The 144,179-nt window shown below is 38.6% G+C and overlaps 1 non-coding gene across 1 annotated transcript; it reads right to left on the bottom strand.

The window, feature by feature from the left end:
* Positions 1-24,283: 24,283 nt before the first annotated feature.
* On the bottom strand, positions 24,284-24,387 carry LOC133764930 (U6 spliceosomal RNA). The gene has a single exon (XR_009866498.1). It is a non-coding gene; the product is annotated as a U6 spliceosomal RNA (small nuclear RNA).
* Between the last annotated feature and the right edge of the window lie 119,792 nt (positions 24,388-144,179).

Below are 144,179 nucleotides of genomic sequence, written 5' to 3'. Positions count from 1 at the left end.
TCTTTCTCTTTCTCTCTCTCTCTCTCTCTCTCTCTCTCTCTCTCTCACTGTGTGTGTGTGTGTGTGTCCCTCTTTCTCTGTAACTCTTTCAAATAAATAATTTTTTAAAAAAAGATGGTTAGGCAGTGATGAGCATAAAATCATCAAGAATTCACTTACTAAGAGATTAAAAATAGTTTTGCCATGGGTTGTGAATATGTAAATGGGAGCTCCTTTGTTAATGTAAAGAATAACATAGGACACAAACACACACAACCACATTTAGTCACACTTACTGAACTTTGGAAATGGGATTTGACTGTGTCTGGAAATATAAAAAATTAGACAGTTATGGTTACCATGGAGCTTAACAGTAAACAAGTGACTCATGAGACACTGCTCAGTGGGGGAGGGGGCAGATTGGAGCCAACATCAACACTCCAAAGAGTAACTCATATAACTGAGGAATATGTAGTATTTTCAACAAAGTTTAGGACTTTGCATTTTCTGATGGTCCCTTGGAGAGAGGCCTGAAGAGGAAAGATGTCTTTATTTTAACTTATTAAGATCAAATAAAAGTTTAAAAAATTTTAAAAAGTATTTAGACCTTTAATCATAGCAAGAAAAAAATGAAAAATAAAGATTAGTGCATATTCACAAATGTTATTGAGTGTATTCAATGAGACTTGTAAAGCACATAGTCATACTTACTAAACTGTACACACAACTTTACAACACATATGTGCATAAATAAGTCAGAGGGAGATAAGAATTAACATTCAATAACATTGTCTACATACTATCGACCAGATCTAATTGTTTGCCTCTGAAAATACATTACATTCTGGTTCACTAGTTAGAAACTAGGCCATAGTACCTAACACATGATGAATCTATTTCTTGCCATTAAAGAATTCAGGATTGGGGCCAGCATTGTGGCATAGCAGGTAAAGTTACTGTCGGTGATGCTGACATCCCCTGTGGGCACTGGTTCAAGTCCTGGATGCCCCACAGTAGATGATGGCCCAAGTGCTTGAACCCCTGCACCCACGTGGGAGACCTGAGAGAACTCCTGACTCCTGACTTTGGATCAGCTCAACTCCAGCCATTGCAGCCATTTGGGGAGTACACCAATGGATGGAAGATTCTCTCTCTCTCTCTCTCTCTCTCTCTCTCTCAACTCTGCCTTTCAAATAAATAAATTAATCTTAAAAAAAAAGAATTCAAGATTTATGTGGAAGTCAATTAGACAAGTTTCCTCCTTCTGATAATTCGTTAGCCACCAGGATTCAATCATGTGTTCTCCAACCTAATGATATTACTTATTCCTAATTTCTGATGTACTTCACAGCTGGATCAAGTTTTCATGTTCTTAATGCCTCACCTAGACAGATAAATTTCAAAAAATAAGGCCTTGGGAGTCACTGGAATCACATGCAAACTGTAGCAACGCTGTTCCATGTTTTCTCAGTATGAGCAGCATTGGAAGAAATAAATTCCAGAGGAAAAATACCTTGAGTACTGGAACAAGACCAAAGAGATCAGTAGACAGCTGGGTTCTGCTGCAGGAAATAGCAGGAGGGGATTAAGGGGCTCATAGTTTCATCAGGAGAGTTCAGAACTGTATCTCAGTATGAGTCAAGATAGGGAATGTTATATTTGCTGGAAGTTATGAAAGCACTAACAGCTTAATGTAGGCCTAAAGTAGCAGAATCCATGAAGATAGATTTGAGACACAATATGCATACAGCTCTTCAATACACAGTATCTGTATATCTTAATAGCTAATATTCTTACACCTCTCCCTGGCAGATCCATCTCTGCTAACCATCATGTCCTTATACTCCTCCACATGTGTACAAATTCCATATAGTGAATTACATATTTACCAAGCAAAGAGTAATGATTACTATGACCACTAGATTATTCTAGATTAATTACCCCTGTATGTGTCACCTTTGTACAAACAGAAGAGCACAACACATACTCTGTGTCTGACTTCTTTAACTGATAATTAGCTTTGTGAACTTCTTCCACATTGCATGAGTTCAGTCTGTCCATTCCTATTTATTCCATTGAATGATTTTAAATAATTTCTTTATTTGTTATTCTTTTCTGGGAAATTGCATTGTTTTCATTATTGAGATGCACCAAGAGATGATGTTGTAAACATTCTGTGGCATATTTTTCCTATAATGACATATTTGTATTTGTTGAAAGCATGAAAGTGTCTGTATTTCTATTTTATTCTTGCCAGAACTCATTCTTTCATAGTTTAATTTTCTCTTTTTATTTAAAGTTTTAAATCTATTATTTATTTAAGAAGCATACAGAGAGAGAGAAAGAGAGAGACAGCATTACATCCCTGAGTTCATTACAAAAATGTCTGCAATAGGGCCAAAGCCAGAAGCCAGAGAAACTCAACCTAGGTTTCCCACATGTATGGCAAGATCCCATCACAACTGCCTCCCAGGATCTCCAATAACATGAAGCTGGAGTCAGAAGCTGGAACTGTGTATTGAGCCCAGGCACTCTTAAGTGGGACAGGGGAATCCCAACTGCTAGTCTAAACACCAGCCCCATATATTTGTTTTCTAATGTAATCATACATTGCTCTCCACTAAGTCTTACATACTTTTCTCTGAGTCTTTATCTAACTTAGCTTTTCCCATAGTCCTGTATTGTTCATTCTTTTCCTTATACCTTTTGATCTTCTGTGTCTTTTCATTACTCCATTAGAGCTCACAAATACACTAATTCCTTTCAGCTCAAAGTGAATATTCCTGGTAGTTATGCTATGCAGTTAAACCATATAACTAGAAACAATACGTTATGACAGTCTGTAATTGTAGAACCTGCAATGGACACTGAACACAATACACAAGCCACACATCTCATTCCTATTTAAGTAATTCACTCCATTTTCACATTTGAAAATATGAAATTAGTTAGATGTCAAACTTTGACTGAATTTGAACCCACATGTGGTGAATGTACACACAGAAAGGACACTGCATTCACCACACATCATTCTATTGCAAAGCGGTCATAAGACACAATCCCGATGCACTGGTAAGAGATCCCGGTCATCTTAACAGTTAGATGCTCAGAGGTAAACTGAGTTAACATTTAACATAAAAGTAACATCACAAAATATGAATATTTTCTATAAAAATTCAAACTTATCAGTTGTTTCATTTGAGATTGTGAGTTTCTAGGTGTGAGAAGAAGAGGATAAAAGTGTGGGAAAGTTCTCAAAGGCAAACTGAGATAAAAATCTTAGCCATGGTCAGTGAGTATGAGGATCCTCAAGGGCAGGGTCCAGGTAGAAATGCAGAGAACTGAAATATACCAGCTTCCTGCCCACAGAAAAGAGAATGTTCAGTACAAAATGGCTTCCATGCTGGGGGAGGGGTGGTGTGGGCTCAGAAGAAGAGGGGCAGTGAGGGAACAGAATGGAAGCAACCGCTTCCACTGAATGCTCTTTTTTCCTTGGGGAACTCTACAGTTTCCTCAACATTGTTTGTTCTACCATGTGTGTACTTGGGCCTTGGAAGGAAAGGATTTGGAGCGTCTGAGCATCAGGGTTCCATGTGACGAGCTTTTCAGAAGAAAATTTTGGCAAAATAGGATAGTTTTGATCCTAGTAAATTCTGACACCATCAGGAATGCAGTATTAGTGGATGACATGCAGTCCAAACCAACTGCATAAAGTGTAATCCAAATGTCACCATCCACGGATAAGACAAATGGACCATGTCTGTTCTCAGTACTCAGCACATGGTATTCCCAATATATGTGAGCTGAAGAAATGAATGAATCAAACATCAACTGTTTATCAATGATCCATGTTCCATTTTCTATCAATCACAGATGTACCGAAGTGTGATCCACAACCTGAGAACTCTTTGGAAGAGAAGACCCTGGTCAATGCGGCAAAAGATCCATCTTGTGAATTAGAAGGGTACACCCACCGCTCCAGTTTGTGCATGCCCTCTCATGTTGGTAAGGAGGCAGGACAACCAAGGATAGGCAAATCAGGGGTAGGGGAGGGTGACAAGCCTGTAGCAACCAAGCTGATCAACAGCATTCATGGAAACTATGTGAATTAACAGTATAACTAGTACTCAAACAGTACTTTATACTTTGTGTTTCTGTGTGGGTGCAAACTGTTGAAATATTTACTTAGTATATACTAAATTGATCTTCTGTATATAAAGATAATTGAAAATGAATCTCAATGTGAATGGGATGGGAGAGGGAGTGGGAGATGGGATGGTTGCAGGTGGGAGGGAAATTATGGGGGGGAAAAGCCGCTATAATCCAAAAGTTGTACTTTGGAAATTCATATTTATTAAAAAAAAGTTAAAAAAAAAGAGTTGGAATAGGAAAGGGAGGAGGAAAAAGGGTAAGAGTATGGGCAGGAGGGAGAGTAGATTGGGAAGTATCACTATGTTCCTAAATCTGTATACATGAAGTGCATGAAATTTGTATACCTTAAATAAATTTTTTTAACAAAGAAAAAAATGAAGGTATTGGCTGGCTGATTTCTTTGGAGGCACTGGTGCATAATGTTCTTTACCTCCAATGGTTTCTTGTAGTCCTTGGTTTTCTGCTCCTTTATCTATTAATACCAACCTCTAGCTTCCACTGTGTCATCTCTTCTGCCTGTGACCTTGCCTCTCTCTTACGAATATCTTTTGGATTCCATTTGGGATTCATATGTGTACTATAGGATAATAAGCACCACAAAATGCATAATTTGTAGCATCACCAAAGTCCCCCGTGGCCATATGAAGTGTAACATTCATAGGCTCTAGGGATTAAGATATTGACAACTTGGATGGAGAACATTATTCAGCCTTCTACAGCTATCATGAAGTATGTTAAACATAGTTACATATACATAGTCAGGTAAGCAAATACTAAAATCTCTTAAACTGATTATATTGTATGTGACAGCATACGTTCAAGACACACACACACTATAAGCAGCTCCATGAAGACAATATATACACGTGTTTCCACCCAGCCTTCAGCACTTGGACAAAACTAAAGATTATAAATACTCATATATTGGAGTTTTGTCCAGGACATAGACTATAGTCTGCCATAAAGACTGTACCTAAAGACGGTACAAGTGTCTGGCACACAGTAAGTGATCCAGGCTCAAGATTAAAGATAGACTATCATTCAATTTTACTTTCATTGAACAGTAATTTTGAAGAAGAAAACAGATGATACACCACTTAATATTATTTCCCAGAATGAAGATAAAACCACCTTTATCTCAGAAGACATCTCCTTGGAAAACAAACAAACAAAAAAAACTTCAAAATTGCAAATGTCTAAGCTAGATATGAGGGTCTGGAGTGGGAAAACGGGTGTGATCATGGCTGTGAAGGCTCTGTCAGCAGCTGATAGGAGAGGAAGCAGCTGCAGCCCGTGCTCAGATCAGAGCAAGAGTGCAAGGTCTTCTATTTCTGTGAAATATTCTTGGTATCTCATATATAAATCAAAGCCTTGAGAGTCAAGAATAATCTAAAAAAGGACAAGTGTCCAAAAGTGCAAGGGCTTCTGAACAGGGTTGTGTAGAAATTAGAGAACTAATAAAATGCCAGGTTTGTCAGGAACAAGGGGAGACTCATTCAAACTGAAACTGAGACATTGAATTTTGTGGGTTACAATTGTTGGCAGGTCTCTGCCAATTGGGAAGTTATGCAGTGGGGCATCTAAGCAGGTTTTGCTTTTGCCCCAGAGAAGTGAGCAAGAACTGAGATCTGAAAGGGATCGCCACTCTGCTGCCTTGAACAATCCGCTTCGCTAGTAAAAACCCATATGGTTTTTTAGCCCATCTTACCCAGCGAGTCTCAGCACCACACGCTCTTAGCTTCTCCCTGGCAACTCTCATTCAGTCACTCTTTATTCTCTCCTCTTAGTTCCTTGTGTGCCTAGACACACTCCTCAGCTCACACTTCACATCTTCACACCCTCACTTCACAACACATGCATTCCTCAGATTGGCTGCCTCTATCATCCTTTCAATATCACAATCTCTGCATCACAAATAATTTCCTTCTTGTAGAACTGTGTGTATTTGACATTTACAATGGATGAAGTTATCCCATGATGTTTTGCCTTCTAAAACTCCTCTCAGTTTCTAATTCTTTACTCCATTCATGTGATTCTATAACCTAGGAGCCCATGTAATCTTTCTCCTATTCATCTTTCACATAGCCAGTTTTCACTGCAAATCTCAAAAAAATTACTGAGATCTACACAATTTCTCATATCAGCAAATACCTATTACATAACTACTAGCATTTAAGTAGCACAGGACATACAAAATACAAAAGACATCACAAAATACATGGAATATGAACTACTTATGAATGTACAAAATTGTGCTTCAGTGTAACGCAAATACATGACAATCACTACTTTTCACATACAATTGTGGCTTCACCTCTTTCATCACTACATAAAATTGTAAAAAAACAAGAGGGGGGGGCAAGCACTGTGACAGCCGGTAAAGCTTCTGCTTGCAGTGCCAGCATCCCATATGTGCACCAGTTCGAGTCTTTGCTGCTCCACATCTAATCCAGCTCCCTGCTAATGTGCCTGGGAAGGCAAAGGAAAATGGCCCAAGTGCTTGGGACCTTGTACCCATGTGAGAGTTCCTTGCTCCTGGCCTTGGATCAGCTCAACTACAGCTGTTTCAGTCATTTGGAGAGTGAACCTGTGGATGGAAGATTCTCCTCTCTCTCTCTCTCTCTCTCTCTCTCTCACTCTCTCTCTCTCTCCTCTCTGTAACTTTTTCAAGTAAATAAATATTTTTTAAAAATAATAGATACATACAACCGTGCATACACCTGACTATATTTACTAATGATGACATACTAACTGTAAAAAATGTACCACATGCATTTAATTTTGCTGTGTCTATGGGGAAATAGCATATTAGACACCCTGCAGTCACCTAAGAGAAAAATTGAATGAATCTGAAGAAGCAAAAGTTTGGTTACACATTTAATTAAGATTTTTAAGCAGAAGCAGGAACTTAATATGTTTATTTTCTCAGGAATTAGAATTTTTACTGAAGTGTATTGAATTCTAAGATATAACTGTTTCCACTGATAACATAGATACAGATTAACAGACATTTTTTAAAAGATTTTCATAATATATTTAAATCCATGGTGGAGGCAAAGTTTATTTAAATATTTAGAAATTATGGAGAAAAATCTACTCAAAACATATTTGTAAATTGTGATGGTTTCAGGTTCTGGCCATGCCAGAACCTGCTAACCAAACTTAAAACCCATTGGTTCTCAAAAGCCATGGGTCCTGCAGAGCTCTGGCAACAGATGCCCCAAAACCCAAAAGGATAGAAATGTACAAAGTATACTTTCCTATCTATTTTCAAAGAGGCACCTAAAAGAAATGAATAACAAGGTTGAAAATCCAACAAATATAGGAAATCACAATTCCAGAATGGAAGACTATGGCAAATATGCGAGGTCCTCTTTCTCAGTTCCTTGAGAATCTTCAAATTTAAAAAAAAAATATTCGTATCTATCCTTTTAAAAATGATGTATTATTTATTTTAAAGGTAGCTTTACAGAGGGAGAGACAGGAAGAAAGAAATCTTCCATCTCCTTGTTCACTTTCCAAATGGCAGCAATTGCCAGGCCAAAGCCAGGAGCTTGGAACTCCATCATGTTTTCCTACATGGGTGGCAGGGACATAAGTACTTCGATCACTTTCCACTGCTTTCCCGGACATATTAGCAGGGAGTGAGATTCTAAGAGGAGCATCCAGGACTGAAACCTGTGCTTATATGGGATGCTGGCTTCACAGGTGGCACCTTAACCTGCCGTGTGACAGAGCAGGCCTGCATCTATCTATTCTAACTTTATAACTGTCTCTATTGCTCTCTCTTTGTATATAATATATGCAATATATAATATAGAGCTACTCTTATCTCTATCTGAATACACATATATGACTATAAAATTATGCAGTAATGTTCCACAACGTCTTAGTATTGTTTTTATTTATTATTTTTATTAATATAAAGAGAACAGATTTTATGTATTTCATGGTACAGTTCTAAGAAGATAGCCATACTTCTCTCCCCACCTCCTTCCCTCAATTCCTCTCCTTCATTCCTTCCTTTTATTTTTCTTTAATTTTTGCAAAGGCATACTTTCAGTCCACTCTATAATCAGAAGCTTATTTCACCAATAACCATAATATTCCAAAGTAAAAGGTAGGAAGACCACAGTTTCACAGGATTCTAAACAAGGGCTAAAGCAATCATATCCCAAGATGTCCATTTCATTCTTACACATTTTTGTATTCTATATTAATTGCCACACACCAGAGAAAACACGTGATATATGACTACTCCTAAAGAAAATGGAGTTAAAATAATGTTGTTCTATTTAAATCCCCTCCCAAGAATTTCAGACTCCTCCAATAGGCAAATGTGGGCCATGTGCAGGGGTCACAGTCTGTAGTCAGACAGCAAAAGAGAGTTCTTCCCCTCCGAATGTGTCTCCTCTCCAAGCAAGCACACACTTACTAAAGGAGATGGTAAGGCAGATGCAACAGGAATGCATGAACTTGGACAAGAGGTGCAACTGAGCTACCCAGCCCAATCCTGACTGACTTCACTTTCCCTCAAAAACAAGTGCTTCAGAGAGAGGGACTAAGACTGAGGCTTTGGAAGAGTGGCAAGTAGGGGCTGTGCCACCAAGAACAAGACATACTCCTGCAGTACAGAGTCACCACGTGTGAACCCTGGTACAGCTGTGGGTGAGGCCATGAGCACTGCTGATGTGTACAACAGTGTGATCAGAACCTTGCTAGCAGACTGAAACCAACTCATCAAACACACACACACAAACACACACATGTGTTCTACTGCTTCTTACCAATAATGGCTCCACTTCTCCTTCTGTAAACTGACTCTCAAATTAAATAGCAGTAACTATAATGAAAGCTGCACTCCATAGATTTCCTATCCATAATTTCTGCTGAAGAAAAAATAAGCTAATAATGATATATACTTTTATTAACTATTTATTTTATTTTAGGCATGGTTCTTAATTTTCAGTATTCTGTATACATATCAAACAATATCACATCCAAGATACCCAATCCTACTGATGTCCCTCATATACACAATTTTAAGAATTGCTCTTCATTTATATGTTGCAATTTGGATGATTTAAGCAAGTCCCATGGGTACTAACAATGCCTGAAACAAAATATTCACTTCATGTGTTTTTTTTTTTATTTTTTATTTATTTTTTTTTTTTACAGGCAGAGTGGACAGTGAGAGAGAGACAGAGAGAAAGGTCTTCCTTTTTGCCGCTGGTTCACCTCCAATGGCGCTGCGGCCGGTGCACCGCACTGATCTGAAGGCAGGAGCCAGGTGTTTCTCCTGGTCTCCCATGCGGGTGCAGGGCCCAAGGACTTGGGCCATCCTCCACTGCACTCCCCGGCCATAGCAGAGAGCTGGCCTGGAAGAGGGGCAACCGGGATAGAATCCAGCGCCCCGACCGGGACTAGAACCCGGTGTGCCGGCGCCGCAAGGCGGAGGATTAGCCTGTTAAGCCACGGCGCCGGCCTGTTTTTTTTTTTTTTATAAAGGACACAGAACCTGGATGAGGCCATAACTCAATGTTGCTTTCTTGTCATCTCCTTCCCAGAATTCCAGACATTTCAAGAGGATGTGCCTGAGCCATGTGAGGTTGTCGAGATCCAAGCCTTTAGTCAGGCATCAGGAGAGAGTGTCTCCGTCCCAGATTATGTCTCCTCTCCAAGTGAGGACACCATTGCTGATAAAGATGGTAAGGCAGATGCAAAGGTAGTGTTTAAGCTTAGACAGAAGGTGCAGCTAAGCTGTGAAGCCCAACTCTTACTTACTTCACACTCCCTTCTATAACACAAAAGTGCTTTAGGGAAAGAGGCAGTTAGACAGGTTTTGGGGAAGGGAGGCATAGAGAATGTGTCCCCAAGAACAGGACACAGTCCCCAGCACAGCATTGCCACATGTGAGTACTGGGACAGTGTGGGTGAGATGATAGGCTGTGCTGACCTCTTGAATAGAAACTTGATCAGAATTTTCCCACACAAATTAGCACAAACTCATTTTCACAGACACCTGTATGTCCTATCCCTATGGGCCAAGAATGGCTCTCTTCCTCCTTCCTTTAAATGATTCTCTTAAATACACCTCTTTTCACTGCCCATGTCTCTTCCCCACTCTACAGTGGCATTATATAGGTGTGCCTTATAGCATCATCTCTGTGCAGTCTTTCAGACCAAGCCTTTTGCTAGCTAATCCCATGAATATCTTGCCCTCCCTCACACAGATCACTTACTTTAACTCCCTATCGCTGTACCAAACTCCAGAGAACTCCTGTGTTCTCTAGAAAATTTGATTTCATAAGCAGCCATTCTCACTCTATGTCACTGAATTCACATTACCTTCAATATTTCAAAGAATCACATGATTTGAGAGTTCATGTGTACTTCTTGAGCGCCCTATGTCTATTGTCATGCATGAACAAAGAACATGAACCATGCCTGTACTCACTCACATGTATAACACACCACAGAACACATACACACATGTATGCACACACACACAGTCCCTTGTGCTAACACCAGATAGACCAGATACACACTAGAGTACACATGCATTTCCATCCACCAGATCCACCATGCACTCACTGTCACATGCAGAGTATACCAAATACACATCCCACATAGTACATATCACTTAAAGAATTCTGAAGCATGGTAGCTGCATGGACTTTTCACACACACCCCATGGGCAGGGATATTCTCAGCACTGCCATAAACCCTATAGTCCTTATGCAAACTTATTCACATTTTCTTATGCTTGAAATTTTCTTTCCTAGCAGTGCATCAATCTCAGCAGGAAGATCTTTGTGTTCGCTCCTGCGAGATGCCTTTGCCTCAGGATGTGGAACAGGAGACTTCTACCACCTGTCATGATATCTGTTTTCATGTCCATTTAGCCAATGAGCCCTGTACACTTGCAGCACATAAGAGAAAGGAACGGCCCATGAAAATATACTATATGCACGTGCAAAGGAAAAGACAGGCGGATATAGTTTGGGACACACAGGAAGGATTGGTGCCTCCCAAGAAGAGGGCAAGAATCCAAGAACTGACCTTTATTGGGAAAATCCCTTCAGAAGCTAACTACTCTTCTGTGTCTACACGGGAGAGCTTGACCAACAGTGAGTGCAGCTTTGATACAGAAGCCCAAGAAGGGGATTTGGAGGCCAATAGCCCAGAAAAGCCCCCAGAGCTGGAGGAGAGGCCCAGGGTGAAGACACCTGAGTGGCTGACATCCCCAGAAAGCGGCTTTAAATGCATGGCCTGCTGCCGCGTATTCCCCAGCCTAGACATCCTTCAGGAACACGTGAAGAATGGGGTCAAAGAAGGCTTTAGCTGCCGCATTTTTCATCTGGCCTTTGCCTGGATGAAGTCAAAAGGATCATAAAAGACAAAGAGAAGTGGAAAGAAGAAAATCATACAGAGTACACCTGGATACAGTAAGCAGCAATATTTTTACATGAGGAAAACATCAAGCAAACAAGCATAGCTTTTTTCAGCCCTTGAAAAAGAAAAGCAGCAGTCCACTGAACTGATACAGCTGTGTCCTCTCCAAGCAGCTGGAGGACCCACCTTTGAATGCACACACTCACTACCTAGTGATCAAGGAACCCTTTTAGGTGGTATCTGCTAATCTCTCCAGCAAGAAGGAGAAGAAGGCAGACTACCCATCAGATTTATCCATATGTCTTCACAGTAGCAGAGAGCAATTCCATGTCATTACCACTCCAGTTGAGAGGAGAATCACTCCCTGGAAGTAGAAACTGCTGTGGGCAGAACTTAAAACAGGTGAGAGCCCACATCTCAAAGGACCTGTGAGTCAGGGTTCTAAGGAGAGTGGGATCAGTAGATGGGAACTTCATGAAAGATGCCTCCCAGGGCACTCCGTCTCTGTGGTAAAGATGTTCCTGCATGGGTGACAACACAAGGCCAATGTCCTATCCCTGCCTTGTGAGTGAATAGGCGCAAAAACTATTCTAGTAGCTCAACAGAACAGAGCAGTCTGGTCTCCCCACTCCTAGACAAAGCAAGCAGCAGAAGAGTCACATCCCCGTAACTGTGATCCTTGGCTCCTTTGTGAGAGGAGCAAGGCAAGGCAGAGAGAGTATATGTGCTCACCCATTGTGGGCCAGCCTTTTTCCCTAAAGGTAAGATCTGAAGCTCTGTTTTGTGATTTTCAAGCATGGGAGGAGACAAATAAGAAACTTCAACCACTCCAAGACCCACCATGAGTGAGATCTATTTTTCCCCCTTGGAGAAATTTTCCACGGTGTAAGCTAAGAATGATGAGGATGCTCTTTCCTGAGTGTAACCCAGGATCAGAGGGCAGAGAGGCTCCCCTTTGCCAGCCATCCTCTTTGGATTTGTGTTTTGTATCCTGGGAGACACATGTATCTGTTTATGAGTCTTCACACTCTTTATATGTTCTTTTTTGTTATAAACTCTAGTTGTTTTTTTAAGAAAGCAACAGAGAGGAGTAAAACAGACAAAATTGCAAAGACTTTGCAAAGCCGGGTTTATACTACAACAAATGAGAATATGTTTTTGTTAGTTGGTGGTCAGATGAAGGGTTTATGTTCCATACTCTGAAAGTCATTGATAGAACGGGACCTAGAAATAATCTTGAAGTTTCTATTCATACTGAGAATTCTGAGAGTGGCTAACTCTTTCTCACTACAGTAACAAGCTGCCTTCCTCAACAGGACTGATTATCTTCTGTTTTGATTTTCTTATAGGCTCACTGGCCTCGAATGAAGGTGACCAGCACACTATGGCAGCCTAACTTTATGACAACAATCTTCACAACCTCAGAGAATCCAGTCATGGCTGGTCTACAGATAGATATAGCAGATCCTCTGCCACTGCTCCCAAATCATTGGTGAAAATGTGGTGCCAGTTGCGAAGACAATAACCAGTGATGAGGAGCCTAGTAATCCTGGAAACACCTCCTTCTGGGGAGGTCTCTTCCTGTCAACTCCCCTCTGGAGGCCAGGGGACATTGAGAACACCACTCGATTGCCTTGTGGAGAAGAGAACAGTGTAGGTAGAGAGACATTTAAGATCCTGGGAAGCAAAGAGTCCATGTAGAGCAGATGATTGATAACAACTTGGAAGATGTTTAGGAAGGTGTTTGCCCAGTTGAAAAGGAACTTGGGATATTCATGTTTCTCTTTCCATGAGTCCTCTGCCTTCTCAAGGTTGTTTCTTGGACACTTGAACACCCGGCTCATAATCTCATGCCCTTCCATCTACTTAACGTTTATGACTTCCCTTTTTCCCCTCACCCACATATAACATCTAGGAATATGTGCTTGATGCAGAAAGTAAAACAATACAGAATCTAGATGGTGCAAATTATAATATCCTTTCTCTCTTTCACTCACCCCTACTTGTTCCCCCAGTGTTCTTTAACAACCATTTGATATATATATTTCTGCATCATTTTCTAAAAATGAGCACAGATCTTTTCCCACACTCTCCCTAATATTGTCATTACCTGCACATTATCTGGTGGGAGGACACACTTGTTATTGGAGGAAGGAAATCAGGTACTTCCTAGATGAACCCAAAAGCATCAAAAAGCTAGTCCTTGGCTCCTCTGTGCTGTATACATGTAGGTGAACAAATGCTTCTTCTACAGTCATAATGGGAAGGATGGAACTTGTCATAAACCATCTGAGACAATCAAATCTATGTATATGCAGGTGGCCCTGAAACCACACTGTCATTTGAGGCTTAACAGCATAGGGGTGCAAAAACTAAAATTTTTTGGAAAATCTACTCTGCATATTTAGTTATCTGCATGTCATTTATACTTATTCAGTATTGCATACTCCCAAAGATTTTGTTTTGTTTGTCATTCTTTGCCTGTACACAGATATATGGTAGAACAGAAATTAGAATAGTTAAGCTGTCAACTATTTATGTTGTAGCTTTCACCCTTCCCAAATTAGTAAAGCTTAAAAATGCATTATGACATTAGTGGCATCTACATGTGTACATGCATATTTGGTTATATTGAAATGATTAATCATATGTTCCATCCATTCTCATGAAGAATGTGTGAACTTGTGTATGTATAAACTCATAGTAGACAAAAGGTGGACTGTAGTTGCTTTTGCTTTCACCATTCTAGTGCATTTTTCCCTCTTCTTTAATAAAAATCCCTCCCTTCTCTCTCTGCACATGAGCAATTGAGTCATTGAAACATTTGAGGTCCGTGCTTCTCCACTTGGCTTCTCTGACCTATGGGTAAATACCTATGTGTGTTAGACCAATGTCAATTGATATTTGGAAAATTAAAAAGAGATTGAGGCTGTGGGGGTTTGCCTTGAATTATGTTTAGTCAGCAACTCTGAGGTCCATGATTGTCTTTTGCTGCACTTGGTTCAATCTCTCTTTTTCATATTCCTGGCTGTTTTAACTGTTGCTTTAGTTTACTGAGTATCCTCCTAAACATCTGTCTGTATTGTACCAACCTGTACCACATCTTGAAAACAAAGAAGAGACAGAGATTGTAGGGGTTGAATTGGAATCCAAGATTCTCTGCCTCTGCACTTTCTCCAGTTTTTCTATTTTGTAAAATGTTTCATTATTTTAACTGTTATTTCAATGTACTTAACTTTCAATAAATTTTTGTTTTGTTTCCATTATCCTGAGTTATTGTTGTTTGTCACCTAATGTACCTTAATTGATGCAAGTTGACTTAATAATAATTTCTTAATTACTTTAATAGTAATTTCTTCCATTTTAATACTTGAAATGCTATAGTTTGGAAAAGATTAGCAAATTAAAATCCTTAAACTTTATTTTGAAACAGGAAAAGATTTTCTTAAGCTTAATATATACAGTATGCCCTTGATTGATTAGGGAGATAGATTGAAAATGTTTGAACATCTAAACAAAATAATTGGTATATATAGTAAACCTGAACTTAAGTTGCTTTAGGAAGCACTGAACCAGCACTACCTGTGAGAAAGTTGATAGTATAATTTTAAACACAGTACTTAGATATTACAGTAATTAAATTCCTGTGATAGTATTTATGAGGGTACTTACACAGGTAAAAGCACACAACACAGTTCCTGATGTACAGTTATTCAATATATTTTTATTTTTAACCCTATTTCATATGTTATACCTTTCACTTAATTATCTCTTCATTACAGGCAAGGATATTAGCATTTGTAATAGTGAACAGATTTATATCCAAAATGTAGTGTGGTCTAGAATCTGTCACATCCTTGACATTCACCATATCACTTTTACATCAATGTGATAAGTACAGCACAGCCAGGCATATTTTAAATCCAAATTGGGCTCTGCTGAATAATAATGATAATTGTACTTATTTATTGGCTACTGTGAGATATTTCAATGCCTGTATACAATGTGCACTGATCAAATAAGAGTAATCAGTATTTCCACCTTTGACAATAGTTTATTATGGGGAGCTCAAGCATCTTTCTTGTATTTATTCACAAAATTCATATTAGGTTATTGTGAACTAAAGTTTCCCCACTATGCTATGTAACACAATGAACTTATTATTGGATCTGATTCTAATTTTATATTCATAATCCAAACTTCCTCTATGTCCCCATCCCTCCCAACCTCTAGTAAGCACATTCTATATTCATATTGAGTTTTTTTTTTTTTAATGAGCTTCCACAACTGAGAAATAAGGTGTAGTATTAATCTATTAGTCTTTTTGTGTCTGGCTTATTTCATTTAACATGATGTCTTCCAGTTCCACATGTTGCTGCACACAAAAGGATTTCATTCTTTTCCATTAATGAATAGCATCTGTGCATCTTGACCATGTTTTCTTTAAACATACATCTTATTTTTTTAACCAAATATTTATTTGAAAGGCAGAGCATCAAAGAGGAGGGGGAAGGAGGGAGAGTGGGAGGAGAGAGATTTTTCAACTGCTGGTTCACTCCACAAATGACTGCAAAATCTAGGGATGGGCCAGGCTGAAGCCAAGGGCAAGAAACTCCATCCAAGTCTCCTACATGGGTGGCTGGGACCCAGGCACTTGGTCCATCAATTGCTGCCTTCCGCAGGCACATTATCAGGAAATTGGATTGGAAGTGGAGCAGCCAGGTCCTAAAACAGCACTCTGATATAGGATGATGGCAGTAAAAGTAGCAGGTTTTTTTTTTTTTTATTTACTTATTTGAAGAGCAGAGTCACAGATTGAGGGGGCAACACACACACACACACACACACACCAGAGTTTCCGAGTTTCCATCCTCTGGCTTATTCCCCCAGATAGCTGCAATGGCCAGGGTTGGCACAGGCTGAGGCCAGGAGGCAGGAGCTTTCTCTGGATCTCCCACCTGGTTGAAGGAGCCCAAGCACTCGGGTTACCCTCTGCTACCCTCCGACATACGCCAACAGGGAGCTGGATTTGAAGTGAAGCAGCAAGGAGAGGAACTGGCACCCATATGGGATGCTGGCATTGCAGGTAGTGGCTTAGCCTGCCATGCCACCTTGCTAGCCCCAAGTGGCAGTTTAACTTGATGCACTACTACCTACCCCTGCATTCATCTATGGATACAGCAGTTGATTTGTATCTTGGCTACTGTGAATAGTGTTGAGATAAGCATAATGGAATAGGTATCTATATGATGTAATGATTTCATGTATATTGATCTCTAGTAGGAGAGAAAATATTTCTTACATATTATGAAATTAATTACAGAAGATGGGATTGTTTTTCTCTAAAATAATAAAGGTGTCCAGTGTGAGTTCACTACAGAAACATGTCACAGACACCACATACATCTTTATGTTCCCCATATAGTCAAAGCACCACTGAGTCTCTTCATCATAAGAGCCAAGATTTAGTGCTGCTTAACCTTTATCTACTGGACTTGATTTTTCATCCCTAAATTTCCCTCCTAAAACTAGAGACTTTCAGATAATCTAGCAAAGAGGTCAGAGCACAGTGTCAAAATAGGGTTTATATTGATCTCAAAACTGGAAGATGTATACCAAGTACTGGGCATGTTTCTTTTGTTTAAAAGATTTATTGATTTATTGGAAAGTTGGAATTACAGGCATAGAGACACACACACACGCACAGAGAGAGAGAGAGAAGGAAAGGGAGAAAGAGGTATCTTCCATCCTCTGGTACACTCTCCAAATGGCTGCACTGGCTAAGGCTGGGCCAGGCCAAAACCAGGGGCCAGCAGCTTCTTCTAGGTCTCCCACATGGGTGCAGGGGACCATAAATTTGGATCATCTTATGCTGCTTACCCAGGAGCATTGTTAGGGAGCTGGATTGTAAGTGGAACAGCCAAAGCTTCAAACGGTGCCCATGCTGGATGTCAGCACTACAGACAGTGACTTAACTCAGTATTCCACAGCGCCCTGGGCATTTTTCTTACTATGGAGGGGAAGCAATGTTCTAGACTTTGCAGGTGATATCCTAACATGCCCCAGATTATTGGATCCACAGAAACTTTACTGACATGGCAGATATCTTTCTGAAGTGAAGCTAATTGCTTTTAAATTTTTAAGGAATTCATCAATACATTAGATTCTCAGGATCACAGTAAATGCATAATTACTACAACAATTCTCATCAATTCTCATGTAAATGTGATATTAATACAACAGAACAGATTTGATGTAGTGCTTGGATTGAATACAATGACATTTCCTCCTTCTTCCCCATCCTCTTGTCTTTCTTTTTTTAATATTTGAGATAATATATTTTTAATTTACATTATAGACAAGGGTTTAATTCTCCACTAAGCATTTCAATGAGTAAAAAGTATAATATGAGACCATAGTTCAGAGAGAATCTGATATAAAGGATATAAACAATATCATTTTATTATGTGCATATTTCACACTGAAACTATAGTACTAGATTTTATGCCTTCTAGGTCCTATCAATATGAAGCCATCATTACAATCTGTCTGCATAATGTCCTGTAGACTGATAAGATAACCTAGGCATTGGCAAACTAAATTGTGATACAAAACTAAAGAGATGACATATCCCTGAAACCTTATAGCAAAGGTGTACTATCATTTATACTCAAACAACAATAATTATTTTTTTAGTTTATTATTATTCTTCAGCTTAACATTTTATTTAATATTTTCACATAGCGTTTTTTTTTGACAGGCAAAGTTAAACAGTGAGAGAGAGAGAGAGCTATAGACAGTGAGAGAGAGACAGAGAGAAAGGTCTTCCTTCCGTTGGTTCACTCTCCAATGGCCACTATGGCCAGTGTTGCACTGATCCAAAGCCAGTTGCTGGGTGCTTCCTCCCTGTCTCCCATGCGGGTGCAGGGACCTAAGCACTTGGGCCATCCTCCACTTCCCTCCCGGGCCACAGCAGAGGAGCAACTGGGACTAGTATCTGGCGCCCCAACTGGGACTAGAACCCAGGGTGCTGGCACCGCAGGCAAAGGATTAGCCAAGTGAGCCACAGCACCGGCCCACACAGCATATTTTCAATTTATGTTATTTTCAAAAACTTCAAGGCTCTACTAAATAAAGAGTTCAACAAAAAAATGTAAAATATCATAGTCTAGCAGGACAATAGGCAGGGGCTATAGACAATAATCAAACTTCACTCATATAAAATAAAGTTGAAAATAATCACTCATGGCCAGCGCAGCAGCTCAACAGGCTAATCCTCTGCCTGCAGCGCCGGCACACCAGGTTCTAGTTCCGGTCGGGGCACCGGATTCTGTCCCAGTCTCTCCTCTTCCTGTCCAGCGCTCTGCTGTAGCCCAGGAGTGCAGTGGAGGATGGCCCAGGTCCTTGGGCCCTGCACCCGCATGGGAGACCAGGAGAAACACCTGACTGCTGGCTTCGGATCCATGCTGTGCGCTGGCTGCAGCGTGCCAGCCGCAGGGGCCATTGGGGGGTGAACTAACAGAAAAGGAAGACCTTTCTCTCTGTCTCTCTCACTGTCCACTCTGCCTGTCAAAAAAAAAAAAAAGGAAAAAAGAAAATAATCACTCATTAAAACGATAGTAATACATAATTCTTAGTCATCAGCATTCCATATTAGCACCAGTTGAAGCCCTGATGCTCTATTCGGATCCAGCTCCCTGCTAAAGTGCCTGGGAAAGCAATGGAAGATGACAGAAGTACTTCGGCCCTTGCTGTGCATGTGGGAGACTCTGCTGGAGGTCCTGCCTCCTGACCCAGCCCTAGTCATTTCAGCCATTCGAGGAGTAAACCAGTGGATAAAAGGATAGAAGATCTCTCTCTCTCTCTCTCTCTCTCTCTCTCTTTGTCTCTCTTTTTCTCTCTCTCCTCTCTCTCTGTAACTGTCTTTTAAATAAATATTTCAAAAAATAAATAAAACAAAGTTAAAATACTGCATTTGGAAAATATTTGCAGCAAAACTGATGCATGTGTACATTTCTTTATTTCTTTTTTATTGAATCAGTAGCAGTATAAAAATGCCCAGGACTTTTCAATTTCTAAAATGAAGAGATTATATTTGGAAATGAGCTTGTAATAAGAATCCCCTCTGATTATTATGGTGGCCATTGGGTTGTTTCACTTAGAAAGGACTTGCTGCTAAGCTGCCCAAAGGATGGGTAGCTGAATGTCTCCTCCTGGTAGCACTGTCAGCATCAATTTTCACTCTTGGGTTAAGGTTACGCTCCTCGCTTCTCCGGGTAGCTCCAAGAAGGGATGTAGCAAAATGCTGAGCAGCAAAATAGTTTAGTCATTTTTCCCAGTGTGAAACATCTCCAATGGGCAATATCTCCCTGGGGGTCCCCCACTGTTTTGTCAAGATTTGCCTTATCCAGCCCTGCTTCCTAATTCCTTTCAAATTTGGCACAGCCCAATAAACCCTTGGACTCCTAACTCTACCTCAGCCTCTGTTAATAACCTAACCTGCAACACAAAGCTTATAGAAGTTTCTTACCTGCATCTATAAACTGTCTATCCTCTGACCTGGAGGCTAAAAGTGCTTTTGGGGGATTTATTTATTTATTTGAAAGCCAGAGTTGAAACAGAGAGAGAGAGAGAGAGAGAGAGAGAGAGAGAGAGCACGAGCGAGCTTGATCTTCCACCTGATGGTTCAATCCCCAATGTTTGCAATGGCCAGGGATGAGCCAGGCTGAAGCCCGGAGCCATGAATTTCTTCCAGGTCTCCCACGTGAGTGCAAGGTCCCAAGAACTTGGGCCACCTGCCTCTGCTTTCCTAGGCACATGAACAGGGAGCTGGATGGGAAGTGGAGCAGCCAGTACATGAACTGGTGCCCACATGGGATGCCGGTGTCGCAGGTAGCAGTTTAACCTGCTGTACCACAATGCACCCCCCCTTTTTTTTTTACATAGAAGTCATCCTGTCTTTTAAATTTTTGGTGGTGATACAGTGTGATTTTTTTCAGAGATATGATACTAAAACAGAAATAATTTTTGGGAGAAGTGTTAGCAAGAATGTCTTTTCCTTTGCTTTTTCTACCTAACAATTGTGCCCAAATGGATTATGACACACCTCCCCAAAGATGCTGCTGGGTTCTGAGCCTGCACCAAATCTACATTTGGGAACTTGGGAAGGGATAACAGGATTTTACTTGCTTGCTTTAAGTGTCCCCTTGTTTCACTCTCTGAACTGTCTGCTGCTTCTGAGTTATTTTTTCAATCATGTTTTTGTTCCATTTTTTTGCTTTAATATTACAGGAGTCTCTCAATGCTTCACAATAGTTAGTATTCTGTTACTATTTATGCTTGTAATACAAAAATGCCAAATGAGTAATGCTTTATGTACAGCCTGGACTTGTCGAACAATGAACTTCACTTCAAGGTGACTTTTTATTTCTTAAAGAGAGGCATCTATTTATTTCTACAGGCATTTCTTTTAAACTAGTTGGGTTACTCATAGAAGAAACATCTATTCTCTTGCCAAAAACAAATAGACAACTTAGCCTAAAACCTTAAATTTATAACGTGTAACTCATGGGTACTGTGGAAAATTGCCTTGTCCCAAGACAAGTAGCCCATTTTCAAAAATGTTAGATCAGGCATCCAAGACTTCTGACTTGTAGTGTAAGCCCTTTCAATTTTATGTTTTCTGCCTTCAAGAAGTGAATAAACAGTACACACTGTAAACTGCTGCAATTGGATATTTTTTGAAATGATGGGTATATTTTTTATATTTAGAATATTAAGGTAGAAATATCAGTTAAGTATGCATGTGAGAGTTCAGACAGATGTAATGCTGGGGGACATTTGGATTGCACCATATAATACCTAATGACCCCAGACAAGTCATTTGGCCTTCTTAAACATGAATTTTTTCATCTGTGAAAGGAAATCCTATTTCATGATTTTCATTTTAATACCATATGAGATAATACATAACAACTGATTAGGTTGCATAATGATGACATAATAAACTCTCTATTTCTCACTAGCACTATTTTCATTGCAGGTGTTATTCATGAAACAGTGCAAGTCCCAGAGCAGGTGTTTAGCCTAGCGGTTCAGATGCTTATATCCCATATCACACACCTGAGTTGTAGTCCAGGCTCTTGTTCCTGTCTGTAGTTCAATGACAATAAAGACCCTGGAAGGTAGTGGTGATAGATCAGGCAGATCTCCCATATTGGATTCTTGGATTTAGTTCTCATCCCCCACATTTCTCTATAGCCCAACCTTGGCTGTCACAGGCATATGACAAATGAATCAGCAGATGGGAGCACAAATTCTCTCTCTCATTTCTGATTTAATATTTAGAAATATAGTACAAATCAGAATATAATAAAATAATAAAACATAATTTGAATGAATAGAGGATAGATCAATCTCTATTGTCCATACTCAATAATTCAAAGAACCCTAAGGCACATTTCTCCCCCTTTAGATATTTTTAATTTTATTTTGTTTGATTCTTATTTTTGAGGTAACAAATTTTATTTAACATCATAAAGGTTTTAAAATTTAATATTTAACATTATAAAGGCTTAATACCCCACTAAGTACTGACCATATTTCAGTTTATCTTTGTACTAGCTTCTGAACGAAGGGTTGACATACTGTTCACATTTTCACAATTCCCATTTCCTTTTCAGTCAGCACAAATAAACATTTTCTCTTTTCCTTTTATTTTTTAAAGACCATTTAATTATTTGAAAAGCAGAGTTACAGAGAAAAAGAGGCAGAGAGAGAGAAGGAGAAAGAGAGAGAGAGAGAGAGAGAGAGAGAGAAAGAATCTTCCATCCGCTGGTTCACTCCCCAGAAGGCTGCATTGGCTGGAGCTGAGCCAGTCCAAAGCCAGGAGCCAGGAGCTTCTTCCAAGTCTCCCATGCAGGTGCAGGGGCCCAAGGACTTGGGCCATCTTCTACTGCTTTCCCAGGCCGTGGCAGAGAGCTGGATTGGAAGTGGAGCAGCCAGGACTGGATCCGGTGCCCACATGGGATGCTGACACTGCAGACGGTGACTTAACCTGCTACACCATAGCACCAGCCCCTTCAATAAAATCTTTTTTCTGTCATTCTCTAAAAAGAATGTCTGCTAAAGTTATCAATGACCTGCATGTTGATAAGTCCAGGAGGCGTTTTTTCCTGTCTTTTAAAAAATGTATTTGTTGGTTATTTGAAAAGCAAAGAGAACAAGATAGGAAGAGAGGTAGGGAGATAGCCAAAGAGATCTTCCAATCTCTTATTCATTCCCCAAATTGCTGAGCCAGTAATTCTATCCAGGTCTCCCATGTAGATGGCAGGGACTCAATAACTAGAGCCTCACCTGCTGCCTCCCAGGATATGCATTAGCAAGAAGATGGAAAAGAAAGCAGAGCTGGGACTCAAACTCAGCTACTCCAATATGGGATGTAGCACCCCAAGTGGCTTCTTACAGCTTTGCCCTCTCTCAGGTTTACATGATCTCTTAGCAGCATTCAACACAGCTGAACCTCACTGGTCTTTCTGCGTGTTTCTGATTTGTCCTCATTGCATCTACATCCTGGAGCAATATGTTAGAATGATATGGACATAAGAGAATGGGGTTAATTATCTACTATGTGCCAAACATTGTGATGGTGACCAGAGGTTTGTTCTTAGTCCCTTCTCTTCTAATTCTACATTCTAGGAGATCTCATCCATCTTAATGGCTACAATTCTGAAGTTAATTTTTTGTTTTTTTGACAGGCAGAGTGGACAGTGAGAGGGAGACAGAGAGAAAGGTTTTTCCTTTTGCCGTTGGTTCACCCTCCAATGGCCGCTGCGGCCGGCTCACTGCGGCCAGCGCATCACACTGATCTGAAGCCAGGAGCCAGGTGCTTCTCCTGGTCTCCCATGTAGGTGCAGGGCCCAAGCACTTGGGCCATCCTCCACTGCCTTCCTGGGCCATAGCAGAGAGCTGGCCTGGAAGAGGGGCAACCGGGACAGATCCGGTGCCCCGACCAGGACTAGAACCTGGTGTGCTGGCGCCGCAGGTGGAGGATTAGCCTATTGAGCCATGGAACCTGCTGAAGTTAATATTTTAAGACAAGATTTTTTGAGTCCCAAACCCTCATATCATCTATCTGCTTCCAGGGTACCCTCATTTGCGTATCAGAGATAACCTCAAAGGTAGCTTGTCAATAATGAATTCTTCATCTGTAAATATGCTGTGAATCTACTTCTCTTTCAATATTCCCTATCTTAGGGAAAGGCATAAGCAATTCCCCAGGAACTCAAGTAAACACCTGGGAGTTTTCATTTATTTCTCATCTCTGCCATTAATTCTATGCACCATCAAATTCTCACAATTTTATTACCTCATAACCTCTAAAATGTCACAACTGCATTCATTTATTTATTCATCCTATGTCTTATTAATTTCTTTTTAAAACAGAACTTGTCCTGGATTTCATGTGATTTGATGAATATGTTAATTAGCTTCATTGTGGGAATCATTATACAAAGTATGATTATATAAAAATGCACGTGGTACTCTTAAGTATATGCAATGTTTATCCATCAATCATGCCTCAATAATACTGGAATAAAAAGATAAACTGGTGCTTCTCAAACTATCTGTAGTAAGGATCATTATTTCTGCCTTTTTAAAAGAGGCATTGGAGATGAAATTCCAAGTTGGAAGAGCCCTCAACAGGGCAACTATCTTCATTTACTGGATCTTACTTTCCCCACCCAAGAACATTAGGAAAAGAAATGAACTCTTCACGAACTTGTAGGTTACCTTTGCTCAAGGGCCATACTTATCTTCTCTGTTTTGTTTCAATGTCATCTGTGCTGCCAATGTGAGCACTATTTTCTTTTTAAATTTTCAAACAGCTATAGATGGCTTCTTTTGTAAAATAAAATGAAAATCAGATGTAAACCTAACAAAATAGAAAAGGACATGTAAAATAGAAGCTCCAATTATTAACTATTGGATTTGGTAAACATATAATTGTTCACCGAATTACTATAAAAGTTTATAAGTGTTTCTCTCAATTTTTACCTGTCTTGCACACTGACAAAGTTTGCCAACTATGTCGTCCACAGACTGTATTTTGAGTAGTACTAAGGTGAGAGAAATAGAGAGAGAGAGAGGAAGAGAAATTGCTCTTAATTCTAAAAACACATTCAACAACAATGAGATACTACTACATACTTAACAGAATGGTCAGAATACAAAATACAAAACCAATGATACCAAAGGTTGATGAGGATATGGAGCAGCAAGAATTAGCTGTCATTATTGATGGGAATATGAAATGGTAGTCATTTCGGAAGAGAGTTTGATCAAGCAACCATACTTGGCTTTACCTAAAGGAGTTGAAAACCTATGTTTTGAACATACAAATACATGCACATGGATGTTTCTAGAAATTTTATTCATAATTGCCAAAAGTTGCAAGCAGCCAAGACATCTTCTAGTAAGTAAAATGGTAAATAACTGTTACACAAATACAAAATGAAATATTATTCTGCACTAAAAAGAAATGATTTGTCCATCCATGAAAAATGTTCAGGAAACTTAGATGCATATAGCTAAAGTTAATTTACAAGATTGAGCCTTAGAGTATCTCTCATGCAACCCAAATTTGCAGACACATACTAAGAAATAGAGGAGTAGCACGAATGTGCACACCAAGAACCAAGTTAGTCCCAGTGCCAAGACTCAAATTTTTTTTACAACTCCGAAGAATACCTTATACCAGTGGCTTTTAAACTGGACTCGATAGAACTCTCAGGATTCAGTTCTGGAGTCTAGGAAACTAGCATCTAGCATCCTCAATTGCTTCAACCCATTACTCTTACTTTTACTTGGTTTATGTATTGGGATCTTCAGCAGAATTTCACTTGGAAAAAGGGGATCCACAGAGGGAACAAAATTTAGACATTGTCACCTTAGTATTGTTGCCTAAAAAGCAAAATAACTCTAAAGCTAGTTTTTTCCATATTAATTCTAAGCTACCTGACGTTGTAGATCAAAAAGCTGGCAGCTAAGTGGCAACTTCAGTTTTCCTTCCAGGTCTGCCTTGACTCCTATGTCATTGACTGGCTTCATCCTCCAGGACAACATTAAATGCTATTTACTGAAAAAAAAAGTCTACCTTAAAAAGCATAATATTGCTTGATTTCTATTCTTTGACATTCTAGACAAAGCAAAAATATGGGGATGGTAAGGAGATCAGTGTTTGCCAGGATGAAGGGAGTGGATGAATGACTAGGCAGAGATTGCTATGGTGGTGAAACTTCTCTCCATAACACTAGCATGATGGGCTCATGTCATTAGTTATCTATGATGTTTCCATGTATGTTTATTAACTTTATTACATAAGTTAATACTACTAAATTAGTACTAATATATTATTAAATAATAATACTACTCTGGTGGAGGATATTGATAATGCTAGAGATTGAGCATAAATGAGGTCTTGGGAAACTGGGAAATCTGTACCATTTTCTCAATTTTTTGTGAACTTGCAACTGCTAAAAAGTGATAATGTTAATATATATGCATATAAAAAGTTAACATGTATAATGCATGTGATATATTATATGTATCCTATGTGTAATATAGTGTCATGAATTTGCATTTGCACTGAAGAATATGAAGAATCAAATAGTAAAGTGTGAAAATGAGGTAATAAATAGTTAAATGTAAGTAGAAAAATGAGGATTCCAATTTTTCCCATTCCCAAGTCTCTTTCAAGAGTTTGGTGTATGTGAGCATAGAATATATTTCTAAGTATATTTATTTCTACATAAAAACTAATGACATTTTAGAGTGCACATTCTTCAGGAATTTGATTTTTCATTGAATTCAACTTATATTTGACAGGCAGAGTGGACATTTTTTATAAGCACACATAGACCTTCATTCTTTTAAACTGTTGAATCATATTTGAAAGAACCACACCAAATTGTCAATATTCAATATTTGATTGCTTTTGACCTGAAATATGACAATTTCATAGATTGAAAGAATATTTTATTGTATAGCTACATCATAATTGACTTGGCCAATCTTCTATTAATATTTTGGTTGATTTTATTATTTTATTTGTAGCTTCTTTGCAAACTTCGAGTGAATTCTCTTTTTGTCACACTTACTGGTGGTGATCAAGGAAATATTCTTTCTCTTAAAAAGTTGCTTTTTTTTCTTAGAAACAGAATATACTTTCAAAACATACTCGTAGGTTGATTATCAGCCTTGAGGAGTCTGGATCGCGTAAGTACAGAAAGGATGTCATCAATATTATGGAGTTCTAAAGCACCGTTTAATGACAAATTATTAGTTTCACAGGTATAAATGCAAATAATTTCAAATGGTAGGGGAAGTACTCATAAAATTCACCATTGTCCGCTCACATAGAAGAAATACTAAAAATATCTTTATGCAGACAGCAAAATAACTGGTAAATAACAAACAATAAAAGTTGTCTGTATTATACGCTTTAATTTCCATTTGCTAGCAATGAAATGGCTCAAAGTAAATATCTGAGATAATGGCAAAAGATATTTCTTATTTAAAGACTGTAGCTGAAAGAATATGCTTATTACATGAACAAAATTAAACAGAAGAAAATTATAAAGATATATCTTTCAGACTATAAAATCTAGATCTCCAAACACATGATAAACTCGTTGCTAATCAGAATGTAGTTATTACGATTTCAGTTCTTTCTTTCAATCCACTTCACGGTGATATGTCAAAAATTTCATTTTCTTCTTTATAAACTTTTATTGAAAAAGGTTATAATCTGGGGCCGGTGCTGTGACAAAGAAGATTAAAACCCTGGCCTGAAGTGCCAGCATCGCATATGGAACGCTGGTTCTAGTCCGGCTGCTCTTCTTCCTATCCAGCTCTCTTCTATGGCCTGGGGAAGCAGTAGAAAATGGCCTAAGCCCTTGGCCCCCCTGTGTGGGGGACCTGGAGGAAGCTCCTGGCTCCTGATTTCGGATCAGCTCAGCTCCGGCCGCTGCAGCCATCTGGGGAGTGAACCAGCGGATGGAAGGCCTCTCTGTGTCTCTGCCTCTCTCTGTAACTCTTTCTTTCAAACAAAAAATAAATAAATCTTAAAAAAAAAAGAAAAAGAAAAATGTTATAAGCTGAGCAGCTTTACAATGTTTTGAAGTGTTAAATTTCTTAATTTTAAAAATTATTTTAATTAATTGTTTTATTAAGTATTACACACACTTCACTATGTGATGATCTTAACAGGAAGAGATTGTTGAATGTGTATGAAATCTGACTAGTCCTGTTTTAGTTGACTTTTTTAGGTCTAAGTGAAAGACGTTTGAAAAACCCAAATTTCAATACTTTCCCTTTTCCATAGATTAAAAAATGAAAGTCTCCATTTTAAATTGTTAAGCATGTACCTATGGTCTTTGGTCTCCATGGTCTACAGTCATGGCCCTGCCAGCTTCTGACTTCAAGGATAAAGATATGTCCTTGCAGACTCGATAGCCTCCTGCTTACAAGGTTAATATTCAAGATATTTAGGACATTCTGAGGCTCTATGTTTAAAAGTGCTACTATTATTTTATGTTTCTAATAATCAGAAGACCACCTGTTTTCTCCTTTTTAACTAAAGCTTACATAAGGGAATAAGCTAGGAAATTACATTGCTATACAGAGTGACTGAAAATATTTTAAGATTCGCAAGAAAAGCAGTGAGCTCTGGCAAATAAGGGAGCTTTTGAAGTTGCTCTGCATTTAAAATATTATTGCATAAGCTCACGTTAGGACTTTTGTGGATACCTTGAGTCATTCCTGAATGATTGGCTCTTTCTCCTCTTGCCTAGAATAGGCTACAAATGCAGTAGCAGAATCATTCTTTTTCTCTCTTCCTGTCCAACAGAGGGAAATCCATGGAGAAAGGGGCACAATGACAAGGAATTGCACATCCTCTAAGAACTGAGGTGACCTCTAGGAACTAAGAATAAACTCGCTCAAGGGCATCCAAAAAGAAGCCAGGACCCTCATTCTTACAGTACCAAGTAAGTGATTTCTCTGATAATCTGAGTGATTTAAAGGTAGGTCTGTTGACAGGTGTATTTGGATTAGATCCATTTTCAAGAGAATGCCTGAATTATCTTGTAAACAATTCACTTAAGTCAAAATTATCCACAGAAACTGTGAGATTATAAACGTGTGTGTGTGTGTGTGTTTAAGCTGTAAGTCTGTACTAATTTATTATGCAACAGAAAATTTTCAGATTTTTAAAAATTTTATGCAGAAAAAATATGCAGGGCATGCAACTACGGCAAAAATTAAGAAAAGAGGGTCTTCTGTTCGGGAAGTTCTATTTAACACAATTCCTAATATTATATATTCATAAATGCCTGAGGCCTATAAATGTTGTTACTTCTCATGATGTGTAACCAGCTAGCCTTAGAGTTAAAAATAGAACAAAACCTCTAGCATTTGCCTTTGATTATAAGCTTTGTGCAGGGAGGGCTTTAACTATCTTTTGCAGAATCCAAAGCATCACTACCCTCAGGATCAACATTCATTCCTTTTTGCAGTCATGGATGTACTTTCCATGTCTGAAATAGAGATTATTCAAGGACCACAGGATACATGACTTCACCTTTTAATTTTCCACACATTTTAGAAGAGGATTAATCAGAACCAATAGCAGTGCTGATTTATCCTTCTATTTTTCATTAACAGCAAAAAGGAAAACCAGTTCTTAAGAAACCATAACCAAAGCCTCACCTGGGACTAATTATAATACACACACACACACACATATATATATATATATATATATATACATGCATAAATACATTCTTAACAATTGTCCAAGACTAGAATAACACCAAAATTGGGAGAAATGGAAAGCAGTATAGCTGTAGTTATACAAAAAGTTGTAAAAGTCAGAGGATTTGACTTACAATACTGATTTTAATGTGCTGGTTAAATTTTCTCTAGGTCTCAACTTAAGTTCTTTTAAATTAGAAGAGAAAAGGAAAGGAAATGTGGAAAGGGTCCATCCTTCTTTCCAGTTTTTGTCCAACAGAAAGAAAGAGGTACACATTTTATTAAAAAATTTGGATCCTAAACTTTTGTAACAATATCAGACACAAAAACTAGTAGTCTCAGGATACACGACATATCAATTCATTTTATTAACAGCATTTTCTCTGAAGGAATCATGGTGACTTAGACTGAAGGATTTTTTTAAAATCATTTAATAGAAATACTCAGAACTATTTGTTGCCTTAGAAAATAGGCCTAATTGCTCCCATGATCTGAGGTTAGTCTTTAAAGAATCTTGTATCTGACCCCAAATGTTTTCTTTAACCATGGGACTTGATCCATTTCTCACTTTGATACTATGTAAGAAGTGACACTAAATCTTAATATAGTCCAAGGCTATGCTTATGTTCTAAACCATTTCCCTAAAATACATTTTTGGTTTGAACAATTTTTAACATTTAATGTCTTATGTAAATATTATACACGTACACATACTATTTTTATTGAAAGCAGGGATATTAATATAGCATGAGATTCATGACAAGGACTATAAAGTGAGGAAATAAAGCTACAATATTATATAGAGGTTATGAATCAGTGAAGACAACATCTATAAGTATATACAAATATATATGCTTACAAAACAAAGTATTCTTATGCTTTTTATATATTATTTTTACATATGAGAGAAAACATGCAGATTTTGTTTTTATTTGTCAGGTTTATTACACTGAGCAGAATGAAAATGCTGGTGAGGATTTTGAGGAAAGGGAATTTGAATACACCATTGGTGAGAATGCAAATTAATCCAACCTAAATGGAAAACAGTATGAAGATACCTTTAAATATTATAACTCTTCCTAATAAAATCCTGGGGTCGGCATAGTGACATAGCAGGTTAAGCTGTCATGCCAGCTGATTCGAGTCCCGGCTATTCCACTTCTGATACAGCTCCCAAATAATGTACCTGAAAATGCAGCAAAGGATGATCCAAATGATTGGGCCCCTGAACCCATGTGGAAGACCTGGATGATGCTCCTGACTCCTGGCTTTGGCCTGGCCTACTCCCGGCCGTTGTACCATTTGGATAATGAACCAGTGCATGGAAGATCTCGCGCGCGCTCTCTCTCTTTCTACTTCAAAAAAATAAGACTGTTCTCATGCTCATATACCATAATTGCATGCTTTTTCCTTCTTTTTACAGCCTCATTGTACCACTTGGGACTAATAATTAACATCCTTATATTTTATATTTTGTGCTTATGTTATCAATTATCATTTGAATTTTCTCTCTGGGTATGAATTTGTCTTATTTAATTTTCTTTTCTTTTTTTCTTTTCTTTTTTTACTAGTTATTTACATTGCAAATGGTTTGGTCCATCATCTAAGACTCAGTAGGCTAATGACTCAAAAACCCTCACACATAGATATTTGCATATGATTATGTAAACATTCTTCATATGTATAACCTCTGGACTAGGGAATAAAGGAAGATGCAGAGGAAAGGGAGAAAATAGAAGAAAAATATGAAAGAAAGGGAAGGACAATGGAGGGAGATGAAAAATGCGGAGAAAGAGAAAGGAAAAGAAGAAATACAACAATAGATACAGCAAACATTGCTGGTGCACTCCAGTATTTCCTGTTCTCTTCCTTGCGGTACGCAGAAGAATTCTACTTTTCCACCCATACGAAATCAAGTCAGCTGGTTTTGGACATTTCAGCACCAGTGCTCAGACTTTCCTAACTTTTTCTCCAGCCATACTCTCTGTGAAAATATATGTTCTTGGAAGTTGCAGGATACTAGAAGGATACTAATTAGACTGTCCCTGAGAGCTTCCCAGAGCAGTAGCAGACTTTGATTAAAGGAAAGATAAACTTTTGTTTCACTGAACCCCTGAAATGTTTAAATTGTCATCTCCAGAGAAGAGCTTAGACTATGGTGATGGATGCATGGAGAAAGAGAGAAGAGTGATAAATGATAATGAAAATGATAAGCGGAACGCAAAGGCAAGGCAATCATTCTACCTTGGTAAAATGCATCTGTTCCTAAGGAGGCTATTCTAATTACTTTTGCTATATAGCCTGCAAATTCTAATTATTTGGCATAAAACAGTATCTACAGTAGTATAATCATATACTTTATGGGTTAGGAATTTGGAAATGTCTCAGGAGTGGCTTGTTTCTGACCTATGGTGTGTAGGGCCCAAATGGGAAGACTCAAAGGAGGAGATGCTAATTGTGGATAAAACACAGCTGTTTTCCTCAAATGTCTGACAACTGATCCTAGAAATTGGCTGCAGCATCCATTGAGGCTAATTATTGAGGCTGCTACATGTAGCCTATTCATGGGCCCTGGGATTCCTTACCATGTAGTGGCCTCATATTGGTCAAACATTTTTCAAGGTACTTCAAGGATTCACAAGAAGATATCCACATAGGCATGGTTACAAGTTGCCTCATCTTTTATGACATAAATTTGAGGGTCACAAAGTATCACTTCTACCACTTTTTATGGCTGATAGGACCATTCACATTCCAGAGAAAGGTCATAGAACATCTTTTGGATAAGATAACGTCACAATCATATTGAAGAACAAGCAGAATAGGAGACACTGCTGATGCCATATTTTAAAGCTAAAATCTGCCATAGTATATTTTCTCTAAATTTCCACTGAGTCTGTGTGCAGGGTGTGTGCACATTGGATTTCAGCCATCTTCAAAATGTAAGTTTGTCTCATTCTCTTTGCAAAATACTTAAAGTGTAAAAAACACACAATAAAGACAGAAAAGCAATCTTGTTGATTGCAGAGTTAATCTGTAGATGGGGACTTTAATCCATCGTACACCAATCTGTCTTTTCTATGTGTGTATTCTTGTCTAAGCTTTGGTGACACTACATTTCAGGTATGTAATGGAAGGAAACTATATCTGATGAGACAATATTGGCCAGGAAGTATTGAAAACTTCCATTTGGTTGTGATACAGTGAATGAATGAGAACTCATAGAAAATGAAATAGAAATTTGTGTCATGAATATGTGGTTTTAGAATATATCCCTTTTTATTCTTATGTGACATGAAGGCTTTGGCAAAATCGATTTTATGTAGCTGAGTTTTTAGTGATATATTGAAAGATCATCCATATGATAGACATGTTAGTGTACCAGGACTAATATGTTTACACAATAACAGAAGCATAACGCATTTTACTACTTCAAATTCATCTTTAAAGTAAAACTATTTCTGCTTCATTTCTGTGTCTCATTCTGTATCTCATTTAACCATTCAGCCAATATTGCAAGATAGATATATAAGAGAACAGATGAGAATGAGAGAAACATTTTAAATAGAAGTATTTAGAATTAAAAATGCAATGTGGGGAACAGTAATTCATATATTGAATTTAACATCAAATTAAACACTGCAAAAGATTAAGATGAGCACTTGAGAAAACTGAAAATGTAATCAAAATTAGAGAAAAGTGTTTTTTAAAAAAGTCTAAATAGAGTCTCAAGGAATTGTGGGACAATAACAAAGATCATATAGCTATGTTCTAGCCAGTATGGAAAAAAATTAGGCTGAAAATATATTTTTAAACAAATGAAATTATTTCTCAAATGAAGAGAAAATAAATAAATACAAATCCAATGAAGATCAATAAACTATAGCAAGAAAATGTAAAAAAAAAAAAAAGTAAATGCATCACAAACAAAATTCAGAATACCAAGAAAATCTTTAAAAAACTCAGAGAGAAAGCACATATTGTGTGCACGGGAATAACAGAAGAATCTTTACTCACTACCTAGAAATAATGGAAGCTGGGATATAATGAAACCACATCCTAAAATGCTGAAGGAAAGAAATACATCAACCTATAAGGGTATGACAACCAGTGAAAAGTATCCTTCAAAAATGAAGTGGAACTCAAAGCATTTACAGGTGAACTTAAGTTGATGAACTTTCTTTTTTAAGATTTATTTATTTATTTGGAAGGCAGAGCCAGAGAGAGAGAAAGAGAGAAAAAGAGAGAGAGAGAAAGTCTTCCATCTGCTGATTCATTCCCCCAAATGGCCGCAATGGCCGAAGCGGAGCAGATCTGAAGCCAGTAGCCAGGAGCTTCTTCCAGGTCTCCCACCACCGGTGCAGTGGCCCAAGGACTCAGGCCATCTTCTACTGCATTCCCAGGCCATAGCAGAGAGCTGGACCGGAAGTGGAACAGCCGGGATTTGAACTGGCACCCATATGGGATGCCAGCACTGCAGATAGGGACTTTACTAGCTGCACCACAGCGCTGGCCCCAAGTTGATGAAGTTTTTAAAGATTTTATTGATTTATTTTCTTGGAAGAGCAGACAGAGGCAAAGTGAGATATTCCAGCCACTGGTTCACTCACCAAATGAGTGCAACAAGCCAGATCTAGGACAGCTCAAAGTGCCTAGAATCCCACCCTGGTCTCCTAATTGGATGGCAGGGGCCAAAACACTTGGACCATCTTCTGCCAACTTCCCAGCACATTAACAGGGTAATAGATAAGAATCAGATGGTAGTTGGGACTGAAATTGGCACTTCCTATGGGATGCCAACATCACAAATAGTGACTTAATCCACTGAGTAACAATACAAGACCCTGAATTGAATGAATTCATTACCAATAACTTCTCATTACCAAAAAATGTGAATGGGAATTTCATATAGCTGAGAAAGAGATTTTTAACCAAAAACATAAAAAATAAACCCAGATATGTAAGGAGTGAAGAACACTTAAATGTTAACTATATACATAACTGTAACAATTTATTTTTTATTAATTCTGTAAATTTTTCAGATGACAAGTGACTTTTTAAAGTAAAAATAACATTTCATTGGCCCTTTTCTTATTAATAGAAAGGTAAAATATATGACAGTCTATAACATACGCTGGCAACACATAACTAAGTACTAATGAAGAGATTAAATGAAGAGGAACATTACAAAATTTAAAATGACTATGACATCAAAGATGTACATCGTAATCCTTAAAGAGGTTTAACAATCAAGGTTGAAGATTTAAGAAAGGAAATGAAATATTAAGGAGTTGATAACTACAAAAAAACTTTAAGAGAAGGAACAGACGGAAAATTGACATAATTGGAAAACAAATAGTTAAATTTTAAACTCAAAACCAATCATATAAAAAACCACACTGACAGTAGAGATTAAAACATGAATAAAAGGGAAAGCTAGTAAACTTGAATTTTAGCAAAGATACAACTCTGTGTTGTTTGTAAGAGATAATTTACACTTGATCTGAGCCAATAGGCAAAAAAGAAATAAAGACATTTTTAAATAAAATATGTGAGGAAGTAAATTGTAGTACCTAAAAAGAAATAGATGTAAACAGTAAAACAAGTAGACTTTAAATCAAAAAATAGCACCACAGAAAATGGATAATTTCATAATGATAAAAATCAAGTAAAAATATAGAATAAATCTAAAAGTTTATGCAACTGATAACATCACTTCAAAATACATGAAGAGTACAATTAAAAAAAACAATTGAATACAAGACAAAAATATTGAATGAAAAAAGTTGCTACCTAATATAGAACAATGAAATTGATAAATCAGTTACTAAAGGATATAACTACTTTACATACATTAAATGTACAATATAAAATATCATTCACAAGTTGATACTAATACATTTAATAATCTAGAATAAATGGACTAAATTACAGAAAAGCAGAACTTTAAAAACTGACACAACAAAAAAAACTGAATGAAATTATGAATCATAAGAAATATAATTCATGGGGCTGGCGCCATGGCTCACTTGGTTAATCCTCTGCCTGTGGCGCCAGAATCCCAAATGGACATTGAATTCTAGTCCCAGCTGTTCCTCTTCCAGTCCAGCTCTCTGCTATGGCCCGGGAGTGCAGTGGAGGATGGCCCAAGTCCTTGTTCCCTGCACCCGCATGGGAGACCAGGAAGAAGCACCTGGCTCCTGGCTTCAGATTGGCGCAGCGCCGGCCGTGGAGGCCATTTGGGAGTGAACCTGGAAGGAAGACATTTCTCTCTGTCTCTCTCTCTCACTGTCCATAACTCTACCTGAAAATTAATTTAAAAAAAAAAAGAAATAGAATTCGTAACTCTATATACTTCCAGAAAGTATTCGAAGCCCATACGTTTATAAAGAACAATTCCTTTACACATTTAAAGAAAGCATAATACTAAACTTTGACTATATCTTCTATCATATAATGTAGGGTAAATTCTTTCGCAATTTTTTATGAAGACAAAATAATCTTATTAGCAAAAGTCATTAAAATTTATGAACATAGACACAAATATCATAGAGGAAACTATGAAGACAACAAAGCCAAAATACAAAAATATACTAACACTATTACTATGTAGAATTTAAAAAAATTGTGGGAATAAGAGGGAGGAGATGTACAATTTGGGACATGCTCAATCTGACTTGCCCCAAATGGTAGAGTTCAAAACGTGCTTGGGGATTCCAATTCAATCCCATCAAGGTGGCGTGTACCAATGCCATCTCACTAGTCCAAGTGATCAATTTCAGTTCACAATTGATCATAATGATAGGATTAAAAGTCAAAGGGATCACATAAATAAGACTAGTGTCTGCTAATACTAACTGATAGATTTTAAAAGGAGAGAATGATCCAACATGGGAAGCAGGATACACAGCAGACTCATAGAATGGCAGATGTCAGCTGGCGCCGTGGCTCAACAGGCTAATCCTCCGCCTTGTGGGGCCAGCACACTGGGTTCTAGTCCCGGTCAGGGCACTGGATTCTGTCCCGGTTGCCCCTCTTCCAGTCCAGCTCTCTGCTATGGCCCGGGAGTGCAGTGGAGGATGGCCCAAGTGCTTGGGCCCTGCACCCCATGGGAGACCAGGGAGACCAGGAGAAGCACCTGGCTCCTGGCTTCAGATCAGCGCGATGCACTGGCCACAGTGAGCCGGCCGCGGCAGTCACTGGAGGGTGAAACAACGGCAAAGGAAGACCTTTCTCTCTGTCTCTCTCTCTCTCACTGTCCACTCTGCCTGTCAAAAATAAAAAAATAAAAAATTTAAAAATTTTAAAAAAAAAAGAATGGCAGATGTCCTAAACAGCACTCTGGCCTCAGAATCAGCCCTTAAGGCATTCAGATCTGGCTGAAGAGCCCATGAGAGTATTTTAGGCTTGGAAAACCAAGACACTCTGGCAAAACAAAACAAAACAAAAAAAAAACAAAACAAAACAAAACAAAAAAAAAAAAACAGGACCTAAATGAAAGTTCTCTATGAGTGAGATCCCAGTGGAAAGAATGGGCCATCAAAGAAGGAGGTACCTTTCTCTGAAGGGAGGAGAGAACTTCCGCTTTGACTATGACCTTGTCTAAATAAGATCAGAGTAAGTGAACTCAAAAGGTTTCCATAGCCGTGGCCATTCATGACAAGAGCCTAGGGTGATTGCTGACACTATAAACAAGAGTGTCAATTTGTTAAGTTAACAACAAGAGTCACTGTGCATTTACTCCTCATGTAGGATCTGTGTCCTTAATGTGAATTAATGCTATAACTAATACAATGTGAATTACATGCTATAACTAGTATTCAAACAGTACTTTACATTTTATGTTTCTGTGTGGGTGCAAACTGTTGAAACCTTCACTTAATTTATACTAAATTGATTTTCTGTATATAAAAATAATTGAAAATGAATCTTGATGTTAATGGAATGTGAGAGGGAGTGGGAGATGGGAGGGGTGTGGGTGGGAGGGAATTTATGGGGGGGAAAATGCCACTGTAATCCATAAACTGTACTTTGTAAATTTATATTTATTAAGTAAAAGTTTGAAAAAATTTAAAAAATTAAAGTCATTGACATTAACTACATAACAAAATAAAAAGAATACTCATTGAATTATTTCTATAAAGGCAGAAAATATTTTAGCAAATTCAATATATGTTATGCTAAAACCTCCCCTCAAATTACAAATAGAATGGGAACATTCTCAATCTGATAATGACCATATAAAACACAGCATCACACTTACAGGTCAAAGACTGAATGCTTTCTCCATAAAATTGTGAATATAGAAAGCATATCCAGACATACCATTTCAGCTTTTTACCTCGAATTTTCAATTAAGGCAAAAAAAAAAAAAAAAAGAAAGAAGAAGAAGAAGGAGAAGGAGAAGGAGAAGGAGAAGGAGAAGGAGAAGGAGAAGGAGAAGGAGAAGAAGAAGAAGAAGAAGAAGAAGAAGAAGAAGAAGAAGAAGAAGAAGAAGAAGAAGAAGAAGAAATACATGGCATAAAGATCAGACTGCTGACATCCAAACTGTGCTGCTCCTACCTCCAGGTTGTGAAGAGCTAGATGGGCAGTCAGCGTGGTCCCAGTGGAAACTGAAGGTGCAAAATCTTTAGCAAGATCAGAAGTGCCTCCCTGCCCACTCATGAAAGCTTCCAATCATGAGACTAGCAAGGGAGTGGTGGTTCCTTCTGAGCTCCCAGTCTGTTGTAAAGTAAATTAGATATCCCACACTTCTGGTTGCTGTTTTGTTTTGTTTTATCATGAGCAAGCTAGACAGGTTAAAAGATTGCGGATCAGGTCTGTTGATTGGTTTTGTCCCCGCCTTGTAACTGGGTGTCAAGTTTTTTCTTCCCCAAATTATGCTTAAAAACCCCAGTACTACTGGCCCCTTTGAGTTTTACTTCTCTGGGAGCCCCGCTCCTGTCCACTTTGCCAGGAGGTCTCTAACTTAAACAAATCTTGTTTCTCTCTTTAAGAAAAAAAATAGAAAATGAAAATGAAAGTGGCTTTGTTTAAGGTTTTTGTAGAATGTTTTCAGAAAGGATTAACAAAAAAATCTAGAATGAAAAAGTGAATTTGAGAAGAATGTAAGATAAATACACTAAAAAGCAGAACCACTGTAAGCCTCAAATGTCACTGGTGAGACAGTAAGAAAGCAATGAAAACACTTTGGAAAACTTGTAATTACTTATAAATTTAATGTACATGAACTCTACATCACACAAAAGTTCTATTCCTGAGTAATGGTCCAAAGGAAATGAGAAATATTCTACAAGAATATCTTTTTTTAAATTTTTTAAAAATTTTTTGACAGGCAGAGTCAGACAGTGAGAGAGAGACAGAGAGAAAGGTCTTCCTTCTGTTGGTTCACCCCCCAAATGGCAGCTACTGCCATTGCACTGTGCCAATCGAAGCCAGGAGCCAGGTGCTTCTCCTGGTCTCCCATGAGGGTACAGGGCCCAAGGACTTGGGCCATCCTCCACTGCCTTCCTGGGCCACAGCAGAGAGCTGGACTGGAAGACGAGCAACTGGGACAGACCCCGGTGCTCCAGCTGGGACAAGAACTTGGGGTGCCAGTGCCGCAGGCAGAGAATTAGCCTAGTGAACCAGGGCACCGGCCAAGAATTTCTATAGACATTTTAGTCATATTGAAATCCGAATAGGCCCCCTAAAATCTGTTTATGGCCCCCTTAAATTTCCCCAAAAGTCCCATCTGGGGTGCCATATGATATCAGATTATGGGGTGCCATATGATATTACCATATGCTTATTTATAAATTCTCAATATTAATAAGCCCATGTGGGTTCTTGCCTAATATTCAGAGACGAATCCTGCATACTAGCATAAATCACTAAGACAGCATGATATGTTTTAAGCTTTTATTCAGTGAGAAACATGCATAGGGGAGTGAGGGCCCTATCTAAAAAGAGAGCTAAATCTGGATTCATACCAAGTACCAGGAGCCAGCCACGTGGAGGAGAATGCTGGCCAGGAAGTATGAGGCAGGTGGCCCATAGGTCACGTGCCCTGAGATGCAGGCCAGCACAGGTCCACACTGGCAAAGGCCAAAAAGCCAAAAGAAGACAGCAGGAGCCCACCTTGTCCTAAGCTTTTAATTCACTTCCAAGGGGAGTAGTTAATTAGCCTGATTGGCTGGTGTGTGTTCAGGCACTCAAGTGTGTTCAGGAAGGGGCACAAGGTCACATAAGGACATGGGGAAGGCATGGTCTTCCAGCTCACAAACCTAATCAATTGTATTCTATATGCCGGCCTACAACAATATTAGTAAAATAAATGGAAAAATACAAGTACCATAAACAGTGATATTTATGAAGTGACAGTACATTTACACAAGCACTACTTAGCAATTAAAAATAATGAACCACAAAAATGTACCTACATAAAATAAATTTCAAAAATATTGTGTTGAGCAAAAGCAGTCACATGCAAAACAAAAAACACTTGTGATGATTTCATTTGCAGATTCTCCAAGAATACTCCAGAATAATCAATGATGGTGATAATCAGAAAAGTGGTTGACTCTCCAATTGGGGATTGAATGCAAGGAGACAGAAAAAGAAGGAGTTCAACATTACAAAGAGTTATTCTGTATATTAATTGTTGTACTAAATACATTGGTAAATATTATTTTTGTCAAAACTCGATTTGATTTCACTCTTGAAGTCAGAGCATTTCATTACGTGCATATTTTACTTCAATTGAAAAAACACATATATAACAAATTGATGAAATCTCTATTCTATGTCATCTCAAGTCATAATTCAAAGTGATAGAATACATTTCATTGGAACACAGCAAGTTGCTAGGAATAAGCAAAAAGAGAATAACACAATTTTCATGGCTCATAAAGCCAATGCCATGAAAATAAAATACACCGTTTTGGTTTGTATTTTAATATAAGAGAATTTTATTTTATTTAAATATTTATCTATCTATTTATCTATCTGAAAGGTGGAGTGATAGAGAGAGGGGGAGACAGAAAGACATTCTCCATCCACTCCTTCACTCCTAAAATGAGCACAATGGCACGGGCTAGTTCTAGAACCTGGAACTCCATTCTGATTGCCCATGTAGATGACAGGAGCTGAGTACTTTGGCCATCTTCTGATGCTTTCCCAGAAGTATTAGCAGGAAACTGGATAGGAAACAGAGCCTTCAGAAATCCAACCAGCACTCCGATATGTGAAGCCATCATCTCAGGCTGAGGCTTAATCCATAGCACCACAGTGCTGGCCCCAGGAGGTAGAATTTTAAACCAAGTCCCACCTCTATTTCACCACCAAGATTTCCAACCATAATCTTTGGAACTATATATATGATAATCCATGACTATGTTGCATTATGGTACATTACCATAAGACATGTAATCCAATTACATCTCTAGAAATAGGGGAACCAGATTATTTATCAACAATACTAAATATAATAAGATATCTTTACATAAGAAATTTTTTCATATGACAATATGCCTAGATGCTTTTTCCATTTTGTAACCAATTTTTCTGGATATGTATTCATTTCCACTTAAAATATTTTTTCAAAATGTATTTATTTATTTTATTTTTTAAAGATTTTTTTTAAAGATTTATTTTTATTTATTTGAAAGACAGAGTTACAGAGAGAGGTAGAGACAGAGCAAGAGGTCTTCCATCCACTGGTTCACTCCCCAGATGGCCGCAATGGCCAGGGCTGTGCCAATCCGAAGCTAGGAGCTTCCTCCAGGTCTCCCATGTGGGTGTAGGGGCCCAAGGACTTAAGTCATCTTCTCCTGCAATCCCAGGCCACAGCAGAGAGCTGGATCAGAAGAGGGGCAGCCAGGACTAGAACCAGCACCGATATGGGATGCCAGCACTGCAGGCCAGAGCGTTAACCCACTGCGCCACAGCGCTGGCCCCCTAAATCTAATTATTTATTGAGACAGAGATAGACAGACAGACTGACGTAGAAGAGAGAATGCCTTTTCACTGTTTCACTCCCCCAGACACATGCAATAGGCTTGATCCAGGACCCAGGAACTCAGCTCAGGACTCCTACATTGGTGGCAGGAATCCAATCACTAAGGCCATTGCTACTGCTTCCCAGGGTGTGCACTAACGAAAAACTGGGGTAAGGAAAACAATGTATTAACAAACCAAGGTGCTGTGATCTGGGATGCAGGCATCTTGATTTCTAGGCCAAAAACCTGCTCCTGAAAATTCTGTTTATTGTCTCTAACTTCAGTGTAGTTCTCTCTGAAGAATTTGCTATTCAAGTCCCTATAAAGGGCAGTCAGTGAACACAGCAGCAGAGAAGTCAGTGAAACCGTGCTGTTGCTTACCTTTCATTCAGATAAGCCATGGGTTGGTGAGTGTTTTCTGCAAAGGTGCAGATAGTAAGTGTTTTAGGGCTTTCAGGTCAGCTGGTCTTGTTTTGAACCTGCTCAGTTATGCCATTCTACCTTGAACACACTCATGGACAATATGTTAACATCTCAGCCTTGTCACATTATAATAAACTTTACCTAAAAAAGTAGATATTGGGGAGCCAGCTCTGTGGCATAGCAGGTAAAGCCACCGACTGCAGTGCTGGCATCCCATATGGGCACCAGTTCGACCACATGGAACTGCTGCACTTCTGATCCAGCTCTCTGCCTGGGAAAGCAGTAGAAGATGGCCCAAGTCCTTGGGCCTCTGCACCCGTTTGGGAGAACCAGAAGAAGCTCTTGGCTCCTGGCTTAGGTTTGGTGCAGCTCTGGCCATTATGGCCAACTGGGGAGTGAACCAGTGGATGGAAGACTTCTCTCTCTGACTCTCCTTCTCTCTCTGTGTAACTCTGACTTTCAAATAAATAATAAATAATTATTTTTAAAAAGTAGATAGTGGAACAAATTTGATTCTTAACCACAGTTTACTTACTCCTGAATTAGGCCTTTAATTTTGTAGAAATGTTTTAGATATATGAGATCTAAAGCTGAGATCTAAAACTAAAACAAAACTGGGGTTAAATGAATGAAAATTAGTCTGTCCAAGCACACAGAAGAGAATAACACTGGACTTGAAGCCAAATTTCCTGACAGTTGAACAAGTTGTCACTACACTGTGTTGAAACTACATGAGCATTTGTCTCTTTTTTTTAAAAAAAAATAAGTAGTTGTACTAGTTTTCCTTTCCAATTTATTTCTTATATATCAATTCTGAGCATTGCAATTATCCAAACTTCAGGAATTAATGATTTCTAGATTAGTCAGATAAAGGCTAAAAAATGCTTTCTATTACCTAAATATAAAACAGAATAAAAGACTTAAAAACTCTCTTCATAAGGAAACCGAGGTCTTCTTTATGATTGCCTTCTTCATGAGAGTTCTCTTAAAACAGATCCTACGAAGAAAAATTCTCAGTGACTGGTTCACAAAAAAACTTTCAGCAGAACTGTGTCACAACATTTGCATTCCTTCCTGAATACCAATTACATATACTTTACATTGCATGACATTGTCCTACTGTCTACGTATACCCTATTCAATTTTCAGTTTTTTTTTCTGTATGTGCCTCTGTTTAGCTGATTCTTACTGATGTTTTCAATTTCATTAATTATTTTCTGAAGTGTTTACTGTACTGTTAAATATGCATCTATGAGATAATGTTCATCTCAGATATTGGAGATTTTATTTCTAGAATTTTTTAAAGGTTTATTAATTAACATGTGAAAAGCAAAGTGACAGAGAGAGAAAAAGAGAGAGAGAGAGAGAGAGAGAGAAGAGGGAGACACAAAGATCTTGCATATTTTTATTTACCCCCAAGTGGATGTGATGGGTTGAGTTAGTCTGAGCCAAAGCCAAAAGCCTAGAACTTCTTCCTGGTCTCCCATGTGGGTGGCATTGGGTCACATATTTGGGCCATTTTCCACTACTTTCTGAGACACTTTAGCTGAAAGCTGGGTCAGAAATAAGGCAGCCAAGACCCAAACCAGTGCTAAGATATGGCAATCTGGTGTCAAAGGGAGTGGCTTAACCTACTGCCACAACATTGGCCCCTTTAGAATTTTCATGTGATTAATTTTTATAGGTTTTCTTTGCTGAGAATCTGCACCTGTTAATCTATTTATATTTTTTTCTGTAAGTCTTTGAACATATATGAACCTACTGTTTTAAGGTTCTTTCCTTTCCTAATTTTAATACTTTTTCACACATCATATTTTTAATTGAAAAAAAAATTACATGTAGAAGAACACTACTTTATTTTTCCTCTGTTTTTCCTATAACAGGTGATCTGTTGGCTTATGCCTGGCAACTAAAGTGAAGTGTCAGGTTGATCTACAAATGAAGTTCATCTTGAATAAAATTGAATTTTTATTTAACACAGCCACCAACCAGTGTGCTACTATAGAATCTACTTACAAGGCAATATTTTCCTTTATTTTACTAGTTTTGGTCCAAGAAGCAATAGGCTTAAATTTCACCTTTAAAATAAGCAGTAATGACCACTTTGTTGCAAGCACAATGAACATGGTCAAAACTACAGGGATTCTTTATATTCTCAAGCTCTGCCTTCACAGTCATTTACTCAAACAAACTGGATGGAGTTACACATTGGCAGATTAAGATAACTTTTTAAAAACTCTTTAGCCTGCAAACTCCAGACCTCCCAACCTTCCCTGCCATTTCTTGTAGCTTGACCTGCGGTTGGTTTCTCCTCACCCTGGCAAATTCTCTGAAGATATTCTCCTCTTTCTCACAGAAAAGAGCCAGGCTTCTTTCTTCACTTATAAGGGGCTCCCTTCTTCTGAAATCAGTTTTTCCAGTCCTTCTTAAATCTATAAACTGTTGACAGTTTTACATATGGCTTTTATTCAACTGAACATCTTTCTATTAATGTCCTCTTACTTCAAACTTGATATAAAACTCATTTTATCCATTCCTAAATTGGTCTCTGCTTCTTAAATAATATTTCAGTCCAGGTTCTCCAGCCTGATCCATTTATGAATACCTTAGAAACAAGTAATGAGCCTAACCTCTGTTTTGTTTGTTACAATCAACATACACAGTAGCTGCATAATCAGTGACAGCTTTGGATGTTCCTTGGCTCCTGGACTGTAAGTTTTGGGTTACATGTCTTTTCTCCCTCATTCCTCACTATCTCTACTTGATGTCCATCTTAAAGTCATTTCTCCAGAAGTAGAGGTTGTTACTGACATTTATGTGTCATTTATTGTGAGAAAGCTCTCAGGAGAATGTACTTGGGATAAGAACATAAAAGGAATGGCGAAGGCGCTAAGCAGGAATCTGGGTTAAGACAAAGTCTAAATTCAGCAGGATTCCTCAGGGATTTCTGGAGTCTGACCTGCATGAAAGTCTTCTTTGAAGCAAGGGAAGGAGGGTGACACCTGACCCCAGGTGCCTTGGATAAGTCAGTTTTAGCTTCTCAAGGACAGTCTTCAGGGACACCTCGCACGTGTTAAGTCATCATCAATGAACTCAGAGTAGCTGAGTGATGGATGTCACAGAAGATTCAGTTAAGGGGATACCAGAGTACTGAGTGGGATATAAATAGTTTTCTGCCGATGTCTCTAATTATCTTTAACTTATACATTGCTATTAAACTCCCCTGGGAGTGATTTAGAAGGAGGAATAATCCTCACTATGGAGAGGCTGTTGAAAGACTTACAATAAAACTTAAAAATTAATTACCTAAGACCAAATTGGGTCTTTCTTCCCATAGGAGAAGCATATTGAAGGAAATTTAAAAGGAGAAAAAGAATAAAATAGAAACTTTATCATTACAACCAAGACAGAAATCCAACTAGTGTGATATCTTGAAATAATAGTAGATGAACCAGAAGAGAGGTCAGAGCATAGGTTCCAAGTTTTATTGAGCAACATTGCCTATTTAATCAACTGGGGTCACAAAAGATCTGACTATTAGCCCATTTGTGCTGACTTGGGTTAAACTAATGTCAAGCTTCTTCACGGACCATGACCCCTTGTAGCCAATTTCTAGAAGTCTTGGTCCTGAAGGGACCAAGGGACAATGGGAAGTGATCCAAAAACCAAGTCATTGAGGCTCATTTCTTGATAGATAGCATTTTAATTGATTAAATATATATGCATATAGTTCAATAACAATTTCTTGTTGAATATTAATCACACAATGACTGAATGCTGGAGAGAATCCAACACATGATGATTCCCTTTCACAAAGTCTGTGGCCATGTTTTGATGGAGAATAAGGACATAGAATGATTTACTGCCTTGGAATATAGGCACATAGTCTCCATAATTAGAGTACCAAGTAACCAACTATTCTTTGTAATATATAATTCTATTTGAGATAAAGTTATTAATGTATTTTCTTAACATTTCCTCTTTAAATCCCGTATCATATTTTTATTTTTTAAAGATTTATTTAAAAGTCAGAGTTACACACAGAGAGAAGGAGGGATAGAGAGAGAAAGTCGTCTTCCATCTGCTGGTTCACTCCCCAATTGGCCACAACGTCTGGAGGTGAGCCGATCCGCAGCCAGGAGCTTCTTCCTGATCTCCCATGTGGGTGCAGGGACTGAAGGATTTGGGCCTTCTTCTACTGCTTTCCCAGGTCAAAGCAGAGAGCTGGATTGGAAGTGAAGCAGCCAGGACTTGAACCGGTACCCATATGAGATGCCAGCACTGCAGGCAGGGGCTTTACCTGCTATGCCACAGTGCTGGCCCTAGATAATTTCTTCATGAATTGTTTTTGTACATGTGTTACATGAAACACATGTGACATAGCTCCTGGGAAAGAAATGAAAAGGATTCCACAGCAATTAATTTCTTTCTTTCTTTCTTTTTTTAAAGATTTCATTTATTTATTTGAAAGTGAGAGTTACACAGAGAGAGAAAGATAGGCAGAGAGAGAGAGAGAGAGAGAGAGAGGTCTTCCATCTTCTGATTCACTCCCCAATTGGCCACAATGGCCAGAGCTGTGCCGATTCAGAGCCAGGAGCCAGGAGCTTCCTCTGGGTCTCCTACGTGGGTGCATGGGCAGAAAGCTGGATTGGAAGAGGAGCAGCCGAGTTTCAAACCAGTGCCCATATGGGATTCTGACACTGTAGGTGGCAGCCTAACCTGCTACGCTACCATGCCGGCCCCGACTTTTCCTCTTTCTACACTACCTTATTTTAAAACAATACAATCATTTGTTTATTTTAGTGTTTGTCAGTTCATTTTTTGGTTATGAATTTCTCAGTAATTTTATTGATACTAAATTTATTTTCCGTTTCTATTAATATTCTATAAAATTGAAACAATGTTTAAGTCATGTTCCTCTGGAGACATACAGACTTTCAGTGTAAGAGGAATCCAAATTAAGTTAAAATTATAATCACCTTATCTTTCTTTCCATTTTCCTCAAAATTCTTTTTTAAGTTTTTAAAAAAATTATGTAAGTTATACAATTTCTTGTATTGCATATGTACAAATTGAGGAACATAGTGATATTTTCCATCGTACCCACCTTCCTGCTCACACTCCAACCCTTCCTCCTCCTTCCTCTTTTAATTTTTACCAACATTGATTTTCAGTTTACTTAAAGATCAGAAAGCTTAGCTCTACACCAAGTAAAGAGTTCAGCAAATAGCATGAAGGGGTAAAAAAAAAAAAGAAAGAAAGAAAGAAAGAACATTGTTCCTCCACAGAAGAGACAAAGGCTATAAACAGTCATCAAATCTCAAAATGTCCATTTCACTCTGATGTATTACATTATAGGTACTCTGTAAATTATTACAGATCAGGGAAAACATATGATATCTGTCTTTTTGGGACTGGCTTATTTCAAAATTCTTTGTATTCCTGATTATTCTCTCAGAATGCTACAATTTCATGATGGCCTATAATCAGTGAAGGGAATGAGAATGTTTTCAAGGGATAAAATTCAAATGGATAACAGACACATGAAGAAATGTTCAGGATTACTTGTCATAAGGGAAATAAATAAAAGCCACAATGAGGTTCCACTTTACCCCAGTTAGAATGGCTCTCATCAAAAAATAATAAATACTAATGAGAAAGTGGGGTAAAAAGTTCCTCAGTCCATTGTTGGCAGGAATATAAGCTAGTGTGACCACTGTGGAAGATAGTCTAGGGATTTTCCAGAAATCTGAAAGTATATCCATCATATGACCTAGGAATCCCAAATTTTGGGGAAGTTGCCCAAAGGAAATGAAATCAGCATATGAAAGAGTTATCAGTAGTCTCATTTTTCTTGCAAGTCATTTCACAATAGCCAGACTATGAGTCAACCTAGATGTCCATCAACCAATGGCTGTATAATGAAAATGTAGTATATATACATATGGAATACTACTCAACCATAAAAAAAGAAATTGCCTTGTGCTACAAAATGGATGCAACTAGAAACCATTATGCTTAATGAAATAAGCCAGTTCCAAAAATACAAATATCGTGTTTTCCCTGAGATAGTAGTCACTAATACAGTACAAAAAATGTTAATACTATGAGCAAAATTTACAATTTGACATTTGATTATTTACAGCCTTTGGTTCTACTGTTAATGACATGCTGTTTTCTTTCTATTAGTTGAATTCTTTGCTTAGTGGAGGATTACATTTATGATTATAAAATAAACTGAAAGTAGATCATTAAAATTAAAAATTAAAAGAAAGAATAAAAAAGGAAGGAGAAGGAAGGTGATAGCATGGGAGGGAGGGTAGGCTGGGAAGTGTTACTGTGCTCCTAAATCTATATTTATGAAATGCATGAAATTCGTTCAGCTTATATAAGTAGCAGATGATCCAAGTGCTTGAGTCCCTGCCATCAACATGGGAGACCAGTTGGAGTTCCAGGCTCCTAACTTTGGACTGCCTTAGCTTTGGTCTTTTCAGTATTTTGAACAGTGAGCCAGAATCAGCAAATGGAAAATTGCTTTTCTCTCTTTCTTTTTTCTGTCCCTCTCTTTGTCTGTAACTACCTTTTGAGTAAATTAAATTACAACTTTTAAAAAATAAATTACTTACTGCATTTTTAAGTTTGATTTTTTTTAAATTCTTTTTTTTAAAATTTTTTTTATTATTATTATTTTTTGACAGGCAGAGTGGACAGTGAGAGAGAGAGAGAGACAGAGAGAAAGGTCTTCCTTGGCCGTTGGTTCACCCTCCAATGGCCGCCGCGGTAGCGCGCTGCGGCCAGCACACCGTGCTGATCCGATGGCAGGAGCCAGGTGCTTCTCCTGGTCTCCCATGGGGTGCAGGACCCAAGCACTTGAGCCATCCTCCACTGCACTCCCTAGCCACAGCAGAGAGCTGGCCTGGAAGAGGGGCAGCCGGGACAGAACCGGCGCCCCGACTGGGACTAGAACCCGGTGTGCCAGCGCCGCAAGGCGGAGGATTAGCCTAGTGAGCCGCAGCGCCGGCCTTAAGTTTGATTTTTATTTGTTTATTTGTTCTCCTCGTAGTCTGAAATCTCTCTGTAGGAATGTTAATGATGTCTTTCTTCTATGTTTTTGTCCTCTTACATCTGACCTGCACACTGGGCTTTTAGTAACTAGAATATTAATAAATAAGTGAATAAATAAGTGAAAGTTCATCTACTAACAAATATCTGATTAACAGAAACCCTAGAAGTATTATTGCACACCAAATATATGTGTGAATTGGATGTAAAAATAGTATTGAGCGAAAAAAATCAGACTAAGACAAAATATTACTATATCACTTCATTTATATGAAGTTGATCAGCAGGCCATTTCATAGCTTTAGATATTAAGATATGGCTATCTCTGGGGGACAATAGTTACATGAAGGGAGCATCTTGGGATTCTTTGGGTGGTAGTATTCTATCCTTGATCTATTTCTGGATAACCAAGTATCTTCAAGTTTGTGTGCAGCACACTGATATTTGACCTTTGTGGTTTTTAAGTCATGTCCAAAAATAATACCTAATTGCCTGGAGTACAAATGGATTAGAGCATTTGACTATCTTCTTGTCTGTGTGTGTGTGTGTGTTTAATGGCAAAGAAATGAATAGTCTGTCAAATGCTTTAATGACATTTCATATTCTCACTGCAGCTTTGTTTTGATGATGCATTTGCAAGAGGAAAAAGAACATCATCAATGATCATCAAATCACAGATCCTCTGGAAGAGACATGCAGTTAAGCAAGACAACCTTCACAGTAGACTAACTTTCTATTTCCCCAGTACTCTATTGTTTCTTCACATTCCCATTCTGCTACCAAGTTTAAACTGGATTTCTCTCTGTCCTGTCAGCTGTCTGCCATGAATTATAATGTATATTCTTTTCTACAATATCTCATCCCAAAAAAGACATTCAATGCATTCCCGGACACAGGGGCAATTGAAATATTATCCAATGGGCATAATGAGCATGCTGATCTATCATGCGTTCTCAAATATGCCTTTTACAGTTGAGAATCATGTTGGTTTTTCTGAAACGTTGAGTGACGATTTTTTATCACTAATCAAGTTGCTCTTGAATCCTGTTCTAAATTGGAATAGTATCTATATTACTGACATTCACACTAGTGGAACAAACTGTCTAGAATCTTTTCCTAAACATGGATGAAGTATTAATGTCATCTGGGCTCAATTTCATGATGAAGACCTTGTTAATTACAGGGATGGGTTGAAAACCCGTATTTTAGCCTTAGAAATAGAAATATATACTGCAAAATAATCACCGAGAAATGACTCTACATCTATTGCTAGAAAAAAAGCAATGAGGTCAGCAATGCAGTTGTCAATGTCTGCTCTCCCGATTTCCATCTGTGTACTTGCATTCTTTACGGCTCATGATACACTTACTAAGAAGATACTGTCTGTTTGCCCTAGTTTATTTTATTTGACATCTTCCAACTTTTCCTTAGAACTGGGAAACCTTGTCTTATAAGCTTGTGGCATGTTTTGAAAAGAAAAATAGTAGTTAAAAAGCTCACAGTGATTCATCTTTTTTCTTGAGATCATTTAAAACCAAGAATACAACACATTATTGAGAGTTAAGATAAAAACCTTGGACTTCTGTCTTCTTGCTGATGTCTTTTGAACTTATGAACTGTATCTAAATGTGTTTCTTTATTTGTGATATGGGAAATAATAATAATAATATGATGATGATTTCACCAATGATAATTATTATTTTACCAAATTTTATATCAATGTTGAGACAAATGAGCATAATTAAGAGTACATAGAAGATATAATAAAGTAAGTAAATATTAAATCTAACAAAATCTAACAAAAGGGAATATATGACACATCCTCAAGCAGAATCTTTGGATATTCTTTCAAAATAATTAAACTCTATTGTTCATTATACAAGATAGCTTTCAGTTACTTTTTTCTTTTCTTTTTTTTTTTTTTTTTGCTTTGTACACGTAATTAAAAGTAGAGTTATAAAAACATGGCTGAGATTCAAAAAATTCTTGAATGGCATCACTTTGAACAAACCCAGTTCTAAATTCATAAAGAAAATTATTTGATTGTTTTGAAGTGTAAATTGAATTTATCCTTCATGTTAGTTGACATCTATATGTATGCACAATTGTATACACAATATTCACTTCAATAACCATTTCACCAAGGAAGTGTAAGTTATTTTTCTCTGTGAAAATTTAGAAAGATGATCCTTGTTAGTTATCTTACCTTTCACACTTAATTTAAATACATACAAGGGACTGGTGCCTCCACCTGCTGCATCGACATCCCATATAGGTGCCAGCTGCTCCACTTCCAATCCAGCTCCCTGCTAATATCCTGGGAAAATGGTGAAAGATGGCCCAAGTGTTTGGGATGCTGCACCCATGTGGGAGACCCATAAGAAGTTCCTGGCTCCTGGCTTTGGATCACAGCTCTGGCTATTGTGGCCATTTGGGGAGTGAACGATTGGGTAGAAGATCTCTCTCTCTCTCTCTCTCTGTCTCTTTTTTTTTGCTCTGTAACTCTTCCTCTCAGATGAATAAATAAATTTCTAAAAAATAGAGAACTCTTTGTAGAAAGGACTTTGCAACAGTTTTTTTTTAATTAAATGCATGCAATCATCTTTAAAACTGACCAATTAAAGGATCCAAAGGAAAGAACTACCAAAGAATGTGATTTAGAAATAGTCCTTAAAATGTGGTTGCTACTCATGAATGTAAATACTGTACCTATATTTTATTTTAGCTTTATTAAAAGTGTCTAGTTATAAAATAGTTGAAAGAATGGCAAGTAACTAATACAAATATTTTAAAATAATAAAAATCATAGAGTCTAGAAAGCATAGGCCATCCATGTGTGTAAGCAAGTTCAAAAGTTAAGTTTCTCTGATGTCATATGTCATTTTGAGGTATCCAGCAGTTCTGGTTTAAGAGTTTACACACAACTGTCAAGAGATTAGATACTCGCTAGCGATAAGAACTCATGAAAAATGGAGAGTTAGATGACATGCAAAAATCTTGGACTCATTAAAGTCCAGAGTGTTACATAAAATGTAACTGTGGAAGAAACATCCCTCCAAAGATGGATGAAAAGGAAATCTGATCGACTTTGTTTAAACTATGTGTAGAGAAGAAAATAAATAAATGACATATTCCTTGAGATGTAATAAATGTAAAAGTGTCTGATATTTGCCCTTAAATCGAGACTATTTTCATAAACTAAAGAAAGGCAAGCAAAAATGTTGAATGGTCACAGTTTGGTAGTATTTCCAAACAGGTGAAAACTTGAGTCTTCTCTAAAGGGATATATCCTGCCCCTAGAACTTAAAGAAGCTTTGCAAATAACTTTCAATAGCAAGTATTTTTAAATAAGCATTGGTGGAATTTACAAAGGGATAATCAGAATCATGTATACAAATATTTCAGATAATAAAATTTTTCATTACATAAAATTAAAATAATATTTATAGGAGTTGATGACATTTAATGGAGAACAAAAGCATGAATAAAAATTAGTATTCATTAAATTTACCAACTATGCTTTTTCTGCTAAATAAATTTTTATAAATGAAAGACACAAAAATTAAAAATTAAGTGGCTATATCAAAAGTATATTAGACATGACTAATAATACTAGTCAACTTTAGGAAGTCTATTAAGGTATTATATACAAAGAACAGAAACGTGAAACAGTGGTTGGGAAGTCTGGAGAGGAGAAAATGAAGATCTAACATACATCTAATTGTAGGTCTAGAGGAAAATAAACACATGAGGAGAATAGATGAACATATTTCCTGAGAACCATGCAGAATTGATGAAAATACTAATTATCATATGAGGAGATGTAGCAACTCTCAAATAGAACAGAAAATAAATCAATCTCTAGACACATCAAAGTGAAATTGAATCACATCTTGAAATATCTTAAAAGCAGCAGGAAAAAAAGTACATGATTTATAGAAATTATATATAAGGCATAAGATTGACTTGGTATAGTAATTTTAGGAAAAAAGAAAAAGTCATAGAATAATATCTTCAAAGAGCTGGGAAATACACATATCAACCTAGAATTCTGTACGTTTCATAACTGACAAGAACAATGATGTGGTAGACATTGAAACTCTTGATATTTATTCCACCTTTCTTCTAGTGTATCTTCTTGTATCACAAACTAGAAAGATTAAAAAAATGCATTCTCAGACTCTCTAACATCAAGTATATCGGCTATGAATTAGTTCTGGCCAATCAGAAGGACACATGGGGCTGGCACTGTGGCATAGCAGGTAAAGCTGCCTCCTGACTGCTCCACTTCTGATCTAGCTCTCTGATATGTCCTGGGAAGGCAGTGAAAGATGGTCCAAGTCCGTGGACCCTGTGCCAATGTGGGAAACCTGGAAGAAGCTCCTGGCTCCTAGCTTTGGATTGGTACAGCTCCAGCTGTTGCGGTCATCCTGAGAGTGAATCAGCAGATGGAAAGCCTCTCTCTCTCACTCGCTCTCTCTCTCTCTCTCTCTCTCTCTCAACCTCTACCTCTCTGTAACTCTGCCTTTAAAACAAATAATTAAATCTTTAAAAAAACAGAAGTAGGGCCGGCGCCATGGCTTAACAGGTTAATCCTCTGCCTTGCGGCACTGGCACACCGGGTTCTAGTCCTGGTTGGGGCACCAGATTCTATCCCGGTTGCCCCTCTTCCAGGCCAGCTCTCTGCTATGGCCCGGGAAGGCAGTGGAGGATGGCCCAAGTGCTTGGGCCCTGCACCCGCATGGGAGACCAGGAGAAGCACCTAACTTCTGGCTTCAGATCAGCACGATGCGCCGGCCGCAGCAGCCATTGGAGGGTGAACCAACGGCAAAAAGGAAGACCTTTCTCTCTGTCTCTCTCTCTCACTATCCACTCTGCCTGTCAAAAAACAAACAAACAAACAAAAAAAAAAAACAACAACAACAACAAAAAAACAAAAACAGAAGTAGTACACATACATTATATTAGAAGTCTTGAAAATGTTCATGGGAAATGCATAATACACAATAACTATACATGAATTTCAATTGTTTTCCAGCAAACTTTTGAAACAGAAATTTTGAACAGAATTTGTATCAGAACTAGACAAACACTAAAAAATAAATTTATGGTAAAACTCAGGTGGCTTAATGGTGTAATTATTGAATCTTTACAAAATGCTTGTGAGGACAATACCACAAAGAAATCAAAAGTTTAGAAATTGAGAACTAATTTTAAGAAAAACCAGACAATCTTGAAAATGAAGCTTGTAACAGCTGAAACATCAACATCAAATTTCAAGAAAATATTACTCATGCTTTTATTGAAAAGAACTTATGATTAACTGCTGAAACAATGCTGACACAGTAGTCATTTCAGTTCACTCAGCCTATACATTTCTTACTGAACACTGAAAGTATAGCAAATTTCATCTCAATTGGTGCCAAAATTTGTACACCCAGATAAGTTGCAGATAAGATTAGAACTTTTGGTGGGAATGTTAAAAAAGTAGGATGAAGGTCTTGAAGACTTTCTTAGGAGATTTTTAACATAAGATGAAACATGGCTCTATTGGTATGGCCTGCAGGCTGAGAATAGTCAAAGCAGTGGTACTGAAAGTTGGAAGTGGTCTAATCATAGCAAAAATGGACCAATCAAGCTTTTTTTTCAGTATGTTCAACACATTTTTCTTTTTGACTTTCTGGAGGGCCAAAGAGAGAGAACAATTGCTACTTGGAAAGTGTTTTCAGAACGTTAACCAAAGCTTTAACAGAAAAGTGTCCAGGAAAGCTGCACCAGAGAGTCCTTCTCCACCATGATGAATTGTTCATTCCTCTCATTGAACAAGGGCAATTGTGCAAGAGATTTGATGGGGAACCATGGGCTGTGATCTTACCATCCTGAAGTGACTCCTCTTTCCTTGCTTGTGTTATAATCTTAAACTGTCTTCCAAGAGCACCCATTTTTCTTCAGTTAACAGTATAAAGAAAACTTTACTGACATGATTAAATTACCAAGACCATGAGTTCATCGGGGATTATTTCTATTAATTGTAGCACTGACTTTCTTCCATTTTGATGATATCAGTTACCATTGCCTATAAAAATGTATTGGCATTGATAAAGCTTATGATGAGAAATAAAGGGTTTTATTTTTAAATTTTTGCTTTTATTCTGTTCTGCCATGATCCTTTTGAAGTCCACTGATCTTTAAAAGCAAATAAAAAGATGTAGCAATATGGATGCTTTTGCTAAGAATGCAAGACAAATTGTTTCTTTTGTCTTTCTAAAATCTATAATGCCTGATAAAATATTAAGTACTTATTACATTTAACAGGGCTTCCTCATAATCTGCGTTTACTATTTATGCTCATTATTAACATAATAATTTGGAGAATCAGTTTTTGATTAAGTGGCCAAAGAACAAAGCTCAAAAGTTGGGAATGAAAAGAGGTTTAGTTCCAAAATATTAGCATTTGTGTATTTTAAACAATAAAAGGGGGGGGGGCATTTTAGCATAGTGGTTTAAACTGCTGCCTGTGATGCTGGCATCGAATGTGAATGCTGGTTTGTGTCCTAGCTGCTCAACTTCTGATCTAGCTTCCTGGTAGTGTGCCTGGGAAAACAGTAGAAAACGGCAGAGGTCCTTGGGGCCCAGCAACCCATGGGGGAGACCCAGATGGAGCTGCTGATTCCTGCTTCAATATGGCCCAGCCCTGGTCATCATGGCCATTTGGGAGTGAGCCAGCAGATAAAAAGTCTTTTTCCCTCTGTCTGTCTGATCTGTATCATTCTGCCTTTCCAATAAATAAAATAAATCTTAAAAGTATGTTTTTGGATAGTACCTATAAATCTAAAAATATTTAGTTTTCTAAATTTTGTCTTCTAAAATTTTGTTTATAATGATTTATAGTCTTAAAGAGAAGAAAGAGAGGAAAGGGAAGGAGGGAGAATAACACTGTGGTTAGGAGAAAATAAAGAAAACAGGAGGAAGAGAGGTAGGTGGAAAGGAAGGAGGCCATTAGAGAAGGAGGGAAAAATTTGTAAGTAGCAGAGTTCCTGCCAGGCAAAGAACAGTGTGTATTTAGGACCCCACTTTACCATGTTTATTCACTCATTTGAGGTTCTCTGTAGATAGTCTTTGTGGGATGAGACTAGAAATTATTTAATTATATAGGGAAAAAGTTAAAGAATTTTATGATGGACTAGAACCAAAAACAAAGCATAATCAAGGCCTTAAAAAGAATAAAGTGTTAAGAAGAAGCCTTCAGGAATATTTCCCAGTCACAGGACATCAGGGGAATTTTGCTTTCAGTTTTAAACTGTTTGCTGTGTCGGTGCACAATGTGCAAAGGGTCTTTAGTGAGATTTCATACGCTCACAAATGTCCTATTTACATCATATTTGAGAAAAAAAGTCAAGGGAAAATGAGTCTATCATGCCCTCTGTTATCTGTCTGAGAGGAAAGAAAGAAAAAAAAATGAAATTAAGAGAGCAGCTCATTGAGAAGAGACATTAGGAAAGAATAAAAACGTGGAAAATTTGCAAGTTTTCTGGAGATCAGTGTACTGTTACAGGATAAGGGGTGAGACAGTTCAAACCAATTTTCTTTAAATACCAAAGGACTGGGTGACTTTTGACACATTAGTTGCAATGTAACTAGAGGGCAGAATGAAGAGAAGTAGCAAATGACCTCTAAGGCCTTATCCAACTCTGAAATGCTTTGATGCCAACAGAAGCATGTGACTGCTTACCCATATATCAAAGACAGTCCACTATGACTTCAGTTTGGGCCAATTATTACATTTATTTATGGTTTGGGAACTTCGTTTAAGGCTTGAGGTACAAGACTAAAATAACTCAAGTTCAAAGAAATAACAGTGACATTGACATTTCACATGATCAGCAAGTCTTTTGGGGAGTTGCAGAATGGCAACATTTATAAGTCATAGTTGCCTCTGCTCAAGTGGAGCGAGGGATTAGTGCAAAAACTGTCCCCAGTGTCTCATTACAGAATAAATCAAACCTGACCTTCTGGCCCAATGTTGCTGTCACCTCAGGAGACACCAAACCACTAAAAATGGCAAACACAACCAAGCTCTTACTGTTTCTTGGGTTAAAAAAGAGAAAAAGGGGCAAAATTAAGCAATTCTGAAAGTTCTTCCTAAACACAGGAGGCCCTAGATACTGCTAACTTTTCAATCAGATTATCTAAGACCATTTATAGTTAATTATCAAAGGGAAAAAATCAATGCTTATTTTCTCTGGACAAAGAAGTTTTAAGTATTTGTCATAAATCTCGAAGTCTAGTTAACATATCCACAAAAGCCAATGAAGAGAAATAATGGTATGGTTATGCTTGTTAACTCTTTACACGCTGAGAATTTCAATAGCAGAAAGAATCACTATACCAACTGATGGTAGTTAGAATAATAAACTTACTTCTTCTTTTTTTTTTTTTTTTTTTTTTTTTGACAGGCAGAGTTAGAGAGAGAGACAGAGAGAAAGGTCTTCCTTCCGTTGGTTCACCTCCCAAATGGCCACCACAGACGGCGCACCACGCTGATCTGAAGGCAGGAGCCAGGTGCTTCTCCTGGTCTCCCATGCGGGTGCAGGGCCCGAGGACCTGGGCCATCCTCCACTGCACTCCCGGGCCACAGCAGAGAGCTGGACTGGAAGAGGAGCAACCGGGACAGAATCTGGGGTGCAGGCGCCGCAGGCAGAGGATTAGCCTAATGAGCCGTGGCGCCGGCAATAAACATACTTCTAGATTCTAACCTTTGGTGTGTTGATAGTGTCCTTATAAACAGTCTTGGGACAAAACTCTGTGTAATGTGTGAAAAAATGTATATTTACTGATAGAATCATGACTTGAATTCCAGAGAAATGCAAGTGATTGACAAACAGAAAGTATCTCCATGGTAGATGTATTTTTTGCAGAGAAGGTAAGCATCTTGCTAATAATTTCAGTGAAAAACCTATGGGACTAGAATTCAAACTCATCTTTTATTTTATTTTTTTTCCATTCAGAGCCATAGATTACGTGGTAGAATGAAATGCATAAAATGGAAGATTCAGGAAATTCAAGCTCTAATACTAGCTCTGCCACTAACTAGCTAAATAACATTCAGGAAGCCACTTTCTCTGTAAAATGAAGACGTTGACTTTGTGGATTCCATTGCAGTTGGAAAAATCTAAAAACAAATTAATATAAAGAGAACAGACTTCATGTTTCAATAACTACAATGTCTTCCTCCTTTCCCCCTCCTTCAATCCTCCCCTTCTACCCTTGTTTTCTTTGAAATTATGTAATTACAGATAACAAAGTTTAAATGTTAATTTGGTAACTTTTCATTACTTCTCCACTCTAGTATAGATTTCCATTTTGAATAATCAGAGAATGAAGTTTTCCTGGTTGTAGAGATCTAAGGACCACGGAATCTTTCTTCAGTGTGTTTCAGAAACATGCTTCTCTCTTGTTCCAACTTTAAATGCCCCCCCCCCCCAGACTCATTTAATTTGAAGGAGTGTTCCCACTGAGCTTTGTGTGAAAAGAAAATGCCATCATATGAATACCCAGCCACATTAACTTAAACATGAAAATATTCCAATCACTCTGCTCATTATATTAATATTTCCATCTAATGGATTTGCAAGACTCACTGACTCATGGTCTCTTTCTAGCTGGTCTCTGCAGTGAGAACTTAAACAATGTGTCTATGTAGCTCACTTACTAATTACAGAACTGGGTATTTTAAGATCACTCTGATCCTATACAAAGCAAGATACAGTAGAAGATTGCTGTGTAGGAGGTTACTCCAAATTTTCAAGACTCAAGGTTCTATAAATTAGAATCCTTTTAATTGCAAGATCAGAATAATAATTTCTAATTGCCTCAAAAAAGCAGAGCAGGGATGCAGAAGTCTTTTAGCTTCATACATTAAAAGTTACATTGAATCTCGTGTAAAATTGTGCTTTGTGTGCAATTTCCCATGCTTTCTCCACCTCTCTTCAGTCTTCACTGTGACACTTGTGTCTGATTTCTGCTAATTTTCTCAGCGATTTTCCTCCATTTCCATGATGACAAAGAAAGGTACCAGGCAGAAATTGGAGGGCTGACTTAAAAAAATTCCCCTGGCATTTCTTTTTTTATTTTTCCCATGTTTCAGGATTCAGTTTTCATTTCCCCACCAGTAATATCCTCAGCTTCAAGAAGATGACAACATTTTCTGAACCTGAATGACACTATTTCAGCTCCATTGTTGGTAATAGTTTTTCATTTTTACTAGATTTTGAGTGTCTCATCTTCCTTGTGTCTTCACTTAATTGTTACACATTCCTCCGTAATAATTGTTACGGAAATAATTGTTCCATTAAAATATTTTCATATAAACCATCTAGAATGAATTCTATCTCCTGCTGGGACCTGAATGACACAAGCTAAGGGCTACTGAATCTAGAGCTCAAATGATATTACCAAGACATATTATTTTTCTATTGCTCAATTTTATGCTCCATTGTCATGGCTCATTCCTAGGCATCGTCCAGTAGCAAGATGGTTACTGGTAACCTGAGACTTCCATGTTGGATACAGAAAAAAATTCTTTCCAGAAATGGAAACAGAAATTGTGGAATAGCATGCATCAGGCCAAGTTGAGGCATAGCTCTCATCTGAATCAAACATTGTGGTCAGAGTCCATAACTAGTGATATAAAAATCTCCCTACTGCCAGGGATATAGATTGGACTCAACATCAGCAAAGTCCCTAGAAGGAGAATCAGAGAAAGATGGAACCCAAGAATAAGTTTGTGTATTTTTTTAAAGATTTATTTTATTTATTTGAAAGACAGAGTTACAGAGAGAGGTAGAGACAGAGAGAGGTCTTCCATCCACTGGTTCACTCTCCAGATGGCTGCAACAGCCAGAGCTGCACTGATCCGAAGCCAGGAGCCAGGAGCCAGCAGCTTCTTCCGGGTCTCCCACCTGGATGCAGAGGCCCAAGCACTTGGGCCATCTTCTACTGCTTTCCCAGGCCATAGCAGAGATCTGGATTGGAGGAGGAGCAGCAGGGACTAGAACCGGCACCCATATGGGATGCTGGGGCTTCAGGTCAAGGCTTTAACCCTCTGCGCCACAGCACAGGCCCCAGGTTTTATTTGCAAGAGAAATGAAAGTGAACATTGGATAGCCTCCAATAACGGATGTTCACTCACACTGAATTCATTAAGCTGGAATCAAGAAGGCTGAGTTTGAAGAAACTGTGTTTTCCTTTATCTTAGTTGCCTCCATTGTGCCTTGTCCAGTCTCAGACACACCCTTATTATTCTTTCTGTGGCTAGGATACAATCATTGGGTTGCAGGTTTCTCTAATGGACAGTTTGATAGCCCTCTTGCTACTTCTGTAAATTGTAAGGATTTCTTTTGTGTTTAACATGTATCGATAGGAATGCATTCTCAGAACTATGGCCCACAAGTTGCCACGGAATCTTCCTTCCTTCCTTCGTGAGCTCACCTGGGATGTCCTATGCTCCTACGTCGCAGCTTCCCTGATTTACTTCTGCTTCTGAAATATATTAGGTCTGCTCCCTCCTCAGGGCTTTCCCTTTTTCTGTGGAAAGTCCGAGAGAAAGAGACAGAAAAATCTGCCACCTATGGGCTTACTACTAAAGCCCACCACAGCTGGGGCTCAGCCAGGTTGAAGCCAGGTAACTGAAAGTGAATCCAAGGCTCTCATGTATGTAGAAAGAACTCTACTGCAAGAATCATCAACATTGCTTCTGACAGTCTGCAGTAGCAGAAATCTGGAGTCAGGGACTGATGCTGGGTATCAACTGCAGGGATGTGGGTGTCTGAACTACTGCACCAGTGGTGTCTGAATTCTGCACCAAACACCCGCCCTGAGATAGATAATTATTATGGAATGGATGATAGTATACGTGAGAACAAAGGATTGAAACAAGTATGAAATTTTGGTAAATGCTATATTCCTATATAAACAATAATTGGTAATAAATAATTTAAAGTCTAGAATCAATATTGCATTGTACCTCGAGGTTTGGTTGGGTGGAATTCTATCTCTTCTACTTTCTGTTTGACATTCTGAAACTCTGCTTTCCTGAGTCTCAGTTTTTTCATCAAACTCATTGTTTTCCCTAATATGTGGGAGCTAAAATTTAAAAGAAAGAAAGAGAGAGAGAGAGAGAGAGAGAGAAAGGCCTGTTAGTATCAAATTTGTTGCAAATATAGTTTTGAAAAATTTTGTTTTATACATTTGTCAAATCAATGGTTAAAAATGTTATGATACTACAGTTTTAATCATCTATGATTACTTTAAAATTTACTGTATATGGGTGAAGTCATTTTTCCATTCAAATTACTGATTATAGCCGAGGTCTATATTCCCACTAAACCAGACTCTCTGAGCTTTTTATTTAGTTTACTTCATATTTTTTGGGGAAAATTGATGATAATATTCATGTCATAGAGGCATATCTTGCATAAATATACACTTCAGTATTATTGTAACAAATTTTATGACTCGGGTAAAGAATTTAGCATGTGCTGATCTAGACATCATATATTGACTGCTATCCATACTATGATGATTATTGCTTACATTAGTGTGGAAATACAAGGGTGTAATTAATACCTATTTTCAAAGTCAAAATATAAACAGAGTCAAAGTCCTCCAACTTTATTCTTTATTCCAAAGTGCATTATTTCCTTCCTAAAAGAAATAATATGACCTAAAACTTAAGATTTAATTGTAAGTAAAAATGCACTAGCATTTATATCCATATATGATATTAAGAGTTTATCTCTTTGAAAGTTTCATTATTTGCAAATTTGAAAAACATAAGAAATAATAATCTCTCAGGGTAATTAAGAAGATTAAGTGAAATAATAAACATAAAAGGCACAGCAGGGTTGGAGATGTGGTAAACACTCAGTAAGTGGTCATTATTATTGCTCTTATTGTATATGAAGATTAACTTTATATGATATTTTCATAGTTGTGACAAATTTTATTAGCCCTATCATTTTATGAGGAAACTGACACTCAGCAAAGCTAAAGATGTACTTAGGTCAAAGCTAGGAAAATGGAATTTTGCCCTCAGGAATTTTCATCTTAATAGTGTTATTCTTTTCACTATTCCATGTAGATTTTGATTTGCAATTTTTACTTAAAATCTCTAGCACAGTATGAAGATAGATCTATTGTCCATGTAAGGCACCTCTAAAAGATAAAAGCAAGGAGTTCCCCTACAAGCAGCACTCAATCATTCCCTTGAGCTAAAAACTTGGTTACTCTGAATTTACTCAGCAGAGAAGAAAATTCTTCAAAGGCCAAGAGCAAAGAAAACTTCTAAGTAAGTCTTTGGCCCACTTCCCGTTACTGAATGCTAATACTCGAATTTTCAAGAGTAGTAAAGCGCAATCAGTCTCTCAAATAGATAGTCGAGGTCCCTGAGACACTTTTCAATGTAGTGACAACCATCTCAGGAAGTCTTCGGCATACAGTTGTAATTTATATTAAACAAAGTTTGTCTTTTTAAGCTGAATGAGCTGCCATTTCCTAGTTGTTCACATTAGGAGTCATTCTCTTTTATACTATTTATGTTACTCTTCCCCATCCCCTTTTAACAAGTTTATTTATTTATTTGTTTGTTTATGTTTAATTTGAAGAGGAGAGAGAGAGACAGAGACAGAGAAAGACACACACACACACACACACAGAATTGTCCATCCACTGATTCATTCCCCAGATGGCCACGACAACCGAGGTTGGGCTCGGTCGAAGCCAGGAACCAGGAACTCCTACATGGGTGACAGTGACCCAAGTAGATAAGCCATTGTCTACTGTTCCCAGGTTGCATAATGATTAAATTGGAAGCATAAGCAAGACTCGAAATCAGGGATTTTGTATGGGATGCCAGTGTTCTCAGTTGCAGCTTTGCCAGCTGCACCACAGTGCCTGCCACCTAACCCATGCTTTCTAATGTAAGTTGATTTTATGTTCTTATTCTATACCTCTGTAAGTCACATTTCTTTTCATCAGCTATTACTGTCTTTCAGGGTCAATGTATTTCCACACATTGTTCTCAATGCTGTGGGAAGTCCCATTCTTCTAATTCCAGTCTGTGATTTCTAGTCCATACCCTCCCACATGACACCTGTTCACTTTTCAAAATATTGGCTCTGTTTGCCAATCTGAAGTCCTCCCTCAGGCCTGTTTTCTCACGGCAGAGCTCATCAGAGTATGGTTTCTTTTATATATTCCTGCCTTTGTATGTACTATCCAATATTGTTTGCAATTTCCCCAAGAAATATTTGCAGAAGCTGTCTGAGCAGCTTTTTCAAGCACTCAGATAGTGGACAATCAAGAATAATCCTTAACTTCTTGGTTCTCCCAAAGTAGTGCATTTGTTATTGGTCTCAGCTTAATGTATCATGGGTCTCGTGCAAGCAAAAAAATGTGTATCATCCTTGTCAAATTCATGGTGCCTAGTGTAGTGCCTGACATGTACTTGGTACTTCAAAAAGTGTGTGGAATGTGAACTTAAAGAGTAAGTATTTTGGCAAAAAAATATTTTTAAAACCACATATACAGAGGATCTTCAAAATGTTTATTGAAAATGTTCATTTTTGAAAAAAATATGCATGGATTTCAAAACATTGCATCCAATAAAATACAAGTGTTAATTCCACTTTCCATGAATTTCTGAAGTGCTTTTCTATTAGTTACTGATTAAATATTTACCAAATTGCAGTGTTTAGCAAGCTGAATTCTGTGCAATTTGTGCTTCAGAGTTAGACAATTCAATCTAGGGTGTGACTTTAGCCTTCTCTCTACAGATTCCCAAAGGACTGACTTATTACATTATAGATAACTGAATCTGCTCTTTAGCATCAATGGTTCAGTTTGACAAGTTATTCCCCCAAGTTTTGTGCAAAACTTTGCTTAATGAGATGCCAGAGGTGCTAGGATCATTGTAGATGATATTTAGTTGCATACTTAAAAACCTTGGAGCTGTTGAGGGCTGGAGGATGTTTATTATAAACACGGGCAACCTTGTTTTTAATATGAAAGGAAGAATAAAACTTATGCTTCAGAAAGTATCTTAGCACAATTTTCATTGGCAGCTAGAAGTGGACAAAGAAATATTTTAATTTCCCAAGAGTTTTCTGAATGGCAGTAGTGTAGCTTCACTTATGGTCACGTCTGAATCCATTTTGTCCTCTCTATGTTTTGCTGTGAAGGTATCTTTGAACACATATTGTGTGTAACCTATATAGCAAATACAGTAGTCCTCATATTTGTTTCCTCAACTGATGTTTACAGAGAGCGTATTAAGATGCCAGAGCCAGTAAAGGTGTCTATAAGTACAAGCAGGTACCTATAGCCTTGACAGAGTGGCATCTGTGTAAAATCTATTTGCCAGTCTTCCCCAGGGTAAGTTCCCTTTTGCTGTATATAGACACCTTTACTGGATGGGTAGAAGCCTTCCCAACCAGAACTGAAAGAGCTCAGGAAGTGACCAAAACTCTCCTGAAGGAAGTTATTCCACGCTTTGGTCTCCCAAAATCTTTACAAAGCAACAATGGGTCTTCCTTCATCTCCCAGACTACACAAGAGATTTGTAAGGCCCTAGGAATAACCCGCCCCTTCACTCTGCATGGAGACCTCAAGGAAAGAGGTTTTTGTTTTGTTTTGTTTTGTTTTTCTTTTTTTTAATAAGAAAAGGACATGGTTTGTAAGAATGACTTTATCCTGATGGCTAGTTTACTCTAGACAGGAATGGAAGAGATGGAATGTTTCAGGTGAGTTGAAGAAGGTGTGCAGAAGTCACAAAAGGTTATGAAAGAAAGAAATATTGGACATGCTAACTGCTGCTCTGGGAGGTATCTGTGCCATGCTCCAGGAAGAATGTTGTCTCTGGGTCAATCAGACTGGACAGGTACAAACCCAAATTCGTACTTTTCCTGGACAATTCCAAACAGCTCCAGGACCAGGCCAAGCAGGGCTGGGATTTCTGGTCTGACATCTGATCCTGGAAATCCTGGCTATTTCCTCTCCTTGGCCCAATAACTTCTGTAATCTTGATGCTTCTCTTTGTACCGTGTGTTTTTAATGCCCTTGTTCGTTTTGTCTCTAACAGACTAAAAGCTGTCGAACTCCAAATGGTCGTCAGACAAGGCTTCCAGCCCATTCCATTGGACGACCTGAGCAGCCCTCTGACCAAGCAGCACAGTCTTTCCAAGGCCACTGTTGCACACCATAAGACAGATAGCAAGAGGTAATACCCAAATCCCCTTCGATGCCCATTTGCCAGCTTTGAAGAAGTTACAGAAAACGGAACTCCATCCATAATCCCAAAGAAGAATTTTGGGTATTACCTCTTGGGGGGGGAATGTTAGGTAGAAAGTCAGTTAAGAGCTTATGTGTGTGTGACATAAAGGCCTTAAGAAAAGACATCTATGTCCAGCATATGCTGCATCTCAAGGTCATCCCAATGGTGTTTCAGGGGCAGCCTGGTATTCACATCCTGCCCTGCCCTGCCCCCTTCCACCTTATAACCTGCCAGGTGTGTGGGGGGTTCCCACCCCTTCTGCCTGACAAATCTTCCACAATCTCCCAGGTGCAGCCCAGTATCTGCAACTCAAACACCCTGCTCCCTTCCTCCTATCTGTAACATTTGCATCCATAGAGTCCTTTGTTTCAGACCTTCAAGAGAAAACTCAGGGAGAAGCCTCTTAACATTTGCAAAACTCAGGGAGAAGTTTTTCTATTTACATCCAAAAAGCCCTTTGTTCCAAGAGGAGCAGAGGTGGGGAAGCAAGACCCATCTCCTTAGAAACCCCTGGCCTCAACCAAACTGTGTGCTCAGCCCTCTGCCTCTCTGCTGAGCCGCCCACCTGGTCTGGCCAGGTGTAATCTCTCCACTCAACATGTAACCTCGCTCCTTCCCCGTGCCCCCCGCCCCCGCCAGTCCGAGCGATGGCACTCTCTCCCAGGTCCTGTCTGGAGAGGTGCGCATCCATTCTTATGGATGTCCCTTCCCTAATAAACCTTTCTATTTTACCTCCCACAAAAAAAAAAAAAATGCCAGAGCCTATCATAGGCATAGAAATTATATGAATAAATAAGAAATAGTCACAGATTCACTAATATTTTCTTTACTGGGGGGAGGTGGAGGCAGAATCCAGAGCAGAAATACACATAATCAACATAACAGATGTCATCTGATGCATGTTAGCGCATGGTGAGAAAACTCATAGGAGTTGGCAATCAATATTGCTTATGAATGTAGGAAAAAATCCTGAGGTGGTGTCATTTATCTGAGATTTTAATGATGCAAAGAGTAGTATGAAACATCCCTACAATAAGCTATTCACTATAATCTATTCAGTTCCCCCATTTCTAGACACATCCACCAATTAACCCACACTGCTTTCCAAATGATCTTTCAGAATACAAAAGTGATCATATCACTTGCTTGCTAACAACCTGGTTAGAATAAATCCAAACTATTTTTCATGATTCATGCTTTCTGATCTAGGATAAAAAATGATATGTTGTGGGACAATAGCTTGCTTCATTCATATTGGAACTTTAGGGAGTTGGATTGGAAGTGGAGCAGCAGGGACTTGAACTGGCACCCATATGGATTTCCCGCACTGTCAATGGAGGCTTCCCTGTTACTTCAGTGCCAGTGCTGGCTCCAATTTATCTAATATAACCACTTTTAGCTTAAAATGTCCACCTCTCTGATGTCATATAGCATACAATTCCTTCCTTACTCACTAAGCACTGGAAATAATGATGTTCTTTCAGTTTTTTGGACAAACCAAGTTCAATTTGTTTGCAGTATCTTTACACATACTATCTCACTTATCTGAAACTCTCAGCCCACTCCTCCTACAGTTTGCATAGTTGATGTATTTTAGCAGGTAAGAATTAGTATAGAGGGCAGCTGCTGTGGGGTAGCAAGTAAAGCCACCACCTGCAGTGCCAGCGTCCCATATGGGCACTGGTTCAAGTTTCCACTGCTCCACTCCTGTTTCAGCTCTCTGCTATGGACTGAGAAAGCAGTAGAGGATGGCCCAAGTGCTTGGGCCCCTGTACCCATGTGGGAGACTCAGAGGAAGCTCCTGGCTCCTGGCTTCGGATTGGCGCAGCTCTGGCCATTGTGGCCAACTGGAGAGTGACCCAGCAGATGGAAGGCCTCTTTCTCTCTCTGCCACTCCTTCTCTCTCTGTGTAACTCTGACTTCAAAGTAAAATAAAAAAATAAATAAATAAATAAATAAATTTGTACAGAAATTACTGCTCAGAGTTCTTCCCTGTAGGTCCAATATGAATGAAGTAGGCTATTGTCCAGCAACATATCACTTTTTATCCTGATTTTTTTTTTCTTTTAAATGAGAACCCAAGCACCACAAAATAACAGATCCATGTGTTCTGTTTTTTATATTGCTTCATGTTTAATTAATAGGGTAGTTGCCAATGTTTAGTGCTTTTTAAACTTCTTTCATATTTTATTTATAATTTCTCTTTTCTTACATGTTAATTTATCTTTTATTTTTATTTTTTGTGACAGGCAGAGTTAGACAGTGAGAGAGAGAAAGAGAGAGTTATAGACAGTGAGAGAGAGAGAGAGAGAGAGAGAGAAAGGTCTTCCTTCCCTTGGTTCACTCCCCTAATGGCCACCACGGATGGTGCTGTGCCGATCCGAAGCCGGGAGCCAGGTGCTTCTTCCTGGTCTCCCATGCTGGTGCAGGGACCCAAGCACTTGGGCCATTCTCCACTGCCTTCCCGGGCCACAGCAGAGAGCTAGACTGGAAGAGGAGCAACCGACACAGAATCTGGTGCCCCAACCAGGACTAGAACTCTGGGTGCTGGTGCCGCAGGCGGATAAGTAGCCAAGTGAGCCACGGCGCCAGCTGATTTATCTTTTTTAAAATATTTATTTATTCATTTATTTATTTGAAAAGTAGAGTTACAGAAAGGCAGAGGCAGATAAAAAAAGAGAGGTATTCCACCCACTGATTCCCAAATGCCTGCAACAGCTGGGTCTGAGCTGATCTGAAGCCAAGAGCCAGGAGCTTCTTCCAGGTCTCCCACATCAGTGCAAGGGTGCAAGTTCTTGGGTCATCTTTCACTGCCTATCCAAGAAAATTAGCAGGGAGTTGGATTGGAAGTGGAGCAGCAGGGACTCGAACTGGCGCCCATATGGGATTCTGGCACTGTCGGTGGGGGCTTCCCTGTTACTCCAGTGCCAGTGCTGGCCCCAATTTATCTAATATAACCAGTTTTAGCTTAAAATTTTAATTTTTTTCACTTATTTACTTGAATTAAATAAAAAGTGTTAGAGACAACATATTTCTGTAATAGCATAGCCAAAATAAGAGCTTAAATAATAATCTCATAGCTAGATTCACTTCGCCATCAGCGAAGTATACAGTAAGTAGAAAAAACCTCCCTTTCAGACCAAAGGGAAAGAAAGTTTTTAAGTGAGAATATAATTTTCCTCATGGGCATTGTCTACCTTAGAAAAACTACTACAGAACATGCCTGTGACTATAGACTTGTAGTTCAGGCCACCGAATATTAGAGATGGGACTTGGGCACTCCCTTGACTTGCATCCTCTGGTCTGCTTTAACACAAACCAGGAGGAAAAGAAAGCTCGGCATCAGAAGCAATGGGTGGCAGGCCTATTAATGGCTGATCTGTACAGTGATCTGCCCTCAAGTAGACCCAACAGGCCAGTCCACTGCAGTGGCTTTCAATGTGGTAAGCCTGGGCTTCAGCAGAAGTCAGTTTGTGAAGAGCCCTGGCAGCTCTGCCAAGAGTTGGATCACTGGAAATGGACCTGCCCTGGAATCGAAGGATGCCCAGGTCAGAGCCACAGATCTTATTGGCTCTAAGCTGAAAAGCCCTTCACTCAGCCCAACTTCCAAAGTGACCACTGCAGCTAGGGGATGGTCAAGTAGGGTCAGCAGCATTGCAGGCAGAACTGTAAATTTCTTGTTAGAGATGCCCCCTGCCTTTACCTGGCCAGCTCTCCTCCCAGGCCAGCCAAGTAATGAAAGTCAACAGAGTGCCTTCCCCTAGGAGGTACACACCTCCCTTAGGATATACCCCATGTGAAGAGATAGATAGGTCTGGGCCTCTGAATTTACAAGGCCTAAAGCCCACCAGATTATTATCAAGCCCCTTCTATCAGGTTCTATTTGCCTCTCAATCAGAAAACTTAATTGTAGCTTAGACAGCACCTTTCTTAGCTCCTCTAATCATGACTCTTTCTTTTGTTCTAGACCCTGTCTAGCGCACTTGGGCCTCATTCCTTTATAATCATAACCTCTACTCTACCACCAATGGCTCTACTCCCAACCTGTGTGTACTGATGGTCCTCTTCCCCACTTAATGCTGTATAATTGTTAAGACCTGGTTAATGCCACTCTTAGGATCATTGGTTACTATCCTCACCCTGTCTTTTACGACCCTGTCTAAATATGATCAGAGTCGGCAAACTTGGAAGGCTTCCATAGCCTTGGCAACTCATGACGACAGCCTAGGGTGGTTACTGGCACCATAAACTAGAGTGTCAATTTGTTGGGTCAACAACAGGATTCACTGTGCACTTGCTCCTTGTGTGGGATCTCTGTCCTTAATGTGCTGTACATTGTGATTTAATGCTATAACTAGTACTCAAACAGTATGTTTCACTTTGTGTTTCTATGTGGGTGCAAACTGTTGAAATCTTTATACTAAATTGATCTTCTGTATATAAAGAGAATTGAAAATGAATCTTGATGTGAATGGAAGGTGAGAGGGAGCAGGAGAGGGGAGGGTTGTGGGTGAGAGGGAAGTTATGGGAGGGGGAAGCCATTGTAATCCATAAGCTGTACACTGGAAATTTATATTCATTAAATAAAAGTTTTTTAAAAAAAGTCTTAGAGACAGAGAGAGAGCTTGTTAACTGGTTCAGTACTTTGAAGATCACAATATCCAGAGCCAGAACAGGACAAGGCTGGGGACCTGAAGCTCCAATTACATCTCCCACATGGGAGGCAGGGATCTATGTACTTGGGCCATCACCTGCTGCCTCCTAAGATGTGCATTAGCAGGAAGCTGGAATCAGAAGGGAAGCCTGGACTTGAATCTAGGCACTTCATTTTGGGATGTTGATATCTCAGGTGGCCTCTTAACCTCTGTGCAAAATGCCCACCCCATCTAAAATAATTCTTTCAGAGGTACTTAATCTACATACAATGGGATCCTTAGGAGACCCCAAACTACTCTTCCAATGTGTACTAATTTGTTAGATATGCCATAATACAGCACCAGAAACTAAGCAGCTTATGCTCCAAAAATTTATTTTTTCACAATTCTGGAGGTTAGGCTTCCAAGATTAAGTTTTCAGCAAAGTTGGTGTGGTTTTATGGTAAGACTTCTTGGCTTATAGGCTGACATTTTTATCTGCTCTTCTCTTTGCTTCTGTATAATGTCCCCATTAACCTCAATTACCTCATTAAAGATCCTATCTCCAAATATAGTCATATACTGAAGTGAGATCCCTACTATACAAACTTGAGGGGAGAATCAATTGATCCCATAACACAATGTGATAACCTACCACAATATGCTAATATAGAGAGACTTTACAATAGAAATAATTAATAATTTGTAACAATTTCTTAATTCAGACTACATATTTTGATTTTTAATCTCATCAAACACTGGTATGATATAGTATATTCTCAGTTTATGTAACAAAGGGACCTCAAACACAGAAATCCAAGAAAGATGTTTGCTTATGTCTCTCCCCACACAGAAGCAGGTGGATAAACCAGAGCAGAGGGGCAGTTTTGTTTCATGAAGCATCCAGGATTCCAGTTACCTTCTATCTTTTTGCTTACTATTCACTAAAGTCTGGATGGTTCAATCATAATCCTAGCACAACTCTTTCTATTATAGCCAGAGAAAGCAACAGAGAAGAATGGAGAGCAAATATATTACTTTTCAGCCTGTGGTCTTGGAATTCAGTCATTTACTTCCTCCACATTTCAATGAAATTAACTTACTCAAACCATGTGCAAAAAGAGCTTTGAAATTCAGCCTGTGGGTGATGATGTGATTGTCATGTGAGTGAAGTCATGTGTGATGGCTGAGTTCTCAGATTAAGAGGAAGGAAGAAAGAAAGACTGGGTATTAAGAGACAATTGCTCTCTGACAAATCAATTTGATTTGCAAGTATATTCAAAATACTTAGCAGTATTTGGACAGAGATTTGTATAAAATACATGTTTTTTTGTCATTTGTGAAATATTCAAATGTCAAAGTTTAAGGTGAACTTAATCTGCTGTAATTGTCATTAAAATATAGGACTATTTTTATCCTGAGTTTGGACATAAATTCTTTCCACATTTGTTGCATTTTCTGATAGTCCTATGATTTTCTATATTAGAAATTTAAGTGAAAACATTTTGTATATTTTCAGGCTGCTCTATATAAATTAGAACAATAAGAGAATGTCCAATAATAAAAGCAGAGAAATTCAATAAGTGAATGAAAGAGGCAATATAATTTATTTAAAGGATTCAACTGACAGAAAAACGATAATGGCCAAAGTACTTAATGTATCCAAGTCTCAGTTTCCATATCTCCACACTGAGTTTAATACTCACTTGGAGGAATCACATAAAGTCTTGGAATACTGTATGGAAATTAATGTGTAGAACTCAGTAAATCCAAATGTGGTTTCATAGTTTTTATTACCTAAAAACATAGTCACTAAATGATATTGCCTTATGTCTATTTTCTGAATTTTACAATTAAAATAAAAGTTGTACCAACTTCATAGATTCATTGCTATTTTTGAGTAAATCTACATTTTTAAACCGCCTCTTAGAGTGCAGAGTGCATCTTAAGTATTTAGTAATGTGACTACCATGATCTTTTCCTCAAGCAGTTAGGGTGGCTCATGTCATTAGACAGGTGTCTTCCTTCAACATCATTTATGTTGTGAATTCTCTATAAAGTGACCACATTGCTGAAGAAAATGGAGACATAAAGCACATCTGCTTCCCATTAAGGAGGCCTTTGGGGTGGGTGCCTAAAACATTAAAGAGCATTATTGTCATTATCATTGTGATGGCTTCTTTTCATGGTGAAGCTGTCCATACTTATAGTAGAAAATTACAACTTCCAAATTGTCTCCCCAGGGGAAGTCTAATGAGTATGTTTTCACCTGCTGTCTCTCTTAAATAATGCCTATCAAATGGAGAAATCTGGATAAGTTAATGGAAAATCTTCATGAGATAATGATGAGAAACTGTGGGGCATATCTCTGGTCATATCCATTGTCTCACCAATCCTGATCCATTAACTCAACAAAACTTTTTATTTATTTATTTTTATAGAAAGCTTTTATTTAATAAATATAAATTTCATAAGTACAACTATTGGATTATAGCAATTCTTCCCCCAAAACCCATCCTCCCACCAAACCATCCCACCTCCTACTCCCTCTACCATCCCATTCTTCATTAAATTTCATTTTTAATTATTTTTATATACAGATGATCAACTCTACTAAGTAAAGATTTCAACAGTTTGCACTCACACAGACGCACAAAGCATAAAGTAATGTTTGAAGACTAGTTTTACCATTAATTCTCGTATTACAACACATTAAGGACAGAGGTCCTACATGGTGAGCAAGTGCACAGTGACTCTTGTTGATTTAACAATTGATACTCTTATTTATGACATCAGTGATTACCTGAGGCTCTCGTCATGAGCAGCCAAGGCTATAGAAGCCTCTTGAGACCACAAGCTACAACATTACTTAGACAAGGCCATAATCAAAGTGAAAGTTCTCTCCTCCCTTCAGAGAAAGGTACCTCCTTCTTTGATGGCCTGTTCTTTCTACTGGGATCTCACTCACGAGATCTTTCATGTAGGTCATTTTTTGCCACAGTGTCTTGGCTTTCCATGCCTGAAGTGCTCTCATGGGCTTTGTAGCCAGATCCGAATGGCTTAAGGGCTGATTCTGAGGCAAAAGCGCTGAACAAAACTATTTAGATTGGTGCCAGCATTGTGGCATAGCTGGTAAAGCCACCACCTGTGGTGTCATCATCCCACAGGAGTAGTGGTTTGAGTTCCAGTTGCTCCAGTTTTGATTCAGCTCCATGCTAATGGCTTGGGAAAAGAAGCTGAGGATGGCTCAAGTGTTTAGAGCCCTGCTACACATGTGAGAGATCCAGAAGAAGCTCCTGGCTCCTGGCTTCAGGTTGGCTTAGCTTCAGGTAGCAGCTATCTAGGGAATGAATCAGCAGATGAAAGAGCTCCCTTTCTCCATCTCTTTCTTCCATTCTGACTTTCAAATAAATAAGTAAATCTTTTATGATAAAGGAAACAAAAAGAGAAAAAATTTTGTTGTTTTTTAAAGATTTTTATTACTATAAAGAGAACAAGTTGCATGTATTTTACAAGTGCAGGGTTGTTTTTTTTTTTTTTTTCTTTTTCTTTTTTTTTTTCTTTTTTTTTTTTTTTTTGGACAGGCAGAGTTAGATAGTGAGAGCGAGAGAGACAGAGAGAAAGGTCTTCCTTTTTCTGTTGGTTCACCCCCTCAAACGGCCGCTATGGTGCTGTGCCAATCCAAAGCCAGGAGCCAGGTGCTTCCTCTGAGTCTCCCATGAGGGTAGCAGGGCCTAAGGACTTTGGCCATCTTATTCTGCTTTCCCAGATTGGAAGTGGAGCAGCTGGGACTAGACCCGGTGCCCATATGGGATGCTGGCACTACAAGTGGCTGCCTTACCTGCTATGCCACAGCACCAGCCCTCTTTGCCCATTTCTTAACAGATTGTTTGCTTTGTGGTTGTTGAGTTTCTTGAGTTCTTTATAGATCCTGCATATTAATCCTTTATCAGTTGCATAGTTTGCAGCTATTTTTCCATTCCATCCATTACCTTTTCACTTTGTTGAGTGTATCCTTTGTAGTGGGGAGCTTTTTACCTTGAGTTAATACCATTTGTATATGGGCCATTGCCATGGCTCACTGGATTAGTCCTCCACCTGTGGCGCCAGCATCCCATATGGGCACCAGTTCTAGTCCCGGCTGCCCTTCTTCCAGTCCAGCTCTCTGCTCTGGCCTGGGAGGGCAGTGGAGGATGGCCCAAGTGCTTGGGCCCCTGCAACCGCATGGGAGACCAGGAAGAGGCACCTGGCTCCTGGCTTTGGATCAGTGCAGTGCTGACTGTAGCAGCTATTTGGGGGGTAAACCAAGGGAACGAAGCCCTTTCTCTGTGTCTCTCTTTATCTCTCACTGTCTATAACTCTACCTGTCAAATTAAAAAAAATACCATTTGTATAGTTTGAGTCTTATTGTCTGAGCTTCTGGAGTCTTTTCCAGGTGATCTTACCTATGCCAATGTCTTGAAGAGTTTCTCCAGTTATTTTTTAAAAATACTATTTTTAAATAATTTTATTTATTTATTTGAAAGGCAGATTTACAGAGGGATAGAGAGATGGTGGGACTGAGAGAGATGGTGGGGCAGAGAGAGAGAGAGAGAGAGAAAGAGAGACACACACACACACACACACACACAGAGAGAGAGAGAGAGAGAGAGAGAGAGAGAGAGATCTTTTACCTGCTATTTCACTCCCTAACAATGGCCAGAGCTGGGGCAATCTGACCAGGAGCCAGTATTTTTTCCTGAGTCTCTCAGGTGGGTGCAGAGGACCAAGGAGTTGGGTCATCTGCTGCTGCTTTCCCAGGTATATTAGCAGGGAGCTAGATTGGAAGTGGAGCAGCCAGAAATCAAACTGGTGCCCATAGGGGATGCTGGTGCCACAGGTGGTGGCTTTACCTGCTATGGCCCAGTATCTTCCCCATCCCAATTCTATCATCTAATAATCTCATGGTATCAGATAGTATATTTTACAGAGAGAGAGAGAGAGGGAGAGAGAGGGAGAGGCATAGGGACAAATCTTCCATCCCCTGGTTCACAACCTAGATTGCTGCAATGGCCAGGGCCGAGTAAATCCAGGAGCCAGGAGTTTCCTGCAGGTCTCCTACAAGGGTTGCAGTCACCTAAGTACTTGGGCCATCTTCTGTTGTTTTTTCCAGCCCACTAACAGGGTGCTGGATAGGAAGTGGAGCAGCCAGGACACGAAGTCTGGCTTTATGAGATCACAAAGTCACAGGAGGTGTCCTTTAACCACTGTGCCATGGCACCAGCCCTTGAGTTAATGTTTGTATGTGATACAGTGTAAGAATCTTGTTTCATACTTCTGCACGTGTAGATCCAATTTTCCCAGCACTATTTGTTGAATCTATTCTTTCTCCAGGGTATTTCACCTCGTTTGTCAAATATTAGTTGGTTGTAGATGTGTAGATTAATTTCTGGGGTTTTTGGGGGCTGGCACTGTGGTGTAGTGGGTGAGGCCACTGCTTGTAGTGCCAGCATCCCATATGGGTTCCAGTTCGAGTCCCAGCTACTCCACTTCCAATCTAGCTCTCTGCTGAGGTCTGGGAATGCAATAGAAGATGACCCAGGTCCTTGGGCCCCTGCACCTGTGTGGAAGACCTGGAGGAAGTTCTTGGCTCCTGGTCTCAGAATGGAGAAGCTCTGGCAGTGGCAGCCAACTAGGGAGTGAACCATCAGATGGAGGACCCCCCCCCTCTCTCTCTGCCTCTCCTCTCTCTGTGTAACTCTGACTTGCAAATAAATAAATTTGTTGAAATTAGTTTTCACATTAGTTGACCCCAAATGATGACTTTTTCATTTTGTCAGTCCTTGCTTCAACTAAGGGCTGGTTGATATTCTCTTACATGCATTGGGGATCTTCTAATTTTGATTGGTTGAAAGCAAAATTTCAGCAAAATTAGAACTGAACGGCCTCATCAGAACTTTCAAAAACTCATAGATATTAATGAGATTACCCATGTTTCTTGTGCCTCCCTATATTATTCCCGCACCCTGAATTCATTATGTTTTATTATGATTTATCCCATGCCTTCTCATTCTGCGTCAAAATCTTTCTGAAAGTAAATTGATATAAGGAAGTACAGACTCCTAGAATCCAAGTAAGTTATTACAATTACTGAGTTGTTAGAAATGAAGAAAAGAGGAGCTATATACATTTGGGCCAGAGATATTCTCAAAGTGTATTTTTTTAAAACACAAACTAGTATCCAGCTTTTAAAGCATGTTTTCTGCTTATACACCAATCACAAAAAGGAAGGCAAGACAAAAGAGATCAAAAATTCCAGCATAAAGTTTCATGACACTGATCATTAGTCAATATGACTTGTCTCAGGTGATAGCCAATTTTATACACAAACCAAGACCTGGCTTTTGGTTTCTTTAGAAATATACCATCCCTGGGAATAAGTATTCCATTTCCTTTCAATAGATTGTAAGGAAAGCAGAAGTACAGAGAATCTATTTTAAAGTACAGTTCAGAACTTATATTTTCCCTTAATTATCATGTATTTTTTGAGAATAAAAGAAAATTCTCATCATTCATCCATAGATCAGTGAATATTTTCTTAAAATCAGTTTTTTTCTGTTTTCCAGTAAAGTGCATTCAGTGACAAACTAATGGTTCCATTTTATTGCACCATATCTGTTAGATGTTAAATCAAATTGTTTCACACATCAGGAATCATTTTCTGGTACATCCAAGTAGAGCTTTCTAGTTGTGTTGCTTTCAAACAGTTCAACAAGCTACCTGAGATAGTTGCAAGAATCATTTACCAACTGACCACTCGTAATTATTATTCTCTATTCCAGTAATCTGGTCTGTGGTTTACATGGTTTGATGGTTTTTAGGAGAATGTAAAAAACACCAAACATTTTGGTCACCCTGATTGACTTGCATCTCCAGTCTTTAATCAAAGTAGCAATTGATTCAATTGAGAATAGTCTCAATATCTGATAGATATTGAACTCTTATCAGCTGTCACCATACTGAGCTGAAATGAGGGGGAGTAGTTGTGGAAGACACCGTAAATACCAGCCTCATAAATGCCACTTCACCTTCCTGATGGGTTACCCTGCATGGATTTTACAAGACACCCTACTCATTTTCACTAAGCTTACACAGTTTGGCACCTCAGATATTTTGTGCCAACAACACTATTAACAATGTGGGGACAATTTGCCTCTCACAAGATGTGAATACACCAAGAGGTTGGTAATAGACCCTGATCAAATAAAAAAGGGCTTCATTTTTCAAAAATGGTTGATCTAAAACTACACAGTAATAGAATAAGTAAAAATGAAAACCCAAATTGTGGTTGTTGCATATTTACAACATATTTACACCTCCCCTAGAGATGTACAGCTCCCAAGAGTCATGTAATAATGTGGAAACACAAAGCTAAATGTGTTACTTTCTCAACATAAATATCATCTATAAAATTAAGTGAATAATTCTTCATGTCTTACATATATTTGCGATGATTAAACAAGAAAACAAAATGACAACTAGCATATAGTCACATCCAATCTGGACTATGATAATTTGATGTAAAACAACCTCTGAAATATAACTAATCAACTACCCAGTTTCTAATTACTATTCATTCATCCATCAACATAAACAGAGTATCAGTTTTGTGCCAGGCATTATACCAAAACAGAATAAACATAATATCACTTCTCAAAAACAAATCCATTTCTTCATGATTAAGACAGACATGCAAAAATGACTGCAATTTTTATGTCTATAATGGAAGCACTATATCAATACTCCACTCCAGTTTTCTATGTCAGGTCCACAGTTCAGTTATAAATTGTCTTCATAAAAATATGTATGAAAAATATGTGCTTATTTAAGAATTTAAAATTCAAACAGTCCTCTTCTTCACTGATCTCCAGCCATTAATTGCATGACCTTGAAATAGTTATCTAATGTCTTTTTATATAATTTCCCCGTATTTAATATGAGGGGATAATGGTACTTACATTAGTTGGTTCAATATGAACATTTAAGTTAATAGTAACTACAACAGATTCATATGTTTGACCCTTGATATACAGTAACTTATAGTCATTGATGTATATATTCAATAAATACTTATAAAGTGTCTTTTGTGTTGTGATTCATTGCATTATGGAAATCTAATGGAACAAAAACATACAGTCATAGGACCTGAACTCATAAAATTTTAACTGCTGAAAGAAACAGAAAAGCATGTAACATGACTTCAATGGATCATCTCATTCCATCATCTTATTTTGTGGAAAATATACTTGAGCCCTAGAGAGATGCAGATAATTTAAATAATTGAGTTATTAAAAGTTGCTGCATATATGCTGTTTGTTTTTCTAAGATTTTTAATGTGTCATTCATTTAATTATAGCAAGACTGTAGTACCTTTACTGTTAGTCTTTCCATTTTACAAATTAGGAAACTGGGTAACCGAGCCATCAAGTCAATTGCCTAAGGCCACACAGACAATAGGCAGCAGAGAATAACTTTGAATTAGGTGGTCTGGCTCCACCAAGCAATAGTGCTTTTTAGTGTAGATGACTAGTCTAAGGACAGGTATCAAAATGTTCATGACAAAAGAAGACCCAGATATGTGTCAAATGCAGAGCAGCAGGTGGTCACCTCATCACAGCCATACTGTCCTATATTTGTGTCCTGTAGAGAGAAAGTACTTTCAATTCCAACCTCTACTAGGAGTTATTAGTCTTTGGGTTATTGACTTTGATTTATTAGGTTGGTCTATTAGCTTTTAGGCTTATTAGCTCTCTGCATTAATAATCAAGCATCAAATAAAATAAATTAATTCCTTTAAATATTCATATGCAATACCTGGTCTAGAATGATTTGAATTTAGTTTTCTCTGCAATAAGCTTTTCAAAATGCCTGAACTCTTTATCAGTTCTTAGAATTGCATTGTCTGTCTCATGCTTCTAGAGTTCATACAGCAAGAAATATTTCACTTTTATTACTATTGACATAAATTGACTTACTTTTCTGTTAGTCATCAAGAATACATTTTCCCTAAAGACTTTCTAAGAGAAGATGTTATTAAAATTATTCTTACTATGAAAACCAATGTTATCTATTGCTTAAGTAAATTAGAGAGCCTGGACTAGGTAATGCTGCAGTGGCAAAAATTCAGATTTCGTGTGTTTGCCATGAAGGACTTGTACTTGTGAAAATTTACCAGAGCCTAACCTGCTGAAAAACAAGGAAGTTTCAAGAAAGGTAGCAGATAACAGGGAATACCAGTTTGGAAACCCCCCTTGTGCAATGGTTAAGATATGTAAAACTGATGTGTACTAAGATAAGTGAAACTGCTGTATACTAAGATAAGTAAAACTGCTGTGTGCTAAGATAAACAAAAACCCCCTTCCCCTTTGTATTCACTTGCTTAAGATAACTTTGTGATTTTTGCCTTTAAAAACTGTCTGTAACCCTCGTCAGGCACCTCACTCTCTCAGGAGTGAGGGGTCCGTTTTGCGCAAAACGTAAATAAACTGCCTCTTGTGCTTGCATCGCCGGTGTCCGGAGTCTGAATTTCTGGGTCCCCAGGGTGCTACCCAGGACCCTGCCAGCTTTGGGTCCTTCAGCCACATTACAAATGTATTAATTTCCAACATGTTTCCATCACAGAGTGACCAGGGTTCTACTCCATGCAGGATCTAAGATGTTGGAGGTTCCATTACCTTGTAGTTGCTCCATCTGGGAAAGGGTCTTTGTTACTACAGCAAGGGGGGGTAAACAATTGGTTCTTTTGTACTTTTGTCTCTATATGGAACCTGTAGGTTCTGTGAATAGCTTCCCAGCCAAAATTAATGGTTTTTCTGCTAAATCGTTAGGTGTGTTGGGGAATTACACTACCATTACATGTGTACAGAGGAATATGAACAAGATTTGGGTGAGCACTTAAAATCTCTACAAAAATGAATCTGTTCAACCAAAATTCCTGTTGTGCATACAAGGATACAGAATGACTAAATATATTAAATGTCCCAGAGTAATACAACTATTACTACTACTATAATACCAATGTACCTCATAGCAAGCATATACTATATATTAAGAACCATGTTAGCAAATTTTATATACCACCAAAACTACAAAATGAGCCAGTGAACTAAATATTATTTCCAGCTCATAAATAAGAAATCTTGTGCATACAAATTTTAGGACCTTATTCAAGATTCTACAGAAAATAACATGTGGATACTTTGTTCACACATAACTCATTCTTACTTCAACACATTTGTTATGAAGTGGTACCTTTCTGTTCATTTAAGAGAACTGGCTGAGAATTCAAAGCAATGTAAATTAGACAAACCTTGCATGTGCTAAGGAGATGTAAAATGTACCTCTCTTCTTTAAGGAACTTACTATTGTATAAGATAATTCAGGATCATGCAAAAGTAACTTAAATGCATTTTCTTAGCTTTTGTTGTTCCTTTGATGGTAACCATATTGCTACCATATTTAGGGCTTATGCTGCTGCCAAAATGTTAGAGCCTGTTCATCTATCCTTTCAATGCTTAATTAAACCCTAAAATGTAGATATTTTCAACCCTATGTTGTAGATAAGGAAACTGAGACTCAAAGAACTCAAAGGACCCAAACTAAGCAACAAATTAAAATGTAACATCTGAGATTTGAAATTATATATTTAAAGCACAGAACTCATCTGCTTTGAACTACCTTAGACACTTTAGCCTATATAATTCCCAGAGTTCTCAGCTCAGCTAAAGGATAATTGGTCCTGTAAAGTAACTTAGACACCTCCAACCAGAGAAAGGCCTTAACAATTGAGTACTTTCTTAAAAGTGCTGTGCATAAGTGTGTTACTGCATCATGAATTCCCATAATTTCCTACTGACAAACTATGGAAAGAGAGAGAAATGTTAGCTTCATTACAGCCATTGGAGAGCTATGAAGACAAAGCAATAAACTCTAAATTTTTTATTTGCTGCTGACACTAGACATCTTGCCAGTCCAAATATGCTGTTTCATAGGAGCATGCTACATTTGGACACTGAGTTGTTTGGTTTCAAAAATCAGAGAGCCAAGGGCCGATGTGGAGGAGCAGGTTAAGCTATCTCCATGACTCCAGGCATCCCATCTGGGTGCTAGATGGAGTCCCTGTTACTCCACTCCCTATCTGGCTCCCTGCTGGTGCACTGAGAAAGCAGCAGAGAATGGCCCAAATACTTGATCCTCTGCCACACATGTGGGAGATCCTAATTGAGTTCCAGGCTCCTGCATGCAGACTGACCCAGCCTTGGCCCTTGTGGCCATGTGGGGAATGAATCAGCAGATAGAAGATTCTCTCAATCTCTCTCTCTCTCTCTCTCTCTCTCTCTCTCTCTCTCTCTCCCTCCTGTAACTCAGCCTATCAAATAAATAAATACTTAAAACAAAACAACAATAATAACAGCAAAAAGAAAACTAAAGAGCCCAAGTACTAGTAAGCTAGATTTCCATAATTATGATTTCTCCAGTGTTCAAATAAACATGCCAAATAATATTCTCAGATTCTAAAATTTTATCTGGAGCAGAGTAACTGGGTTTTTTTAGTGCTGCAAAGAAGTAGCTTAAGGAATTGTATTAAATATGTTTTCATAGTGAAGTTGCAAAGGCTTATCATATAGATTTAAGAAAAATCTAAACAAATCAAATTAGAAGGCTTTTGTGTAACATTTCCAGAGCTTTCAGGTTCATTTTCTTACCAGGCATTAAATTTACTCACATTTAAAATCTGGTCATGTCTATCTCAGTAATGATGAAAAATGGCTCCATTGGGCAGATACAGATATTTATTGAACAGAACTAAATGTCTTTCAGGATTATCAGGTGTTGGCAGTGTTTATGCTCAGAGAAGATGTAATCATTCCATTTCCATCACCTGTTGCTTTTTTAATTTCCTCCCTCATTGAGAATCCTGTTGCCACACAACAATAACATCACTGTCTATATGTATATGTAGACACTGTATGGGAGTTTGGTGCTGACACTAGATATGCAAAAATAATAAAGGAAAAGAGGTTATGCTTTCCAAAGGGCTGTTTGGAAACGCTGCAGAAGATGTGCTATCAATGGTCACATTGCACAATGGAAATGATGAAAAGGAAAGAATAATACATTTTCTAAAATTTATCTGAATATCTTTCACTTGTAAATTAAAGTTGTCCAATAATACCTGCATATCCATTAGCTTCTTATGGATTGCTATAAAGAAATATGTGACTGAAGAGAGATTCAGAGTGAAATGGACCTGGCTGAAAATTCAAGGTTTTAACCACAATGTTGTGTGGAATTGAGCTAATTGTTTATTTTTTTATAAGCTGCTACCTCTTCTTTTGGAAAATAGAGTAGGAAATATTTGTCCCTGGGTTATTATGAACATAGCATGAGATCACTGAGGTCAAAGTTCTGTGTGTATTGCAAATTAGAGTGTTAAATATTAGCTAGTATTTTATAGGATGCAATAATACTTAGTAATAAAGGGGATAATATCTGTGCTAAAACTCAATGAGTATTTTTAGCCCCCCACTGCATGAAAAATAATCTTTACATTATGTTAATTTTCTTCATCTCATTCCAGTAAATTTTCATTTTCTCAGGGACATACGGATTTCTAAGTAAGATGAACACCTTATGATAAAATAGTTTGGGATGGAGACAGGCACAAGAGGCCAATGGCCTAGTAGGAAAATCCAGTCACACCTTGCGACTTAGAGTTTAAAGAACTAAGCAAGTTTGAAAGCATAAATCAAAACCTTCTCTCCTCACCTATCTCAAAGAAACTTGACAAATTACCCAGGAATAATTTAACATCCCTTCTCTTCCATAGCATGCCAGTGCTGGAAGGGCAATCAGTTGGAATGGTAAGATTTTGGAGGCGACAGCTGTGCTTATGGGGTCTCCGCCCAAGAAGAACATAACTCAGGGATTTATAATCCAAACCTGGATGTAAAAGAATAAACTCAATCTAAGCAAAACATATTTGTGGAAACAGTGGAAAACACATGCTGTCTGAGTTGAGTTTCTAACCTTTGGCGGGTGCAGGCTGTTAAATACCCTTCTATGGAATTGTTACTGGAGAAATTGCAGGGTTCTTGTCTTCACACAAGAAAGAATTCAGGCGTGAGGGCCGGCGCCGCGGCTCAATAGGCTAATCCTCCGCCTAGCGGCGCCGGCACACCGGGTTCTAGTCCCGGTCGGGGCACCGATCCTGTCCCGGTTGCCCCTCTTCCAGGCCAGCTCTCTGCTGTGGCCAGGGAGTGCAGTGGAGGATGGCCCAAGCCCTTGGGCCCTGCACCCCATGGGAGACCAGGATAAACACCTGGCTCCTGCCATCGGATCGGCGCGGTGCGCCGGCCGCAGCGCGCTACCGCGGCGGCCATTGGAGGGTGAACCAACGGCAAAGGAAGACCTTTCTCTCTGTCTCTGTCTCTCACTGTCCACTCTGCCTGTCAAAAATTAAAAAAAAAAAAAAAAAGAATTCAGGCGTGAGACAGAGAGTAGTGGGAGGTAAAATAGCAAGGTTTATTAGGGAAGGGACATCTGTAAGGATGGATGGGCACCTCTCCAGACAGAGCCTGAGAGACTGGGGGAGGGGAGGAGGGGAGGAGCGAGGTTACATGGTTGAGTAGAGAGATTACACCTGACCAGGCCAGGCGGGCGGCTCAGCAGAGAAGCAGAGAGCTGAGCGCGCAGTCTGGTTGAAGCCAAGGGTTTTTAAGGAGATAGGTCTTTGTCTTCACACATCTCCTACTGAAACAAAGGATTTTATGGCTGTAAATATTAAGAAGCTCCTATCTGAGTTTTCCCTTGAAGGTATCAGACAGGAGGAAGGCTAGCTGGCGCCATCCTGGGTTCAGAGGAAGGGTGAGCAGGACCCCCTAGAGAATGGGGATCCGGAGCAGGGTGTTTGAAATGCAGATACTGGGCTGCATCTGGGAGATTGTGGAAGATTTGTCAGGCAGAAGGGTCGGGGACCTCCACCTGGCAGGTTATCAGGTAGAAGGGGGCAGGGCAGGATGTGAAGGCCAGGCTGCCCCTGAAACATTATCAGGATGACTTTGAGATGCAGATGCATATGCTGGACATAGATGTTTTCTCTTTCGGCCTTTATGTATCACACACATAAGCTCATAACTGACTTCCTACCTAACAGAATATCTTTTGTATCCCTGAACACCAAGTACCTGGTGCATTTCATTCAAAACAAGGCAGCAGATTCTTAAGAGAGTTCATCTTGAGTTAGGTATCCCTTGTCTGTTGCTATTTTCTGTTAATTTGTCCGTGTTCCTCATTGGTCCACTGCCTCAATAAGGGCAAATGTGGACTCATAATTCCTTCTTATTACTACACTACATAGGATCCTGCTGGTATTTGTATATGTAAAGCATCTTGTGAGTGTTCTCAAAGAATTAAAAACTGATGGGAATTATGGGAAAGAAATACTAATCTTGAAGGCCTCAGAAATGTGATTTAGTTGTGATTGATCAAAACATCAGTTTTTCTTTCCCTATCAAAAACTAGAAAATAACAACCAAGATGCCATTGTTATATTAGAAATGAAATTGAACACCCTGGATCAGATTCTAAGACCTCAAGAATTCAGTTAGATATTTCAAGTGGTAAATGCCTCTACTTTGTTGAATTTGATACACTATCTCCCTAAAGGGATCACCAGCAATATCTTTCTAAATAAATTTAAAAAAAATGTAGGTCAATGTTTGTATTTTGGTGAATAATAAAAAGAATCCAGAAAGGTGTTAAAGTACTTCTCTGTCAGAATAAAGGGAAAAAAGGTAAAGTTTGCTTATGTATTGTGTGGTTGGATGTTGGATAGATGAATAAAGGAACCAGGGACAATAATGGTCACAAAAGAAGAAAAAAAAACTTGTAATGTACATCAGTGACATGATATATACATAAATCATACACATTTGCATGCATACTATATGATACAATTACTGACATGCATATGTATGCATACACTTGCAAATACATAAGAAAGAAAGGAACAACATGGAACAGTATTTAGACTTCAATAGGATGTCCTAGTATTTAGTGAGAAAGCTTAGCACATGAACTGATTGCTTGCAATGAATAATTTCATTGGTATTACAGAGGTATTTGTGGTCAGGGGCCAAGAGGTACTTGTATTTATTTTATCTAATATAGAATAAATTCTCTCTGTTTATATGAGGTTTCCAAAATAGGAATAAGCAGCAATGAAGACTAAAGAAACAATCTATTAATTGGTTGGTTGACATAGAACATTTTGGTAACCTTGGTTAAATCCCAGGTCTAAGGGTCTTCTCCTTGTTTGTTTGTTTTTTTTTTTTCCTGTGTATATACATGGATTCCATATATTACTGCAATTCAAATGAATTAATGAAAGTTAAGAGAATGAATGCTGGCTAGCCTTATCTGAAATCTTGGGTATTATAAAGAGAATCAGCAATGTGAGAATCAAATAAACAGTAAAAGCATAGGTAAGACTCAGGTTATTTATTTATTATTATCACTTCTGCAGCTTTGTGAAAGACAGGTGGAGAGTAAGTCAGTTACATGCAGGGAAAGCCAGATATATGTATCTTCACACATGTAAGGTGGCTATCCATTCTAGTTTGCCTGAGACAATGCTGACTTAAACCATTGCCCACAACATTTTTTAATAGAACTTCCTCTAGAGATGTCCTGACTTAGATGAAAAATTATGTAGAAAAACAGTTCAAAGATAATCCCATTACTCAGAAACATGAAATGAAGAGGAAAAGAAGATATTTACATAGACAACAATCATTTGGGCCAATCATTTGCGTAGGATTTTACGGAACAGTATTCTCATTTCCTTGGGAATACTGACAAGATGAACAGAGGAATGCTTTAAGAATGTCTATTGCCTTGGTGTATTCTGATGTCCACTCTAAAGTTTCAAATTCCATTAAAAGTTTTCTGTCTTCAGACACAGTACTTGTTTTCTCCATACTTTTTATTTCTATATATCATTTTTTGATGAATGAATGAAAAATTATTTTCTTCCTTCCCAGAACACAGTGAAAATGTTAGGGTTATAGTCATACTGAAATCGGAGAAGACCCCCTGAAATTCACACCGAAATGTGGCCTCTTATAGTTCCCTAGAAATGCTATCCGGGGTGCCACATGCACTAGTGGAATTTGGGGTGCCTTACAATTTCACCACAGGATTATTACTAAATCTCTGATATTAATAAGACCAAGAGGGTTCTTGCCTAGTATTTAGAGAAGAATTCTAGATACCGGCACAGATAAACGAGGCACTGTGGTACATTTTAAGATTTTATTTAGTGAGAAAGATGCATAGGAGAGTGAGAGCTTTATTTAGGGGAGAGAGGTGAATAGGGGTTCATACCAAGCTCCAGGAACCAGCCACATGGATGAGCATCTAGGCCAGGAAGCCTAGAGTGCATGGCCTTTGGGAGGCACAGGGCTACAGCAAGAGGCCAGGGAAGAAGAACAGGCCGGGTCACACCGTGGCCCAGCTTTTAACCCACTTCCAAAGGGGACTGGTTAATTAACCTGATTGGCTGGCGGGCACCCAGGTGTGGCCAGGTAGGGGCATGAGGTCAACACAGGGGCGTGGCAAAGGCATGGTCTTCCAGCTCACAAACCTAATAAATTTTAGCCTATATGCCTGCCTGCTTCATTCCCCCTCAGAGACTCCAGACCGTAATCTTTCTTTTTTTTTTTTTTTGGACAGGCAGAATGGACAGTGAGAGAGAGAGAGACAGAGAGAAAGGTCTTCCTTTGCCATTGGTTCACCCTCCAATGGCCAGCGCGACTGGCGCGCTGCGGCCAGTGCACCGCACTGATCTGAAGGCAGGAGCCAGGTGCTTATCCTGGTCTCCCATGGGGTGCAGGGCCCAAGCACTTGGGCCATCCTCCACTGCACTCCCTGGCCACAGCAGAGAGCTGGCCTGGAAGAGGGGCAACTGGGACAGAATCCGGCACCCCGACAGTGTGCCGGCGCCGCAAGGCGGAGGATTAGCCTGTTGAGCCACAGCGCCGGCCAGACCTTAATCTTAAGGGGATGTTGATGGGCATTGAGTCACCATCTTCTGTAGCTACTTCCTGCTGATTAGGGGCACAGACCCTGCCTGTTCTCGATCCAGAAGTCTCTGCCTATCTCATCTAATGAGTTCACTTCATGAGCTGGGGCTCTTTCACTCACCGCCATCCTCCGGGTCCCCTGCATGGTCATCATTATTCTCAGAAGCTATTGGGTTCTGAAACATATAAGTTTGTCAATCACCATGAGCAAGATTGGAATAGCCCCAAGTGCTACTGGTGTGCCCCTTAAGATAGAAAAAATATGTGTAGCCATCTTCCAGTCAGGAGGTGGTGAGAGATTTCCTTTATGCAAACTATAAAACCATTTAGCTTGAGCATAGAGGGTTTTGATGTCTTTTTCTGAGAACATACTATTATTTGAGTAAAGGTGGCAGATCCCGTTGAGCACTGCACACATGCCCTCTTGTTCTATTAACATGAACTCTAAGGCCTGTCTGTTGTCCATAACTACCCTGGACAGGGAGTCTACTGAAATCAGAGCCTGCTGCAGAAGACATCCTGAAGTGTAGGCCAGATTACCCATAGCTAAGGTCAGGTTCTTAAAGTCGGTTTCAAAAAGCTCTTCTGGGCTGTCATTCTTTGTCACTGAGGAATCCACCAAGGGGTCCTTCTGCCAATAATAGCACCCAGAAAGGACTAAAAGAGATATGTACATCAGGTGGGCACTGAATTGGAGCATTTTGTTGTAGCTAGAACAAGAGTTCTACTTATCTTTCTGCCTTTTGAAGAGGTATTTTAGATCTTCAATTGGCTCGAAGGAATAAGCTGAAGTATCTGTTGGATCCACCTGTGGAGACTCAAGAGGTAGAGGTTTAATCCTTGACAAATGTACCCAGCTTGGGACTCCCTGTAATTTTACTGATGTAGGAGTGCTCAGTAATACCCGGTAGGGCCCCTTCCACTGGGGCTGTAACTGGTCTGAGGGAGACCCTTCCTTCCAGGTCTTTAATAAGACCAAGTCCCCTGGGGAGACAGGCTGCTCACGAGCCTTAGGATCTGGCGCCCGGAGGACCTTGTTGCCATACTGTACTAGAGCCTTCTATATCTGGCCTAAGTTGATAATGTACTTTATTTGACCTTGCACCTCTGAGTCAAAGAGAACATCAGAGGAGAGAAAAGGCCTTCCATAGAGCATCTCGTAGGGGCTAAGCTTTAAGGCAGTTTTGGGCACTATTCTCATCCTGAGAAGAGCAATTGGCAATAGTTTAAGCCACGTTTCTGAGGTCTCCTGGCAAAGTTTGGCCAGAATCCTTTTAAGGCTATGATTAGCCTTTTCAACTTTTACTGATGACTGAGGCCTCCAAGAAGTATGGAGATGGTAAGAAATTCCTAGAGCAGTGGCTACCTGCTGGGTTATTTTAAATATAAATGAAGGCCCATTGTCACTCTGGAGTGACCATGGAAGTCCAAAGAGTGGCACAATGTCTTTCAACAAGGCTTTAGACACCTTGTGTGCCTTTTCTGTTCCGGTCGAAAGGCCTCTATCCATCCTGTAAAAGGTATCAATAAAGACTAGAAGGTACCAATAATTGCTTGTTGGGGGCATATTGGTAAAATCAACCTGCCAATCTTCACCTGGGTATGTTCCCCTCCTCTACACAGGAGTCAACAGGAGAGGTGGCCTTACGTGGCCAGGGTTACATTGTAAACATAGTAGGCAAGAGCAAGTGACTTTCTTTATGACCGTATTTAGTCCCTTTCCCCCAAAAGTTCGGGAGACCAATTGTGTTAAGGCATCTCTTCCCAAGTGGGTAGAGTTGTGCATCTCTTTAATAATTTTCCATTGAGAGGCCATCGGGAGCATAATTTTACGATTTAGCATCCACCATCCATTTGCATTCTTAGTATAGCCTCTCTGTTGGGCCCATTCATTCTCAGGCTCCTTATAGTGAGGTTCCTTAGCCACTTCCACAGACTGAGGTATAAGGGCCATTTCCAATTTCTCCTGTGTAGCTGCTCTTTTTGCTGCTCTATCTGCTAACACATTTCCCTGGTTAACATAACTATCTCCCTTCTGATGTCCCTTGCAGTGGATGACGGCCACTTCTAAAGGATCCAATACTGCCTGAAGTAGAGCCAGTATCCCTTTCCCATATTTAACAGGGGAATTATTTACAGTCAATAAGCCCCTTTCTTTCCAGATTGCTGCGTGTGCATGTAATACGAGGAAAGCACATCTGGAATCCATATATATATTAACTCGCTGGCCTTTTCCCAGTTGTAAAACCCTAGTCAATACAATAAGTTCTGCCTTTTGGGCTGAAGTAGTGTGTGGTAGTGCTTGGGCTTCTGTAGTCCTAGTAAGATCCACTACAGCATAGCCTGCTTTTCTAACTCCTTCCTTCATGTAGCTGCTGCCATCAGCAAACCATTTGACATCTGGATTTTCCAGGGGCTCATCTCGTAGGTCTGGCCTATTAGAGTGCACCTGCTCTATAGTTTCTACACAGGAATGGGTCAACTCTCCATCGTTGTCAGCTGGCAACAAACTTGCTGGGTTGAGGACCTGACACACCTTAAGGGTTATCTCAGGTGAGTCTAACAATAGGGCTTGCTATCTAGTGAGGCACCATCCTGTCAGCCATTTGTTTCCTTTAATTTCTAAGACCCCTTGCACTTGGTGTGGAGTCTGAACTTCACGAGGCTGGCCTAAAGTCAGTTTGGTGGCTTCCTCCACCAACAGTGAAGTAGCAGCAACTGCCCTTAGACATGCAGGCCATCCAGTTGCTACCAAATCTAACTCTTTTGAAAAGTAGGCTACTGGCCGTGGGAGCAGACCCAATTTTTGGGTCAGTACTCCCAAAGCCACTCCTTGTTTTTCTGCTATGAACAGGGTAAATGGCTTGCTCAGATTAGGAATCCCTAGTGCTTGGGCTTCCGTTAAAAGCTCTTTATTCTTTGGAATGACTTCTGTAACTCTCCCGTCCAGTAGAATGGATCTGTATCAGGGCCCTTCAAGGCCTCATGCAAGGGTTTGGCTATCAACCCGAATCCTGGGATCCATATCCTACAGAATCCTGCCATCCCTAAAAATGCCCCGAGTTGCTTCTTTGTCTGTGGTGGCCCTATACATAGAATAGCTTCTTTTCTTTTGACTGAGAGAGCCCTTTTCCCTGGAGCTAGGATGTACCCCAGGTAGTCTACTTCTTGTTTGGAAATTTGGGTCTTTGCTGGGGAAACTTTGTACCCCCGTTTAGCTAGGAAGTTTAAAACCTGGATGGTGTTTTCATCTGAGTCCTCTTTAGAGGGACTGCAAATGAGAATATCATCCACATACTGTAAAATCGCCCCGTTCTTTAGTTGCACTTCCCTGAGTTCTCTTGCAAGTGCATTACCAAACAGATGAGGGCTATCCCGGTATCCCCGGGGGAGGACAGTCCATGTATACTGCTGAGTTACCCTGGAGGCTGGGTCAGTCCATACAAAGGCAAATAAAAACTGGGATTCTGAGCTCAGTGGAGTACAAAAGAAAGCATCCTTTAGGTCCAGTACTGTATACCAAGAGGTTCCCTCAGGTATTTGTGTCAATATTGTATACAGATTTGGCACAATGGGATGGATTGGAATAACTGCCTCATTAATGGCAACAATTTTATTTTTACTTATTTTTATTTTTAAAAAATGTATTTACTTATTTGGAAGGCAAAGTTACAGAGAGAGGGAGAGAATTTGTCCATCCACTGGTTCACTCCCCAAGTGGCCATAAGACCTGGGACTGGGCCAGGCTGAAGCCAGGAGCATGGAACTCAGTATGGCCTGGGCACTTGAGCCATTTTAAACTGTTTTCCCAGGCACATTAGTACAGAGCTGGATAGGAAGTAGAGCAGCCAGGACTCCAACTGGCACTTCATGGGTTGTTGGTATTGCAGGCAACAGTTTAACACTCTGCATCACAACACTGGTCCCTAAAAGCAGCATTTTTAAATTTCCCTGCACATCAATCACAGGTAGAAACATTGAAATACATTGCATCTGCTATGCTGTGAATGTTTATGTCCCTCCAAAACCCATGCACTGAAATCCAGCACTCAAGGTATTCATTTCAAGAGATAGACCATTATGGTGGAGTCACAGTGCATGTAATTAGTGCCTTTATAAAGGAAGTCTGATGGAACTTGTCCCCCAACTCCTAATATGAGACACCACAGAGAAGGCACCTTCATCAGGCAGCCATGATGCCTTGATTTTAGACTTTGCAGCCTATAGAACTGTAAGCAATGAATTATAAGGTTTTTTGTTATAGTATTCTAAGTGATTTAGGATTATTCCATGGCTTTTAATGAAAACAGGGAGTAAGGAAGGTCAAGAATGAAAGTAGATGTAGTGTCAATGGAAGAAGTTAGACTGCTGGGTTATGAGCCATACAATGCAGGTGACCTCCAGAAGCAAGGAAAAGCACGGAGACAAATTATCCCCTAGAATATCTAGAAGGAATCAATGCTATCAGCATCTCATTTGTAGTTTCCTGCAACAATATTGGACTTCTGGCCTCCAGAAATTTAGAAGAGTATTTTGGTAAATTTGAAAGTTTTATAGGATTTGTATTTAAGGGACTCTTGATTATAGTAGATTTAAAGATTATCCAGAACAATATCTCCATCTCAAAATTCTTAAATTGATCTGCAATTCTCTTATGCTAAGTGAGGTAGCATTCACAGGTCCTGGGGTTAGGATATGCGCATGGTGGGTAATCACCTACCACATCAAATGTACCTCCCATCATTAGAGCATATTGCTCTTTTAGAATACCTTCCTCAATATGCATGGGTCAAATATTTACATTTTTCCTAAAACAAGGAATTAAAATAGCACCTAATATTTTGTATAACATTTAGTGTTTGAACACGCTTTATCCATATATTGAACATTTTCAGCTATCCTGTGGATTTCTTATACAAATAATTTACATTTTTCTGTTGGGCTGTAGGTCATTTTTTATATTCAGTACATATTCCAAATTCTCATGCTTTGCATGCTGTAAAGTTGCAAATTTGTCTTTTAAAATGGAATAACCAAATTTGTAATTCTTTTCCTTTGAGCTTCATGTTTTCTGTATGTTATTTAATAAATGCTTTCATATCAGGTCAAACAGATGCTCTGTTCTAAATTTTTCTGAAAGTTTTTGAGGTTTTGGTTTCTATTTACTTATTTCATTTTCCATGCTTTGGTTTTGAAATCATCAGGATACATCCTTTGAAAGTAAAATAAATACCACTTTATTTATTTTTTTCTAAAATATAAAGCCAAATTTCCAGAACAACCATTTAAATCTATATTTTCACACTTTCGTTTACTCCACTATTCCTGTTATGCACTAAATATCCATACCGGCATGAATTTGCTATTCTTCTCCAAAGGGACTATTATTGTATTAGCACACACTGATTTCACTCATACATGTCAGCATTTTTGGGGAGGCTGAGTGTGTAGGAAAAGGTTCTGCACATCTTATATTAACTAATTATGCTATTCCAGTCATGTACCTGCTTAATAGTATTCTGAGTATTTTCAGTTTGATCAAGTTTCCAGGAATGTGCATATTTAATCCTTCATTGTATTTTTCAACTTATCTTAATATGTCTACTATTTCTGCTTCCATTTATCCAGTCCTATATTAAATGTGTGCATTTATCTGATTATTTTGATGGTGGATTACTTTTATCAATGTAAATAAAATATTGTATATATACACAATAACATTTCTTGAAGTTTTACTTCAACTGCTCTTTATGTTACTATAGCAATTAAAATAATTTAAAATATTACATGTTTGTTTTAGTTATAATTGTCTGGACTATTGCTTTCTAATTTCAACATATTTTAATATATTATATTCAGTGTGTTTTACCAAATCGTTCTCTTCTTATTTAGTTAAAACTATTCTATATAACTTGCATAATTTCACATGGGCTAGCACATTTGATCCATGGGTGATAATAGAAGAAATACATGATAACTATAGGCATATATGTTAATATATAGAAAGGAACCTAGCTTGCGTTGGAAATAGATTGAGATGTAAAACTACTCCACCTGTCACCATGTTAACTTGTTAGATGACTTCTGCCAGTATGGCTTTAGCTAAAATGATTCTTTTCCCTTCCTTCATCTCTACATAGGCTTCCCTTTCAATTTTGAGTTTTCAACAGAGGAAGATATAAGCTTTCTCAAGCTTAATAGTGGATATAAGTATGTCAGTGTAATTGCTTTCTTGTTTTGTGATTCCACATAAGGTACTTAAATGTTGTGAGCCTCAATTTCACCATTGTTCAAATGGAATTTCTTCTACTTATTTCATTATATTTCTCTTCAGGTTACAGAGAATATGATCTTCAATACACCTCCAAAGGTCCACAAATTACAAGGCATGGAGTTGATACTATAGATAGCAACTTCTAACTAGTAGATCCTAATTGCTTGTGTGAAATGACTTGAAATTTTTCTGGAATGCTTGTGCAGGAAAAGCCATTTCCAAATTTCTAAAGGCATATAACCTTTATCTAATATTAATTGCATGAATGCCTTAGTCCTCTTTCTCTTTCTAAACCTAATCTCCAAGGAATAAGTTTAGTGAGCATAAATTTCTGCACTGAAATCAAAGATGTAATAAAGTAACCACAAAGATTTGCTTTTTTCCCCCCTCAAGTGACAGATAATCTCATAAAGACACAATTTCCCCCAAAACATACAAAAATTATATGTAATGGTTTAGAATCATTCTGACAGTATCACTCTAGCCTATCATCCACAAAACACTTACAGTGCATTAACTTGTTTTCTGTGTCATTCACAGAAATATCCTGCAGAGAAAAACATTAAGAGCAACAGGCATATAATGTCATTGCAAGAGGCAGCTCATGGATCTCCCTTTCTCCTCTCCCTCCCTTTCTTTTCTTACTTTCCTACTAATGCTCATATTATTCCTAGATTACTCATCAGAATGGGTATAGAAACTGTGATCCTAGGGAGATTACTGACGCCATAAACAAGAGTGTCAAATTGTTAAGTCAACAACAAAAATCACTGTGTACTTACTTCTCATGTGGGATCTGTCCTTAATGTGTTGTCCAATGTGAAGTAATGCTATAACTAGTACTGAAACAGTATTTTACACTTTGTGTTTCTGTGTGGGTGCAAACTGATGAAATTTTTACTTAATATATACTAAATCGATCTTCCATATATAAAGATACTTGAAAATGAATCTTGATATGAATGGAATGGGAGAGGGAGCAGGAGATGGGAGGGGTGCGAGTGGGAGGGAAATTATGAGGGGGGGAAGCCATTGTAATCCATAAGCTGTACTTTGGAAATTTATATTTACTAAATAAAAAAAAAGAAACTGTGATCCATTTCAGCATCAACATAGTGACTTAAGGCTTAAAATTTATAGACAATAGGGACAATTTGGTGTGAAAGATCCTTACAGTTATTTATCAGGGTCAACAATAGGCAAAACTACACACTTAATGCATATTTTTTAAACTCTTACATCTCCTTTTTGGGAAATTTCTTCTTATCATTTGGCAAGATTCTCATACAAAGCACAAAATTTTTAACCAAGAAATTTCTATTTGAAAGCTGTAACCACTGCAAACTAATAAAAACTTGCACCAGGTAAGTCAACTCCTTAAAGCTTAGTTTCTCATTTGTAGAATTGGGTTACACTATTTTGCCTACCTGACATTAAAATACAATTTTCCAAAAAGGGAAAAGTGTGCATTCCTACAAACATATAGTTATTGCATGTCAAAGCTTTTTCAGCAACATCAGGAAGATAAAAATGGTTCAAAAGAGAACTAGAGAAACTGAGGCGCTGAAGGAAAAGTTCTGTAGTAAGTTTACTACAGGGTAATGAAGCCATAACCTTCAAAATCATATTTTCTACTGGACATAAGTAATGCACATGTCTAATGGAAAATACAATGCAAAACATGGTTTTACAGAGTTATAGTTTTAATCGATAGTAAATAGTATGTTAATCAAAGCACTTTCCTGCAGAAAATGAAGTAATGCTTACATATTTTGATAAGATTTAGAGTTATCCTTTTTGCCAAGACACTGTGGCAAAATAAATAAATAAATAAATAAATGACCTAAATGAAAGATCTCTGTGAGTGAGAGCCCAGCAGAAAGAATGGGCCAGCAAAGAAAGAGGTACCTTTCTCTGAAGGGAGGAGAGAACTTCCACTTTGACTATGGCCACGTCTAAGTAAGATCGGAGTTGATGAACTCAAGAGGCTTCCATAGCCTTGGTTGCTCATGACAAGAGCCCCGGGTGATTACTGACGTCATAAATAAGAGTGCCAATTGTAAAAACAACAACAGCAGTTACTGTGCACTTACTCCCCATGTAGGATCTCTGCACTTAATGTGTTGTACTATTTGAATTAACGGTATAACTAGTACTCAAACAGTACTTTACACTTTGTGTTTCTGTGTGAATGCAAACTGTTGAAATCTTTACTTAATATATACTAAATTGATCCTCTGTATATACAGAGAATTGAAAATGAATCTTGATGAAGAATGGGATGGGAGAGGGAGTGGAAGATGGGATGGTTGTGGATGAGAGGGTGGTAATGGGGGCAAAAGCCACTATAATGTAAAAGTTATTCTTTAGAAATTTATATTTATTAAATAAAAGTTAAAAAAAACAGAATAGATTTAGAGTTATCCTTTTTGCATAGGTTTTCTCCATTTTAGATAATATTTGATTATAGTACAAAATGCTTATCAATATTCTTTAATGTTTTGATCCTTTTTTCAGATATTTATTGTTACTGTAATAATATTATTGGTATCTACAGAATCACTTATTTTGAGGATGCTCCTATGTCTAGACCCCATGAAAATTTTCCTCCCTCCCTCCCTCCCTTCTTTCTTTCTTTCTTTCTTTCTTTCTTTCTTTCTTTCTTTCTTTCTTTCTTTCTTTCTTTCTTTCTTTTCCTTCCTTCCTTCCTTCCTTCCTTCCTTCCTTCCTTTCTTCCTTTCTTCCTTTCTTTCTGTCACTGTCCATGACTCCTGGTTACTTATGTCTTAGTGTTACCTCTAATCCTGAAGTTTCATTTCTTCTCTGTTGAATGTTGATCGCTTACAGCTTCAGAAGCAAGAGAAAAAAGAAAAAAAAAATCTTAATGCATGTGTTCACTATTGCCTGACCTACAACAGGAATTTTAAATCAATATTTTCTTTACACTGTTAAGATGTCTCCATTCCTTATTTTTCACATATTCTAACACTGAGGGCTTATTTATGGAACAATGTCTAATGATATTTCATAACACTTATCTGTCAAAGGCTTCACATTTCTAATCCTCTTTATCATTAAAAGAGCCCTGTGTGGAATCTATTAGAGTCCATATTTTTCAAATAAAGTGCAGAGACAGAACGGTCAAGAGGTTGCTTAAGGTCACATAGCAGATCCTGGCCTTAAACTCAGTTATTTGAATGTCAAGTATCCTTCTTTAATCAGAGCCAGGACAATGTCTTAGCCTGTGACCTTCAATTTTACCACTAAAGAAATACTTCTTGGTATTTACAGGTTTTACATTTTGATAATTAAAAGATAGGTATTCCTAAGAGGAGAATATGTGTTTAATCACTTACATAAAATCAGAAAACAAGCAGCAATTACAGTAGCATAATGATTAACAACTTAAAATTTCCATCTCCTCTACTTAAAAAAAAAAAAAAAAACTTTGAAATCTACTTCACTATCTCTGTTTTATGCATAATGAAACCCAGCCTCAGAGGGATAGCAATACTAACTCAAGATCCAAGCCGATTATGGAAAAACTATAATTTGAACCCAGTTCTATCTGACTCCGAAATAACTCATATTACAGTCATTTACTATTACATCCATATACTGTCCAGATTTCAGACTTTCATCCTTCACACTTACAAAATAGCATCAACAAGTTTAAATTGTCCAAATTGCTCTGGTCCCTTGTGGGAACTAAAGCTCAAGTTCCCACCTGCCATTCTGATTGAGACTGCTGGATCCAGAGCTATGCATCATTTAAGATCATTAGTGTAAAATCAATAGCTGCAGGAAATAATTGTAACTATCCCTGTGACCTTGCCCCCTGTGGTACTCCATCCTTGAAGGTTATTTAATTAAAGCCCAAGCAGGATGGGTTAGCTCTGAAGTGGCATATAAAGTAAAATTGACACAGTACCACAGGGAAACTGCCTTCATACCTAGCATTACAATGTGTAGCTCAAGCAGAGAAGTTCTCAGGATGCTTGCAGCAGGAACACCTAACGTTCTAGGAAGAGGGCACTGCCTTGCAGGTTAGATCTTTCCTGACATTGTAAGAAAGGAGCCGTAGAGTACAAATTGGCAGTCATTATTAAGTAGACACCTACTGGAAAGCTACTAGATGCATAATTCTCAGCCGATAACAAAGCTGACTGTGACTTCATCCCTCACAAGCCTTCAGTAGAAGCAAATAAATCAGTTACTATGTATCTAGGGCTGCTCAGGCCATTATAACAAGTTACCACAGGCTGGGTGGCTTAAACAACAGTTATTTCTCACTTCTGGAAGCTGAAAGTGCAAAATTAGGGTGCCAGCGAGAGAGAAATGATTAGGATCTCCTTCCATGTTGCAGATTACTGAATTCTCCTTGTATCCAGACAGCAAAAAGTGGGTAAGAGGACTTGACCTCGTGGTATAGAGGGTTAAGTCTCTGCCTACAACCCTGGTATCCCATATGTGCACCAGTTTGAGTCCGGAGTCCTGGTTGCTCCACATCTGATCCAGATCCCTGCTAATGCTCCTAGGAAGTTGACTACCCGCCATCCACATGAGAGACCTGGATTGTGTTCTTGGTGCCAAGCTTTAGCCCCAGCCTAAACTGAATTGTTGAGCTTTGGGGAGTGAACCAGCAAATGTGAGTGTTCTTTCTCTCTCCCCCTCATCTCCATTCCTCAAATACATTGATTAATTAAGACCATATTTTATTTAAAAATTGTAAATGAATGATTTAGCATTTTGGTATCTTTTATTTTATACTGGATTCTTCTTATGATATTAGTTTCCCATTTATTTCTTCCTTTTATTTATTTTTTATTTATTTGAAAGGCAGAGTTACAGGGAGAATGGAAGATACAAAGAGAGATATCTTTCATCCTCTTGTTCACTCACCAAATTACCACAACGACTGGAGCTGAGCCTAGCCAGAGCCAGGAGCCACAAGCTTCTTCTGGGTCTCCACATGGGTGCAGGTGCCCAAACACTTGGGCCATCCTCCATTGCTTTCTCAGGATGTTTTCCATTATTTCTTATTATATCCACAATTACTGGGAAGATCATCATTTACAAACACAAATAAATAGTTAACACAAGACTAATAATTTATTAATATATTCCTATCTTCAAGTGTGTATCTTCACACTCCACCTACAAAAACACATTTTCCTGGTTTTGACATGCTTTTATAGTTGTTGTTGATTTGCTTTTGTTTTTAGAAGTAGAGAGACAGAAAGACAGATAAATTTTATTCCCTGGTTCACAACTCATTGTACACAATGGCCAGGGCTTAGCCAAGGCCATACTAGGAACTGGGAATTCAATGCAGATCTCCCAAATGTGTGGCAGAAGCAGAAATACTGGAATCCTCATTACTGCCTCCTAGGGTCTGCATGAATAGAAAGCTGGAAGCAGCATCAAGGAATCAAACCCAAGCACTCCAATACAGAATGCTGGTACCTTTAACCACTTGGCTGAATGCCCATCTTAAACTCAATTTTTATTTTGCTCCGTTTTTTTTTTTTTTTTTGAGGAAAAAAATGTCAAGCTTATGTTTTGCTTCCAGAGAGCATTTTATTTGTTTGTTTGCTTTGAGGGAAGTATCCAGCTGTTTTTGTATTATTAACATATTTGCACTCTATTTTATAAAAATGATCATATTCCATTTACATGCTGTGGAAGTTGCTCTCAGACTGAAATTTAGACAAATGCCTTTTCTCATATGCCAAAACTTTCTTTCATGGGATAAATCACCTGACCATGTGAGAGATGATGTAGAAGAACCTTTGGCACATTTTCTATGTCCATCAGTGTGCTAAATTTCCAATGAAGGGATACATATTGGAGATCTTCATTCACTAAATGTTTTAGAAGCTTATTTTTACTTACTCTCTGACTTTTATATCATATGCAGCAAGCCATTCTCCACCAAAGAGAACTCCACACTTTCTGAACTTCATGAAGCCTGGAAGCATTTGAAGCTGCACCTGCTGCTATGATTATGTACTCTTCATTCAAACATTGAATTAACACTTGAATTCCAAATCAGGCACAAACTAAAATTAAATATATCTGATTAGTTGTAAGCCACATGATTTTGTATTTCATTGTATTATCAGATAAAAATTATAGATACATAGATTAACAAATTCCACTTTTACTATGAATTAGGCTGGTATGAGAAACCCAATTAATACCTGGTATGTAGATTGTGTTGCAAATCTAAAACAATAGGTAAAAAGTCACATGAAAAGGTAGACTGTAAACTGAGGAACCCTGGTTGTGATATCACGTTCAGATAATTTCTTTTTTTTGTTTTGTTTTGTTTTTTTAACTTTTATTTAATGAATATAAATTTCCAGTGTACAGCTTATGGATTACAATGGGTTCCCCCGCCCCCATAACTTCCCTCCCACCCACAACCCTCCCCTCTCCCGCTCCCTCTCCCCTTCCATTTGCATCAAGATTCATTTGCAATTCTCTTTATATACAGAAGATCAATTTAATATAAAGATTTCAACAGTTTGCACCCACATAGAAACACAAAGTGAAACATACTGTTTGAGTACTAGTTATAGCATTAAATCACAATGTACAGCACATTAAGGACAGAGATCCCACATGAGGAGCAAGTGCACAGTGGCTCCTGTTGTTGACCCAACAAATTGACACTCTAGTTTATGGCGCCAGTAACCATCCTAGGCTGTCGTCATGAGTTGCCAAGGCTATGGAAGCCTTCCAAGTTTGCCGACTCTGATCATATTTAGACAAGGTCATAAAAGACAGAGTGAGGATAGTAACCAATGATCCTAAGAGTGGCATTTACCAGGTTTGAACAATTATACAGCATTAAGTGAGGAAGAGGACCATCAGTACACACATGTTGGGAGTAGAGCCATTGGTGGTAGAGTAGAGGTTATGATTATGAAGGAATGAGGCCCAAGTGCACTAGACAGGGCCTAGAACAAAGGACAGAGTCATTATTAGAGGAGCTAAGAAAGGTGCTGTCTAAGCTACAATTAAGTTTTTGTTCAGATAATTTCTAAACCTACTAATCCTCTGGTCCTAAAGGGTATAAGCCGTGCTTTTAATGTTACTTATTATGTGGTTTCCAAAATCATATATATATATTTTGAAGTGATGAGGCTTTCTTGGGGATAGGGCATCCATCAAAATGGAAGGGACAGAGAGTGCCCAGTCACTTGGACAGGGGGGAGAGCGAGCCTACATGGTTGAATGGAGAGAATATACCTGGGCAGGCCAGGCGGGCGGCTCAGCCGAGAGGCAGAGCTGAGCTTGCAGTCTCTTTGGACTCCCTACATTTTTAGGGGCGTCTGTTTGCTCACCTCCCTCCCTCCTCCCCAGATTTACCCTAGGGAGTCTGTGAAGGTTTTATTACCCCATGTTGTCAGGCCATGCAACCCATTTGTTCCTGAGGAGAGAGAATTCTCCTGGCACCTTTCCTTGGGGGAAGGGCTGGGACCACCTGGAAAGTTATTAGGGTCTGGGCAGGACTTTGAAGTTCAAAATGCTGGGCTTGTTGAGTTTCTCCAGTTGGTGCTGGCCTTCAGGCCTGTCTCACACATAGGCTAAATTTCTGACTTTCTACCTAACATATCCCCCTCAAGAGAGAAATACCCATAATCTTATGGGGATAAATGGCCAGAGGGCCATCTTCTGTAGCTACTTCAGAGCTGACAAGTGGGCGTAGAGATGGATAGGGGTATTTTTCTCTTGCTATCTGTCCTATGGTGTTTGAGAGTGGCCTCAGGAAGCATCTTTCTGCTTGGTACAGAGGGCTGATCACCTTGTCTGATGGAGTAGGCTGGAAGCCCTGTCCTAGAAGCACCTGGAGCTGGATGGCTTGTCTTCTGTTAGAGACAGAACAAACAAGGTCATTAAAGCACAATAGTCTGCAGAGAAACAGAAAGAATGTAGATGCTGTGTCACCAAGGAGAGGCAATGACCAGGATTTCCATGACCAGATGTGATGTTAGGCCAGATATTTTAACCTTGTCTGACCTGGTCCTGGAGTTGTCTGGCTTTGTCTAAGAAAGCATGAACAGGCCGGCGCCGTGGCTCAACAGGCTAATCTGCCTAGCGGCGCCGGCACACCGGGTTCTAGTCCTGGTCAGGGCACCGGATTCTGTTCCGGTTGCCCCTCTTCCAGGCCAGCTCTCTGCTATGGCCAGGGAGTGCAGTGGAGGATGGCCCAAGTGCTTGGGCCCTGCACCCCATGGGAGACCAGGAGAAGCACATGGCTCCTGCCTTCGGATCAGCACGGTGCGCCGGCAGCAGCGTGCCAGCCGCGGCGGCCATTGGAGGCTGAACCAACGGCAAAGGAAGACCTTTCTCTGTGTCTCTCTCTCACTGTCCACTCTGCCTGTCAAAAAAAAAAAAAAAAAGAAAGAGAAAAAGAAAGCATGAACATGATTTTGTACCCATTTAAAGTTTGACCCTATTTGAAGCACTTTCTTGGGCAGCAGGTGGCAGGTCTATGGCCTGCTTGCTTGAAGGACTGAATTAGCAATCTCTTTGTGAGAACCCTAGTCATGGCAGCTTTTCAATGGATGAAAGCTGTGCTTTGTTTGTTTGTTTTTCCCAAAGGAGGGAAATTTAGGAACTGCACTATTCCCCTGTAAATAGGAATCTGTAACCAGTTAGGGAAATGCTGGGACTGCCTGAAGTTTTCATAAGTAGGAATTTGCTGTATGGCCCATATCCTCGCTGGGACTGTTTTTCTCTGCCCAGGGGAGAGGATAAGGGTTAAATAATTAACTCTCTAGTGACTGGCTATGTTTTTTCCCCCCCTCTGGATACCTAATAGCTAGTTTTGCTAGGATGTTAAGCTAATGTGCAAGACCAGAGTCTCAGGCTGGGAAAGGAAACAAACTAATAAATCATTTACATTTAACCATCTACATTTTGGATTATTGTGCACCCCCCTCAAGAGATAGGCCCTTAAGTCCTTGGTGAAGACTTGTCCAAATGGGTGCAGGACTATCTAATTTAGCTGTTACTCAAATCCCTGGTTTTAGGAAATGGCAGAAAGGGCTTTTTAAGCTTAATGTTATTTGGATAATCTTTAAGACCTGGTATGTGTGAGGCCCAGACCTATCCATGGGGTGCTAGAAGAGAATTGCAAGAGAGATGTGAATCTCCTTAAGGCAAGCACCCTGTTGACTTGCATTATGTGGCTGGATTAGGAGGAGAGCTGAATAGAAGGCTAGTGCAAATAGGCAACTTATGTTTCACTGACCCTAGGCCATCCCCTCAATAGCAGTGGTTAGAGTTGGAGGCTGGACAGAGGCTGAGCAGAGCCAAAGGCTTTTTAGGTCAGGGCCACAGGGTCTGTGGTTCTGAACCAGGAATCCTGCAGCACCCAGGGCAGTTCTATGTCCAGTGGCCTTACTCTTAGCAGAGCTGACAGAAGCTGGTTTCTGTCCCAACAGCTCCTTGCCCAATGCCCTGGCTCCTCAAATCAGAAACAGGTGCTGTTTGGGGTGAACTGGCCTTGTTGATTCTCCTTGACAGCAGATAACCATGTAAAGCAGCCATTAGTTGGCCTATTGTCTATCCTTACATTGCTCCTGCTGCTAGCTTGCTCCTCGTTCTCCTGGTTTCTAATAAAGTAGACCACAGAGGCAGCCTCTATGATGTCAGTCAAGGGGGTGTTCAACCCAACGCTGATTTTTGAAGTTTTCTTTAATATCATCAGGGTGAGCTAGAAAGCTATGGTCATGGGCAAATTTTGACACAAGTATTTCCCTGTGAGTTAAAACCGTGCTCATGAAAAGAACTATGACCTTTCAGGTAAGATCAACTGTGGTTGTATATATTTTGTATGTTTGTATATATTTTGTATGTTTGTATATATTTTGAGGTCATAAGAGCAGCTTCCTTTCTTCCCCTCAATTTGGTTTAAAAGGGGGGTTTTGCCCATTTACCGTGTATAACAGAAAAATCAATCTAGCTGTAACATTATTTCATAGTTTAATCTCTCGTTTTCTGGCTATGCTAGTTGGTCCTCTATACTGTGGCTAGGCATTATTACAAAAAGGTCAGTCAGCCCTTTTATAAGGTCTGGGGATCAAACCGTACATCACAATGGAGAGTCATGCAGAACAGTAGTAACTTCGATGTCTTCTTAGAATCCCTTCATGGTTACCAAAAATGTCACTGGAGGAAAGGATGCGGAAGCTGTGAGGTTCTTGTCTTAATGCAAGAAAGAATTCAGATGGGAGACAGAGAACGAAGTGATAAGGCTTTATTTGTGATAGGGCATCCATCACAACAGAAGGGCAGACAGAGAGTGCCCATTTGCTCAGAAAAGGGGAGAGCGAGGTTACGTGGTTGAATAGAGAGAATACACCTGGGCAGGACAGACGAGTGGCTCAGCCAAGAGGTTCATCTGGGAGGCAGAGCTGAGTACCTCCAAAAATATTTTTTGCTATTTTTTTCTTCTTCTGCTTCACAGTGAACTCCTTTAGGACAATGGTTTTTATTTCTATACAGACATAATTTCACCCAAGTACCATAAAATACACTTGCTACATTTAAGGGCTATCAAATAAATCTAAAATTGAATAGTTTGAATCAATGGTATGAGATAGCTGCTTCAGAAAAAAAAGCAGAGATTTCAGGCAGCAATGTCACTTTGGTAGAAAATCCAATGTGGTCATTTGATGATTGGTCAGGGGAATGGATTTATGCTGTGCAAATTTCCTTAAAACGGAGAAATTTTTATTGCCTTACTTTTCAAAATTGTACAGAAAATAAAATTCAGCAACATATATCATTACAATATTAAGAATGCAATGTGAAACAGCCATAAATGATGAAGTACAAAAAAATAAGTCTTCTCTGTAATTTTTAACCCATTCACATTAAGCAAATGCTAGATTTTAATTAGTACTCAAGCTACAGAATGCATTCTTTAATTAAATGAAAAATCTCCTCTAATTCCAACTTAAATTTTCAGATTTATGATAGAAAAATTTTTAAAAAAAGGAAAGAAAGAAAATCCAAGGTTAAGCTTCTTGCTAAACAATGAGAAAATAAAATTTATATTAGATATGCATAAGGTGAGCAAAAGTAAGCAGCTTACTGTCTACATTTAACAACTTCATTGCTTTCATTTGCAAGATTAATTCCCTTCCATGGTTAATACTTCCTTATAGAGAATATTTTTTCTTTTGTTTTGTTTTCTTGAGAAGTGGAGGGAGAAGAAATCGTTTGAATTATGACTGCTCTATTTTTCTGTTTACTTTATCATCTTCAAATATTCACTTAAAGAAAAAATGTAGCAGTTACTTAGGGTTTCAGGGAAATAATAGAAAATTTAAAAGTTAAACATATATCACATCAGTGATCACCCGAAGCGCTTGTCATAAATTGTCAAGGCTATAGAAGACTTTTGAGTTCACAAAGTCAGTCATTATTTAGACAGGGCCATAGTCAAAGTGAAAGTTCTCTCCTCCCTTCAAAGAAAGGTACTCACTTCTTCGATGGTCCCTTCTCACTGAGATCTCACTCACAGAGATCTTTCATGTAGGCCATTTTTTATTGTCATTGTTATTACTTATAGTGTGATTCTGCTATTGAGCTGCATTGTGGCCCAAATAAAAAGCTAATATGTATTCACTTTGCACACTTAATAGTTAAGTATATGAATAGATTTTCAAATTTTAAATTTTCTATTATTTTCCTGAAACCCAAGTAACTGCTACATTTTTCTACAAGTAAGTATTTGCAGATGATAAATTAAACAGAAAAATAAAAGCCATAATTCAAACAATTTCTTCTCCCACAAATCTAAGTTAATTAATTTAAATTTTATCCTATTAATTTGATTTTTTTTTTGAAAGGTAAGTTAGAGTGGTAAGAGGTCTAAAATCTTGAGCCACACTGCCTTGTTTGTCTAGAAAGTTGTGGTAAGATATTAGAAAAGTCATCCAATCTCTTCGTCTCAAATTCTTCACAGGTGAAATGAAAATTATGGTAGAATTACTACAGAAAGATTTTTGTTATAATTGGATCAGTCATTTTAAAAATAGATTACAAAAGACACTGTAATAAAATGAATAGTAAATAAAAAAAGAAATATGGATTTAGAATGTAAGAACTGTATCAGAATTATCTGTGATACATTGCTTTGATAAAATTGAAAACAACCAGCTAGATAGATTAGGAATAAAAAGGGAGACTCTAATCAGAGAGTACAGACTTCAGTGGTATAAATCCAAGAAGATTATTTTAAATATTGTAGGAAGTACTAAAAAGAAACATATATCCTGGATATAGACTGACATACAAACTGCATCAAGTCAACACAAATGCAGATCTGGAGATATAGTTCACATTCATTTTGTAGCATTACTTACTTTATGCCTTTGATAACTGTTTTAATGGTGTTTCTCCCAGGATCATCAGCCTCTTTGTGGGAGAATCTGGGTGTATCCCAGGGCTAGATACTTTTATATACACAAAGATCTAGAAAGCAAGGGTTGCAGATGTAATTAATCCATGGCATTAAGACATTTGAGGCCAAATAATTCTTCCTTGAAGACATTTGTTTTGTGCCTGTGAGATATTTGGCAGTGTCTCTTGCCTTACCCACTCAATAACAATAGCATCTCTCTCTCCCTGTTATGACAACAAAATCTCTCTAGGCATTGTCAAATGCCATCTAGGAGGTAAATATTATCCAGATAATATTGCTGTTTCAAATATTTAAGAAATGCCATGATGAGTACAAAAAAAAAATAAATGCACTATTAAACAAAAGACTATAAGTTATGATCACAATTAATCTCACTCTATGAAAATATTACATATTATCAAATAGAATATACCAAAGCATTAAAACATTAACACAAAATGAAAACTAATGTAACTCACAATGAAAGATTATTTGATATTAAGAAATCTGTTTATACAAGATGTGATGTGTTTGGTAGATCATATAAAAATAAAGGGGGGAGGGGAGCTGGTATTGGTATATAATGGGTAGAGCTGCTGCCTGCAATGCCAGAACCTTATATGGGTGCTAGCTTGTGTCGTGGCTGCTCCACTTTTGATCCATCTCTCAGCTAATGGGTTTGCAAAAATAGCAGATGTCCCAAGTACACGGGTCCCTGTCACCACATGGGAGATGAAATTCGTGGCTCCTGGCTTGGGCCTGGCATAGCCTTGGCTGTTGTGGCCATCTGGAGAGTGAATCAGTGGATGGAGGATCTCATTCTCTCTCTGCTTTTCCCTCTCTCTCTGTAACACTGACTTTCAAATAAATAGATAAATCCTAAAAGTAAAATAGAAAAACAATAATATTTGAATTCCTTTTCGAAATTATTAATATTCAAAAATTTTAATGAAATAATTCTAAAGAAAATAATAGAATACATTTTTAAAATATTTATTTTTTTGTTTATTTGAAAGACAGAGTTACACAGAGAGGTAGAGACACAGAGAGAGGTCTTCCATCCGCTGGTTCACTCCTCAGATAGCCGCAAAGGCCGGAGCTGCGCTGACCAGAAGCCAGGAGCCAAGAGCTTCCTCTGGGTCTCCCATGTAGGTGCAGGGGCCCAAGAACTTGGGCCATCTTCTACTGCTTTCCCGGGCCATCTTCTACTGCTTTCCCAGGCCCTAGCAGAGAGCTGGATCAGAAGAGGAGCAGCTGGGACTGGAACCAGCACCCATATGGGATGCCAGTGCTTCAGACCAGGGCGTTAACCCACTGTGCCACAGTGGCGGCCCCCAAGTAATTCTTAATATATTTATTGGCTCAATATTTGTTAAATGACTATATTATTTTGCACACTAATTATGGGTGGTGAGAAAATAGTTTTAGTAAACACAGAAGTTCCTGCTTTCAGCTACCATTCTAGATGTACATGTAGAGAGAAGAAAATAAGAGCAAATGATGATTAGAAATCTGAGGGAAAGAAAGCAATAGTACAGGGAGCTAGAAGAGGCAGGAAATGAGACTTGAGAAGGTAACATTTTAGTTAACATCTGAGGGATAAAAAGTGAAGTACCGGGAGATAAGCACTTTAGGAATTGATAGAAGCTGAAATATTAAAGTAAAAAAGAGCCTAGAAGAAGAACAATAACAACAAAGAAAGCCAGGTGGTAAGTGTGTGAGCCAAAGACAGACAAAGCACGATGAGATATAATGAGGGATTTGGAATTCATTCTAAGTATAGTGGAGAGCACTGTTGAAATTTTAAGCAGAAGGATGATTGAATATGATTCCAGTTATAAGAAAATTCCCCTGCTATATGGCAAATGGAATTTTGCAGAGATAAAAATATTCTCTGGAAGTCTACCATAGGAGTTCATGCATAGTATAGTTGGTGATTTGGAGTGGGAATGGTGAAAGAGTAGAGAAAAGTGGGTAGATTTGACATATTTTGAAGGTGACTGATAGAACTTGAAAAATGGATAGGCATGGTGAAAGAAAACAACTGATGCTCTCCTTTCCATTTTTGTCTGAACTAGGAAACACTCATTTCATTTGTTTATATGCACTGCAGAGCATGTTTGATGGGAGAAGTAGGAGCTAGAGTTCACGGTTTCAGAATAAGCAGAGACATTTGGATACATGAACATGAATCTATGAGCTTAGAATACAATTCATAAGTAGAAGGAACACATTTTAGATTCGTCAACAATCAAACAATACTTAAAATAATAGAAGGGGTAGGCATTTGGAGTAGCTGTTAACATACCACTTGGGTTACCTATATGCCATATTAGAGTTCTGGTTTCCAGACCTAGCTCTGCTTCCAATTCCAGCTTTCCACTAATGCACACCCTAGGAGACAGCAGGTGGTGACTGAAATATTTGTGTCCCAACCTCCCACGTGGGACACCTGGATTGAGTTACTGGTGCCCACTTTAAGCCCAGCCCACCTAGCTATTGCAGGCTTTTGGAGGAGTGAACCAGTATATGCATGAGATTCTCTTTCCCTCTCTCTCTGGCTCTGTTCACCATGCCTCAAATTAGAAAAAAAATACATATTTGAGCATATAAATGTATAGTATATAGAGAGAGAGCAGGAGGAGGTTCCCAAACTAAGTCTTGTGTTCTAATCATCAATCAGAGATTGACTGAGAGGAGTTTTGTAGATAAGGCAGTAATGGGAAGTAGGAGTTGCAAAGAAAGAGTTAGTTATATCAAAATGCAAAACGTTGCAGGCCGGCACCATGGCGCAGTAGGTTAATCCTCTGCCTGTGGCACCAGCATCCCATGTGGGCTCCAGTTCTAGTCCCAGCTGTTCCTCTTCCAATCTGGCTTTCTGCTGTGGCCTGGGAAAGCAGTGGAAGATGGCCCAAGCACTTGGGCCCCTGCACGCAGGTGGGAGACTGGGAAGAAACACCTGGCTCCTGGCTTTGGATTGGTACAGCTCTGGCCATTGCGGCCATTTGGGGAGTGAAACAGCAGAAGGAAGACCTTTCTCTCTGTCTCTCCCTCTCACTGTCTCAAATAAATAAATAAAATCTTTTAAAAAATACAAAATGTTTTGAAAAGGTCAACGATGCCTCATATGCTGATAATTAAATAAGAGGGAATGCTGGTTATTTTTAATAAAATCAAGGTCATTGGTCACTATGACACAAACATTTTTAATGGAAGGATGGGATAGAGACTATAGTAGGTTAAGCTAAAGTTTGAGGAAGTGGTGAAGAAAAGTCATAGATAGATAAATGTTCCGATAAGTTCTACTATGGAAAGCATGGACAGAAATGTAATGATTAGGGTAAGATGTGTTCTCAAAAACGACTTAGCTTGATTTTCAACATGAATAACACTAGATTTTGCTATTTTGCTAACAGGAGTAATTCAGTGGAGGCAGGAGAGGGCCAGGAGAAATAAGAAGATGAAAGAAAATATGATTAAATGAATTTTCCATGGAGGTTAAATGCATAGCAAAGCATAGTGGATCCACGGCACTAATGGGTGTATCAGCCTATTACTGAAGCAGAGGTCTTGCTTTTAATGAGACATGTGCTTACAGATATAGGCATATTTGTGGATTTGATGGAAGTGAACTGAGCGAATACCAGTCAGATTTAAATACCAGATTTATCTTCTCAAAGTAATAGGGAGAAAGGTCATTAGTAGAGAATAAGTAGTGGGCAGTCTGTGAGAGGTTTGAAGAAAGAGAAAAGGTTATAAGCTACCATCCAAAGTTACACTGAGTTGTGAAACTGTAGAGATTTTAAATCATACACTAAAGAAGAATAACTGCAATTTAAAGGATTTTGGAAAGAAAGAAAGAGAGTAAGCTGTATTTACAGGTGGAAATGGCTGTGCAGTCAGATCTGAGACACTTCTGATGAACTGTAATTCCCTGAACTGACTGGATTAAGGATACATGTTTAAACCCCAGGGGTGTTTGTAGGTATTGACATTATTTCCTTGAATTATGGACAGTTTCCACCTCATCCCTTATATTTGTATATAGTATCATGGCTGAGCTATACTTTGAAATATTGACTTGTGCATTTTCTGTACAATTTCCTTCCTTCGGAGAGCTTCTTTATTCCTCCTCTTTTATCAGCCAAGTAAAACTCCAGGACACCACAGACCCAAGAACCAGAAAGAACGGTTCAGAGAACTACAAACAAAATGAGCTGTGAACTACTCATAACCTTCACAGGCGAGAAAGTTGCCAACAACTCTGGATGGTTATATGCCCCGCTGAACCACAGGATGGTTAACTTCAAATACTACATCAGGGAGCAAGTGTATCGTGTTCCCTGATCACGATGGACCTAAACTTAATTAGAAATTTCTATACAATCCAGAAAATAGTTGAACAATTACCCCCCAATGTTGATGTTTTTACTTGTTCATTGTCACTTTAGTGATCTCCCTATAATAGACTCAAATAGTTTATAATTGCAATGTAAGCATGCATCTTTGAAGTATATACTGTGTCTTTTTGGTTTTTACTCAAAAATAAGGATCCCACTTACTTACAGTGCCACCAACAATTCATTAAACAGCTAGTTTACAAAGTAGTCAGTTTTAGAGGGGGTGCTATTGTGTTTCATAAACTTTCAACAAAAGTATACAGTTCAGGGTCTGGGTTGTACACAATGGTTTTTTAAAACTTAGCCTGCAGCGCCAGCATCCCATATGGGTGCAGGTTCGAGTCCTGGCTGCTCTAGTTCTGATCCAGTTCCCTTCTAATGTGCTGGAAAAGTAGCAGAGGATGGCCCAAGTCCTTGGGCCCCTGCACCCGCTTAGGATACCCAGAAGAAGCTCCTGCCTTCTGGCTTCAGATCGGCTCAACTCTGGCCGTTGTAGCCATTTGGGAAGTGAACCAGCAGATGTTTGTCTCTACCTCTCTGTGTAATTCTATTTTCCAAATAAATAAAATAAATCTTTTAGAAAAGAGTATATAGTTCATATAGTTACTGTAAGCTGTAACTTATCAATATTTGTTTCTATATATCATTATCGATGCCCAATTACACATAGAAAAAGGGCATTGAAAACGTGAGTGTGCTATAGCCCAGAAAGAGAAAATACCAAATATTATATTCTTGAATGCTGAAATCTCAAAGGATCAAAATCCTTCAGGTCAAAAATACCCATGTGAGAGATTCAGGTGGAGTTCCAGGCTCCTTGCTTTGGCTTCGCCCCACCCTGGCTGTTGTGGCCATTTAGGCAGTCAACCAGCTGATGGAAGATCTCTCTGTCTCTCCTCTCTCTGTAACTCTACATTTCAAGTAATTAAGTAAATCTTTAAAAAAAATTAAGGAGAATTTATTTGAGAAACAGGAAAACATGATGAAACACTGAATAGCCCACTTTACATAATAAAATAGGCATTAACAATATACCTATACGTATCTATTTTTGCAAGTATTAAAACTAAGATATACTACTGACAATAACATGAATATAACAACTACTAGCTAACTGTATTCATAAATAGGTTTAAAAGCAAAAATGTATAAGTGCATGTCGCAATGGCTCATAATTGTGTGTACCAAGCTTTCTAACTGTTCATCTCAAAGAGAGTAATCAGAAAAGGTAAGTCTTATGATGAGAACAATTAAACCCCTCAATGGATCACCATTGCATATGGGTTAACCAAAGAGCCAAGATCTTGAAAAATTTTCTTTCACCAATGTGGATGTACTAAAAGTTTATGTCTTCACTTATTGAGGAAGTGTCAACATTATTACATATGCGACGCTCACACACAAAGTCAGCTTTGTGATAATGTGCTTTCATGGAATGAAATTTACAAAGAATACATAAAATGTGTTAGAACTATAAATAAGTCTTTCCGCAATTTATTACTCCAGTATTGGAAATAATGAGAAGATGAAATTGTAAAAACTAATACTGACATCTGAGATAAAGCAGATTCAAGAGTAGCAGCAGGCAACTGCTAACAGCATCATGGTACTACAGCGTGAGGAAGAAGGGGGAGAAATAGATCAAACTGAATAGAAACAGTCACCAGCAAATGCACAGGCACACACACACCACACAGAGAAAATTCATTGTAAAGAAAGAGACAGAATAAAATGTTAAAAAGTGAAAAAAATAGCCACTGACTCCAAGGGAGCATCACTCACAGAACCTCCACCAACTGAAAACTTTCTCTTCTTGATGTGACACTCATCGCCAAGTGTTGTTCACTTTACCCACCATGTAAAACTGTTAGCAGCTACTACAAATAAAAAAAATATGAAAAGTTGTATGAACTATGTTTCATTGAAAATGAGAACTTTTTTCTGTTCTTAATTAAACGTGCACTGTTGTACATGTTTAACTGTTAATATTCAAGTGTTTGCAGAACGGTCAAAGTTGTTACAGGGGTCATTCTTGTGGTTCAGCAGTTCGAGATACCATTTGATAAACTGCCTTCTGATATCAGAATGCCTTTTTGTCAATCCAGCTTCCTACTAACGCACTTGAGAAGGCAATGGAAGGTGGCCTCAATGCTTGCGTTTGTGTAACCCACGTGGGAGACTGGAATAGAGTTTCTGGATCCTGGTTTCAGCCTGTCCCAGACCTGTTGTTGTAGGCATCTGAGGAGTGAATCAGCATATGAACTCTCTCTCTCCCCCTCTCTCTCTCTGTGTGTGTGTGTGTCCCCTTTTCTCCCTGTCTCTCTGTCTTTGAAATAAATGAAGAAATAAAAAATTTTTTTAGGCCGGCACCGTGGCTTAACAGGCTAATCCTCCTCCTTGCGGCGCCGGCACACCGGGTTCTAGTCACGGTTGGGGCGCCGGATTCTATCCCGGTTGCCCCTCTTCCAGGCCAGCTCTCTGCTATGGCCCGGGAAGGCAGTGGAGGATGGCCCAAGTGCTTGGGCCCTGCACCCACATGGGAGGCCAGGAGAAGCACCGGGCTCCTGGCTTCGGATCAGCATGAGGCCATTGGAGGGTGAACCAATGGCAAAAAGGAAGACCTTTCTCTCTGTCTCTCTCTCTCACTATCCACTCTGCCTCTCAAAAAAAAAAAAATTAAAAGATAATCACAATACTGAACTAATTAAAAATCCTGTTTGTGTTGAACTAATAATTGACTTTAACACAGGCAAAAAGATTATTCAGAACACATAAAATAATATTTTTATTTTTTTCAATGTGTTACCAAATTTAAAACCTTATGTGAAGGTTATTATATTTTATTTGACATCCTATAAACCTATGATTAGATATATGTATACAGGTGTATATGTATGTTATGTGTTTGCATGCTGTGTGCCCAATATTATATAAAATTTGTAGAGTTAAAGGTATATGGTTACCATCCGTGAAAGGTAAAGATTCAGTGTTCTATTTCACCCAGTATGCATTACATCTCAACGATTAATATATATAAAATTAGTGAAATTTCTGTGAAAACAAATAAGATTAAAATATTTAAATGAAATATGCCTAGTTGTGAATGTTATGACTCTAATAAAGAAATAAAGAAAAAAGAAACTTACTGTAATATTTTTATACATTTCTTTGCTTCTAATTAATTGGCATTGTGTTCTTATTATAAATATGGAATGCATTTGCATAATTCATTATACATATGTATTATATATAATGTGCAGAAAGTTTTTTTTAACTATTATTTAATGAATATAAATTTCCAAAGTACAGCTTATGGATTACAATGGCGTCCCTCCCATAGCTTCCCTCCCACCCGTAACCCTCCCCTTTCCCACTCCCTCTCCCCTTCCATTCACATTAAGATTCATTATCAATTCTCTTTATATACAGAAGATCAGTATAGTATATATTAAGTAAAGATTTCAACAGTTTGCCCCCATATAGCAAGACAAAGTGAAAAAATACTGTTAGAGTACTAGTTATAGCATTAAATAACAGTGTACAGCACATTAAAGACAGAGATCCTACATAATATTTTTAAAAATTAATTAATTTTCTATGCCATTTCCAATTTAACACCAGGTTGTTTTTTTTTATTTTCAGTTATCTTTATATACAGAAGATCGATTCAGTATATACTAAGTAAAGATTTCATCAGTTTGCACCCACAGAGAAACACAAAGTGTAAAAATACTGTTTTAGTACTAGTTATAACATCACTTCATATTGGACAACACATTAAGGACAGATCCCACGTGAGAAGTAAGTACACAGTGACTCCTGTTGTTGACTTAACAATTTGACACTCTAGTTTATGGCATCAGTAATCTCTCTAGGCTCTAGTCATGAGTTGCCAAGGCTATGGGAGCCTTTAGGGTAAGCCGACTTAGATCTTATTCCTATAGGGTCATAGTCAAAGTGGAAGTTCTCTCCTCCCTTCAGAGAAAGGTACCTCCTTCTTTGATGGCCCCATTCTTTCCACTGAGATCTCACTCGCAGAGATCTTTCAGTTAGGTCTTTTTCTTTTTTTTTTCTTTCCAGAGTGTCTTGGCTTTCCATGCCAAAAATACTCTCATGGGCTCTTCAGCCAGATCCAAATGCCTTAAGGGCTGATTCTGAGCCCTGAGTGCTATTTAGGACATCTGCCATTCTATGAGTCTGCTATGTATCCTGCTTCCCATGTTGGATCGTTCTCTCCCTTTTTGATTCTATCAGTTAGTATTAGTAGACACTAGTCTTATTTGTGTGATCCCTTTGACTCTTAGACCTATCAGAGTCATCAATTATGAACTGAAATTGATCACTTGGACTGGTGAGATGGCATTGGCACATGCCACCTTGATGGGATTGTATTGGAATCTACTGGCAATTTTCTAATTCCACTATTTGGGGCAAGTTCGATTGAGCATGTCCCGAATTGTACATCTCCTCCCTCTCTTTTTCCCACTCTCATATTTAACAGGGATCACTTTTCAGTTAATTTTTAAACACCTAAGAATAATTGTGTGTTAATTACAGAGTTCAACCACTAGTACTAGAACAACAACAACAACAAAAATTTCTAAAAAGGATAAAGTATTACGTTGTACATCAACAGGACAAGAGCTGATCAGTTCATTGTTTCTTATAGTGCCCATTTCACTTCAACAGGTATCCCCTTTGGTGCTCAGTTGTCGCCGATCAGAGAAAACAAATGATATTTGTCTCTTTGGGACTGGCTTAATTCACTCAGCATGATGTATTCCATATTCCTCCATCTTGTTGCAAATGACCAAATTTCATTGTTTTACACTGCTGTATAGTATTCTATAGAGTACATGTCCCATAATTTCTTTATCCAGTTTACTGTGGATGGGCATTTGGGTTGGTTCCAGGTCTAACCTATTGTGAATTGAGCTGCAATAAACATTAATGTGCAGATGGCTTTTTTGTTTGCCAATTTAATTTCTTTTGGGTAAATTCCAAGGAGTGGGATGGCTGGGTTGTATGGTAGGGTTATGTTCAGGTTTCTGAGGAATCTCCAGACTGACTTCCATAGTGGCTTAACCAGTTTGCATTCCCACCAACAGTGGGTTAGTGTCCCTTTTTCCCCACATCCTCGCCAGCATCTATTGCTGGTAGATTTCTGAATGTGAGCCATTCTCACCGGGGTGAGGTGAAACCTCATTGTGGTTTTGATTTGCATTTCCCTGATTGCTAGTGATCTTGAACATTTTTTCATGTGTCTGTTGGCCATTTGGATTTCCTCTTTGGAAAAATGTCTGTTGAGGTCCTTGGCCCATCCCTTAAGTGGGTTGTTTGTTTTAATGGTGTGGAGTTTCTTGATTTCTTTGTAGATTCTGGTTATCAACCCTTTATCTGTTGCATAGTTTGCAAATATTTTTTTCCCATTCTGTCGGTTGCCTATTCACTTTCCTGACTGTTTCTTTTGAAGTACAGAAACTTCTCAATTTGATGCAATCCCAAATGTTAATTTTGGTTTTGACTGCCTGTGCTTCTGGGGTAATTTCTAAGAAGTCTTTGCCTGTGCCTATATCTTGAAGGGTTTCTCCAATGCTCTCTAATAATTTGATGGTGCCGGGTCATAGATTTAAGTCTTTAATCCATGTTGAGTGAATTTTTGTGTAAGGTGAAAGTTAGGGGTCTTGCTTCATGCTTCTGTACGTGGAAATAAAATTTTCTCAGCACCATTTATTGAATAGACTATAATTATTCCAGGGATTAGTTTCGGATCTTTGATCAAATATAAGTTGGCTGTAGATGTTTGGATTGATATCCGGTATTTCTACTCTGTTCCATTGGTCTATCCATCTGTTTCTATACCAGTACCATATTGTTTTGATAACTACTGTCCCGTAGTATGTCCTGAAAACTTGTATTGTGATGCCTCCGGCTTTGTTTTTGTTGTACAAGATTGCTTTGGCTATTCGAGGTCTTCTGTGTCTCCATATGAATTTCAGCATTATTTTTTCCAGATCTGAGAAGAAGGTCTTCGGTATCTTGATTGGTATTGCAGTGAATGTATAAATTGCTTTTGGGAGAATAGACATTTTGATGATATTGATTCTTCCAATCCATGAACATGGAAGATTTCTCCAATTTTTGGTATCCTCTTCTATTTCTTTCTTTAAGGTTTTGTAGTTTTCATCGTAGAGATCTTTAACGGCCTTGGTTAAGTTTATTCCAAGGTATTTGATTGTTTTTGTAGATATTGTGAATGGGATTGATCTTAGAAGTTCTTCCTCAGCTGTGGCATTGCCTGTGTATACAAAGACTGTTGAGTTTTGTGCATTGATTTTATATCCTGCTACTTTGCCAAAATCTTCGATGAGTTCCAGCAGTCTCTTAGCAGAGTTCTTTGGGTCCCCTAAATACAGAATCATATCATCTGCAAAGAGTGATAGTTTGAGTTCGTCCTTCCCAATTTGTATCCCTTTAATTTCTTTTTCTTGCCTATTAGCTCTGGCTGAAACTTCCAGAACTATATTGAATAGCAGTGGTGAGAGTGGGCATCCCTGTCTGGTACCAGATCTCAGCGGAATTGCTTTCAACTTTTCCCCATTCAATAGGATGTTGGCCGTGGGTTTTTCATAAATTGCTTTGATTGTATTGAGGAATGTTCCTTCCATACCCAGTTTGCTTAGAGTTTTCATCATGAAAGGGTGTTGTATTTTATCAAATGCTTTCTCTGTGTCTATTGAGAGAATCATATGGTTTTTCTTCTGCAGTCTGTTAATGTGGTGTATCACATTGATTGTTTTGTGAACATTGAACCATTCCTGCATACCAGGGATAAATCCCATTTGGTCTTGGTGGATGATCTTTCTCATGTGTTGTTGCATTCTATTGGCCAGAATTTTATTGAGGTTTTTTGGCATCTATGTTCATCAGGGATATTGGTCTGTAATTCTCTTTCAATGCTGCATCTTTTTCCAGCTTAGGAATTAAGGTGATGCTGGCTTCATAGAAAGAATTTGGGAGGATTCCCTCTTTTTTTTTGATTGTTCTGAATAGTTTGAGAAGAATTGGAGTTAGTTCTTATCTAAATGTCTGGTAGAATTCAGCAGTGAATCCATCTGGTCCTGGGCTTTTCTTTGTTGGGAGGGACTTTATTATCGTTTCAATTTCTGTCTCAGTTATGGATCTGTTTACGTTTTCTATGTCTTCCTGGCTCAATTTAGGTAGGTTGTATGTGTCCAGGAATCTGTCCATTTCTGACAGATTTCCCTGTTTGCTGGCAAACAAGTCCTTGTAGTAATTTCTGATGATTCTTTTTATTTCTGTGGTATCTGTTGTTACGTTTCCTTTTTCATCTCTGATTTCATTGATTTGGGTCTTTTCTCTTCTTTTTTTAGTTAGTTGGGCCAATGGGGTGTCAATTTTGTTTATTTTTTCAAAAAACCAGCTCCTCATTTGGCTGATTTTTTGTAATTTTTTTTATTCAATCCTGTTGGTTTCTTCTCTGATTTTAATTATTTCTCTTCTCCTACTAGATTTGGGTGTGGTTTGCTGCAGATTTTCTAGATCCTTGAGATGAATTGAAAGCTCATTTATTTGGTGCCTTTCCAATTTCTTTTATGTAGGCACCCATTGATATAAACTTTCCTCTTAACACTGCTTTTGCTGTATCCCATAGGTTTTGGTATATTGTGCTGTTATCCTCATTTACTTCCAGAAAATTTTTGATTTCTCTTTTAATTTCTTCTATGACCCATTGTTCATTCAGGAGCATGTGGTTCAATCTCCATGTGTTTGAACGTGCTCTAGGGATTCCCGAGTTGCTAATTTCCAACTTCATTCCCCTATGGTCTGAGAAGCTGCATGGTATGATTCTAATTCTTTTGAATTTGCTGAGACTTGCTTTATGGCCTAGTACGTGTTCAATCCTAGAGAAGGTTCCATGTACTGCTGAGAAGAATGTAAATGCTTTCTGTGTAGGATGAAATGTTCTGTAGATATCTGTTAGATCCATTTGGGCTATATTTGTCGTTTAAATTTACTTTATCCTTGTTGATCTTCTGTCCTGTTGATCTGTCTATCTCTGAGAGTGGAATATTGAAGTCCGCAAGAACTATTGTATTGGGGTCTAAGTTTCCCTTTAAGTCCTTTAACAAGTCTTTTATATAAACCGGTGCCATGTAATTAGGTGCATATACATTGATAATCATTATATCTTCCTCTTGAATGGATCCCTTATTCATTAAATAGTGCCCCTTTTTGTCTCTCCTAACAGTTTTTGTGGTAAAGTTTATGTTGTCCAATATTCAAATGCTACGCCCGCTCTTTTTTTCATTTTTGTTGGCATGGTATATCTTTTTCCAGGCTTTCACTTTCAGTCTGTATGTGTCTTTGTTGGAAATATGTGTTTCTTGTAAGCAGCAAATGATGGGTTTTGTTCCTTAACCCAATCAGCCCATCGGTGTCTTAACTGGACAGTTCAGGCCATTAATGTTCAATGTGACTATTGAGAAGGAGTAACTTTGCCCTGCCATTTGCCAAAGATATATGCTTTGAGCTTCCTGTGATCTTTTGCTGGGAGGTTTCCTTCCTTTACCTTCTTTCATTTGGTGACCGTGTTTCTGTGTTTCTGTATGTAACACATCTTTAAGCATCTTTTGCAGGGCTGGACGAGTGGCGAAAAATTCTTTCAGTTTCTGTTTGCTATGAAAAGTCTTTATTTCACCTTCATTCACAAATGAGAGCTTTGCAGGATATAATATTCTGGGCTGGCAGTTTTTCTCTCTTAGTACCTGGGCTATATCTCGCCATTCCCTCCTCGCTTGTAAGGTTTCTGATAAGTCAGCTGTGAGTATAATTGGGGATCCTCTGAGAGTGTTCTGATGTTTCTTTCTTGCGCATTTTAAGATCTTTTCTTTATGTTTCACTGTGGTGAGTTTGATTACTACGTGTCGTGGTGAGGACCTCTTTTGGTCATGTTTATTAGGGGTTCTATGAGCTTCCTGTACTAGGATGTCTCTGTCCTTCTCCCAACCTGGGAAATTTTCTGCTAGTATCTCACTAAAAAGGCTTTCTAATCCTTTCTCCCTCTCCATATCTTCAGGAATTCCTAGAATCCGAATATTGCATTTTTTAATAGTATCCTGTAGATACTCGACAATATTTTTTAGATTGCTGATTTCCACTTCTTTTCTTTGGTTTGCCTGTTTCCTTTCCTGTTCTCTGTCTTCTAAGTCCTATATTCTCTCTTCTGCTTCTCTCATTCTGTTTTTAAGGCTCTCTAATGTGTTTGTCATTTGATCTATTGAGTTCTTCATTTCATTATGGTTTCTTGTCACTATCACAGTTTCATGTTCTACTAGTTGTCTCATTTCATTTTGATTCTTCCTTAATATTTCATTTTCACACAAGAGATTTTCTATCTGTCCATTAAGGATTTCTGTAGTTCAAGAATTTGTTTTTGAGAACTTCTTAATATTCTTATCAACTTTTTGAGATCTGCTTCTTGCATTTCCTCTATCTCTTCATCTTCATAATTTTGAATTGGGTGTCTTGTTCATTTGGGGGCATCATAGTGTCTTCCTTGCTCTTGTTACCTCTGTTTCTGCATTTTTGTTTGGCATATTGGAGATAATTTATGGTTTTTTTGCTGTGGTGTTTATTTCTCATTATACTATGCCTGTGGATTAAGTGGGCTGCCTGCTTTGATGGATCCTTAGAGGCTGTGATGGGTGTGGCCAGGGAGCTCTGTTTGATTCTTCAGGTTTAAGGGTGTGCCAAAGGTGACTCATCCAGATTGTTCTCTCCCTTACTCGCTCTCTCTCTCTCTCTCTTTTTTTTTGTTTGCTTTTTATTTTTCTTTCTTTTCTTTTTCTTTTTTTTTTTTTGACTCAGTTGGGAAGTAATTCTGCACAGCTGAGTGGAATTGAGGGTAGTTGAAATCTGGCCTCTGTGGGTATTCATTTGATCTACCCCTGGGACCACACAAAGAGTTTATGCAGCCCTCAATGTGTTCTCAAATTTCTCCACAGTCCCATGGTTATGGAGTTTGTGTTGTTCTCTCGCCCCCCCTCAGATTTTCACAGTCTCAGATTGTTAGCTCCACCTACTTTCACAAGATTCTAACCTCCTGTTATTTCTCCCAACCAGAGTCAAGTTTTTCTGTTTGGCTACTCTTGGTTGCCGCTTTACATATGTAAAATGGCGCCTGCTATTTGTCTTGCTTGGCTTTGTAAGGTGAGTGTGAAGAGAGGCTAGTGTCCATGCTGGTTCCTTTTATTTATTCATTTTTTTTCTCTCCTCCAGTCAGCCTTGTGAACTTTCCCCAGTGGGGCCTCAGGCCTCATTCTGCCTTTCCCTGCCAATGTCTCGGGTTTCTGAGGTTTTTGTCTTACCTCCCCTTCCCGTGCTGGTGATTCTGCGGCTCGGCTCCCGCGCCTGGGCTTCCATGCTGTTGGCTCCCCATAGGTCCTCTGTGTCACATCCACTAGATCCACAAGCATTTCCTCGGCAGTTTTTTTCTTGAGTTTTTTCCTGAGGCTACAGTAACTCCACTTTTATTAAATTATCTTTTCCCGGACTATTGGTGCACGCCCTCACTATCTGCCTTCTTGGCTCCGCCCCCCAAATTTTTAAAATTCTAATAACATGCAACAATTTCCAATGAAACTGGCACTTGTCTTTCAGTTAGTTGGTCTATTAATGATCACTAGCACTGCTTCCTAAACTTATGAGATGTGAAGCTATCCCTTGATTTTTGTCAGTGCAGTTAACTTATGTTAAACTCTAAAATAGCAGAGCAATGCAAGTGTGGTTATCCTACTCAACCATAGAGTATGACTTTTCATTTTGATAGTAAAAGGCAAGCTGGCATATGCAAAGGGTTTCCATGTAGCTGTGGTGCTAATTATTACTGCCTATATCACATCTTAAATGTGCTTGTTTTCCCCAAATTTGGAAGTCTTCTACCAGAACTACATTCTTTAACTTATATTCAAAATGTAGGATATGAAAATGCAAATCTAAGGAGAGTATTTTGTTAAGCTAGCACCCTCTAATCTGCAATTGTTTGTAATAGTAGTGTTTTTGTAAGCTTTCAGTTAAACATTTTGTGTGATTTTAATTGGCAACAAACTTCTTGCTTTTGTATGCTAAAATATTAGGGTGGAATGTTAGAGGGAGAGGGGTAGAGGGAGGGAATATTATATTCTTAGAACTGTGTCTGCAAAGTATAATTAAACTGTTAAAAACTAATTAAAAACTTAGAAAAGAAAAAATAAATAAAATATTAATATATTTTTATCATCAAAGTGTCATCACTTTCAAAAATATACTTCCAATTTCAAGTAGGGTAAAAATGAAGTAAAAGAAGAAAATTAAAAAACTAAAAAAAAAATTCAACATACAAAAAGTATGTAACAATGATAGATTATGGACAATTGCACAGGGGTAGACCATGAAAGTCCTCAATATTATCAACTATATTTTGAATTTTGCATAGCAATGAATAGCTTTTTTTTTCTTTTAGGGCTTTGCTTTCCTAAAGAATATGTTCATATTCATTTTCTATGTGTCTCTAATCTTTTAGAAATTCTTCAATGATTTGATACACATCCACAAAAGCATTCCCTATTAAATTTTCTCAGATTCTTTGCCTACATCTATGTTACTTTGAATGTATGGAAATCCGGTCAGCATATACTCATATACAGACCACAATTTTGACAGAAACAATTCTGCAGCAACAACGTTGCATGACTGTCTTCTTATCCTGCTGTGCACATAATTAATTTTGAACCAGTCAGTAACTTTGTTGGCTTCTTCAGGCAAATCTAGCTTTATTTCATTAAAAACTCCTGGAATTTCATCAGTTGGAAGGAATACTAATGCAGCAAAATGATGCATTTTTAAACTGAAGTTTTCATCATTACTGCCATCACAAGGCTCACTCACACATCTGATTCCACACTGAGGTTGGGTCTTCCCAACCTAATACACTTAGACTCATACACTAATCTCCCCTGCAAATGCTCACAGATACCCAAAATAAGCTTGTACTAAATGTATAGGTATTTATTCACTTTAACTGTTTAAACTAAACCATGTACAAACAAAGCCATAACATCCCTTTCCAGAATTGAGCATTCTACTCCTCTTATGTAGCTTTTTTCTTCAGTTGTGCTTTTCAGAATTTTTCAGGATTTTTATTTTAGTGTTTCAACATTTGGAATTTTCATCTGGGAATGGAACTTTTGAGATTTTAAACTTTAAGGATTTTAGTCTTAAGGGATTTTAGAATTTTTTTTTAAATTTTTGACAGGCAGAGTGGATAGAGAGAGACAGAGAGAAAGCTCTTCCTTTTTGCCGTTGGTTCAGCCTCCAATGGCCGCCGCGGTAGGCGTGCTGCGGCCAGCGCACTGAGCTGATCCGATGACAGGAGCCAGGTGCTTCTCCTGGTCTCCCATGGGGTGCAGGGCCCAAGGACTTGGGCCATCCTCCACTACACTCCCTGGCCACAGCAGAGAGCTGGCCTGGAAGAGGGGCAACCGGGACAGGATCGGTGCCCCGACCGGGACTAGAACCTGCGCCGCAAGGCGGAGGATTAGCCTATTGAGCCTCGGCGCTGGCTAGGGATTTTAGAATTTTAAGATTAAGTCCTTTTAGATGGATGTGTCTTCCAGGATGATGACTATTTTCATTGTGAAAAGTCAATATATGTTAATTTGATAATTGCGTTATTTAAATCATCTACCTAAATCTACTCTGAAGTTGGCTGGAACTCTCCCTTTAGAGACACTTAACCAAGGGTTACCAGGGTCTCCTAGTCACATCTAAGTTCCCCTTTCTTGCTTTATTTTGTGTGTTCAGGAGGTCACCTTAGCCTGGGGACTCTTTCTCTCTGAAAGGGCCACCACAAAGCACACTGAACACCGGAGTAAGAGGAAAAGTTTTATTGTCAAGGTGAGGGGGACCCGACAGGCTGCCTCTCTGTACACCGAGAACAGCAGCCTGTAGTGGGGGGTGAGGACTTATTATAGCTTAGCAGAGATAAGGAAGTAAGTGCAGCAAATTCCACTGGGTGGGGAGAAGGCAATGCATATGGTTGGGCCATTTTGTCACCTGATTTCTGCTAAACCAAGCTAAACTTATGAAACTGAAGCTTATCTTAGAGAAACTGAAATTTATTTTGCAGGATGGCCACTGGGCCCAGGCCTAAGATGGCCCCCAAGGCTTAAGACGGCGCCTGAGAAAAGACGCTGCAGTTGCACCAACACTCTTCAGTCCCAGTATGCACTCTCAGAAGGGCCCAATGGACAACCTTTCTGTTTAGAAAAAAAGTTTCTGTTTTAAACTTGAATTTCCCTGCTACTGCAGTTTTCAAGGGTTTACTCAGAAGAAACTGCTTTTCTCTCCAAGTCACTGTGATCCATATCTGCTATAAGAGGAGACTTCTCAGAACTGGCTTCACCATTAGCCTGATTCCTTTGCTTTCTGTGTTCTAAACATTCTTACAATGATCTAACCTGCAGTCTTCCAGTTTCCAGTGCTCTTCTATTATGCAATCAACCTAGTCACAATTTTTCTTTTTAACTTTGACAACTTTATCCATTCCAAAAGCAGAGTGATAGAGGCAGGGGAGAAAGAGGGAGGAAATCTTCTATATGTTGGTTCAATCCCAAATGCCTATAACATCCAGGGCTGAGCCAGCCCAAAGCCAGGAGCCAGGAATTCCTTTCAGATCTCCCACATGGGTGAGAGTGTTTTAATGTTTGGACTGCCATCCATTGTTTTCCTGGTTTGTTAGCAGGAAGCTAGCTTGGAAATGAAGTAGCTCCCACAACTCAAACTGGTACTCCAATAAGGGCTGCCAGTCAAGAAAGTGGTGGCTTAAACTATTTCTGCCACAATGCTGGCTTAACAACCTTATATTTAATTTACAGTGTTTTTACTATTTCTTATTTGTAGAAATCTGCTGGTTTCTATGCCTTTGTGTCTCTTTAGGGATAAATAATCTTATTAAATGTCATTTTCCATTGTTTTCCTAAATATTGCTTTGTGTGGTTGTTTCTACTTTGATGTTGTTCCTTCTCATACATTATGCAAATTTTGGATATTCATTTCTTTTTTTGGCAAAACAAATGAACATCCTTGTTCACCTGCTGAAAATGCACATTCTAGGTATGGAGAAGCCATCAGTAAACTAGGAAAGCATAGGGAGAAAATCATCTCATGGGGATTGTCTGATACCTGGCTCCAATATTCACTGGGATGCAGCTATATTTGCAACTTTAACCGGAAGCCAAAAGCCTGCATCAGCTCCCTTTTGCCTTTTGCTTCCCACTGCTGTGCATGTAGTGATTCAGGAATTCTGATTCTAAATCCCAGCAGTCTCACTGGGAGTTCTCCCCAAGCAGATGCATTACTCTTTTCCAGACCATGTGGATAAACACACAGAAGAGAGAGGGGGAAAGTAAGGGAAATATGCTAGGGGAAGGGAAGGCGAGTAAATTTTCTGAATCATTCATTATACCCCATACTTCATGCTGAAATCTTTTTTTTTTAATGTTATTTCATCCTTATGGCAAATTTCTTAGATACCTGTCATCCAATCTAGTAAATGAAACACTGACAGTTATTTGGGCTGTTATTAGAAACTACTATACACTAAGTGGTTTATGAACAGCAGAAACCCATCTTTCATAGTTTCAGAGATCATCAGATACAAGATAAAATGCAGGTAGATTTGCATCTGATGAGGATCCAATTCTTGGTTCCTATATGACACCTGCTTGTGTACATGGTGAAAATACAAATGAAGTCTTAGGGATCATTTTTATGCATAGGCTATTAATCTTAATCATGAAGACAAACCTCTTACACATCACCTTTCAATGACTCCACTTCCAGAGGCCAATATTAACAGCATAGCAGGTTATGTCTCCATCTATGATGCCAGCATCCCATATCAGCACCAGTTCGAGACCTGGCTGCTCCACTTCTGATCCAGCTTCCTGCTAATATACCTGTGAAAACAGTGGAAGATGCCCCAAGTGCTTCAGCCCCTGCATCCATGTGGGAAACCCAGAAGAATCTCCTGGCTCCAACTTGGCCCAGCCACAGCTTTTGTGACACTTTGGGGGAGTGAATCAGTGGAAGGAAGATCTCTCTCTCTCTCTCCTCCTCCTCCTCCTCCTCCTTTCTTTGCAACTCTGCCTTTCTATTTTTTTTTTAATTAAACTTTTATTTAATGAATATAAATTTCCAAAGTATAGCTTATGGGTTACAATGGCTTCCCCCCTCCCATAACTTCCCTCCCGCCCGCAACCCTCCCCCCTCCCGCTCCCTTTCCCCTTCCATTCATGTAAAGATTCATTTTCAATTCTCTTTGTATACAGAAGATCAGTTTAGTATATATTAGGTAAAGATTTCAACATTTTGCCCACATAGCAACATCAAGTGAAAAAACTACCATTGGATTACTAATTATAGCATTAAATAGCAATGTACAGCACATTAAAGACAGAGATCCTACATAATTTTTTTTTTCAAAATAATTAATTTTCTATGCCATTTCCATTTTAACACCAGGTTGTTTTTTTTTTTTTCATTTCCAATTCTCTTTATATACAGAAGATCACTTCAGTATATAATTAGCAAAGACCTCATCAGTCTGCGCCCACACAGAAACGCAAAGTATAAAAATACTGTTTCAGTACCAGTCATAGCATCACTTGGCTTTAGAAGACACATTAGGGACAGATCCCGCATGGGGTGTAAGTACACAGTGACTCCTGTTGCTGACTTAACAATTTGACACTCCTGTTCATGGCGTCAGTAATCTCCCTGGGCTCTAGTCATGAGTTGCCAGGGCTATGGAAGCCTTTAGAGTTCGCTGACTTTGATCTTATTCCGATAGGGTCATAGTCAAAGTGGAGGTTCTCTCCTCCCTTCAGAGAAGGGTACCTCCTTCTTTGATGGCCCCATTCTTTCCACTGGGATCTCACTCACAGAGATCATTCATTTAGGTCTTTTTTTTTTTTTTTCCATGATATCTTGGCTTTCCATGCCTGCTATACTCTCATGGGCTCTTCAGCCAGATCTGAATGCCTTGAGGGCTGATTCTGAGGCCGGAGTGTTGTTTAGGACATCTGCCATCCTATGAGTCTGCTGTGTATCCCACTTCCCATGTTGGATCGCTTTATCCCTTTATGATTCTATCAGTTAGTATTAGAAGACACTAGTCTTGTTTGTGTGATCCCTTTGACTCTTAGTCCTATCATTATGATCAATTGTGAACTGAAATTGATCACTTGGACTAGTGAGATGGCATTGGTACATGCCACCTTGATGGGATTGTATTGGAATCCCCTGGCATGTTTCTAACTCCACCATTTGCGGCCAGTCCGATTGAGCATGTTCCTAATTGTTCATCTCCTCCCTCTCTTTTTCCACTCTTAGATTTAACAGGGATCACTTTTCAGTTAAAATTTAAACACCTGAGAATAATTGTGTGTTAATTACTGAGTTCAACCAATAGTGCTAGAACAACAACAACAACAACAAATACTAAAAAGGATAGAGTATTACATTGTACATCTAAAGTCAGGACAGGAGCTGATCAGTTCATTGTTGCTTATAGTGTCCATTTCACTTAACAGGTTTTCTCTTTGGCGCTCAGTTGTCACCGATCAGGGAAAACAAATGATATTTTTCTCTTTGGGACTGGCTTAATTCACTCAGCATGATGTTTTCCAGATTGCTCCATCTTGTTGCAAATGACTGGGTTTCATTGTTTCTTACTGCTGTATAGTATTCTATGGAGTACATGTCCCATAATTTCTTTATCCAGTCTACTGTTGATGGGCATTTGGGTTGGTTCCAGGTCTTAGCTATTGTGAATTGAGCTGCAATAAACATTAAGGTGCAGATGGCTTTTTTATTTGCCAAATTAAATTCCTTTGGGTAAATTCCAAGGAGTGGGATGGCTGGGTTGTATGGTAGGGTTATGTTCAGGTTTCTGAGGAATCTCCAGACAGACTTCCATAGTGGCTTAACCAGTTTGCATTCCCACCAACAGTGGGTTAGTGTCCCTTTTTCCCCACATCCTCTCCAGCATCTGTTGTTGGTAGATTTCTGAATGTGAGCTATTCTCACCGGGGTGAGATGGAACCTCATTGTGGTTTTGATTTGCATTTCTCTGATTGCTAGTGATCTTGAACATTTTTTCATGTGTCTGTTGGCCATTTGGATTTCCTCTTTCGAAAAATGTCTATTGAGGTCCTTGGCCCATCTCTTAAGTGGGTTGTTTGTTTTGTTGTTGTGGATTTTCTTGATTTCTTTGTAGATTCTGGTTATCAATCCTTTATCTGTAGTATAGTTGGCGAATATTTTTTCCCATTCTGTTGGTTGCCTCTTCACTTTCCTGACTGTTTCTTTCGAAGTACAGAAACTTCTCAATTTGATGCAATCCCAAATGTTAATTTTGGTTTTGACTGCCTGTGCTGTTGGAGTATTTTCCAGGAAGTCTTTGCCTGTGCCTATATCTTGCAGGGTTTCTCCAATGCTCTCTAATAATTTGATGGTTTCGGGTCGTAGATTTAAGTCTTTAATCCATGTTGAGTGAATTTTTGTGTAAGGTGAAAGGTATGGGTCTTGCTTCAAGCTTCTGCATGTGGAAATCCAATTTTTCCAGCACCATTTATTGAATAGACTGTCCTTATTCCAGGGATTAGATTTGGATTTTTGGTCAAATATAAGTTGGCTGTAGATGTTTGGATTGATTTCTGGTGTTTCTATTCTGTTCCATTGGTCTATCCATCTGTTTCTGTACCAGTACCATGCTGTTTTGATAACAACTTCCCTGTAGTATGTCCTAAAATCAGGTATTGTGATGCCTCCGGCTTTGTTTTTGTTGTACAGTATTGCTTTGGCTATTCGAGGTCTTCTGTGTCTCCATATGAATTTCAGCATCATTTTTTCTAGATCTGAGAAGAAGGTCTTCGGGATCTTGATGGGTATTGCATTGAATGTATAAATTGCTTTTGGGAGGATAGACATTTTGATGATATTGATTCTTCCAATCCATGAGCATGGAAGATTTCTCCATTTTTTGGTATCCTCTTCTATTTCTTTCTGTAAGGTTTTGTAGTTTTCATCGTAGAGATCTTTAACGTCTTTGGTTAAGTTTATTCCAAGCTATTTGATTTTTTTTGTAGATATTGTGAATGGGATTGATCTTAGAAGTTCTTCCTCAGCCATGGCATTGCCTGTGTATACAAAGGCTGTTGATTTTTGTGCATTGATTTTATATCCTGCTACTTTGCCAAACTCTTCGATGAGTTCCAGTAGTCTCTTAGTAGAGTTCTTTGGGTTCCCTAAATAAAGAATCATATCATCTGCAAAGAGTGATAGTTTGAGTTCGTCCTTCCCGATTTGTATCCCTTTAATTTCTTTTTCTTGCCTAATAGCTCTGGCCAAAACTTCCAGAACTATATTGAATAGCAGTAGTGAGAGAGGGCATTTCTGTCTGGTACCAGATTTCAGTGGAAATGCTTCCAACTTTTCCCCATTCAATAGGATGTTGGCCGTGGGTTTTTCATATATTGCTTTGATTGTATTAAGGAATGTTCCTTCCATACTCAGTTTGCTTAGAGTTTTCATCATGAAAGGGTGTTGTATTTTATCAAATGCTTTCTCTGCATCTATTGAGAGAATCATATGGTTTTTCTTCTGCAGTCTGTTAATGTAGTGTATTACGTTGATTGTTTTGCGAATGTTGAACCATCCCTGCATACCGGGGATGGATCCCACTTGGTCTGGGTGTATGATCTTTCTGATGTGTTGTTGCATTCTATTGGCCAGAATTTTATTGAGAATTTTTGCATCTATGTTCATCAGGGATATTGGTCTGTAATTCTCTTTCAATGTTGCGTCTCTTTCTGGCTTAGGAATTAACGTGATGGTGGCTTCATAGAAAGAATTTGGGAGGATTCCCTCTTTTTCGATTGCTCTGAATAGTTTGAGAAGAATTGGAGTTAGTTCTTCTCTAAATGTCTGGTAGAACTCAGCAGTGAATCCATCTGGCCCTGGGCTTTTCTTTGTTGGGAGGGCCTTTATTACTGTTTCAATTTCTGTGTCAGTTATTGGTCTGTTTAGGTTTTCTATGTCTTCCTGGCTCAATTTAGGTAGGTTGTATGTGTCCAAGAATCTGTCCATTTCTGATAGATTTCCCTGTTTGCTGGCATACAAGTCCTTGTAGTAATTTCTGATGATTCTTTTTATTTCTGTGGCGTCTGTTGTTACGTTTCCCATTTCATCTCTGATCCTATTGATTTGGGTCTTTTCTCTTCTTTTTTTAGTTAGTTGGGCCAATGGGGTGTCAATTTTGTTTATTTTTTCAAAAAACCAGCTCCTCATTTGGCTGATTTTTTGTAATGTTTTTTTGGATTCAATCCTGTTGATTTATTCTCTGATTTTAATTATTTCTCTTCTCCTACTGGGTTTGGGTTTGGTTTGCTGCAGATTTTCTAGATCCTTGAGATGGCTTGAAAGCTCATCTATTTGGTGCCTTTCCAATTTCTTGATGTAGGCACCTATTGATATAAACTTTCCTCTTAACACTGCTTTTGTTGTATCCCATAGGTTTTGGTATGTTGTGCTGTTATCCTCATTTTCTTCCAGAAAATTTTTGATTTCTCTTTTAATTTCTTCTATGACCCATTGTTCATTCAGGAGCATGTTGTTCAATCTCCATGTGTTTGCACGTGCTCTAGGGATTCCTGAGTTGCCAATTTCCAATTTCATTCCTTTGTGGTCTGAGAAGCTGCATGGTATGATTCTAATTCTTTTGAATTTGCTGAGACTTGCTTTATGGCCTAGTATGTGGTCAATCCTAGAGAGGGTTCCATGTACTGCTGAGAAGAATGTAAAGTCCTTAGATGTAGGATGAAATGTTCTGTAGATGTCTGTTAGATCCATTTGGGCTATAGTGTCATTTAAATCTACTGTCTCCTTGTTGATCTTCTGTCCTGTTGATCTGTCTATCTCTGAGAGTGGAGTATTGAAGTCCCCCAGTACTATTGTATTGGGGTCTAAGTCTCCCTTTAAGTCCCTTAACAAGTCTTTTAAATAAGCTGGTGCCCTGTAATTAGGTGCATATACGTTGATAATCGTTATATCTTCCTGTTGAATGGATCCCTTAATCATTATATAGTGCCCCTCTTTGTCTCTCCTAACAGTTTTTGTGGTAAAGTTTATGTTGTCCGATATTAAGATGGCTACGCCTGCTCTCTTTTCATTTCTGTTGGCGTGGTATATCTTTTTCCAGCCTTTCACTCTCAGCTTGTATGGATCATTGTTGGATAGATGGGTTTCTTGTAAGCAGCAAAAGGATGGGTTTTGTTCCTTAACCCAATCGGCCAATCGGTGTCTTTTAACTGGACAGTTCAAACCATTAACATTCAATGTGACTATTGAGAAGGAGTAACTTTGCCCTGCCATTTGCCAAAGATATTTTCTAATATCTGGTTTGAGATTCCTGTGATCTTTTGCTCTGAGGTTTCCTTCCTTTACCTTCTTTCATATTGGTGACCGTGTTTCTGTGTTTCTGTATGTAACACATCTTTAAGCATCTTTTGCAGGGCTGGACGAGTGGCGACAAATTCTTTCAATTTCTGGTTGCTGTGAAAGGTCTTAATTTCACCTTCATTCACAAATGAGAGCTTTGCAGGATATAATATTCTGGGCTGGCAGTTTTTCTCTCTTAGTACCTGGGCTATATCTCGCCATTCTCTCCTGGCTTGTAGGGTTTCTGATGAGAAATCAGCTGTAAGTCTAATTGGAGATCCTCTGAGAGTAATCTGGCGTTTCTCTCTTGCACATTTTAGGATCTTTTCTTTGTGTTTCACTGTGGTGAGTTTGATTACGACGTGTTGTGGTGAGGATCTCTTTTGATCATGTTTATTAGGGGTTCTCTGAGCTTCCTGTACTAGGATGTCTCTGTCCTTCTCCAAACTTGGGAAATTTTCTGCTAGTATCTCACTAAAAAGGCCTTCTAATCCTTTCTCCCTTTCCATGCCTTCAGGAACTCCTAGAACCCGAATGTTGGGTTTTTTCATAGTATCCTGTAGATTCCTGACAGTATTTTTTAGATTTCTGATTTCTTCTTCTTTTCTTTGATTTGACTGTTTCCTTTCCTGTTCTCTGTCTTCTAATTCCGATATTCTCTCTTCTGCTTCATCCATTCTGTTTTTAAGGCTCTCTAATGTGTTTGCCATTTGATCTATTGAGTTCTTCATTTCATTGAGGTTTTTTGCCAGTATCGCAGTTTCCTGTTCCACTAATTTTTTCATTTCATTTTGATTCCTCCTTAATATTTCATTTTCACGGGAGAGATTTTCTATCTTGTCCATTAAGGATTTCTGTAGTTCAAGAATTTGTTTTTGAGAACTTCTTAATGTTCTTATGAATTTTTTGAAATCTGCTTCTTGCATTTGCTCTATCTCTTCATCTTCATAATCTTGCATTGGCGTGTCTTGTTCACTCGGGGGCGTCATAGTGCTTTCCTTGTTCTTGGTACCTCCGCTTCTATGTTTCTTGCTTGGCATGTTAGAGATAATTTGTGGTGTTTTTGTTTTTGTTTTTTTTTTTCTCTCGTTATACTATGCCTCTAAGTGAGCTGTCTGTTTTGTTGGAGCCTTAGGGGCTGTGATGGGTGTGGCCAGAGAGCTATGCTTGTTTCTTGAGGTTTAAGGCTGTGTAAAGAGCGACTCTCCCAGGTTACTTGCTCCTTGCTGGGACTCTCTCTCTCTCTCTCTCTCTCTCTCTCTTTTTTTTTTTTCTTTTGACTCAGTTGGGAGTGGAGTTGAGGGTAGTTGAAATCTAGCCTCTGTGAGTATTCGTTTGATCTACCCCTGGGACCATACACAGAGTTTATGCAGCCCTCAATGTGTTCTCCAGTTTCGCTAAAGATACTGAGTTTGGCTGAGCTTTACATATGTAAAATCACAGTGCTCTTTGTTTTGCTTGGTGAGTGAAGGGAGAGGCCTCTGTTCCCCCTCCCCCCAATGTCTCGGACTTCTCAGGTCTTTGTCTTACCGTCCTCCGTTCCCGCGCTGGCGAGATTCTGTGGCTCTGGCTCCTCTCCCGCCGCTGCCGCTCGGCTCGTCTCGGTTGGTTTTCCACGCGGTGGGTTCCCTGTAAGTCCTCTGTGTCTCATCCACAAGATCCTGAAGCGTTTCCTCTGCAGTTTTTTTTCTTGAGTCTTTTCCTGAGGCTACAGTAATTCCACTTTTATGAAAGTTTATTTTCCCAAACTAAGGCACACGTCCTCACTATCCGCCATCTTGGCTCCGCCCCCAACTCTGCCTTTCAAACAAGTAAAAAAAAAAAATCTTTAAAAAGACTCCTCCTCCAAATTTTATTATGTTAGCAGCTAATAATCCAACATATGAATTTGGGGATCATTTAGTGCATCACAGAACATTTAGTGCATCACAGACACATAGATCTCATAAATCAGTCTGTTCAAATAAAGATAAAGTCTTGTGTTTGTGTGTGTGTGCACACGCATGTGCATTGAACCCAGTGTTTGGCTTTTTTTTTTTTTTTTTTTTTTTTTTTTTACCTCAGGAAGTAGTAATATGATTTAACTTACCCATTCCCAGATAGATGCACCAAACCCAATAAACATTCTTGGTACTTCTCTCTTGATTTACGCAACTTTTATTGAATTTTCTCAGGTTTTCAGCTCTGTGGTCCAGGCAGATATATCATAATAAGTCACACTTTTAAAAGTGTGAAAAATTCATTTTGTAAATTCAAAAATAATTCTCAATCTAGGTTCACATATTTCAGTTAGGTCTCTTCCCCACCAGCAGAACATGAATGATGTGATTGTGATAGTGATCATTCGGTGGCTGTTGCAGTTTATTCCTTTGGTCAGATAAACCAGGGTGTTTCTTCATCCTCCCTCACCTTTGTCACTCATCCTCTGGACAAAATGAGCAAATCTGTTCTTTAATTGAGTACAACCTTAGGGAAATCAAAAGTTGCCTGAGGAGAGAAGAGTATGTTAGAAGGCAGATGCAGACACATAAATTTGAGAAGACGATATGGTCGGGTATAAAGAGGCTGAATTGGAGAATTCCTTGACAAGTCTAGGGAACCAGTGAATAAAGGATATCATTGTCTCCAACCATACTTAGTGAAAAATCTTTGCGAGCTTTTATTATAGGGAAGAAAAGAAGATCATTGAGAGGCAGCGTAAATTGAAGGGAAGGAATCCCTAATTATATTTGTGCCATTAAGTAGCCCACTGATCTTTAAACTACTTGCACTCTCTTTGTGTAATAAAAAAGAAAGTTGCATGAATTTCTAAAGAGACTGTGAATGGAAGACACCATGCCCCATCAGCTGGAGAGCAATGTTATATATAGGAGAGGAGCAGTAGAGCAATTAGTGCATTTAAATGCCAGAAGGGTAAGAGAATAAATGTTTTGTGAACCAAAGGAAATTAAACAGCCTACATCCTGATTATTTTAAAGATTTATGTGAGAAAAAAGTTGCAACTGAGAAGTTCTATATAAATTTGAGATACATTTTTTCCTAGACATATACAGATTTCATAACTTGTATCAGACACTAATTTAGGCACCAAAAATGCTAAAGTGCTTCCTTAAACAATATAGAAACAGACTTTATTGGAAGCAAGGAACATTTCTGTAGATGACATGCAAGGACAAGCCATACAAAATTCCTGTCTTGAGGATCATAAGCTGGTTACTATAACCCAGCAGGAGGCTAAGGACTAAGGACATTGGTCCTATAAGGTTAACTATATGATAGTTTTTGCCTTCCAAAATATTCTATTTCCATAACAAACCAAGTTATAAATCAGATGTTCTGAAAGTTCATAAAGAAAAATGTGAAGCTTGCTTCTGAATGTATGAAAATCTTGGATCTTGTTGAGCAATCTCTGGCATTCCAAAGCACTGGACAATTTTGATCATCAGTGATACTTCAAAGCCCCAGAGAAGGATGAGGTTATGGATCATACAGAGTAGGAAAAAGACAGTAGCAAGCAAAGAGGCTTATCTAAAAGTGTATATGTTCTAGTTGTTTTAAATGTTCTGAAGAGTGGAACATAGTGAAATTAAAGTATTGACTAAGAGGGATCTGATTTAGACTAGATGTCCAATCTGAAGAAGCAAGGTTTTTGCTGCATCAGAAAAGGTGAGTTGAAGGAGGCAGCTTCAGAGGTAGTGCTGAAAATATTAAACCTGCGGAGCTGAATGGATGGAAGAAGACAGTGCATGAAAGAACTTGAAACATTTGAGTGGTTCTACCTTCATTGTCCAAGTTCCCTGACTTACAAAATGCAGACACCACTACGAAAGCCTAAATAAAATTATGATTTTGTTTAAACCACTTCTTATTCTTTGGACTGTTTATGTTAAATGAATTTAATGTTAAAAATAAATCTCCCTTAGCAAATTTATGAAGGAGATATAAAATTAGCCAGTGTTTTACTATTGCCAGAATAGTTTTATTTGTCATTTAAAAAAAGAAAAATCCCCACTATTTATGAATAAATCTATTTTTCTTGACCATTGGTAACTCCAGACTTCTCTTAAAATTTTTCCCAAAATCATAAATTAAGAGATATGTAGTATTGTATTAACTTAACCAAGGTCTCTTAATGGGAAGGAGTGGAATCAGTCTGTCTTACTGTCTAATGCTCTTTCTATATATCTGTCTGGTTTTTCCTCTATTTTTTAATACTCTCTAATGATCACTGTAGCAAATTATCATAAACATGGTAGCTAGAAACAGCAAAGCTTCTCCTCCCAAAGTTCGGTGGTTAATTAGATTGTCTTCATTGCAAAAATCCAAAAACTAATCAAGCAATGGATAGATATTAAATGGTAATAATATTTTACACAAAGCCATTGCAGGCATCTTTCAGACATAGTTAAAATAGAACCTTAGTTTTTCCTCCTCTCCTCAAAAAACTAAGAATGACCACATAGTTTTAAGTCCACAAGATACATTATCATAACATAAAAATAAAAGAAAATCCATAAATAGTCATGATTTACAGAGATGAAAGCATAGATTAGCAACTGAAAATTCAATCTATATTCTCTGTGCATTCTGACCTCAATGTCTCTTCACATTTTCAAAGCAAGACTATTGTTAACCCTTATTCTATTGCTCTGTTACCCTCATTATTTAGCCATTTGTTATGTGTTTTAGAATATCCTCCATTATTCTATCAATAGCCCAACTATCTTTATAGCTCCCAAGCTAAAATTCTTCCAAGAAAAGCATATGATTGATCCACTGTGTCCATTGAACCTGTTGGCAGACCTTTCATGGTAGTTCTCTCCGTGGACCTAAATATTGACTTCTTCAAGAGCAAGTGTCCAGGTTTAAACCAACCAACCAAGGATAGTCATCGTCCATTTCCTATTGCAATAACGAAATACCCAAGGCTGAATACTTCACAAGTTAAAGAGTTTGTTTAGTGTATGATTCTGAAGATTTAAAAACATGATATGAGCATCTGCTCAGCTTTATTGAGGGCCTTCTGGCTATCTCACAGTATGGAGGATGGCATCATCGTAGGAGAGAGAGAGAGAGAGAGAGAGAGTGTGTGTGTGTGTGTGTTTGTGTGCCTGTGTGTGTGTGACAGAGGAAGATCACGTGGCAAGACAGGAAGCCACAGAGATTCAGGGGCTAAGCTTGCTCCTTTATAGTGACAATCAGGGAGCTAACTGAGGTCTCACAAGAACTGACATTAATCTATTCAGAAGATGATTCCCCCACATCATTTAATTATTTACCATTAGACCCCACTTCTTAAAATTTCTACCATATCTCAACATTGCTACATTGGAGACCAAATATCCAGTATGTCAACCCTTAGGGAACAAACGCAATCCACAGCAGATGGTGAAGCCTCGTAGAACTGGTTGGCCACATAGATGGTTAAAGACCTGGAGTAGGGATCTCAAGAATCCCCCAGAAGGTAAATTTGGGCATGGTAGATATTTAAATTCCAGTGTCCTAAAGACACTTACTTGCTCAGAGACTGTGTAATCAGCCCCATATTGCTGCAGTTTAAGCTTAGTACTGAAGGGTTAAAAGCTTAAAAGTTAAGCCATAAAACTAAAACTGTAAAAGTCCAGGTGCAGCTGTAGTGATAGGGAGCCGAGACTGTTTGCAGAAGTTATGTGTGTCCACACTCGCTTGTGAAACTGCTTTGTGTAATCGTTTGCATGTTCCCGGAAAAGCCGCAATAAATTCGCGTAACTTAGTGAGCTTTGTATGAACTTACCCCCTCCCGTTCGCTTGTTACACTATATAAAAACCCTAGCCTTCTTCCTCTCTCTCTCTCTCTCTCTCTCTCTCTCTCTCTCTCTCTCTCGGGGCTGCTCTGTTCCTGCGTGTTCAGACAGCCCCAGCATGCTGGAATGAATAAACCCTTTGCTGATTGCATGAGAGTGTCTCTTGGAGTCGTTCCTTGGCGGTAGACATCCCTCGACCATAACAGCACAAAGATTGCCTTCCCTCTTAGAGTGACAGCAGGAGCTCAGTTGCATAACAGGATATATCTGGGGACTAGTAACCATGCACGCACAGTCTGCTCCTGCAAGGAATGAGATACTCAAAGAGAGAGAGAGAGAGTGTGGTAATGTGTTAAACCTTTAACACGAGCTGAGTGCTGTGTCAGCACTGAGCTAAACATTCTCTTTGGTGTCGTTAGATACACATGGCGAGACTTCATTCTCATCATGTTTATTGCTCCAGCATTGCCTAAGGGGATTATAAAAACTAGTAGCGGTCTGTGTAATTTTTCTGGCATGGCTAAGAGAATAGCCTTGAACTTGGAGAGTGATCTCAGGGTATAAAGCAGTAATGGGCTATCATTCACACCATTCTTTCCTGGCTGCATTAAATAACACTTTGGTATTTAACCATAATTCACAATCTGCAGTGGTTGTGTCAGAGGCAAGGGAGGACTCCATTCAGTTTGGCTGCAATTTCCAACACAAACGTATTGAAGAATAGTCTTGCTGCACCTAACAGAAATGATTATTCTGCATGCAGCTTTGTAAATTTGTGTAAATGTTGGTTCTTATACTTACAGAAGAAAAGAACAAAGTGACTGTGGTCAGCAGGAGAGTTGTCTCTCAAAGTGTGGGGGTAGGCACAATTTTTCTTTAATGAGATAATTTTTTTCTGCAGGAGGCATGATCTCTGAAGAAGAAAGCTGTATTTGAATATATAAAATGAATGTGAATGGAATTTTCTGAATGAGACTTTTTTGACATTACAGAATGCTTTTATTTTTTTAACTTTTATTTAATAAATATAAATTTCCAAAGTACAACTTTTAGGTTAGAGTGGCTTTTTTCCCCCATAACCACCCTCCCACCCACAACCATCCCATCTCCCACTCCCTCTCCCATCCCATTCTTCATCAAGAATCAACTTTCAATTATCTTTATATACAGAAGATCAATTTAGTATATATTAAGTAAAGATTTCAAAAGTTTGCACCCACACAGAAACACAAAGTGTAAAGTACTGTTTAAGTACTAGTTATGCTGTTGATTCACTTAGTACAACACTTTAAGGACAGAGATCCTACATGGGGAATAAGTGCACAGTGACTCCTATTGTTGATTTAACAATTGACACTCTTATTTATGATGTCAGTAATCACCTGAGGCTCTTGTCATGAGCTGCCAAGACTATGGAAGCCTCTTGAGTTAGCCAACTCCAATCTTATTTAGACAAGGCCATAGTCAAAATGGAAGTTCTCTCCTCCCTTCAGGGAAAGGTACCTCCTTCTTTGATGGCCTGTTCTTTCAGCTGGGATCTCACTTGCAGGGATCTTTCACTTAGGTCATTTTTTTTTTTTTTTTTGCCAGAGTGTCTTGGCTTTCCATGCCTAAAATACTCTCATGGGCTTTTGAGCCAGATCCGAATGCCTTAAGGGCTGATTCTGAGGCCAGAGTGCTGTTTAGGTCATCTGCCATTCTCTGAGTCTGCTGTGTATCCTGCTTCCCATGTTAGATTGTTCTCTCCTTTTTAATTCTATCAGTTAGTATTAGCAGACCTGAGTCTTATTTATGTGAACCCTTTGACATTAATCCTATCATTATGATCAATTATGAGCTGAAACTGATCACTTTGACTAGTGAGATGGCATTGGTACATGCCACCTTTATGGGATTGAACTGAACTCCCCTGGCACATTTTAAACTCTACCATTAGGGGTATTTCTGATTGAGTCTGAATGAGTCTTTAAAACAGTCATTCCAATTTAGGGAGATACAATGTATGAATTCACCATCCCAAGGCAGTGCAAAAATATCTGCAGGTGGGAAGAGCTGTTGTCCTTGGGGTCTATCCTGTCCTTTTCGGTATATTTCCAGAGCAGCCCATTCTGATCAGCCATATAAGATATAAGAAGAGAAAGTAGATATCCTGTGTAATAGATGAATGAGGAAAAATATTCCTTCCTTGGTTCCTGAGAAGTAAGTTGGAGAACAAGTAAAAATTATTAATGCGTGATACATAGAGAGGCAGTGAAATGCAATTAAGTGATAACAACAACAAGAATCAATGATTGCAATCAGGTAGACTTTGATTTGAATCCCAGTGTCTCCTTTCTTGTTGGTAATGTCAGATAAGTCACATTAGCTGCCCTACTTTTGATTCCTTCAACTGTTAAAGAATATTAGTAAATACCAAGGTGCCAATACAATTAAATTCAGCAATATCTGTAGAGCACTAAGTGCACTTGCATATGAAAATTAATATGACATAGCTCAACATGAACTATTTCCTATTTTTCCTGCTAGTCTCATTTTCAACCAATATTTGCCTCTACCTTGTGACACGGTGGCCTTATTTCTTTGGTTCTCAAACCTCCAGGCTTTTGCTAGTTTCTGGACCATTGCCTGTAATGTTTTCACTGCCTACTCTCCCCATCCCAAACACTTCTTTTGCTTGAGTAATGCTTTCCAACATTTACATTTCACATTTTAAGTGAGATTCCTTGAATAAGCATATTAGTCTTTCTTTATCCACAGAACAAGTATGTTTTATTTTGTCTTAGTACCTTGCAGTTTTCTGCACTGCTTTCTTAGAGCTATTGATAAATATATATTTCATAAATTCTATATATATATATATATATATTATTTGACAGGTAGAGTTACAGACAGTGAGAGAGAGAGAGACAGAGAGAAAAGTCTTCCATCCTCTGGTTCACTCCCCAAGTGTCCCAACTGCCAGAGCTGCGCCAATCCAAAGCCAGGAGCCAGGAGCTTCCTTCTGGTCTCCCATGTGGGTGCAGGGCCCAAGCACTTGGGCCATCCTCCACTGCTTTCCTGGGCCACAGCAGAGAGCTGGACTGAAAGAGGAGCAGTTGGGATTAGAATTGGCACCCATATGGGATGCCAGTGCTACAAGTGGAGGATTAACGAAGTGAGCCACGGCACGGCCCCAATAAATTATATTTTAAGTCATTGTCTCCCATGCTGCACTGAAAGCTTTCTTTCTTCTAGATTCATTTATTTATTCCTCATTTTTGATAGTATATTTTTAGCTTACATTGTAGTCAAAGTATGAAGACACCTGTAAATAAAGAGTTAAGCAAGTAAAGAGTAAAAAATACATAGTTGAATAGGAAAATAGGTAAGGACTATAAACAAAAATCAAATGAAAAAAAATTTAACTTCATCATATAAAATAAATTTATATTTATATAAATAGTAGTGTATAATTATTAATAATTTGTTTGACAAACTTAAAACAAAGTTTGATAAAACACTATATTTGCAAACAAAACTGTCACATATAAGCATTTCTTTCTTTTTTAGTTTTTATGAGTTTTTAAAAAATTTTTGTTCCCACATATAAGGAACAACATGTGGTGTCTGTCTTCAGATACCTGTCTTATGTCTCTCAACATTATGTCCTCTCTTTCCAATTATTTTGCTGCAAATGATAAAATTCAATTTTTTTTATAACTGAATAACATTCCATTGTGTGTTTGCATATATATATATATATATATATATATAATATTTTCTGTATCCATTCATCTGATGATAGACATGTTGGTGGATTTCTATCTTGTCTGTTGTGAACAGTGCTGCTATAAACATTGTGGTACAAGTATCTTTTTGATATTATGTATTCATGGAAGCTTAATGAAGGGAAAAACTATGTGGTCCTGTTCACCGGTAACCACTAGCCTCCATCAAGTTAACTGATACCTAGGAGCTACTCAATAAATCTACATGGCTTCAATGATAATTTCCTTCCAAGCATATGATTCATAGGGAGAAAATCCGTAAGGAAAACCCTCTTGGAGAGGCAGATCATCTGTAAAGAAAACAGGAAACAAATTTTGGTCCAAACAAATGGTCATGCCCCAACCCCTTCCTCCCAAAAGATTTGCTCTCCACTGTCCCTTTCCTTATACCTGTATCCCTGAAATGTATACTGTCTTAGATTCAGCTGCTATAACAAATAATTACAGTGTGGGTGGCTCCAACAACAGAAATTCATTTCTTAGCACAGGGAGGCACAGACAGATGGGATGTCTGGCAAGGGACTTCTTCCTGGCTTGCAGATAGCATCTTCTCATTGTGTCCTTACATGACACAGAAACTGAGAGCAAGCTGTCTTGTCTGTTTTCATAAGGGCACTGACCCCAGCCATGAGTATTCTACCTTCATTGCTGAATTATCTCCCCAAATCCCTACTTCCTAGTATCATCACTATAGGAATTAGGATTTCAGCATTATGTATTTGGGAACAACACAAACCCTCATTCCTTAACACATTTACAGGACACATGAGTGTAAGATCCCTGCTAAAAGTAAAAATATTATAGTAAAGGGTTAAAAAGTTTAGCTACTGACAGTAGACATTCCTTAAGATAACTGTGTCTCCACCTGCCTGCAGAATAACCTTGGGAAACTGCCTTGTGAAACTGCTCTGTGTAACTGTCTCACGAGATAACACTTGCAGAAGTCCGGAAAAGAGTTGCAATAAGGTTCTGTGACCATTGTATAAACTTACCCCTTCCCTCACTAAAATTGCAACAAGAGTTTGCCCTTCAAAATAGCCAATCACCAAACGCCCCACATACATATGTTAATCAGGTGGCTATTGTCTTTAAAAACTGCTGTAACCCCTGCTGGGGGGGGGGGGGGCTCTCTCTCTCACGCTCTCGACTGCCTGTGGTGCTGGGGAGCCCGTTTGTGCAAACGTTTAATAAATATCCTCTTGCTTTTGCATCTTCTGGTCTGGAGGCTGGGTTTTTGGGCGACCACCTGAGTGCATTGGATTCCCAGATTTGGGGTCCTTCATGAGAACCCATAGGGATGCACAGAGTATCAATGGGCCCTGAAGGGATAGGCCAATGAAGATCTCTCACACACTTCTTCTACCTCATTTTCACTGGGCTTATTGATTTTTTGAGACTTTGTCCAAAGGATCCATAGGAAGATTTGGCACACTTGAAAATTTTCTGAAGTCCATATTTGAATCTCTGGCCCATATTTCACAGAGAGATTTAGCTTCCCAGTGTGAAAATTACTTCAAAATACTTGAAAAACATCAATCATAAAGTATCATGTTCTTAGTGCATAAACATCCCATTAGTGTATGAATCCTTGGAAGAAACTCTGTGCTTTATAATCTTTGTGTCTCTAATTTTTGAATCCGTGTCTAAAATAGAGAGAAGTACACATTTTTTTTTGAATGAACGAATAGCAAAAGTAACTCATATTGTAACGAATAGCAAAAGTAACTCATGTTGTAAGTATATGAGAAACAAATTTAGAAAATGTCTGCTCCAAATGTTTTTCATTTAATAAGTTACTTAATTCATGCAAAAGTGTTACTGAGAAGTACCTCCTATTTTCAAATAGCAATACTGGTCAAATATGTCTTTTATAAAACAGTGCATTGCTGATTCCAGATGTCACAGAGCATAAGATAGAGGACTTCATGATGAAGTCCAGTGTAAAAATTTTATCTAGAAATGCAAAACATGCGGTGTTATAGAATCACATAAATTACACTTAAAATCTACATGGAGATTTGAAATTTTTTAAAAAGTGGTTCACTTCTAGTATTGAAAGAGGAGCAAATACCTTAACATTGAGGAGTGCATGGGATTTCCAGAGAGAAGAAACAACTAATGTGAAACTTGTTCTGGCTGTTTACATATCACACATGAGGAGGCCGTGGAATTCCTTTGTGACTGGAAGGTAGGCCTTCAGTGAAGAGTTGTGATAGATGAGCTTCCCAGTGACTGTAGTAGCAATAGTCACATGAACCCAAAGCCCAGAGCAAACAATAGAACTTCTCACATATGGAAAGTTTAAAGATTGACTTTTTAAAATTTTCATGGAATTATTTGCAATTATAACATAGAAAATTGAATGTGAAGGGAACAATTGCACGAAAGCGAGGACCAGCAAGGAAGCACCGTGCATGTAGGATTTCAGTAGCCTTAAATAAAATCAGTAAGTGATTGTGGGTGAAGGATATTGACACATTTTGGAACATTTAGAAAGGAATCAATATCTTGGGCAGTGAGTCTTAATCTAATTTATAGGTAAAAGATTCTGAGGTTAACAGGGAGAGTGATGTGTTAAGAGCAGAGCAGGAACTCACGATCAGATTGTCCTCAAACTCGACATTTCCTACCACATGAAATCTCTTCCCATTGGCTTGACCATGAAGACTTTCAAAAACTATAATCTGATGGTGATCACCAATATCCACAAAGCTACCTGGGTCTCCCTTGTATGCCAATCACGCCGCCCTCTGTTTTTTTCCCCCAAATACTGGCTGCTGTGAAAAAGATTTCAAATTATCAAATGCAAATTACCTTTGAAAATCGATTTCAGAATGCTTAGTCAGAGACTTTGGTAAGCAGTTATTGATTGAAAGCAGAAAAGTTAACATGCAAATCAAATCTAGATTACCTGTGTCTCTGACACACACATCATTTTCTACTGATATAGACAGGATGCTGCAGCTGAAAAAAAAAAAATCTTGGCATCACAGAAGCAAGTGCCCCCTTCTTATTTGCCTTTTTCCTTGGCAAGATTAAACAAATCTTTAAAAACATAATGAGTCAGGACGTTCTCTCTGTGGTATCTTAGAGGCTCCAAGGGAATCCAGAGGCTCCCGTTGAGGGTCATTACTTCTTTCAGGCCCTCTGGGAAGCATTCCCTAAATAATTGCTTCCTACTTTACATGGATACCCTGGTGTTCCAAGCATGGGCCAGGGCCAGACAGCAACTTCTGAACTGGGAGGATTTGGCTGATTAACTTTCCATTAAATGCTTCCTGACTCCATGCTGAAACTTTCAGAGATCAAGCTGAGAGCTGAAAAAAAAAAAAAAAAAAAAAAAAAAAAAAGAAAAGAAAAGAAACAATCTGAATGCTTCCCTGGTAATTAACATCACCAGGTGACAAATCAATATTACCTGGCTGTTCCCATAAACAATGATAACAGGGAGGACAAGGTTTCCAGCCCTTAGCCTCCTGCTTATTTTTTGTGGTGCCTGTTTCTTTAATGACAGAAACAAGAATGATGTGTAGATGGTTTTCCTTTACTTGTGGGTGGTAGTGAGGTCTGAAGATGCAAGCAGATCTTTCGAAGAAAAGGGTCTTGCACTGAAAACTAAATGACTTTATAACCTGGGATGTTGGGAAAAATGTGAATTTGGACGAGTGGTTTTTAAACTTTAGCATTTGTATAGAGAATGTATTTAAATGCAGTTTTCAGAAATTCTGTTTCGAGAGTATGTATAAGGTATACTATCCCTGTAAGGGAAAGAGGTGCAGAACAGAGAGGAGACAGGGTACGAACTCGCAGCCAGACTGAATTTATTCAAAGAAAATAAACTCTCAGAGGTTGACCAGCTGCCTTCATGCTCACAGACCAAATACATGGCAGAGTCCCAGACCCCAGCAGCTTGGGCCTTTTTATATCTTAAGTGGGCTAGGGGTGGGGGTTGGGGGTGCTAGGCAGAAATGAGCTTCTCCATACTGGTTCTTCAAGTTTGTGTTCCTCTGACTTCCAAACCTGGAAAGGAATGCATGGGGTGCGGTGGGGGACAATACAAGATGTGAGACTGAACT

Source organism: Lepus europaeus, chromosome 7 (genome assembly GCF_033115175.1).
Source record: "Lepus europaeus isolate LE1 chromosome 7, mLepTim1.pri, whole genome shotgun sequence".
NCBI classification, from domain to species: Eukaryota; Metazoa; Chordata; class Mammalia; order Lagomorpha; family Leporidae; genus Lepus; species Lepus europaeus.
This window is presented reverse-complemented; position numbering and strand designations above follow the sequence as displayed.